The 144179-nt window shown below is 36.7% G+C and overlaps 2 protein-coding genes and 1 long non-coding RNA gene across 5 annotated transcripts; 2 read left to right on the top strand and 1 right to left on the bottom strand.

The window, feature by feature from the left end:
• The first annotated feature begins 57202 nt into the window (after positions 1 to 57202).
• Positions 57203 to 59557, top strand: LOC139688034 (uroporphyrinogen-III synthase-like). 2 transcript variants are annotated; one of them, XM_071585439.1, is made up of 5 exons: positions 57203 to 57512; positions 58458 to 58661; positions 58804 to 58961; positions 59130 to 59225; positions 59321 to 59557. In XM_071585439.1, the coding sequence occupies exons 1-5, from the start codon at positions 57338 to 57340 to the stop codon at positions 59444 to 59446; spliced, it is 759 nt and encodes a 252-aa protein (XP_071441540.1). In that variant the 5' UTR covers positions 57203 to 57337; the 3' UTR covers positions 59447 to 59557. The 2 variants fall into 2 exon arrangements, with proteins under 2 accessions (XP_071441540.1, XP_071441538.1); XM_071585437.1 differs by having other exon boundaries at positions 58801 to 58961.
• Positions 59558 to 63414: 3857 nt separating this feature from the next.
• On the bottom strand, positions 63415 to 70022 carry LOC139687887 (uncharacterized). Its single transcript, XR_011700680.1, has 3 exons — positions 69858 to 70022; positions 67347 to 67492; positions 63415 to 63586 (listed from the first exon to the last, which is right to left on the bottom strand). It is a non-coding gene; the product is annotated as an uncharacterized lncRNA (long non-coding RNA).
• Positions 70023 to 81667: 11645 nt separating this feature from the next.
• Positions 81668 to 128530, top strand: sp3 (phosphatidylinositide phosphatase spermathreecae). 2 transcript variants are annotated; one of them, XM_071585988.1, is made up of 19 exons: positions 81668 to 82026; positions 82189 to 82269; positions 82487 to 82785; positions 83208 to 83447; positions 85181 to 85300; positions 86716 to 86941; positions 88623 to 88815; positions 88898 to 89063; positions 89156 to 89317; positions 91503 to 91573; positions 100385 to 100621; positions 104327 to 104385; positions 112511 to 112691; positions 113416 to 113487; positions 115504 to 115644; positions 115769 to 115869; positions 117831 to 118043; positions 118375 to 118517; positions 122373 to 128530. In XM_071585988.1, exons 1-19 carry the CDS (start codon positions 81930 to 81932, stop codon positions 123318 to 123320), a joined length of 3750 nt encoding a protein of 1249 aa, XP_071442089.1. In that variant the 5' UTR covers positions 81668 to 81929; the 3' UTR covers positions 123321 to 128530. The 2 variants fall into 2 exon arrangements, with proteins under 2 accessions (XP_071442089.1, XP_071442092.1); XM_071585991.1 differs by lacking the exon at positions 100385 to 100621.
• Positions 128531 to 144179: the final 15649 nt, after the last annotated feature.

Below are 144179 nucleotides of genomic sequence, written 5' to 3'. Positions count from 1 at the left end.
GGCTGGGCGAGGACTTCGCACCGGAAGGTCCGGTTTCTGTAAACAAAGGAGAGTGAGATAGATGGAGGGAAAGTGGAGACATGGGCAGGAGAGGAGGAACAGGAGAAGAGGAAGAGAAGGAAGGTGAAGGAGGGAAGCGGAGGCGTGGCGGACTTCATGCCGCTCCATGCATGCACACCCGGACACCCCCAAGAGACCTACCTGACCGTTTCTTACAAACTGAGCGATAAAAATAAAATAGCAAGTCATAATACGTAAGATGGTGCCATTAACACATTTTCAACATCATCGCGTGGGATACTTACTTCCAATGTATACAAGAAATTTCATTTGCAGTTTAACCTTTGCTCCTTGAATGATTACCGGCCTAGTTCCTCTAACCATCTACATACGCTTCCAAGTTTACCATATCAACGTTTTACAAATCTAGTTCCTCTACGCTGCACACGATCTAATTCGGCAGTCAATCCAACTTCATTAGTTTCCCATACGCTGGCAGCTCATTATAACTGAGGCCTAACTGGTAAAAGATAAACTGCTCTTTAAACTTTTCGTCCAATCATCGCACATTCTTATAATAAATCCTAATTATTTCGCTAGCTTGTCCAGATATTACTCGTATATACTTATATTTTTCGCCTAGAAGATGTCGCGAGTAGGGGAAAAGTTGTAAGTACTTTATCGATTCGACATTTTTATTTTGATACTTTTTATTCAGTACACCTACGGGAGGGAACTAATCCTATCCAAAAAAAATTCGTCTTGCTTATCTTATTTTTACTCCATAACTTCAACAACTTTGAGTCGGTCCGAAGCTTCCTGTGCCCCGCTCAGATTGCATTATTGGGTGAACTCTACCGACACCTACCAAACCGACCTTCGGGTTGATTAGTATGTTAATGGCTCATATTATTATTGGTGATCTACCTATCAAGGTCATTAATTTAGACAGACACAATTACCAAATAATTATTTGGTCTCTTCTAGCAAAACACGACCCAACATCCTACTTTATAGCAATTCCCTCTCCAACTCCGTGTACTTCTTCCTCCATTCATTCCATCCAACATCCGTATCGTATTTCTGCCCCTTCCTCGTTTGCCCAACATTCTTCCCTCTATCACAGTCTTCAACATCCTACTTCCAATAAATATACTTCTCATCCATTTTTTATGTCTCCTTTCAATTTCTCCCAGCAATATCCTCTCCTCATTAACCATACCTAGTACTTCCTCATTTGTTTTCTACTCCTTCCATTTCACCTTCTCCATCCTTCTCAACACCTACATTGCTAAAGCCTCCAATCTACGTCTATCATCCTGTTTCTGTGACCATATTTCCGCGCCGTACGCTACGCAACGGTACGCTCGGTTTGGTACACTCGTACGGTACCCCTACGCTACACTCCATATCAAAGTCTTAATAAGCCGTTTCTTAACATCCTGACTCAACGTCCCTGTCATCAGTTCTCTCCTCCCTGTGAAAGTTTCTTTGCCTAGCGCAATTCTTCTCCTTACGTCCCTACTACTTTGACTATTTTGATCGAAAACAAATCCGGGATACATAAACTGTTCCATCTGCTCTAGTTTTTGGCCTCCTATTTTGATATTTAACTTAACCTTCCTCTTTCTATAAAACCGTTTTATTAATATTGATTCTCATCCCATACCTGTCGCACTGAATTTCCAACACACTCAGCAATGCTTGCAACCCCTTGGCTAACTGACAAAATAAAACTTGGTCATCAGCAAACCTAACTGATTTTACGAATTTCCCGCCCACTTTCATTCCTACCTCCAGTTCTTCCCATGCCTCCTTGATAATTTCCTCTGAATACAGGTTGAACAGCAACGGTGATAATGGGCAACCCTGCCTTACACCTCTTCCTAACACTGCCCATCCGGACTCCCCGTTCCCCACTCGCACCTGAGCAGTCTGAGACATGTATAGGATGCGGATTAGCCTACTTTCCCTCCATTCTATTCCTATTTTCGGCAATATACTCATTAGGTTATCCGAAATCACTCAATCAAAAGCCTTTTGGAAATCTATGAAACAGGCAGAAACGTCCTAATGGTATTCTGTATTCCTCTTTCATAGTGATCTCATCACTGCAATGGCATCACGCGTGCCTCTCCCTTTCCTGAACTCAAACTGAGTATCCCCTAATAAATCATTTGCCCTACTGTTCATCCACTTGTTGATGATTCAGTGAACTAGTTAAGCTTCGAGCGAAATTAAAATTATTGTTCTGTAGTCCTCACATGATGCAGCCTTTACCTTTTTTGGAATAGAGACTAACGCTGATCTCACAAAGTCTTCCAGCTAAATTTCTTCCTCATAGATGCTACGAATCAGTTCGTATAGACTCTTCCGCCCACATTTTCCTAAACCTTTAATTACTTCCGTAGGAATTTTATCCACTAGCACGGCTTTATTCGATTCCATCTCCCTTAATGCCCTTTCTACATCACAGACGAGTATGCCTGGACCTAAGCTATCCACATCTACGTCATTTATTCTCTCTCTATGTCTAACCTTGCTGACACACGTTTTATACCATACACTGCATTTATATTCCTCCCATCTCCCTTGGATGTTTCCTGTTTCAAATTATAGTATAATTTTTATATAAAGAGTATTAAGGGGCATTGAGCACTTCCCTGCAGCAATCCTGAAGTTACGTCTGCCGCTAGCGAACATCCATCGCCGTCGCCATAGCCAGACAGAGCCATCGCCGACGATTTCATGTACGTCAAAGTCCCTAAAACTGTTCTTCACTTCCTCGTTAAAACTAACATTCCTCAAATTTCTTTGCATGCTTATATTTTCCCACCAATGAATGATATTGGCCTCCCATTATTTATAATTTCAAGAGTCCGCGTATCTAATTCCTCTGTTATTAAGCCCGTTGCACTGAACGTATTTGAACATCGCGTAGGATAAACTCTCTTATTAAATTCAGCATTAAAGAAGTATATCTACTGACCCTTACCTTAATAAAGCAGGGTTACTCTACCATTGCATTGATGGTTATCATTGCGTACTCTGAATGTATGATGTGTGTATGAATGTGTCCATTAGTTTAAATTCCTCGATTAAGAAAATTTAGAAAATAACCAATATATATGGAACGAACTTTTCAATTGCTGTAGCACATGAATATTAAGCTTTCTCTTTAAGTAAAATATAGCTTATCATAATATTTTATCATTTGCAAAATGGATATTTTTAACAGAAATTTAATCTTGATCCTGACAGCAGTACAAAATAAATGCTATCCTTCACTGTTTGGGTTTCATTTAGAATGTGATACTAGTTCATGGGATCCTCATGAAGATGGATTGATTGCCGAATCGGATCGCATGCAGCCTATGGCTAGATTTGTGAAATGTTGCTTTGACCACCTGAGCAGCTTATCAAAATATTTGACGAGCTAGGCTAGGAATCACTCACGGAGCGAAGGTTAAATTATAGATTAAAATCTCTTGCATTAATTGAGAGGATGTATTTTTAGCAATGGCGCTGCAAATCGGTTATCAGCTCCAACGTGAGAGAGATCATTTAAATAAAATTAGAAAGATTAAGTGTAGAACGGATAGATTGAAGATGTCATTATTTCCCACGAACAATAAGGGATTGGAATACCGTGATCTAGGGTGTAATCACCCTCCGCCAGGCACCCTATCAGTGGCTTGCAGGGTACTAAAAAACTAAAAAGCCCCAGTGGTGGGTCGCATCATCCGATTCTCGGAAGTTAATCTTTACCCAAAACCTTTTTTCCACCGTTTTTTGTTAGACCAAGACGCTACCTGATTATAGCACTAGCAGATATGGTTACAAGTTCAACTGCCGTCGAGACAAGGTTCTAGAAATCTGAATAGAGTTTGAAATTAAATACATAAATATTTGAAGCAGCGAAGTAATTGAATAAAAAAATGATAAGCAAGACGTAAATTCAATAAGAAATGAGATCGAGTTAATCATTCCAGAACAGGTCAAATACGTACGTATATTTGAGTTTTACCCTAACATCAAACCTTTCACGGAATACACACACACAAAACGCGGATCAGACTTGAAGAAACTATGATTCTTCAGACAGACTGCAGGAAATTATAATAGGAAGTAAGAGATAAAGTAGAGTATTGATCGTAACCAATTCTGAAACAGCCTGCGAGTACCGAAAGGTAAGAGGAAGGTTGGGAAAGTATGAATGGAAGGTGTATAGACGAGCATTTAGAGATAAACTGTGCGGACGTGATCGCCATTATCTCGTCGATGGCTGTGCGATGAAGTGCTCCGTGTGTCTGTCTAATGCCCTCGAGCTCCGTCGCTGGGGGTGGGGCTGGAGAAACAGGGGGACGAGCCCCCCCTCAACCCCCACCCCCTCCAACCCAGCGCCGCACGTTCGAACAAAAGGCGAGGTGACCGGAGAAAGGCATTTAGTCGCAAATGGCACCTTTCGTACGTGCCTCAGGAATCCTTCTCATCTTCCGCGCACCACATGGCACGTTAAGTCAATCTGTCTTTAATGAGGAGCGCACGTTGAGAATACTTACCAGGGGAAGTCTCGGGAATGGAAAGGGGGGAGTGCAGAAGTGTATTCGACTGCGATTATCCAGGATGGGATTTTGCATTTTTGACCCCCATAAGTCTAAGCAAATTCCAACCACACCTGCTCGTAGGTTCCTCTTCCTCCGCATAATTCATCATGGATTGAGTTAATTTCGTTTTTCACTCTCATTTTTCTTTTCTCACCCGCCTCATTCATTCTTTACAAATTCTCGTATTTTCTTTTTCAGACCATACGACGCCACTCTTCTTCCCAGGTTTTTCCCCAGAAACCTCTAGAATTTTGTACCATGTTTAAAACAGACGAACACTGAGAAATTAATGTGTCTTCTGCGGTAGTGAATATGTCTTCATGTAAGTTTGCTACAATAAAGCATCGAAGATGTCAATAAGTATTTTTTTCTAACAGGTTTTGTAATTTTCAGAACATGTACATTAATTTCTTTTGTTAGGATGTTTACTGCAATGCTCTGTCTTTAATGGACCCCTATATGGCCCCTTGGAATTTTTATTTCCGTGACTTCTAATTCTAAAAACATCAGTAATTGATCAAGGTTGAAAATTACTCCTCGTAGAACATTTCTAAGAGAATACGTAATTTCTTGAAGGCATTAATGAGCACTTATTCCTAAACTTAGTAATCCCGAATTAATTAATGAGCTAATTTCATGTTTTTCAGTTTAATTAAATTATTTATTTTCCTGAGATATTATGTTCACTTATTAATTATAAATTAATTTGATTTGTCAACCCAACGGATTTGACACAATTACTCGTATGTTTCCCGTTTAAGAGGCTGTATTGATGTTTGGCACGAATTAATTCTCAAGGATATTCGTTAATTCAATGTTTTGGCATTTTGACCTTTTCGTCAATCTTCCTAAGATTGTTTATTTTAATATTTTTATAAAGGTCGACGATTCGATTATTACAGTGTTCTGCGTCGTCTCTTGATTTTTCAAATTGGCAGCGTAATCGGTGGTGATAATAACCTTAGTGCCATGAAAGTGGTTTTCAAAATATTCTTGATATGAAATTGATATTAAAGCTTTTAATCAAGTACTGGGTGAGACTCCTGTTTTTGTAATGTGGTTTTATGGATGGAATATTGCAATTCAACTCGGCCTTAAATAGTAGATCATTTAAACTCAAGAAGACACTACACTTAATGTGCTCTCTGATTATGGGACCGATGTACACACCTCAGCCGCTTATTACAGGCTCTAAAATGATATTAAAGGCATTATTATTGTTGATATGATATTTGTTTAGGTAGATTTTGAGTGTACACAGACTATGCAACGGCAGAATGATATATTTCCTTGCCTCTGCTAGCAAATCTCAACAATAGAACCTCTTCTATTCCGTATACTTCCTTCCTCGCTTCATTGCTTCCAACATCCTTATCCTATCCCTCACACCTTTCCTGAGCGTTCTCCCCTCTATCACAGCCTTCGACACACCATTGCAAATCAAAACACTCTGCATCCATCTTTCCTAACTCCTTGCATTTCTCCCAATTCCTCTCTCTTCCCCCAACGTGCTTACAACTTCCTCGCTTGTTTTCCTTTCTGTTCATTGCACCTTTTACATCCTTCTCCACACTCATATTTCAAAAGACTCTAATCTACACTTAAAATCTTGCTTAAACGACCAGGTTTTCATGTGTGCTGCTGACGTCGATTTTGCTACGCAAGAATAGTGAGATGACCGCGGAAGCCTTGTCTCTCTGGCTGCCGGCCACTACACACGGCCCAGCGGACCGAATGAAGAAGTAGTTGCCAGGGCTTATTCTCTGGACCTTGTCCATGATACGTAGTTGCATGAGATAAGTAACTGAGGTGATTTCAATAAAGGCCTATTCGGATTATATATAAATTATATTCATATGAGTATACTTACTCTGCATTCTACTCGCGGGAAAGAATTATATGTTCCATTCTCACTCCCTAATGGTGGTATGCTTGCAACCTTTATCAGTATATCGTTATCCGCAGAACTCAGCTTAATTGAGGGAGAATTTATGTTTAAAAATGAGCATCGTATACCTGACCATTCCTTAAAAAAACTTTATAAAATCAATGACATGCGTCAATAGAAATGTAGTATAAAATATTTAGAATTGAACGACACTTGTACGAAAATCACTTTGCGGTAGGGAGGTAGGAAAATCTTAAGCAAAATAATTATTTAAAACTTTCTGAATAATTTTAAAAGGTTTTCTCCCGATATGATCGGTAATCTGGAATAAACATTCACATAATACCTAAAAATTCAGGATTTCGTCCCAGTCCCACCTGTTAACAATTATATCGCTTGTAAGAATATAAACCAGAGTGGCCAACTTGTAGATTGGTTTGATTTGATTCAACTCAAGCCAAAATTGTAAGAATAACTTAATATACCTCATTAAGTCATCCCAATTATTATCGATTCATCATGAACTTCGTGGATGATCAAAGTTTTGTGAAAGCGGACTTATTAGTGACCTAATATTTAGGTCGTTTGAACGCAACTGCTCACTTACTTGATGTAACCATTATTTCATGGAAATCGCATGAATGAAAATATATTTTATCTACTTTCGCAATAGCATATTAATACCTAAAATAAATTTCATCCCCAAAACTAGGGTTTAAAACACGAATTTAAGCGTTATTAATTAAAATTTGTGTTATTCAGATCTATTTGTCACTACCCTATTCAGCATACTATTTTCCTTTAAAAGCACTCCACAAAATACATTCATCCAATCCTTCAAAAACAACAAAACTGGAGCCTCAATAACCCATTCTAGAGAGCCTCGGGGCGTTAGTAAACTTTTAAGTAGATATGCCTTTCACAGGCAAGAAGCATGGGCACATAATGGATATAGTGCGATTGAAGATTATCCAATACGATTCATCCAAGATAGCAAGCATCGCAACGCAGTGGAGGAGTGCTTCGAAGAGATTAAATCCATTTATCAAGGAATGGGTGATAAGTGGCTCGGAAAAACCAGAAATTATCCCGCAGCCATCCTTTCTCAGTGCATTCCTTACGTCTGTTCGACGCACTTGATACATGTCTGATGTAAACCACTACACTTTGCTTAATATCGTGTAATCCTTCTTATCTCTGGGAGTAAATAAGAACCCACATTGCTCAGAAACACGCCAACGATACTTATAATGCATCGTTTCTAGTCGATTGGATCCCGTTTCGAATTCAGGAGAGAAGGATGCATCTTTCTTGCTTACGTTACTACCGCAGATCTGGATTGCATATTTAGGTTTACAGTAAGAATAATACCATGCTATCTTGCTAGTCATATGTTTCAAAGACCTCGAATAAATTTCTCAATTTATTTCTGAATGATTTCGGAATAAATGATTGCATATAAATTCGGATTAAAGGAAACACGTAGGCCAAAAATATTTTTTTTCATTTAAAAAAAGCTATTAACTGTTTACGAATTAGGATATCAGCAACTAAATTAAACCTGGCATATTGAGGAAGAAGATAACAATTGTGGTTTATCAAACTCGTGCTTTGCTAGAACCAACACAAAGGATGGAGACGTTATAATTTCTTTCTCAGAGTCCCGCATGGAGTGTACGGCTGTGGTCGTACGAAGTTCGTAGTTTCTCAACTAAATGTCACTGTGCATGACCTTGTAACATGCACATATGGAGTCTACCGTCCGTAATAAACGGTACGGCATTTGGCACTTGTCTGCATTACACAGTACGCAAAGTTGGCATTTTAAATGAATTTAAGACTGTTTATAGAGGACTTTTAAATGGACTAGTAACTTTGAGAAACGAGCCCTAGGTAGTGGAAACAAAGGAAATAGTCAAGAAAGTCGTATTTATGCCCGAAATATTTCCATCCATTGAATAATTCGTAAAAATATTAATGCTAAATGAAAGGTTACTAAAACACCTTCACGTGTGACTTAAGGGATACTCGAGAAAGGAAGATATGGCGCTCTGAAGAAACTATCAAAAACATTAGTTTATTTGTAATTGTTTCCCAGTTTATTTATTCGTTATGGTTTTATTTTTTTAATATATATATATATATATATATATATATATATATATATATATATATATATATATATATATATATATACATATATATAAGAGAACACTAATCAAATAGATAACACCTAAAAGGAAACTCACATTGTACGAGGGTCATCCGGAAAGTAGTACCCGTTCGTGAAATTAAAAAGACAAAAGTAAATATTAACAAACATAAAAAAATTTATTTGAAAGAGGATACTTTAAACTACTTCTCAACATAATCTCCAAGCAAATTAAGGCATTTGTCATAACGTGTGACAAGTTTCTGTATTCCTGCTGCATAGTCCTTCGCCGCCAGCTCATTGAGATACGCGAGGGACCCTTCTTGCACAAATTTTTGCATAATGCAGATGGTGTTTAACAATTTCATGAACAATTGTTCGAGAAACATTGGGAAAATGCTCACAGATGTCATCAATTGTGACGCGCCGATCGTTCCTCACGAATTCGTCAACTGAGCTCACCAGTTGGTCTGTAATGACAGACGGTCTCCCCGAACGCTCATCGTCGTGTGTGTTCCCCCTCCCCATGTTGAAGTTGCGACACCACCGCCGAACAGACGACTCGTCCATTACATTGTCTCCATACACCTCCTTTAATTGGCGATGAATATCACATGGGCGAACGTTTCTTGCATTGAGGAATTTAATCACTGCCCTCACTTCACAACTGGCGGCGTTCTCAATTTTTTTAAACATTGTAAACAATCACAGAAACAACACAGGCAATGCTAGCGTCACGCAACTTGGCTCAGAGAAGGCAGACAAGCCACTGAAGCTATCTGACCTCGTCCAGCGGCTACTCGCGTCGTCAGCACTTCATGCGGCACGAACGGGTACTACTTTCCGGATGACCCTCGTAGATTGTTTAAGCTTTCGGCCTTCTTCAAGTAAGACTGAAATTTTACCGAGAGAGGTTAGGGGTCTGGGGGGGGGGTGGAAGGGAACGAGATGATCTCTCAAAAAATATTAAATATTATTTATCTTTTGTCATGCAAGCAATGCACTTCATTTTACATAGACGAATGCATTACCCCCTTATCCATTCGGCGAATGATTTTTACACTCTGAAATTGTTGTATTGAGTTGACGGCTATTGACATTACGACCTAAGTCCCGATCGTCATCTTGGAGGCAAGTGCACGCGGTCTCTGAGCAATAAGCGGCCGCTGTCGTGGGTGTGGTTATTTAACTGGATCGCTGTCGTCCGACCACGCCGGCCTCCGCAAGGTGGAGAGAGGGCAAAGGAGGGGGATGAGGTGGATGGGGAAGAAGAAACATAAGGGCCGAGGATCACTCGGAAGAGTGAAGGGCGAGGCCACGCCGATGACACGGAGGAGAGAAATAAAAGAATCGAAGATCAGGGAAAGGTAAGAGGGAAAGCGGGGGCGGAGAGCATGGGGCAGGATGGAATAGATGGGGGGACGGGGTGATGTGTAGTTTCATAGTGGGAGGTCTGCTTCTCATCCCTCGCCCTATGTCTGCCTGTCCGCGGCGCTCCCTTTTGAGCGTCGGCCCCTTGTATTCGACCAAAGAGCCACATCATGTCTATGACTCGCTCTCTCTCTCTTCTCCGCACACGCACACTGCGGTCCAAGTGGCAGGGGTGGCGGGCGCCGCCCCACCTTCACCCCCGCTTGTGTGGGCGGGGACGGACGTGGACAGGCGGTGAGCGAATGGTAAGAAATGAAGGGGCCTGCGCGCCCCATACTCGTAGATGGTAGCCCGATAGAAAGCTTTATTTATTTGGGCCGAAATTGATAGCGACGGTCGCATTCTCCACCATCAAGAGCGACAAAATGTAACGGTATACATGTAAGAATGCAGTCAAATAAAAAAAAATCTTTGCTGGGAGATTTTTTAAATTATACTATGTAATTATAGAATAGGAAAATAAAGATAGAACTGAGGATACTAGCCACAGTCTTCATCCAGAAAGTCAAGTTTGAGAGATGAGATGCTTAGACACACGGCGAATGAAACTCACGCATTATATGGGCCCTAATGCATGCGGCATCCCTAAAAAGTTGGAATTCCAGAAAATCAGAGTCTGTGTTTACGTGGCCAAGACATCGCCCTAAGTTGATCCTGGGGTGATCTAGTCGGCAGCCACTCACAGCCGCTAGATTAAAAAACCGCCGAAGAAATACTTTAAAATTCAAAATATAATAAAACTATCCAAAGTAACAAAATACAGTTACGGTAGAAAAAAATCAGGGAAGGATTTCAACGCTAAAAATTAAGATGAAATAGTTACTCTACACAGGAATGTACCTACATTTCGGAATTATCATAGATAGGGTATAATTATATTTGATAGTATTAGAAATGGTATTTGATGGCTGTTTTAATCAGCAAATGGAGATGGAGAGGAGTACTTCTTAAATCGTTCGTAAGAAGCCAATTTCCTTTGCCTTCTCATTGCGATCCCGCCGGCCATTTTAGTATGCAGTTAAATGGCATGTCCTCATGAAACGTCAACATAAAACTTCATAGCAATTGTTTTTATCCGATAGTTCAAGGTTTATACGCCGCATTTGTTGGCTTCCATCCGAGATTTTCGAATTCGAGGAACGGTTTTTGGTTGTTCATACTGATATTTTTTGCGAATAATTGAACCCTTCCTTTGGGAAAATATTATTTAGTTCATAAATTATATGTTTCATCGCACGGTTTCAAATAGTCGATGGATATTCAACATAAGATCAAACTAATACGGAACTGACCCCCGCAGTTGAATTTTTTTATTCCAAATTTCCCCAACGGCGGGACACCAACAAATACCTCTCACTCGAACCCGAGGGTGACGGGAGAAATAGGATGAGCGTTTCTAGGAGTTGAGGTAAACCTGGGCTGCGAATTAATATGGTATCTAATGCAGGTAGAATGGTGGAAGGCGTGTGGGAGGAGGTGGAGGGCGTGTGGGAGGAGGTGGAGGGCGTGGGGGGGGTGGTGTTAGACAGAGGTCTATGCACTTACTCTGCTCGCGACTTGGGAGGGCAAGAAATGGGATGAAGGAGCGTTGGGCGCTGAGCGTATAGTATAATGATGAAGAGGAACACACCGCTACGCAGAGCAACACTTTGATATAGATCGAGGGGATGAGGTTAGGGAGGGAGGGCACTTAAATGTCACCGAGGAGTGGGAGACACACCAGGTCGTGGGTGTGTGCTTTCCTGGCGGACGGGAGCGAGCGAAATAGACCGTTGGTTGAGGTGGAATGCGAAACCTGACAGAAGTTGCGGAAGTAACGACTGGAGAGGCGATTATGACTGGAGAGGACGATTTTTTGCCCACACACAATTCTCTGCTAACGCCAGCCTGCCAATTAGCATCCCCCGGACGATCTTTGTGCTAACGCTAAAGTTTATTTTCCGACGATAAAAGATAAACCTAGGCATGTTCGCCATTCAACCGAGATTTTCCGAAGCATGGTACAGCAAACGTTCGAAAAGATGAATAGATAACAGAGGTAGGATTGAAATCAAACGCATTAATACATTCGATCACTGTCACACTTTTGTGAGAGGAGTCACAGCCTAATTACAGGACCATCAAAAACCGTCCATTCAAACGACTGGACGTGTTGAAGCATCGACGTCGCACGGAGTCGCAATTTTTTTGCGTCATCATGTAGGGTGATATCCCAATAATGCTTTAATTTTCCATTTTTTTATTCTTCCTTTATGAAAATTTCCATTAATCTAATGTAAATCGTTAAAATAGACCACTTCTCACCTCTTCTAAGTTTTTATGCTAGTGAAATGACCAATGAAGAGGTATAATACACCAAGCGTACCTATTTTTTCTATTGTTTCAGGCTTCACTTCGTGGAAGTATTTAATATCCATTACTAAAAAGAAAGAAAGACGCGTACTTTTCCACAGATTTTATTATACGGTACAACGCGTTTCACCGACTTGCGGCATCATCAGGTACGGTCTACCTGATGATGCCGCAAGTCGGTGAAACGCGTTGTACCGTATAATAAAATCTGTGGAAAAGTACGAGTCTTTCTTTCTTTTTAGTAATGGGTACCTATTTTTGTTTAAAAACACTTCATATGCCATGCTATTTTCTTTAACTTCCATTAAATGGTGAGAACTTTAAAGAATGGAAAATACCTATTTTAAGGGGAAGGTATATCAAGAAAAATGTTGAAGTGCGGGTGTAAGTTTCTTAAGAGTGTTTACTTGTGACTTTTGAGAGCGAACTATAGATACTTACATTCTCAAGTTGTGCCAATCGATTGGGAAAATTAAGTAATAATATCTTTTTGTAATTAGAAAATGATAAAGAAGTGGAATGTTAGAATTTACAGTGATTATGCTTTTTGAGTATAACAGTGGAAATTGTTCCGTTAAGTTGTGTTGAAAAAGCTGGAGTTCCCATAAAATCGTCAATTTCGTATTTTTTAATTCAGCAGATGAAGGAGAGCACCAAGATAGCATGTTCACAGATCAATTTCTATGCTTTAAAAATGGCATTTAAATGGCAATAGAATAGAATTGGAGAGTGACGCATTTTACTCCATAACTGAAAGAGATTTAATAACTTAATTTTCTTATGTAGGTATGCAGTCGACAGGAAAAACTGCGAAGGCTATCCACATACAGGGACCGTACAATAAGTATATTGACTGGTTCGCAGTAGCCTCAACGGAGCGGTGGATGGGGGTCCGACCGGTCAGCTCGGTTGAGGGGTTCCCCACCACTCATGCACAATTTAGTTCAGTCGCCTCCGGGCATGCGTTGAGACAGGAGGTGGATTTTTGTGACGTGTGATTGTTTGTGGTGTCGTCGCGCCAGCATGGAGCGCACCGTCGAGCAACGCTACGCTGTGAAGTTTTGCGTTAAACTCGGGAAATCAACGTCGGAGACCCTTGAACTCATTAAACAGACTTATGGGGATGATGCCTTGAGACGCACAAGAGTTCTTGAGTGGCAAAAAATGTTTAAGGAAGGCTGGGAGCTCGTCGAAGACGAGCACCGCATCGGACGCCCGACGACCGCTCGAACCGGTGCTCAGGTGGCCAAAATTGGTGGTGGAAATTTCGCAAGTAATTTTGGATAGGGTCCAGGAAGATGAAGATTTTCTCAACAACGTTATTACCTCTAAGGATAGCTCAAAATGAGCTCAAAGGATATCTGTTCGACTCCATCGAGGCGGTTCAAGCGGCGACGACAAAGGCCGTAACAGTATTCCGGAAAACGACTTCCAGCGGGCTTTTTCCGAGTGGCAAACGCGTCGAACTAAGTTTATCGACGCAGAAGGAATGTATTTTGAAGATTATTAGGTAATGGTAATGATAACAGCAATAAATTTTGATTTTTGGAACCAGTCCTGATACTTATTGTACGGACCCTGTTTATTCGAGAACCATTTCACTCAGCTGAGTCCCCACCAGTGGAGTAGTGGTGGCAATGACCGCAAAATCCTTTCTTTAACATATTAGTAGCAAATGGAGTTTAACTTTTAGCGTTTTCATTGCAGTTTTAATACTACCACGAGCGAAGTATAATCATGTTCACAGTAGATAATACCATTTAGCCTCTCTCCTGATTAAACGCATTAATATGGAGGAAAAATTAAGTCAAACTCAACGTAAATGAAATGTCTCTCCTCGTGGAAATATGAAATGTTGGTCACACTTCCTGGATACCCACCTTACCTTCCTCCCCTTTGTGCGTATGAAATCTCTGATACCCACCCTCCTCGACTTGTTTCTGAATACCGATATTCCCACACGCCACAATCCCACCCCGTCACTAAAATAAGCAGAGTCCAACGGTGCCAAGTGGGCATTGGAAAAAGGAGCAAAGATGACGCAAACACATTAACTTGTTTCCATGGTTGCTTAGTTAATTTTTCCTGCCATTACAGGCGAATTTCATATACGTGATCTACCCAAAAAATACGGGGACTGGTGCAACCTGGCGGCCATGACGCATGGTGCCAGTTATGTTAGTTACTGTTGTTCTAGTTTTTACTGTTTGTCGAAAATTTAAATTAACGAAATCACGGAGCAACGAATCAGCATTAAGTTTTTTGCTGAAGTGCGGTAAAATTTATCAAGAAATTACTGAAATGTTGACAGCTGTTTACGGTGATAATGCTCTGAAGAAAACGTCCGTTTTCAAGTGGATTAAGCGTTTTAAAGATGGCCGGCAAGACGCCACAGATGATGCAAGGCTGGGAAGACCTTCAGCCACCTGTGTTGACGACAACATTGATCGTGTGCGGTCCCTTGTCCTTACCGATCGTCGAAAAACTGTCCGAATGATAGCTGATGAACTGAATTTTGGAGAATCAACAGTGCACACTATTTAAACCGAAAATTTGGGTTTCAAAAAATGTGTGCAGATGCCCAAGCTCCATTGCATGTTTGCCAGTTTCTGGCAAAAAATTCAATCATCATCCTTATTCGCCATATCTCGCCCCCGCGACTTTCTCCTATTCCCAAAATGCAAAAACGTGATGAGAGGACATCACTGGGAAGATGTGGACACAATAAAGCAAGAAACGATGAGAAAACTAACAAGCCTAACTGCCGAGAACTTCCAGGGGCGCTTCAAATAATGGAAGTGTATAGCAACGCATGGAGAGAACTTTGAAGGGGACAAAATCGAAGTAGACTAAGTTTTGCAAAATAAAGTTTTTATGGCCTCAGTTCTCGTATTTATTGGACAGGGTAGTAATCCAGACCGGTTATAATGTCATTTTCTCGGTCCTAAGCTTACGATAACCTGCATTCAAACATAAACCACCATGAATTAAAATATTATTGTATCCATTGCATTTAAACTGGTTAACGTGATACATAAATAATGTGACTACCAAACCTGTTACCATGGGAGTGGCCGATCTTGAAACTACCCATTAGAAATATCCAATTGCTCCTTTTGTTAGCAGAAGATAATTCTTTGACTCAATACTACACGCCCTAAGGTCGAGATGTCCAAAAAAAACACTCACCGCTGTAACCGGTAATAGTGTAAGAACATCTGCCCGTAGATAATTTGCTACCATCCAATTTTTCTGTCAGTGGATAAACAATCGATTTTCGTTTTCAACGGAAATCTAGTTTCTGCGAGGCACAACTTTATTTGCAGAAAATCAGAGACGACGAGGGAACCAGCTGCAGGGAAGATTATCTATCATGAGCACACTCGATCTGGGACAAGTCGACAATGAAGTAGGCAAGCTTGCAGGCGAATCATTGTGTATATTCACGATATTGTGTACATACTGCCACCCACCTTTTTGGTTGATCGCGGGTTATTTATGTAGATGTAAGATAGGATTATTGGAATATTACAATGTTATTATCCCATCACTATGTTATCCACATGCATGTATAATATTGGACGATCTTTGCTTAGGCATTTAATGGCCAAAACAACTTCCATTCCTTTCCTTTCTAGTCTTTTACATTCCTTATTCAATTAAATTTCAATTAAAATTGAATGTACTCTGGTGAATGGCGCATGCAATCCTAGTTATTTCCATCAGCCTGTATCCCGCGCCTTCACGCCTGCTCTACTTAGCGCTAGGCAGTTGAGGGGTGATGCGTCACCCCCGTCTCTGATGTTAATTCTGCGGCGTAAGATTTCAGCGGCAGATCAATCTCATTATTCATACATTAAACAGATTTAGTTCCGTTCCCTTTCAAGGGTAACATTTCGTCCAAGCGCTTTTTCCAAATGGATAAAATGAATGTCTTAACAAGTTCAAATTACAGCACACGATTATAGTCCGTGGCGACAAACTGTACGACAGAGAGGAGGAAGAGGAGTGGGGAGAGGCAAAGGAAAGAGCAATGCTATCTTTACCTATTTAGACGTCATCTGAAACGTGTACTTGTACATGGTAAATGACGAGGTTGAAGAGCTATGTTATATTTCGCTACTTAGACCTTACTTAGAATAAGTTACTAATACCTGCGATCTTCATGAAGTTGGATTAATTGCTGAATTAGAATGCCGCGTGCAGTATAGAGGAGCCAGATTCGTAAAACGTCGTCATGATAAACTGAGTAGCGCATCAACATTATTAGAGGAGCTAGTTCGGGAGTCACCCACGGAGCGGAGGTTAAATTGCAGATTAAATCTTTTGCGTGAATTGGAAGGATGTCTCTTTAGCGATGATATTGAAAATGTATCATTAGCCCCATAGTACTGCGGCAGGAGATATCGTGTTAATATAATTAGAGCGATTAAGTGTAAAAATGGTATATTTAAGATGTCATTTTTCCCCACGAACGACAAGGGATTAGAATAACGTTGTCCACCCGCGCTAGAGGGGAAAGGTATTCTTCTTTTTTATTGTAAGTAGCCTAGTATGTTGTCATTACTTGATTTAACCTTAGTTTATTGTCATTATTATTACTAGCAGCTTGTATCTTATGAATACAGGAGTATTTTACACTTACATACTGTAGTGCATGTACGTGTAGTTGTCATTATCTATTTTTTTAAATATTTTATATATTTATTATACCAAACAATTTAGAAAACTTTATTGAAATATGTAGCGAACTTTGCATGAATATTATCCGATCGGCCCCCTTTAGTGTGCCCTTTCAGTGAATCCCGGGTTGCCATGTGTGTGTGTGTGAGGATGTAGCGTAGTAGAAGTAGAGAGAATGGTGACCCAACACCACCTGCCATACGTCCTTGCAACGGCTAGTCGGGTAGTTTATCGATTTAAATGATTTTTGATGAGGAATGCCTGGTGTTGAATCACCCTCTGCCACACATCCTAGCGGTGGCTTGCGGAGCGCCATGCCGATTGAATGATTCATGAAAGAGAGGAGAGAGACAAAGTAGCGACTATCAGCATGCGTAGGACCTGAGAGCCTAAATATTTTCCCAAATTCATTCTCTCCCATGCTTATTTCTGGGGTTGAAAGGCCTTATCTTTCAGCTGAGTTACAACCGGTAGTGAGAGCTGAATCAGCTACGTTTTTCGGACGCGGTCGCGGATAAATAATGGCTATTGTCGCAATTCCCACAAATCACGTGTTTATACGGCTATGTTCGTGAGCCTCAAGAGTTCAAGGGGTGAATCCGTCCCGAATTGGAATGGACGTATGCGCGGCGAAAACAAGGAAACCGTAATCCTCCCGCCCGCCCCGCTGTTCCTCCCAATCCCGGCCGGCCCTGCGTACCCCAGCCATAACTCCCACTGGAAAACGTGCTCCCTTCAAGAGATCGACGTACGCGCTTTGAAGCGTCCATCAATTTCATGAGCATAATGAAGCCCTCTCCACGCCTCCCCTCCATCTGCGGAGGGCTGGGAGATCAAGTGGATCAAGGTCGCCTGCCGAAATATCTACGGGGATGGGTTGGGGGTGCAGAGTTTAAGCCGGGATGTTGGTGAAGGGGGATGGGATTGAGGTGTGTGGGGGTTTGTGGGGGCAAGTTCGGACGAGGGGTGATGCGGGGGGACAGTGACCCATTCGACGCAAAAATTGCTGATCGGCAGAAATCCAGGTTATAAACACCTGCATGGCTTAGATTATCCGTTGAAGTTTTCAAAACATCGATAACGCAACGCGTCAGACAAAAGCATGTCTAGCAGGAGAGAAAATTTTGTGCATACACAAATGCAGCGATGAATTGCCATCAAACGACTTATAATCATAATACGAGATTGTAGCCTGAGTTCCTTAAAGAAGCACCGTAGTCACTACAATTTACCATGTCAATATAAGTGTTGAATAGTTATTGCAAATATGTAAATGGTGCATATTGAAGTAACACGTGAAACGAGCTAACTATTATTAAATATGGATACGATTAAGTCAGGCTATTGGAAAATTCATTGTTAACTTGATGTTTTCTTGTCTCATGATTTTGTCATTTCGTTCAAAGTTTTATCCCGAAACTCGTACGCACGTCTTTAGTTCCCTTCGCTGAATTCAACGATGAGAACCAAAGTTCGAGGAGATACTATATCCTGTTACTCCTGCACCCGCCGCGGAAGCGAACACCGAAAAGTTTGAGTATAAGTTACGCAGAAAAAATTAACCGGCAATCTTTGAATAAACTTTCGATGGGATAAAATGACTGGAATTACAGCTACGAGACTATGAAATAAAGTCGAGACAAAAAAAGCGTTAAGTTTCAAAAATATCCATAAAAAACTGATCATGTTTCATGAATTTGTTGAGAGAACCAATTCATAGCAGAGAGTACGAGTGATTTCAGTGAAAACGCCAGGAAAGAATATTTGTTAATAAATATTTATCTCCCAGCATGGACAACTCTGAATATCCACAGATTCGACCACTCGATATCCAAAAAATGAAACACCAAAAATCGAGCAATCCTATAATGAATGCAGTAGATATTAATGGAATATTACAAACTCTATGAATCTTAGCCAGCAAATAAAGTGTCTTAGCCTACAACATAGCTGTCGATCCTTAGTAGTGTTGACGGCCATCTACATATATTTTTCAATGTTAATATTTGTACACATTTATAATGTTCACGTTTGTTTTTGTGATATTTTGTTTATTTTATGATACCGAACACATTTATCTGACTGAGTTTCGATAAAATCTGTTTTAAAACAATATTGAAAGAAAATTTATCAATTTTACCATAAAAGACATTCAGAAATCGTCATGCCTGTTCGTATACTAAGTGCCTTATATTCACGACTCGTGCATAAACATAGGACTGCTATCACTGCAGAACATTTGTTTCGAAATGAAAGTCACTTTTATACGAATGCAAGTGAAAAAGTAGAACGGGAGTTCGCTCTCGCCCCAACCGAATTCGCTTATCCTTGTGTTTTTTCGTCGTTTCTCTCTCATGGTCGATTTTAAAGCGAAGAGTCTCATTCACATTATCATACTCCGTTAAGCCATAACAAAACCAACTGTTCTTGTGCATACGAGGAGAAATATATCCAAATGTTTTGTCAGGATTTCACTTGAAAGTAATTAATTTACGGTTATGGATTTCCGTTCAAAAGCGACCCACACAAATACAAGTGTGTGGTTGTGTGGAGTCTTGTGATCTTTAAGTTTAAGGTATACCCTAAATATACGAAAAATAGACGTAAGTAATATGTAAATTACGTGTGATGTAAATCACTCCTGTATTCAACGGCTACGTTACCCAAAAATGACCAATGTTCTTCATCAATCAATGCTCATTCAGACAATGTCTGTGGGAAGTGAAAAGAAACCCATTCCTTTAATAAACCTGACGCATGTAAATTTAAACATGAGATACTGAATTTTGAACCTGTGACGTCAAGAAATGCAGCCATCGGTGTAAAAATATGGCATAACAGTTTTTTCACCCCTCCATAGTCTGTAGAGAATAGAAACCAACGAACAAGCATTTCACCGCAAAGCATTAATTTAACGTCGAGTGATCTTTCAATCAGAGCCTTCATTTGGTGTCACAGTATATCTGGAGCCGAAGTGGCTCCGGAGCCGCAGGTTGCAGACCTCTGACCTATACGAAGGACTGTATAATAAATTTCAGGACCCACTACACCCGTAATCACATACATTTTTAACATTCGTCCCAATCATTTGACTCCTTCTTAAAACCCTTCAATGGATAATTTCCAAATTTCCCCAAAAATATTCTGGGGTCATAAGGACACCAACTCCTTAAAAAATATCAACTGTAATGTTTAAATTTCTCACTTCAATTTTAACTCACTCCCTAAGAACGACAACGAGACGTAAAACTGTCTGATTTTATTCAGCTGCTGAGCCAATTAATAATAATATATAAATCGCATTTATCAAGGTCAATCAATCAATGTAAGTTGCTCTTCGACTTTAAGTTTTGAGCCTTGACTTAAGTTTTAAGTGAAATACCATTGCGAATTAATTCAGGTAGATAATTGGAGCTCAAATGACCTTAAGCTAAAGCTGAGCGCAAAATTTTTCATGATCTTAGCCTAATTCAGCATCTACCAAAAATATGTTATTTCTTGTAAGCTGCACCATTTGTAAATTTGTTCCATTTATCTTCTGGAACGTCCAATATCTCTGTACGCCGACCATCAAGTTTGCTCACAATACACTGGCAAAATCTTGTAAATTCAACGTTATTTTTCCGATTATCTGGACCTCAAATATTTTAATTCTATTAATTTGAGACGTAAACATAATCGTCTTTTTGCATTCCTTTAGCTAAAGAAATCAATTTAGAGTATGTACTCTAACAAAAATACTTTTAGGATTATATTTATTTACCTAAATGAGAAAAGAATTAACTCTTCCCTTTTAATTTGTTTACAGCTGTAAACAAAATGTAAAATAGGCAGATTCTTGAAATATTATTCCCATGCCGTGTACATAATAACTGAAAACTGTGCATTTTCTGCAGAGGTCTAACGTCTCCGAATGAAACCTATTGCATGCTCCGATTCCTTCTGCTCCCTTATTCGGGAAATAATAAATGGCGTGTGAAAAGAGCACTGGCGGTCGCCCCCCCCCCCCCCAAGCGAATCCATTTCAATCCAACCCGTGGTTTGGGTTACTTGGGTTTCGTGCCGAGAGGAGCGGGCGTCGCCGTATCCGCGGGGAGGCCTTCAATGCGGCGATTCACGCGGACGAGGGAGGACGTAGAATTGAAAAAAAACGGAGAAAAAGAGAATTGAAGAAAAAAACAGCTGGGTCGAGGAGAAGGAGCGCGGAAGAGAGCGAACGGTGAAACCTGGGAGACCGAAGGACGATTTGCAAATATCTATGGAGTTCGGGAAACATACATCAAGCAAATAAAACACCAAAGGAACCAGTGTGCTCCGCCTGTCCATGTTTGTACGCGGAATTCGAGGTCTCCCGATGACTAAATAACCACGCAGCCGAGTTACTCGATGATCAAGGTTCCCGCGTGGCAAAGATACGTCTGTATTTTCCTTCGGTCATTCATTCAGTCGTGATTGCGGTAAGCGATGTGGAATGATGCAGCCTGAATGATTTATTAATTAAAAAGATTATGTTCACCTCTATTTATGGTAACTAGCTGAAGCGACTATGATAAAAAAATTAAAATTGGATACTTAACACATTGATTACTAATTAAAACAAACAACATTTGAAGATTAAATATTAATATTTTGGTAAGTTTTTTGTAGTTTTAAGATTTTTTTAATAATTTTCAACTATTTTTGAAGGTCATCCGGAAAACATTAAGTGCAAGAAATAATTTTTCAATTTTAATTCGAAATAACTGAGACCATTTTCATTCCGATTCCAGGGATTCTGCATATAGTATAGTCAAAAGTCCGTTGATTTCGCAAAAAAATTGAGGATAATGCCAATTCTACTGGGAGTATGTGTGCAAGACAGCTGTGCTGACCTTTTGACTTGAGGAAAAATATTCTTACGTAAAGAGAGGCATAAGACGAATTGATTTCCTGAGGATATACTGGACTTTAATGGTGATGTCAAAATCAGATGAGAAATACAAAACGTCTAAATAGGCCGGGTACTTCCCGGTGCGGGGCGTCAAAACCACCAGCCAGCCCTTCTACCCTGTCAAGCTTGTAGTCCATAGGGAGGAAAATGGATATTACAATCAGAATTTGCATATGTAAGTACTCTTACGGAATAAAATATTTAGTTTTCAGCAAAAAGCCAGGTGTGTGCAATGATTAGTGTTTCAATGCAGTTTCTCGGCAATAGAATGACGCATAAGAAGCTCGCATGGATGAAAATAGCTTCTTTGGAATGATACGCTTATCGATAGGGGACTCGAAAATCAACCCTAAATGATGACACGTGAGAATTTTTATTTTGTGCAGGTATAGTTATGCATACATATTACAGCTATCCACAAGTTCAACTTAATTTGAGAAAAGCCTCAGTGTTTTTTTTCGCGAATTTATTTTTCCCGTATCACTGAGTAAATAAAAATATCCATTGGCTTTCAAGCGACCTTCGTCATTACGCACAGGCCAACTGCTTCACTCATCGCATATCTCATGCCATATCTCTATGAAAAACTGTAACAGTTTTTTTTACTTTAAATTAAAATTTAGTTGATACAAGGCAGTAAAACCCGCGTCATATTTGCAGCACTGATTTTATCACATTGACAATATCCCCATCGTATACGTCATACTAAACCTTCAATGCTATGGCAAAAGATTTCATTCTTGAGACTGGCAGTCTTCAACAAATACGACTTAATCTGAGGCCAGCCTAGTTTCATTCTGCATTTCATCTCAAACCTTTCTTTTCGTTTCCTGAGCAGGTGCGTAAAATACTACGGGTGATGGTAGCCTGTCTTTCTAGTCTGTCAATCAATTCCCAGCACTGAACGTATTTTCCATCTCCTACAATTTTCCATGCATTTGCAGCTGAATGAACGGCCCAACTGGAGCAGAATATACCGACATAATCGTTTCCGACACTGAGACTAGTTCTAAGTTCTCTATCGAGTTTTCTTACCGAGCCCTCCGACCATGAAGTTTAATAAGAGTTAGCTGCCGGTGGAGTGGCATCTGGCCAAAATTATAATCGGAATTTTCAGATATCATCCGGGTTTTGGATCCTGAATAGTCTCAGCTTCAAATAGAAAGCAATTATTTTAAGCCATCTTTTAAAATTTTAAAGTAAGGGCATGAACATCCGATGACAAAGAATTCAACGGGAATCAAAGACCGAGATGGTTGATAAACATCGAGCCAATGCCACTTCACCGTTACATCCTCAGATGCCTTCGAAGCTCCACGGGGGCTTTCCGTTTTAGAAACCATTTTTCATGGAAGGAAGTCAGTTGATGAGCATTTTTTCAATCAAAACGCAATTTTCGGAAAGACTTTTCCTTTTTCTGGAACTACTGTGCGTAAATTTGGAACACGCCCCCCGTTGTCAACCATTAAGAGCCGCAGCAACTTCCATTTCCGTCTCGGAAATCATTGAAATCTCAAGAGGGAACAGCAAAAAGCTAGGCTCTCAAATTCTTCCAGTCTTTGCATGCTTGTGCCCTACTACTCCTCCTTCTAATCATATCCGTCACATCTTACCCTCCTCCCCTCCACCTCGTCGGACATGGAACATTCTCCCCAACACCTCATTTGATACTAAACGTTTTCCCTATAGCAGCCAAAAATAGTTGAGCTATGATTTTTTATGTCAGGTATTCATTTTTTTGCCATATCATGACGTTTCATGACTTCTACTTGAATTTCATGAATAATTTTTAATTTCATATTTAATTTCGCGTTGCTAAATGCATCTAAAAATTCACCTATAGTGTTAATTGCGATGTTAAATTCTAAAGCGAGTCTTTTAGTTCGTAAATTTTACCGTGAAAGCTTCACCTAATTATTTAAATTTTAGCAAGATACTTAGGTATATTTTTGCAGACAAAGTAAAACAGTCTTTCGTCAAACTGTTTTTAGTCCCTTCTAAAGTATATCCGTTTGCAAACTGCCGTTTCATAATTGTAAAGACGTATTATTCTTAAATAGCTGATCAAGGATGTGACGATTGGGTTTCATAAAGGGCGCGTCAGCATTATTAAATCTACGGATTAGGGAAGTGCTCTATGACCATTCTTATATCCAGCGCTAAAGAATTCTAAATGAAACGATATTGACGTTTGGTCCCCAGATTCCATACGGCAAACGGTGCTACAGTCCAGGTGAAAATCCCGTTTTACGCAAAACCAATGATAACGCACATGGAAAGATCCATGACATGAATGTCCTAAATTGTTCTTAATCAAGTTTTTCGAACATTGAATGCCCTAAAAATTTTCCAATGGAAGGTATTAAATTATAATTTTGCAAAGCCTCTTACTCCGTGTTTTGGAGTTAAGATCCTGGAACAGTATTTTTTATGAATGGTTTATATTTTACGCTCTCGGAGGGAGATAGTTGATTTCATAATAGGCTGAATTACTAATAATAACTGATAATCTGCATATAATTCTCAAACGGCCGTATTTCAACGTGTTTGCGTTGCTGAAATGTATAGCCGATCATCACAACAGCGGTCTGAGTTTATGATCATTTGACACATGCGACCCAACGTCCTTAAACATTCTAAACGCGGCCCTAAAAACTGAACGGAAGTTTTTTGGAAAAAATATAGGCATTTTAACTAAAGATTTAATTTTTATTGTTTTTTTTAAGTAGACATTGATGTTTCGTTCATGCATCAGTTATCTTGATATCTTTTCATCATTAAACGGAATTTAAATTACTGTAATTTTAACTGCTTTTTAATGCAATCGAATAGTTTAAAAAGACTGTCTAGATATTTGTGGTTTGTTTGTGCAGTCTATGCCTTTCAAGTTGGATCTGAAAAAATAATTCACTGCTTAGTTATTCGTGACCAAAATCATCCCTTAGTAAAATTACTGAATCTAGAAACATTAATCTACATTATTAAAAGAAACAAATAAAGGAAAGCGAATCAATTACACCAAAATAAACCCATGCGCGGGGAATAAACAAAATTCGAAATTAAGTGACAGTACGATAAACTGGCATTTATTAATTATGAAAATTTCAAATCAAATCAAAAGAGACGGCATTTAAAATTTCACTAATAATTAAATGTTGATATAGCACCAAACCTATATTAGTCTGTCATTTCAATGAATATGCATCCTCTGCTTCAGCTAATTTTAGTTAATTATTAGTTTTAAATGGGTTTTCTTTTCCTTTTCCTGTTCTTTTATCATGGGCCAATACTTTCTTTTATAAAGTCTTCATATTCGATAATTTATAAGTCACATACGAGACGTTTGGGATGTGAGTATGGAGGAGGATGGAAAAAGTTAAATGGACGGAAATTAAACCAATAACAAACAAAACAAACGAAAACATCGGAAAACAAACGAATAAGTTCTAGGTATGGAGAGTTAGGATAGGGAGTTGTTGAGGAAAATTCAAATGAGGCAGTTAAAATGAATGCAGCGCATATTCATTGGCGATTGTGGGCTAAAGACTGATAGAGGGAATTGGGCAAACGAGGTAGTGGCAGGACAACTATGAGCATGTAGGAAGAAGGAAAGAAGCGAGGAAGCAGTAATGTGGAGTTGGCACATGATTTATTCTAGGGTTGTTTATAAGTAATTATTAAAACCCGTATTAAGTGAGGCTTAGAAACCCAGCGGTACTCAGGAAGTAGACCCATCAAAAACTTAGCTCGGCCGGTTTATTAATTAGTTATATTAAGGCGTTTAGAAGAATAATTCAGATATGTATACATTACGGGCCGAAGAGGACTTTCCTCCTTACCACGATGATGTCATGAATTATTCAACAAAAATTGAAATGATTCAACTGACACTCTCCTTTAAACTAGGGCCACCCGCTATGGTCAATGGATAGGAACCATAATCAACACCGAAAAAACAGTTTCTGCCTAGTTAATATAGTCAAATCTAAATTAAGGCTCACCAGAGAAGCATTTGTAAGAAAGGAAATTGCCTTTGATGCGAGAGTGAGGCTACAAACTAATAACCCGTCGAGAAATCTATTTACATATAAATCATAAATATTTTGCCTTGATTCCTTATACAATTTCAAGCCGTTACACCGGTTTGGGCCAAATTTTGCGCAGTGACTTTTGAGGCTCTTATGTTTCTACGGGCTAGAGATTAAGACGCCTCACCGCTCTGCCCTTGCTATTTCTTCCACTTGGCACGTAACTAACAATTGTGCTAAACGTATAATATGGAGCCAAAAGTGTTGTCATTTAGGAACCAATAATCGAGCAAAGATTAGTGCCAGGGACCCAAAATGAGAGACAGACTCGAAACTGCGAATGGGACCCCGGAAACCACACCCTAAGGCCCAAAAATATTTGCATCGGGCTATTGAATCACCCATCGCATATCAGGCGGGAAAATTCATCCCAGCTTAAGATTCTTTGATGAAGAAAAGGAGAGGGACCATTGCCCATATCATTCATTACACCTATTGCCATGATTGAGGTGTGGCATTTTCTACTCTACCTAAGTCGCCATCGTCGCGCATCTCTACTTCAATCCACTCAACGTGGTATTTTTGCCGAATTAGTCAACCTCCTTTTTCATTTTTTATTCAAATTCACCGTATGTCTCTTTCAACGAACTTGTAACTGATATTGTTTCTGTGTGGTAGAGAAAATACTAGGATTAGGAGGAGTGGGATCTACATCCTTAAATTAAATCGGCACGCACGCCATATCCCCAAAGCCTCCGTGAGGCGCGTAACTGGATGTTCGTAAAACACGCACACTTAAAATGTGTAATAATTTACAATAAACCATGAGATTATTTATATGTGACCCTAGTCTCGTGCAATTATAATTTCGATTCATATAACATACTTTTTCTTACCGAATCCACATGGTCGCTGAATTATGACCCGTGAATTTTGTAGCTTAATTGGAACAGGAAAATAAATTACGATTAATTTTTAAGCTATGATACTTTGTAATATTTACAGTGTTAAACACTAACGCGTATTTTTATCGGAGAATTGCGAAATCGGGCGTGACCTAAGGGGCAGAGGAACGCTGGGGTAAAGGTGACCTAGAACGGTGGATTTTCCATAAAAATAGCCAGTACCGTAAGCACATTTCGTAAATATTTATCGATGATGCGGAAAGCACTGCAGAAACTTGAAAAGATAGTCTCGGCTCGCACAGTTCCACTATTACGGGAAATAAGAATATTTGTGATCAATTTTAAGCGTGTTTTTACCGACAAGATGTGCAGTCATACTTTAGAGTGATCAATAGTAGGTATTAGAGAAAAATCTGGTACTCATTTGAACTTCGTCGTTGAGGCAAGATGATGTAATCGTAATAATAAGCGTAGTTTGGAGGTTTCTGAGATGTGGTCGCAGAGAAGGATAGACTAAGTAAACAGAAAGGAAAACAAACGAAGCATTACTAGGCAAAGTGGGGGAGGTGATAGGTTGTTGCGTGTAAGTCAAAGAAAACTGGGAAAGTGAATGCAGGACGCTATGATTGCCAATGGAATGTTGAAGACTGTGAAAGGGAGACCAGACCAAATGTATGCAGAATCGAAGAACGGGTTATTTTAGTGAAGTGTCAGGTGACGCTCAGAAGTGGAGTGGTCGTTAGCGGTGTACTCATTCAAAATCCATCGCAATTGGTAGATTAACTTTCACTAACCAACTTATAAGATTAAAAAAATAGTACAGATTTAATGCTTACTCGACTCCTCATTACATTGCTTGGCAAGGCTACAACAAGAGGGGAAATCGCGTAATAAGGAACCCCTTTTCCCTGGAGAATATTGTGATAGCTACAGCAATACTAGTATATCATGCAGAACAATTCGAACTACCTGAAAATAAAATATTACTTGAGGTTAAAAATCACTAATCACATTAATGACCAAACAACCCTCCGCAACACGACACCACGTGGTGACTTGGCGGACTAAACGGTATGTGAGAAGGAGAACGCCCGAGTTTGGTGCACGGCGATCCTGGGAGAGGGTGCTGACGCGACTGGCGCGCGCCATGCACTCCATTATGCACGCACACAAAAATGGGCACGCCCACGCCAGGAGAAATGAAAAATGGCGTCCACGCAAGCACCTCCACCTGAGGCGCGCATAAATCTCGCGCGCCGAAAATAATTTATAGCAAATACGAATAATGGCGCTAATTGCGGGACTGTGTGTTCCGACGTATTACGACATTTTTTTAATGCTTTCGGTACGGCAGGAGAGTAGGGTTAGGAGGGTGCCGGGGGAATAAGTTCGTGGGAACCGGTTTCTGTCGTCGACGGAGAAGGGATGGGGAGGCGGGAGGGGAGGGAGGGAGGTTTGTGGGGTCCCGGCCCGCATTCGCTCCCACCAAATGGCGCCATCATTGTCGGAGCGACCCTCTTAAATGATTTTCACGGCGGTGACCACTTCCCGAGGAGTTTCGTCTCTTGAGACACGCGGAGATGGAAAAGAATGGGAGTCATTCAAGGGTCATGCCTCGCGTCTCCCCTGCCCCCCCCCCCGGGGGGGATGTCCACGCTGAGCATGGGCTACTGTATTTCATCTCCGGCTCTAAAAGGGGACTGAGCGGAGGGGGACGAAGAATTTCTGGAAGCGGCCAACTACACACACACGTACTCAGAGAAGGGCCGCAAGGAAACTCTGATATATAGTTAAGCTCACTCGATTAGTCCCACCGACGCGTCGCGTCGGACAAAATGTCAAGGTAAATTAATATCCGCCGGCCACACTTGATTCAAGGAAAATAAAGCAGAGTCGTGAAAAGGAAAGCCGAAAAAAATACATCCGCCAGCGGCAGAAAAAATGTATATTTATATTTCGGCTCCAGAGTCTATTGCATTGCCTCACTATTTCAGGTTAGAAGAGGATGGAAGAATTCTCAGCATCTACCTGCCTCCAACTTCTCAAACCCCCAAGAAAAATAAGGGATTTTCACTGAAAATAAATCTTGGCAATAATTTCTTTACGCTCGGCCGACAGCAGTATAGTACTCGGACAACACGAAGGTAGAAGTGACGAAATTCTATTTAGTTTACGATCAAATTCAAACACTTCAAGGATTTAATAGATGGCTGAATTATATCGTGAAAAACAACGAAATTGAGTGTAAGAAAACGAAATAAACGCAAAGACGTTGAAGTTCTCAAGAATAAGGAAAAACATTTCTTCGAACAAACCAATATACTCGTATATGGGGTTGCATCTGTCACAAAACTACGTAGGCATAATGGTTGCCAAGATAAAAGATTTTTATCATTCCCGAGTTTGGGTCAGGATCACAGAACACTGTCGTGAAAGTGTTTGAACCACTGATATACTTTCAAGCTATTCTCTTCTTTAGACAGAAATTTTTTTGTGACTAAGGGTCGGTATCATGACTCTCTGTTAAAGTCATTTTTAAGTTTAAACTATCTGATAAGCGTAAAAATTGTGTTGTGACTATGCGTATGTTAGGGCATAACACGTTTTTAAACATCCAATTTATTTAGTTTCAGGATAAAATCCCCGCATTAGGACTAAACTGAAAGTCATCCAAGAAATACGGCTGTTTTTCCGCTACAGGAAGTTTCATGCATGTAAGAAAATTTAATAAATCGACGTCGTTTACTAAAGTGGTACTTAATGATTGAAATGTCATTTTCGCCATTAAAACTGTAACTTTGTAACGTTAGTAGCATGCGTTAATAGTGATACTCGCCAACAAGCTTGACGAATTAACTATTCGAACAATTAGCGATCTTTTCGCTTTCACTTTAACTATAAACCATTTACGCTTCTTTGCAACTGTCGCAATACTACGGATTGCACATTCAGAAGGTTAGTTGGAATCTCTTTGTAGCTCGCCATACATGTGCGTATGTCTCCGGAGCAATCCGGGATAGTTTTATTACCAGCTAACTTCACCTTGAAACTATTTCTTGCTGTAATTTGATTATTACTTGAGTATCATGACAGTCCTAAGTGAAACAATTATGTTCCCTTTTTCCTGGATTCAGTCAATATTACCATAATTCGATATTTTACCTGTGTAATTATTGAAGAGCGTCAACGGATGTTTAAAGGTCGTGATTGTAATCATTGGTAAGTGTTGATGTTTACACTTCAGAAGTAATTTTGTATATTTTACCAGTACAGTGAAATTCCCGCTTGAATGAATGTTTTTTCTGTGATAGCAATCATATATAAGTTCATTGCTTTCATTGTATGTTTTCACATGGTATAGATAAAGCAGGTATTACTGAACGTGTTGACGCAACGGTTGAGTTATAAAAAGTCAACAGTTCCAGAACTTGGAAACTAACTACATGTAATTGGATATTAAATAACCTCAGAATAAGGATATAATAGTTATTATTTAGAGTACTCATGAATATTTACGGAATAAATAGTTTGGTTTACAGTTATGCATGCAGGAAATTGTGCGATGTCACTATAAAAATGGTATCCTAATGAAATTTAACTTACTAGAAAACGAATTGGCATCATGATTGTGAATTATGCATGCTTGTCCTCTTCTTGATCTATAATCATTGTGACAACCTGGTCAAATCTTAAAGAAAATTAATGCCATACATTGACCACTCTTTTCGGTATTATTTACAATTAACATAGTTTCCTGTTCATTTATACTTATATTTTAATAAATATGAAGATTCAATTGACCAATCAAAATTTTCGGTGTTAATTAGGTACTACTATAATTCAAACGAGTAAATACCAGTGATAGGAAAAATTGATGTCCCTATCAAAGCATTAAAAATATCTTGTTATTATTACCATATTACGTTAATTTTTGTCATATCATGTGAATATTATCATTTATGCTATCATGTAAATGTAAACTTAACTGTGGAAACTGAAAATAATTGTAAATATCTAGAAACGGATAGCATAATCATCATTGGTGGGTGATGAAAGTTTAAAAGATAAGATTTCAAGAAACTGAAAAAGCACCTTAGGAGATGTTCAATAATAAAGGTAGTCAATATTTCCCAACATGTATTTTAAATACTTAATTGCTGCAATTGTGATTAGTTAAACCCAATGTGGCGTTGTGATAAGGCCTATATTTCGGTTTTCATTTCCCTTGCTGAATCTGTTGGTACCCTCACGTTTAGGTTAGAGTATTTCTGCTAAATAATAATGTCGAGGCTAAAAAGGATTTCCTAGTAGCCGTCTTAATAGTAATAGAAGTAGTTTTCTATGGGTAAAGCGTCCGACTGTTGACCGGAGGGTCATTATTCGATCCACGGGGACGCCTCTGTCCACCCTCATCTTCACTCAAGCTATGTGATTTTTCGGGTACCAAATCTTTCTGGGAAACCATAGCCTGACACAGGGAAAGTATCTCACCACCTTTAATACCCTGTCTCACGTAAATTTCACACGTCATCGGGCTGAGTACTAGGTTAGCCTTAGCCTCAACTATCAAATCGACCATCGGGTTGATTGCAATGGTGCTGGAAAATTATGACTTAATCCAAAACTATAAATTACATTTAGGTACAGGTTTAATGAAATTAAAGTGGAAATACAATTGTAGTGCGTTTTTGAGAATCACAATCTTAAAACATCGTCAGTTTTTCCATATAAACCATGACATTATGTTCCATTCAAAGATAATTATTTCATGTGTGTAAGCTGGGTAAAATATTTTTGCAAAGAATGGGTCACATTCCGGATTACTTATGCCATGGCATATCATTATTCAATCATTTCAAATTTTTTTTGGTTTTTAGTTATCCATTGACTAGACATTAAAATATTTAGGCATATTCGGGAAAAAATTCATTATATTACAAGGGTTAAGAGGAACTAAGTACCTATGTTGTGTACCTAAGAGTGAGCAGCAGCTATTAATTTTACGAATCAGGAGAAATAAGTTTCAATGTACCAATGGGTTTCAATCTATTTCTCTCATATTCTACATTCGCTATATTAATGCTTCCAAGAAAAATAAACGTTATTAATCTATTTGTAATATTTGTAAATGATTTCTAACAGCTTTGAATAATAATATTGTTTTTGTTATTTAAAGAAAGTTTGGTAGACTTGCTCTTTTTTTATTTCTTAATTATTTATAGCCTTTAAACATTTCAAACATTCCTAAAACCAAAAATGAAGTACGATGATAACATCGATTTAAGGAAAACATGGAGATTAAAAGTAAGAAAATCGAATTGCATGTCCTGGCAACCTTGAACTAAAATAGTAATGTCCATAGTTTTCATTCAACTGTTAGTAAATGGGCATAGCATGTATTTTTTAATTTAAGAGTTGGTTAGCTTTCGGTGATTCCTGTTGAATGATGCAAATCATATTTACTCCACACTAAAAATAAAATTAAAACTTATTTTGAAAATTTCCTTACCAAAATTTCATTGAAAAACTTAATTTAAAAGTTTGGTAAATAACATTTAATGCTTACTTTCCTCTCCCGAAGAGAAAGACACGACTATATTTGAGTAACGAAATGCAACCCACCCCGTATTCTAATTCAAGTAAACGATACACGAAAATTCGATGCCACTACAAGGCATGCATGGAATCGATAAAATTGGAAGCAGTTAATAAACACCTAAAAATACAATTTTTGAAACGGGGAAGAACTTCTTCAGACGAAATTAATTGTTTCTATCCAAGCCATCCTTCTCTCTATCGCCTGAATGCATTCAATGTGGCAAATCGGTGGAGTAATCGAGAACCTACTCGCGTAAGGAGTTTCAAAATGAATGAATGCCCACGAACGCGAAGGTGATCGGATTGCAGTGGTGAGGGCGAACCTTCTTCCGCAGTTAGCTCGCCCGTCTCGCCCACATGAGAGCCAGCCATCCCACTCCGTTCGTCCGTGGTCTTGGCCTTGAGAAAGCAATCGCCTCACGGAATGTAGGAAGTTCCGCCGTCGTTGTTCGGCCACCGTTCCCTCCCATCAGTGTTTTACTTCATAAAAAAATTACGCCGATTTGTTTTCACCAAAACTAAACGCATTCAATATTTGAACGAATTCATTGATTGAGAAAATATGGAAGCAATGCGAAATTCCTTTTACTTTAATGTGAAATACTCCGTTTAAAGCAAGGCACAATGTCATTTCATTTTTAAAATAGAAAATGTGGAGCTATTGGCTGTTGAAGAAATTGTCACAAGAAGAGAATCCTATAGCCCATAAAAATAATTAAGAAGAACTCCAATACCGGTATTTCGGTCACCTGGTGACCATCTACGGGGAGAATCAAATGGGGCCTTGAATTTGGAAGACTATACACTCCAAATCCAAAGTCAAGTCCACTTGACTTTGGACAGTGCCTAGTGCATAGTCTTCCAAATTCAAGGCCCCATTTGATTCTCCCCGTAGATGGTCACCAGGTGACCGAAATACCGGTATTGGAGTTCTTAATTATTTTTATTGGCTATAGGATTCTCTTCTTGTGACAATTATTTCATTTTTTTGGTCAACCGATTGCTGAAGTAATAGGACTATTTTTTTCAGTAGAATATTTTGTATAACATTTGAGGAACATGAAGTCGTACTTCGTTAAACTTGACGAATCAAAAGAGTTTTTAATTATTTTCATGTAAAAACCTTGGGCAGGTAACAATATTTCAAAAGATGCGTATCCCTAAAAATGTCTCCTGTTTTCCCTATCGGATGCAAGTTTTCGTATCCTTTAGCAGATCCAAATATCCTATGCAGACTAGCAAACATTTGATGATATCACGAAAAAACACCACAGATTCATTTCCTCCATTCAGAGACCGATCTGAATCCCTTTAATGTCATTCCGGTGTATCCGGTAGAATATGCAAGGCACGCCGCGCTCGAGTTAGTACGGCTGCAAAGAGAAGAGAAGCAGCGTTCCGATAGGGTAAGCCAAAGGCATGGGGCGATAGATCGAAGCCGGCCGACCGATGTGGTCCTAGCTACCCTCACCGTCGCAGACACCCCCGCCTGGCCGTAGGGGAGGCGGGAAGAGGAAGAGTTGGGAGAGTATGCAGAGGGCTAACTTCCAGAAAACTGAAATACGACGCGGCATAGCCAAGTAATATGAACCCTCAAGAGTTAAGGAAAAAATCTTGTGCAAATTTGTACCGTATGTTGGAGAGTCTATGCGTGGGGTGCCTGCCGGTAGACACCAACGCGATGCTGAGTCCCCATATCACAAACTGCAGATGCGTCACACTCCAGCGAAATCATAATTATATATTTTATTAAAATGAAAGAGGAAACCTCGAAATATTCTCATCCTTGTGCTCTTTACCAATGAAATAGGCTTCTTCCTGAACAAATTCTATCTAATTCCCGCACGCCTGAAACATCAAGTGACCACAGATTTCAACCCACAGTTACGATGAAACGATGATTCACTAGTTAAAATCCTTCTTCCAATTCGACGTTAAACCTGTGGTTATTCGCCAATTTTCTTATAGCTAGAAATCTGGTAATGCTACTTAAGGCAGCCCGCGGCTTGCCAACGCATTCTATGTGACACACAACTTTAGATTTTGATTTTTGTAAAGTTAAAGGATATCTGAAATTTCAACATTATTCATTTTTTTTCGTGGAAATGGTCTTAACTATGTTTTGTGATTAAAATATATCTCAGTCCGTTTGTAGAGATACCTAATAATGAAATACTATAATTATAATTTACAAATAAATTTCCATTTTTCAAACATTTTCCTAATGTGTCCCACAATCTCGCAAAATATCTGTTCTGCGGCCTGTTGATAGGCAAAAATTGTGTGTAAGTGCCTTACATGGTTGACTTTGACAACGGTATCAAAGTTAACCCCAGAAATTGCTTATTGTAGCGATTACTGTAGTTTTTATCTTTGTGTAAACACTAGGTTTACCATGAAAATATCAAAATCTCAGCGAAAACGCTTAACTAATTCATGTATTTGCCATATCCTGCATCCTTTGCAGTAAAAAATAATAAACTTAGCCAATGCAATCTTTCCATGATTTGGAAAAAAATGCGCTAATATATTTTAGCGCGATCAGTCACACCTGCCCTACTAGTTTTTACTTCGGAAGCACTCCCAAATTTCTCTCAATTTAACCACGAAAAAAACAAATTTAATGTAATGACACAATCGGGAGAAACATTCTCCAGTAATGAAGAAAGTAAATTAAATTCAATTATACAGGAGCAAAAGTATCAATTTTTTTCTTAAATTCTTCTCAATTCTTTTATTTCAAAGTATTCAATAATGTTTTCAGTCTCGAACAAATTCATTATTCCCCCACGCGAATGCATTCTGAATGTGTGCACTACCCCAAGTTCCGCACTGGGTCACCCTAACCATCCCAACAGCTGTTGATCGCAGGGTGGGGCACAGCGGCAGGAGAGACGAGAGAGGATGAGGTAACGGGTGAAGATGTCTCTCTCGCTTCACAAATTCACCGCGGGATCGGATTATACAGTATGTCATTGTCGAAATTAAATCACAACTGCACGAGGCAACTCTGAAAAAGTAAAATAGCCGAAAAATCAATGAATAATAATGTTTTTTTTCAATGATGCGAAATAAAAAAAACACTTTTTTATTTCATATCCACTTAATTTTAATCCCACAGTTTACTCAATGAAAACATCATGGAATTTTTGGCGTAGGTTTTTCCATTTTTACTGCAAACTTATACTGTTTCCCTTTTCTGAATCGTCAAATGAAGTCTACTCGATATAATGTGATCTAAAGAATCATCAACTATGTGCAATGGCAAATGCCAATTTAGGGTGAAGAAGTTCCTTCCACATTTACAAAACTTCATAATATATGCATTCTGAGCTCAAGCAATGAACTTACAAGCACACGCCAAAGGCCAAACTATAAAGTTTGGTCAGCCATTTATATGCTTCAGTTTTGGGGAGAGGAAGTAACCTTACTCTCGCGTTTAGCCCCTCTGACGCCGTAGTTGCGTCTCTGTCGGAGGAGGGAACGATGGTAAACCTAGGGTTCGACGAAGAAATACAACCACGTGACTGGTCGACCTCACTTCAGTCGCCTGGTTAAAAGTCGTGACAATACGAGAAACTACAGAGTAAAATTGGAAAACGCCATACGAAACACATGTAGTAGGATTGATGCGGCATAAAATGCTCTGGCTGAACTGAGAGATACAACGGATTTGCTAGCAACATAAAAGCCAAGAAAATTTAATATAATGCTCAGGAGGAATACCAAAGCCGATGTACAGAAAAAATAAGAAAGGCTGGAGGAAAGTAATGCTATAGAAGAATTAACATCCAATTAGTGAGAGTAAATCTTCTGTCAACCAATATTGAAAGAGAATCAAATAACTGCGGGATATGCCACAACAAAAAATTTTAACGGAGTCATTTGCCAATATGTATGCATTTAAATGCAGACATTTTAAAGCGTAAAAATCATTCGCCTTGAAGTTAAGGTGAATGATTTCTGCACTTTGAAATTGAGATGATAAGAATAATCCGCATTTCGAGAGTCCTCGTACGTATTATATATATATATATATATATATATATATATATATATATATATATATATATATATATATATATATATATATACACACACACACACATGTATGTATGCTGCACTACCGAAATAAAATATTTCTTTCAAGTGAAACACCGATATGAACAGAGCATGCAGCACTATCATACCTAGTATATTACGCATACAAGTCAGTATATCAATAATTTTGGGCTTTTAATTTACTGAATTGTGCATCAAAATATTGGTAGTTTTTTGAGCTAGAATCATCTGCGTTGACACTGCTCCTTTTTCATTACTTGAATACCGGATTTTAGCGTTCGGCAGCAATACCTATTTTCTCAGTCGTTTTGTGGAATATCCTTGCTTTAACTTTCAATTTAATGCGCGATTGATGATATCCACCTATTCCACGCCATATATATTTTGTTACAAGAATTAGAGAGATTTTTAAAGAGTTGACCAGTCCCAGGATTCACCCTCACAATTCAAGCGCCATTTCACTCAGATGATCTTTGCACTAGCATTCATTCATTCCTTTACATAATGGCACTGAACTGCAAGCACGTGTTGACCCCGACAGTTTTGCGATGCCATTCCCCGCACCGTTAAACTGAGGGTGTGTACATACACCGCCTGGCGGCATTGCATCGCTCCACGCCGCAGTTGACTCAACACCTTCAAGGCGAAGTCGGAGAACGCAGCCGTCCCCGACTACTCGCCCCCGACACCTCAGCGGAGGAGGTCGGCGGGAGACTGGGCCATGCGACCCGACCCGTCTAACCTCTTCCGAAGCACGCCTACTCATCTCCTGGCATTGAGACGAAAGCGGCGCGAAAAGTTTGCTGTTATGTATGCCAGACAGCAGTGGTGAATAAGCACTGGAAGAAGGTGTCGACCGTAACGTCCCCGAGGAAGCAGCGATCAGTTTTTCGAAATTTCATAAAGAATCTGATTAATCGGTGCCATAATTGGCTGTCTAAATATATCGACACGGACTTAACTTTAATAAATGAAAAGCATAATGCCGAGCTGACTAAATTAGGTGAAATTCTACACTATCCCGTACTGAAACGGAACAATTTATGCATACCGCTCCCGTATAGAAATAACCATTCTCTCCTAAACCGTCGATTGCCTATTGATTAGCCTTTGTCCCTTTCGTTGTATTTGGCGATACTCCCGCTACATTTCACGTAGCCTAAATTTTGGTTTTGAGAGGGCAAAACGGGGATCACACGAATAAAAAGACGTCCCGGAGAGATATTTGTATATATGTCTGATGCGTATGATGCAACACAGGGAAATAAATTGTTAATCTTGCACTTGTATGATGTATTACAGGTGCCTAGTGTATCAGATATTTGATTCATTTTGTCGGCAAGCTGAAAATAATGTAACAAGCTTTGTCTGAATTTTATGCGCGACTTGGTAGGCGATAGTGGTATCGACTGTTATTAAATTAGGGGATGCATTGGTTTGACAAACTAGATATGATGCAATAATGTATTCAAACTCCGAAAAATGCAAAAATACAATAAATTGACTCCGCTATTAATTATACTTTCACAATATAATCTTGCCGATTTTGCAATAATTCTGACTACTGAGGTTTTAGTAAATTAGTCAAGATGTCTTAAGTAACAAAAACTACACAAAAGATACACACACACATATATATATATATATATATATATATATATATATATATATATATATATATATATATATATTATATATATATATATACCTGTATATATATTTGGTATCGCAATATAAGGTCGTTTGAGGCCAAGGTGGCGAAAACAAATGAAGCAGTTAAGCAAATCCCTACTAACTCTAGTGTCACACCTCTCAGCAGAAAGTTTCTTCTAGTGCAAAATGCAATGAACGAGCGTCAAATAGCGTCAAAAAAACGTACCGTTCAGCCTCAATTCAACAAAATAGACCTTTTTGAGGGTGCACTATGAATTATTAGAACTATCACTACAAACTGAAGATAAAGGCACAGTACCTTGCCAAAGGAGTGTCCACGGAAATCTCACGAAGTCCCTCGGTGGAGGTGTCTCGGCGCGAGATAGGCGTTTAACTCCCACGTAACTCGCTCGCTCCTTCGTCCAGAGAAACCCTTTTCTCTCTCCTGGGAAGATATCTGATCGATGAGACCCGTAGATGAAACAACCTGCTCTCGAGATTCGTTAAATTCCTCAGCTGTCCACACTACCCAAGCGAAATAGTTTACACTTTCGAGAAGGGCACAAGAAAGGGCGACACGCCACACCGTCGAATGTCACACCCGCCAACAACCGAACAAGAGTGACCTGCCGCCTCTGAAGAAATCGTTGTAGATAGTTCCTTCTCCTCCCATCTGGCCGCCGCGGCGCTAGCGTACAATCTCAGAGGTGCAGTTAGTTTGAATTCCAGCCGTGAGGTACCGCTACGTACGTCCACTTACGAAGAGCGCTTACATACAATCTAGCGACGTAGGCGTTCGAATCTCTGCGGAAGTGAACTCCGAAAAAACTCTAATTGATTTATCTTCATTGCAAAATAATGAGCAAAACTCCTTTCCTTCTCGGTTTTCCATCATGCGTCACCCAAAAAATAACGAATTTTCGTCCATTTTCATTTTTATAAGGAACATTGCGAGTAAAGCTCTCTCAGAAAGATAGAGAGGAGTTTATGATAGAAATAGGTTTAGCTACCGCTATCAAATGTCATATGACTACATTTTTTCTTTTGATTTTGTAGATTTTATAACTATCGTCCAAGTACTCCGGGAATATAATATGGTCATTAACAAGAAGATAACAGAACCCTTTTTTGTGGAAGAGAGAATTTTAAGGCAGATATCATATTTTGAGGATTGAAACCAGAGTAAGTGGAGTCCTTCATCACTGCCTACCGGGGTAGCAGCGTACGAGGTGTGTCCGAAAGCTATACCACCTGCGTTGTTAATTATTTTTTTGATTGTACACTACGAATTTGCTCCAAGATGTCAGGTCAGATGGTCCAAGAGGTCAGATGATCAACAAAGAATAAGACATTGAAGATCTGAATATATTATGTGATGCCGTGAGAAGAAAACGACCTCGTCTCTGGTCAAGCGAGGTGACTGGCTACTTCACCACGATAACAGGCCAGCGCATTCATTGAACATTGTGCAGCAATTTTTGGTGAAACACAAGATTGTACAGCTTCCGTACAGTCCTGACATAGCTCCCTGCGACTTTTGGATATTACCAAAGTTGTAAATAGTGCCCAAAGGAAAGCGGTTCGACGGCATAGAGCAATGTGACGCACGAGCAGAAGGCCATTCCAAAATCTGCGTTCGAGGACTGCTTTAAGATGTGGAAGCACCGCTGGGATTGTCTGGTTCAATCAAATACGGACTACTTCGAAGGATACGTCGGCCCGGATGACGAAGAATAGCACCAATGCGGAGATACGAACGCAGGTCGGATAGCTTTCGGGCACACCTCGTAAATTTGGGTGGAAGAAGTTCGATCGCCATCAAGTTAAGAATAACTAAACTAAGAAGGCATTCATGGAAAAAGAGAAACTACTATGTTCAACGTAGTTACCTGAGGTTGCGAACAAGGAAGCAATTCGTCAAAACGTGGGGGTAAAAAGAAGACATGGAACATTGAGAGAGTGGATCATTGAAGAATAGAATATTTTGACACATGGTGCAGGAGAAGAATGCTGGAGATTAAATGGACAGACAAAGTGAGAAACGAGGAATTCTAAAACAGAGCCGAGGAGGAAAGGATAGTTTGGAGAATTCTAATGCAAAGAAGAACTACAAATGTCTAGATACATCAAGATGTGTCTAGACATGTCAGGCACAATGTGTTAGTTAGCAATATAATATAAGGGAAGATCCCATAATGGAAGGTTAAAAGACAAAAGCATAGGATAAATTAAGAAAGAATGTAAAACAGAAAGCTATGAGGGGGTGAGCAAATAATACTGAATAGAGAATAATGAACGGCTGTAGCAAAACAAACTCAGGATTGAAATATTGACGATGATTATGAGGATTAATTCAGTGAGCATTAATTTTTGCGCTCGGTTTCTTTCCTGATCAGGGTTTCTCTGTTAAATATGAGCTTATTATCGATTATGATAAATTAAGTGCGCATATTATATAGCATGCAATTGTATGCAATAAAATTTTTCATCGCGTCATCATTAATCGCCAAAGATAATGTGTAATAAATGGCTGTAGAATATTTTCTGAAGGCCGATTTTTTCGCTCCCTTGCAAAACGTATCTCTTTCACCAAGCACTAAGTACTCACCTTGTACTCCTCCCCTTTCAAGTCCCAGTAACAATAGGAATAGGAAAAGAAAATATTTTGTTCTTCCACAAATATTTCATTTTGAACGACCTAGGTTTCGATTTACAAATTTTATTATCAGGTGAAGTACAGAGGACACAATTCACCTGATTATGACTTCGTAAGTCGAAACCTCGGTCATGCATAATAAAATATGTGCGGAAGAACTAAGTGTTTTCTTTTCCGATATGAATCGCTTCCACAAATTTACGCCTTCAACCATTCTATTCAATAATACGATGATACTTACTGGGAATAGTACTGCTAGACATGAACCAAAGTACTAATGCATAGTATCATAAAGAGGTATTCGTTTTATTGTACTGAGGTGGAAAACACATACAATAGGAAATACATGAATCTTGTTCAGGAACTTGGATTCAATTCTAGAAATGGCACAGATTTAAAGATTCCATAGTCAACAATCATGTATAGTACAGCTACAATAATGCAATATGACATTAAAAGATGTATTTCCATGCCCGAAAAGGTTGGAAGAAGAAAGGCTTCGAAGAGCGAGGGAATGTGATTGCAAGGGACATTAAATGGCGATGGAATGATTAAAGCTCTGATTCAAGGCAGAAAGTAAAAAAAGTGAGGAACGTGTGGGAGGAGGAGAAAGGGGAATGTTAGTCGCGTTGGTTGGAGGTGAAAGTCTGTGAAGCTGGATTATTATTCAGTGTAGCAAAAATAAATGTGCTTATAGCCAATGTAACATTCTTTACAGAATGTATCATCAATTATTTCTCATTAGATCATAGCATAATACTTTTTTCACGTTCCGTTCTTTTTCAAGTCGATTACACCACTGCTGTTTCCATCCTTGTTAACAAAGTTTTGTCAACCTTAATGACAACTCGAATATTATATGTAAATTCTTAATAGTTAACAGTTACGTTGTGCAATTTATTGAAAATCATGGAATTCCATGGAAGACAACGATACAGTGCAATTGTGAAAAACTCAAATGGGATTAGCTCTGGACATTAGGTAGGATGAGGAGCACTGCATTAATTTTTGTGATCGATTTGGCATGAGCATTTGCGGTGCGCGGCCTTACATTTCTATGGTGCAACCTCCAGTTTGTGGTGCTTTCAAATGTGGTCTTTTGCGATTCATATGACATTGGAGAATTCATTTCCTGAAAAAAGAAAAGTGATTCCCCACCTCTTTAGCTTTTTTGTCTTGGTGATGTCGGAGATTTCCGAAATTTGCCGTTTTCTCTCTGCAACAAAATGATGCAAGAAGTTTAAGCTACAGTGAAAATTTTCAAAAGAAACTCCTCATCTTCCTGTAATATCAACTTAAACTGCAAACAAGTCTGTACGCAAACGCCCTACTGTTCGGGTATGAGTAGTCTCGCAAACCACCGCGCACAAACACGCATTATGTGCATTTTTTCTGCCAACGTACATCTGGCACCAATTGAATGTTTTCGACTTAATTCGCTCGCAACAGCAGCAGCGGGGTTAATGTTTACTTTCCAAAGAACAGTGGCCGGAGCTTCGGGGTCCCCTTTTGAAAGTCATTGACTACGCTCTTTATACTATTTTAGACTATTTTCTATAGACACATTTTAGACTATCTTCTACGTAGCTGTGATACAGGGATCAGCATACCTTTTATGAATCTCCTGCAGCAATAGATAGACCTCAGGGGACGATTTTTCGAGGGGCAGCAAAAATGCAATGCAGTATATTGCTGGTTGAATGTTAAGTGCCCAATACGTCCTCGTTGCCTTAAGCTAACTGAGCATATTTCAACTTACAACGGTCGCTGTTGATGCAATACTGTAGTCAAACCATTGAAAGGCGTGATTTGTATAAATTATACATCAATGGAACGATATGACGTATTAAATTTGTTCGCAATTTATTAATAAGTGACTCAAAAATGTATGCTAATTCTTTATTGAAAACGTTCGCATAATAATTAATGAGGATCCGTATGCGCCACAGAGAGAAGGGAACTGACCCCAAACCTGGAAGTGTGAATTTCATTTAACATACCTGTACATGCTAGAATGAACTTTGCCTTCATCTATATTAACCAACTTTTCGAGTTTCACTAATTTAAGCGCAGATGAGGAAAAAGTGATTTTTACTGGACTCTCAGAAATGGTTAGTAGTGGGTATCCCCTAGGCTTCTAAATATTTAAGAAATAGATCAAATTGAATTGAATAGCTCAGGAACTTATGTTTATTTATTCTCCTGAATTAGCAAAGAAATTACATTTATTTGGTGCCTAGTTATTTGTTTGCTTATTTATTCATGTATTACATCTAATATGATAAGAGGCAAATGTTGATTAAAACGTGCATCACATTCAAAAAACTGCAGGATATGTTCAACACTTAAATCCATTCTCAATGGTGAGATGCAAATTTACAGACAAAGAGTTTAGTTTCAGTGAGGCAAGATTATCGCACTCAGGCTGCAAATTGCAGCTGACTCGCAATAACCGCGCGGTTCAATGGCATCCAATTTCCAAACTCAGCGGGCAGGTCAGGCAACATTAGCAAATTTGGAGAAGTTGCCTGTCAAAGAAGACCTTCCGCTTTGTTATTCCTTTAAGGATTCCCTCTTTATTCACAGTTGGGACTTCATTAACGTCAGGGCCGAGAATATTTACGCTGACAAATGACTATATTTCCCCCACTCTAGAACGAAGGAATTCTCCGGATTAATTCATTCCTGCACTTGTGAATGCGCGTACAATAATTCACCAAAGGGGTGTGAAACTCTTCCCATTTAATGAAAATAATACATTTGCAAACGTGACTATATAAAATTCAATTCCAACTATCGTTCGGAGTTTATTCCTTTCCGAAAATGACTAAAAAATTAAAGAAGTTGTTCACATAGTCCAAACATTCACTTCTTACAATACATTTATTTGCGCATAGTGTGACCCACCATACTTAAGACAGCTGCATTAAGACAAATATATTAAGCAGACGCACAAAATTCACAAATTCTGCAAAATAAGACGATGGCTCCGAAAATAGAAATCGCCGATTTACGAGCCTATTTCAAGTGCTTAAGTAACCATTGCATAGGAGGATATATTTCATTTTTTTCCAAATGAAAAACAAAAGGATCAACAACGCACCGCCACAAGCGACATAATCATTCATGCGCTACCATATGGGATTCCGAAAAGAAACTCTTCTTTGTTTTATAGTTTTTATAAATGAAGCAAATGGTTCTCAAGGCTAAAATTAAATGCATATATCAAGCACTATCTCGTGGAATCCACTCATGAATGAGAATCGCCACCCATTGATTATTTTTTTATTAAAAAATGTATGTAGTCCATCGCTCGGCTGGCAAGCTTGTCCTGATATTTCATTTTCCATGAACTTCATTATTGCCTGCAGAAATTATTGGAATAAGATATTAGTTGCATTTGATAATATTTTAATAATTAAAGAATAATGTATTTTAGAATTTAAATACATTAAACATTAGACATAAAGATGCATTGTTCATTAATAATTTGTACAAAAACTTTTATCTCAAGGATAAATAAGACGAATCATAAATAATCGTACAAGTTAAACTGGAATAAAAACTCTTTACTGCAGTTGAAATTAGCTTTGATCAAATGATTTGATGGATTCTAGATGCTTTGAAATAGATTTACTTGCCCTGTGAAAAGCCAACGATAGGAATTTTTATCAGTTTCTTTGGAATAAAACAACGAATTAGTTACCAAAAATAATTACCAAAATGCTGGACGCCAACAGAGAGGCCACATGGACATTATTCTTAAATATCTAACTGTACCGAAATGAATTAAAACATTAGTACAGACTAGTACAGACATCAAAGAATATACAAATCCTCATTAAATTAGCTATAGGGATAATTGTGTTTTGTAATGAAAAAGGAGAGGCATTACTTTGTATTTAGGATATCGAGGAAGTTATTTAGATCTATTGAAGAAAATCTTCATTTAGAAATTGGATGTACATATTGCAAAAATGAACTGGGAGAGTTGCAAAAATGTTTGAAAAAGGAAAGTTTTGACTTAGAAATTTATCCCCAGCCCCATGTCCCAAAATATATCAGAAGATCAAATCTTGAAAATAGAATGGCAAGCAAAATTTTAATAATAATAATAATAATAATACTTTATTCATTTTAAAAATGGTACAACCATATTAAATGTCGTCAATATAAGTATTATTTAACATATAAACATACTTTCTTAAATGTGATGAAAATTGTCACAAAAGAATTCATCCAATGAGAATAGTGGGTGAGCAAGTAACCAGGTATATGCCCTATTCTTGAAACTCTGGATACCATCTGATTTCAACTGAGTAGGCAGATAGTTATACAGTCGTATGTTCATATTGTGAAATGTGTTGTAAGTTGATGACAATCTACAATAAGTAGTATTTAGATTCGATTTACCTCTTGTGGAATAGTTATGGAGGTTGGATCTTAATTGGTAAGTTTCTAGATTAACTTTCACATGAATCAGAGCCTTAAAGATATACAAACAAAATACAGTCATGATTCTATACCTAATAAAAAAAGGTTTGCAGGAATCACGTGGTGGTATATTAGCAAGAGAGAGAATAGCTCTCTTTTGCAGTAGCAAAATTTGTTTAACATGAGGGGAATGACCCCATAACTCAACACCATAATTCAAATGACATTGAAAGAAGGCATGGTAAAGTGTTAAACGATACTCATTTGAAATGATAAAGTTGAGCTTTCTTAACATATAAACAGCTTTACTAAGTTTATTACAGGTCTGACTGATGTGAGTCTCCCAATTAAGTTTTGTATCAATATAAATTCCTAGTATTTTAGCAGTTTCAATATCAGTTATTTTTGATTTAAGACTGCACACAATATAATAGAATGCAATAAGAAAATACCATACAAGGTTTGTTGTGGGATTGGGATGGTGTGGTGGCTTATGTACTGACATCCCACCCAGAGGATCCAGGTTCGAGTCCTGGAAGCAGAAGATATAATTCAGTGGTATCCCCATCCCTACAAAAAGCTTCAGTTTGTGTATCAATTGAGACAATTGGAACTTCAATTTCTCGATTCAGTTCACTAGCTTTGGGCAACAATTGCTTGAATCTTGATATGGTGTTCCAAAATGATGCAAAGTTTGTAAAAGTTAGCTAAAAAGTTATAACAAGGTTAAATAATTAATTTAATAACTGAGGGATGCTACTAATTTCCTCTTATTAATCTCCAACTGGAAAATGTACCAATGTATGGATGGGTTCTGATTATTGTAAAGATCCATTGCATTCACACTTTCACTTTGTAATGTGCATCTCAAAAATAAGAACACAAAAAACAAATAAGAAAAAATACCCTTTTTTACACTTAACTATTGTTGATTGGAACCAGCTGCCTGGAGGCTTGTTTGAGCCCTTTCCACACAATTTTAGGAGTTTTAAGAACAAGTGTAAATCAGCCACCGGGTGATAAACTTCATTGATACTTTTGAACTTATTGCAATATTGTTTGTATGTGATGTGGAAGTTTGTTTTACGTGATGTGGAAGTGTCATTGTGTGAGGGAATATTTCGTCTCCTATCTGTTTTTCTTGTGCCTGTATGTATATATGTTCGATGTAAGAGTGAGCATTGATCAGACTTGACTGTTGCCAACAGGAAAATTACCTAATTGCAACGTAATTCTCAAATAAATAAATAAATTAATTAATTTAAAATTCTCATACAATAAAACTACCAAGTTATTAAACTAACCTACTTAAGCACCATTAAGATTCTTGAAAATCTGAGTTGAAAGTCAGTACATGAAAGAAAATTGAATGTTAGATTAAAATGATTAAAAAGTTCAAAACTGCTTCGGTTCAGTCCTGAAATTCAATCCATTAATCTAAGTCCAACTCAGATATGACCTCTGGACATGACTCACCTGGAACCCAGAAGGCCACTTAATTGAACAAATAATACACTAGTAGAGAAGTGCATGTCCCATCTAACCAAGGAAACAACATTTGGGACTTTTTCAGGTAAATAATGCATGACAATATTTGAGGGATAATTGAGAACTATTCATCTGTCCAGATGATGCTACAGTGTAGCAAAACTAGATGGCAAAGAAAATTCTATTCAGTGGAAATGCAAAGTTATTGGTTCTTTCTTATGTATTATCTGATTGCCAATCTCTTACATCCAGCTCTCATATACGAACCCTTTGCAATATTCCCCCAGGTCTCACTCGGACTGAGCTGATAAGGCTAAAGAATCAGTCTCTAGATGGGGTAAATAGCCAATCATTCATAGTTACTTCTTTCCCTACTTTCCTAGTCCCCCTGTCAGTCATCTGCTCCAAGTTCCTAACACCTCTGACAAGCACGTGAGCAAGGGAATATTGTTACTCTCACATCAATGATCATCCTCAACAGAGTCACATTACTCACTGAATAAGTAGAACTTTCCTTTGGCTGGTTCTGAAACTTGCTCACTGACATTGAGGATATAATACTTAATATTAACATAAAAAACATTGAAAAATGAGATAAACTGAAGAAAAGTGGATGGAAAAGATGTAAATGATGAAGATCTGGCAATATTAAGGGGAGGAAACTGGAATATTCCGAATATTGGATTATTCCAAGGATGGGAGGAAATTTGGATGGAAGAGATATTAAGGGACTCTGTGGCATTGAAGGATGTGATTCACGGGATAATGTTGGGTGGTATGGTTAAGGGAGGATTCAGCATTATGGACATCATCACAAAGATAGAAAGTGAGTTAAGCTGAAGGCTGATTCAATTTTGCTGATACTTAAAATATTTAGGGTAATCTTAAGCAGTGCATGGTAAAATTATATTCCCAAGAAAATCATAACACTGTAGTTTTTCAGAGTTCATCAAAACCTACCTCTAAACAGCAGATTAATAATAATAATATTATGCATAGCATCCCTGGGCCCAACTTGAACCCTCCTGTCCTGTGTATTACTGTGTTTATACATAAGTGAATCATTAGTTATTAATTATTACATGAATAAAAGCATACCCAAGATATTTGAAAGGAAAATAGATCTGATCTTAAACTGTACCAATCTCTCTCATTTCCAACCCTTTTCGACTTTGGTCTGCACTTGCTGACGATTAAATTATGACAAAAGACCAAACAACCTAAAACAATAATGATCTTTTATCAATTTTTTTGGGGTATGGTTTAAAACAGACAATATTTAGTGAGGGAATGGAAATTTTGCTGAGTAATATTAGGCATTTGTGTATAACATTAGTGATTTTAGCTTGGCACCATTCTACTGCTGATCTGAAGCAAAAAACGGTGGTACCTGTATTTATGTCTTAAAAGGTGTGCCCTTCAAAGTAATTGACTTGGACAAATTCTGTCTGGAATTGCACTTTGAAATATCTGTGATCATGTTGAAGGATCTGAATCTGATCATTGCTTCTGTGTATCACTCCCCTAATGGTGTATTTGAACATTTCTGCAATGAACTGGAACTAGTGCTATCCCTATTCTTGACTCTGAAAGCCAATATCATAATTTGTGGAGATCTCAACATTGACATAAGACTAAAATTAGCAATTATCAGGTTCTTGAAAATATTTTGCTTTCATATAATTTATACTGGGCAAACAAACAGCCTTCTCAATTTTCTGCCTGCCTAGATAATATAATTACCAATTATGGTCCTGAACTGTACAGCATAAATGTTATTGACTATTTCCTATCTGACCATCAAGGTATAAGCTTCACTTTTCGTACTCTAATAACTCAAAAGATATTCTCAAATAGAGGTAAAACCATTATCATGAGGCCCATAACAATAGAAGGTTTAGAGAGTTTTCAACTACTTCTATCATGTATCAATTGGCATGGTATTTGCACAGACTCTGTAAATCAAATGTGTTTTCCAAGTTTTTTAGGTAATGTCCTAAACATTTTTGTACAATGCTTTCCTAAAAAAATATTAAACTCTATGACCACTAAAAATAAAAATAATCTCTAGTATACTGGGAAATTATTAGCTCTTAGAAATGATTTACTTAGTTACTACCACTCTTACAAAACCAGTGAAAGGCTGCGTGACAAAGAGGCTTACTTGAAATGCAAAAGAGATTATTATAATTCAGTTAGGTGCAAAAAATAAAGCTTATAAGGATTTCATATTGAATGCAAAAAATAAACAAAAGGCAGCATGGAATGTAATTAATCAAGAAGTTGGTCAAGGTAATGGAAATGAAAATCTTCCTTTCATCCCAGATGCTATAAATATTTTTTTCTAAAAAGCTGTTGAAGACAATTTGTTCTCTCGAAACGTTGATGCTGCCAATATTGGCAATATGCTGCCAAATCTTCCTCCAAATAGTTTACACTTTAAATGGAATTTTGTTACTCCATTTGATATTACATAGCCTGCTAAAAAATTTTAAAAGTCCAACAGTAAGGATATTTATGGCCCGTCAAATTCCCTAATAAAGGAAATTATTGTGTTCATTACGGAACCATTAGCTATGTTAGTCAACTTATGTTTTGACACAGGAGATTTTCCAACAGCTCTAAAATATTCCAAAAGAGTACCTGTCTATATGAAAGGTGATAAAGATGATTTAGCTAACTATGGCCTCATTTCCATAGTCCCTGTTTTTGGTAAAATTTTTGAAGCTATTATGAAAGATCAAATATGTGATTTTTTTGAGTCAAATTATCTTTTTTCCAAATCACAGTATGACTTTCGATCTGGGAAATCTACAATTTTGGCAGTAGAGTCCATATTTAATTATGCAATTAATGCATTTGAAGAGAAGAAATCAGTTTCTGTGACACCATGTGATCTTAGTAAGGCTTTCAACTGTGTTAATCATGCAATATTACAAACAAAGCTAGAAACTTATGGTATTAAGGGAGTTGCACTGAAACTAATGAAGTCATATTTGGATGATCGCCATGAATTGGTTGAACTTGATGGCTGTCAATCTGCAGCTCTTAAAGTAAAATGTGATACACCACAAGGCTCTTTTCTTGGCCCAGTACTTTTCATTATCATGATTAATGATTTTCCCTGTTACATGAAACCTACATCTGTTTTATATGCTGATGACACTACTTTTGTACAAAAATGTCAACATCTAGAAGATGCAAAGGTACGATTTAGTGCTACCCAAAGACAGGCTAAGGAATGGTTTGATATTAATCATTTACTTTTAAACACTAACAAAACTCAGCATACTGTATCAGTCTTATATAAAAAATAACTGATATTGAAACTGCTAAAATATCAGGAATTTATAGTGATAAAAAACTTAACTGGGAGACTCACATCAGTCAAACCTGTAATAAACTGAGTAAAACTGTTTATATGTTAAGAAAGCTCAACTTTCTCATTTGAAATGAGTATTGTTTAGCACTTTACCATGCCTTCTTTCAATGTCATTTGAATTATGGTGTCGAGTTATGGGGTAATTCCCCACATGTTAAAAAAAATTTGCTACTACAAAAGAGAGCTATTTGCTCTCTTTCTAATATACCACCACATGATTCCTGCAAACCTTTTTTTTATTAGGCATGGAATCATGACTGTATTTAGTTTATTTATCTTTAAGGCTATGATTCATCTGAAAGTTAATCTAGAAACTTGCCAATTAAGATCTAACATCCATTACAACTCCACAAGAGGTAAATCAACTCTAAATACTACTTATTGTAGATTGTCATCAACTTACAACACATTTCATAATATGAACATACAACTGTATAACCATCTTCCTCCTCAGTTGAAATCGGACTGAATCTAGAGTTTCAAGAATAGGGTATATACCAGGTTACTTGTTCACTCACTTTACTCATTGGATGAATTCTTTTTTGACAATCTTCATTACATTTAAAAACTTATGTTTATACAGGTACATTAAATAATATTTATATTGATGACATTTAATATGGTTGTACCATTTTTCAAAATGAATAACGTATTAATATTATTATCATTATTTCAAGGGCAATCATAAAGATTGAATTGAAGTAACTTTGAACAAACAAGATCATCAAAATTGTATTGTGTGCCTGAAAAGATATAATGCCAATTTTGAATACAGTGAGTAGGTACCTAATTGGCTTTCATTGGAAATGCATTGAGAAGATAAGAGTTCAACTGAAGCGCTATTAACTGAAACTATATTTTCTTAATAGGGCATCCATTAGGCAAACTTCCACAACTTCCACAAATGTAATTTCTGTAACTGAACAATACCTTATATCTAACAGATATTGTTAAAATGGGCTATATTTTAATACAAAAGACTTTATAAAGGCTTCAGATATTAGCTGGTACAGTAACATTTGAAATAACCTCACAGATAACATTCAGCAAATGCATTTTACAAGGACAGCATTTTCAAGGTTTAGCAAAAAAGGATTTGTTACTGAAGGATAAATTTACTCAAATGCAGCATTTTATCGGCTCATTTGAGGTTCATACATGTACTTGAATCTTAGAGTACATTGGTCTTGATTATGGAAACATACCTTCCATCTATTTAAGATTATCGGCTATTACAAGTTGTGCATATTTATATACCTGTGCCAAATAATTGTATTAGTTCACACATTCATATCAATTCTTTATGATATCTTCCTTCAGCCCTCCCCGGACTACAACCTTGACGTGGTGGAAGGGCTTGTGCATTCCGATGACCCCTAGAGCTGTGCTGGTGGGAGTAATAATAATTGCTCCTGGTGGGGTCACCCATGCCAGATAGGTTGAAGGTTAGGAGCCAGACGAAAGGTAGTCCACGCAGCATCTGTTCCTCAGTGAAGCGGCTGCAATGGCGTCCGACCCCAGTGGGGTGGCCAGTGAGTGATGGTGTCACGTTAAAGTGTCCAACACTAACGTAATCCACCACTTTAAAGTGGTGGATTGGAACAAAGTGTTTCTTTTTCATTTATTAGGGAAATATCAATATTTTAGGTCTATGCGAGGTGAGATGGAAGGATAGTGGGGATTACTGGAGTGATAATTATAGAATAATATACAGCGGCAAGGACAAGAACCAACGAGGGGTTGCCATAGTATTACATAAAGAGGTAGGAAGAAGTGTAGTTGACATAGAGCAGGTAACGTATAGATTTTTACTAATAGAGATAAAGGTAGAACCGATGAACTTGGTTATTATTCAGGTATGCATGCCACCGAGCAACCATAAAGAAGTAGAGGTCGATAGGATATACGATCAGCTAAAGGACATAATCGTGTGTGTTCCTGCAGGGAAACCTTTGATAGTGATGGGGGATTGGAATGCAACGTTATGTGAGGGAAGAGATGGTGATGAGGTGGGGGACTACGGTTTAGGCACAAGGAACGACTGCGGGGAGAAAGCAGTTGAATTCTGCAGGAGACAGGGGTTAGTCATCACCAACACTTGGTTTAGACACCACAAAAGACGCAGGTATATATGGAAAATGCCAGGTGACTCAGAAAGGTATCTCCTAGATTATATCCTGGTTAGACACAGGAACAGTGTGATAAATTCACACAGCTTCCCGGGAGCGGATGCGGACTCTGACCACAATTTAGTGGTTATGAAATGTAGCGTCCGTTTCAAAAAGATAAGGCGGGGGCGGCGAGTAAGAAAATGGAATGTAGAAGCATTAAATGGGTTGAAAAGGAAGGAATTCGAACAGGCGGTAGAGGAAATCATGGAGGATGGTAAAGAGCTAAGTACTATTGAAGAAAAATGGGAAAGTTTCAAGAAAGGGCTGTCTAAAGCCGCAAAAGACCATTGGAACCGTTAACGCTAAAAGGACTAGGAAACCACGGATCATGGATGAGATGATTACAAAGATGGATGAGCGGCGGAAATGGAAGAATTTAAATACAGAGTTAGGCAAAATGAAGTACAAAGAATTAAACAATAAATTGAGGCGGGCAACAAATAAAGCAAAAGAAGCATGGTGGAAGACGCAGTGGGAGCATATGGAAAGTCAGCGGAGGAAGGGTGAAATCGGTGCGCTGTACAGCAAAGTTAAATCGTTATCGGGAAGTAAGAAAGGAAGATCTACAGATCTGTATGCTAACAGTTGGAGATAAAGCGCGTAAGGTAATAGCTGACGCAGGAAAGATCCAAGAGAGATGGAAGGAGTATATAGAAGAACTGTATAGTAAAGAACTTAGACCAACAAAGTTAGACATTGAAAAAGAATATGACGTAGAGGAAGACATCTTAGGTCCAGGCATACTAGACAATGAGATAGAAAAGGCATTATGGTAGATGAAACTAAATAAGGCCATGGGGGTGGATAACATTCCTGCGGAACTACTGAAGTGTTTAGGAAAATGAGGGAGGAAGAGGCTATATGGGCTAATTCGTAGTATTTATGAGGAGGGAATCTGGCCGGAAGACTTTGTGAGCTCGGTTTTAGTTCCTATTCCAAAAAAGGTAAAGGCTACATCATGTGAGGACTACAGGACAATAAGTTTGATATCCCACGCAGCTAAAGTTGTTCTCAGGATCATAAACAAAAGGATAGACAGTAGGGCAAATGATTACTTAGGGGATGATCAGTTTGGGTTCAGGAAGGGGAGAGGTACGTGTGATGCAATTGCAGTAATGAGATTATTAATCGAGAGGAATATAGAACACAACCAGGAGGTATTTGCCTGTTTCGTAGATTTCGAAAAAGCATTTGATAGAGTAAACTGGGAAAAACTAATGAGTATATTGCAGAAAATAGGAATAGATTGGAGGGAAAGGAGGCTAATCCGCAACCTGTACATGTCTCAGACTGCTCAGGTGCAGGTGGGAAACAGGGAGTCCGGATGGGCAGGGTTAGGAAAGGTGTAAGGCAGGGTTGCCCAGTATCACCGTTGCTGTTCAACCTGTATGCAGAGGAAATGATGAAAGAGGTATGGGAAGAACTGGAGGTAGGAATGAAAGTGGGCGGGGAATTCCTAAAATCAGTTAGGTTTGCTGATGACCAAGCTTTAGTTTGTCAGTCAGCCAAGGGGCTGCAAGCATTGCTTAGTGAATTAAAAATTCAGTGCGACAGGTATGGGATGAGGATCAATATTAATTAAACAAAGGTTATGCGATTTTCTAGAAAGAAAAAGGCTAAGCTTAACATTAGAATAGAAGGGCAAAACTAGAGCAGGTAGAACAGTTTACGTATCTCGGTAGTGTTTTGGACCAACACGGTCAAAGTAGTAGGGACGTAAGGAGAAGAATTGCGCTAGGCAAAGAGGCTTTCACAAGGAGGAGGGAGTTGATGACAGGGACTTTGAGTAAGGATGTTAAGAAAAGACTCGTAAAAACTTTGATATGGAGCGTAGCTATGTACGGTGCAGAAACGTGGTCACTGAAGCAGGAGGATAGACGTAGACTGGAGGCTTTTGAGATGAGGGTGTGGAGAAGAATGGAGAAGGTGAAATGGACAGAGAAGAAAACAAACAAGGAAGTACTTGGTATGATGGGCGAAGAGAGGGGTTTGTTGGGAGAAATTCTATGGAGGCAGGAAAAGTGGATGAAGGGGGTGTTGACCGGCAGTGGGATGTTGAAGACTGTGATAGAGGGGAGAATGTTGCGCAAAAGAGGAAAGGGAAGGAACATGATAGGGATGTTGGACTGGATGAAGGGAGGAAGAAAGTACTCAGAGATGAAAGGGACCTGATGAGTAGGATAATGGATTTAGTGTTTTTTTTCAGGAGTAATAAAATGTTTGTTTGGTAGTTGTGTCCATCCAAAAACCTACCTTAACCAGTAGATTTCCTTAAAAAATCTTCCTTCAGAATAATAATGGTGAAATTTTTAATGATAATTTACACTTTCATCGACTTCCTGGATTGCTCAATACTGAGTACATCATTTTCTTCATATCCTTAGCTTCTTAGCTAATTTTTCTTCCAAGAACTTACTATTGAGCAACACATCGAGCATGCACCATCTTCATCACTAGATAAGAAATAATTCTTGTGCCTCTGTTTGCCTATCGAGTCTCGTATGTTTTGTTTAGGGAAATATGTTCACATTTGGGAATTGGGAGAGTGCGGTGGCTAACATAATGGCTTCCCACCCAGAGGGCCCAGGTTCGAACCCTGGAGGCAACCGATCTTTTTCAGTGGTACCCTGATCCCTACTAGAGGTCCTTTTTGAAGAGCACTTTGAGTGAGTACACTCTCTCTTGGATGAGATGTTAAGCTGTGGACCCCTTGGCGCCTTTCATTAAGCACGGCTTATGCCAATATCAGGTTTCCCTCCAATTTTCCTTCTTTCCCATCTGCCCCTAATGGCACAAATGACCTCAGCTGTTGTTCATCTCCCCTCCAACAACTACTGTGAAATATGTTTGCATTTGCTATCACATTTACAAAAGCAAAAGTAGAAAAATAATATTATACAATGGGCTGTGTCTGTATAAAGAGAATCTATAGAAATGAAGTAATCTAAAGAAACAAATGTGAAACACTTCAGGATTTGTTCGTATACGATTTCAAAAGATAATGTCCTCATAAATAAAATAAATTTGTGTATCCCTGTGCAACACTATACCTCAGAATATGTAGAGTTAAACTTCTTTTCTTAAACAATAAGAAAGAATATAGGTATTTATTGTGAATTCATAGATCTTAAAGATGTGTCTTGTGACACTGGCACGGTCATTCATCATAACATTTTGGTCCTTAAAACCCCAATAAATCCATAGAATCACAGAAATCATTGATAGCTTCACCGGTTACAACACTTGCCCAAACAATGTGCTGGGATCTCAGTCAAGGTGAATGGTTTTTAAAACGTGAAATTCATGCATTTATCACAAATATCATAGCAATTAAATGTATTTGGATAGTTTTTGTTTAGCTAAGAAATGTATCATTATTTAATAAAAGGAAAGCTGTTTTAGATATAATTGTATTTTCTTTTAATAAGCATACTTTATTTTTTGTCATTTAGAACATTATGTTACTACATACTGTGTGCTTCTGTAATTTGACCACCATATAATACAAAAGGAAACTAATGCTATGCAATGTTATTCTTAATTAAGAGAAGAGATAACCTGGAAATAATTTAACAAAAGGTATGGGCTTAAACATACCATCCACATTTTAATTCTTCATATACAGATTAAATGCCTGCTTTTGATATTTATTAAATGCGGGAATTTATTTTAAGCTAAAATATTTCTCTTAGGCGTATTATTTATTTTTCGTAGAAATCCGGAGATGGTATAAGGAGTGGGAGAACGGCATATTGAGAGGTAGTAGTAAGTATTGAAGGCCTTGATATATGATTTAATTCAGCTCTGGTGGGTTTTGTAACGAAGAGGAAATCGCTTAGTAGGCAGGTAACGGATCATAAGTTCAAACGAATACTTTCACGCGAAACAGAATTTTGGGGAGAAGACAGACAATAGGTAGACTACTTTTAACTTTAAAACTGAATTTATTTATACTTTTGAATTTGCATCAATCCTGCCTCAAAAACAGGCCAGCGTTGGGGCAAGTGAATGCATTACTAAACAATTATCTGCGCGCCCTAGTCGCTTGTGCTAAGTCATAGCCCACTATATTATACACCTGTAACAATTAACTCACTGTCATAACAACTTTGCCACCAAAATCTCGAATTACTTCTTCTCTGAAAATGTGCTCGGGAGCGAAGTACCTTTCACACAGCACGTCTATGTTTGAGCTCAAAGCCGGTTATTGATGTTACATTTTGCCATTTGGTTCTTTTGAGTTAAGTCTTTAGGGGCACTGAGTAGTGTCCTGTGGTTGACCAATACCCAGTTTTTCAATTAGCTGTTGACTCAGCCATTAGGCATTTCCCTACATTGAATTAAATCGTAACAACTTCATATGAACAATTTGTGACAACATAAAACGTTCACATAAATTAGTTATACTATGTTTCAATTGACAAAACTCATCAAAATTAAAACTAACTACTGGGATTACAGAGTTATTGACCGACCAGCTAAAAGACCTTAGGTCGATAAAAATAAAACACATAAATGAATACAATAGTTGGAAGTTAATCCTTCCGCACGATTTTCAAAAGCTACCATCATCAGTATGTAACCACCCAAAATCCCCATCGAGTTCATGAATGAATTAATCTTGGAGAAAGAATGACTTAATCGATGGTTTCTCTTAATCTCAATGTCAGTTTATCTGGCAAAGATTATTTGCTACTTTCATAAACTTAGACATTATATAATATGTTACGGTTTCCAAGTTTCTACTTAAACAAATGAAGTATATATAACGTTACATTGAGATTGAATTCGGGGGTGGGATAAATATGGACGATTGTAAATAATGATTGCAATGAAGGAAACTTTTCGAAAAGTGTAATTTATGGAAAAAATGTTTCTTTATTCGAGTTACACCTATTCCCTAACGTGGTAGGCGTAATGGCTCGAAGTGTGATAATTTTCAAAGCCTTAGAAACCGAGGGTCATGTTGACATATATGAACAGAAATTTAAGGAGGCAGGGATTAGCGTAATCATTATACCACCTATTGAATTTGAATTTTGTAATTTAGATACTCTAACTAAGAAATTAAATGATCCTGACTCTTACTCAGGTATTTAAGTTATTTTAATTTGGCTATTTTATGTTTCATAGTATTACTTGTGAGTTGTATTAAAGAAATCTACCAAGGAAGGATTTCTTATTGTGTTCTTTTATATGACTTAGAATTTCAAATGAATATTCAATTGATGATCACAGTATACTGTAAGACACTCATTTTCTTTTGTGTTATGGAAAGATTCGTGTAGTTCTTTGATTGGTACTGGTTTTTACCTTGCGCAATTGAATTAAGAACATTGCTCTTTACAGTTAAGTTCATACTGTTTCCTAGTAAATCAGTGTTAGAGAAGTTTAAGGGAAATTTCTCGGATGTTCTTTGCGTTTGTTGATTTTGTCTGACAGCAAATGTGGTGAAAAGCATGCAGAGCTTATTGTTCTCTCAAATGATGGAATATGATAATTTCATTATGAATGATTTTATGTTATAAGATTTCATTGAAAGGATTCAATACTGAAAGAGAAATATATTAATTTTAGATTGACTCTTGAAAAATGTTATGTAGTGTTTTGAACTGTACTCAAGGGTTAATTTTTAAAATTATGAATGTAATGCTAAGATCTAATCTTCCCTCCATGCAAAAGAGCTTTTTCATTTTGTCGAACAACGTAATGTTATAATACCTTCCCAACGGCATTAACTGTTATAGTTATAATGCCTCTGCAACTGTTCAATGTAATAGAACATACTAAGATAATACGTTTACTAATCAAAAGTTTATGACAATATTCTAATAAATGTTTTGTATTTTATCAATTTTTAAAAAGAATCTTGAAATGCCTGGCGATGTATGCTTGACAGTTACTGCATATTTTAAAATTTAACTGTAAACTTCAGAATTATATTTACCCTAATTTTACTATGGAGGCTCATGGCAGTATTTTATAAATGGAATATTCCTATAAATTGTCTAATTTGAAATTCTTTGGCATCATCTAGGAATAATTTTTACCAGCCCCCGAGCTGTCAAAGCAGTTTCCTTGAGTTTGCATGAACAAGAGTCATTGCTACCTGAATGGCATTCCAGTTCCATATTTGTGGTTGGGGAATCAACTAGTCGCTGCCTTGTTGATCAACTTGGTTTAAGAAGTGAAGGCGAAGAGAGTGGCTCTGCTAGAGAGTTGGGTGATCAAATTGCAAAGAGTAAGTTCCTGAATTAGCCGGCTGGACTAATATAATTTATAAAATCTATAAATAGTAATTTTATTTGTCTATTCAATAGCATGCATATGTATGATATTTATGAATCATTGAAATATGTAATGTTATAATTTCCTTTAAGAAGTTTTTAGTAAAGCCTTACTCTTTCCCTGTGGGAACTTAAAGACTGATGTGCTTCCTCAAACACTAACTGAAAAAGGGATATCTGTTGAAGAAGTAACTGTGTATAGAACCTGCCCGCATCCATCATTGGCAGATAACTTGTGCACGGCCATCAAAAAGGTATAATAAAGATTTTAAGTTTTCAATTAAGATCTTAAAATTGCCAGTGAATCGCTAAAATCAATGCAAGTCTAAAATTTAAGGCAAGAAATATTTATAGTTGCAAAAACAGGTTTTTCGTTAATTTGATGTATTTTTGCTTATTTTAATCAACATTTTATTTGGCAGAGAATACCAGATTGCATCATATTCTTTAGTCCTTCAGGAGTGAAGCACACAATACCATTGATGAAGTCTATAATGGCCCCTTTGGAAAACATTAAAGTAATTTTTTTGCGTTTTAGTACTTATTTACAACTATTTTGTTGGTTATTTTCAGTATTAGCATTTGCTTATACTATATTATTTTCCTGTTATAGTTTGTCTGCATTGGACCTAGCACTGCTGCTGCTTTACAAGAGCATGGTGTTCATATTTGGGCCACAGCTAAGAAGCCAAATCCTTGCTCATTGTTAGAAGCTGTTATTCAGATAAAAAATATGTGAATAATATGATGTTTGTGTAAAATATGAGAAGAAAGATTTTATTAATTTGTTGACAGTTTTCAAATAATACTTAAACTGTATTAAATGTGAAAAGTTACCATGCTATTACTATTTCTAGACCTTTCATTTTAAATTATTTATTTTAGAGTATGTCTCAAATATGCATTTCAATTCTCAATCTATTCACACTCAATCAATTCACACTCAATATGCATCATTTTTATATATATAGCCTAACTAATGGAAAGAACTCATAACCTACACAAATATGACCATCTCCTCTTCTCCCCCTTCTCTGAATCCATTGACCTGTATAATTAGGGATGACTTCTCAGTATATTTTTTTCTTGGCTCTCTGATGCTAATACTGTATTTCCCTATCAATTAGACGTACTTTTTTTACTCCAGACGTTCTCTATGATCGGCCTGCTACAAATGGGCCAGGGATATATACACAGGTACAATTTCAACCTATAGACATAAGCCAATGTGGTGGAAAAATCCTTATTATTATTTAATCCGCATCATGCATAAAGAAATGGTTGCCTGTATTAAAAATTTCACTGATATCACTGCTTCGAGTCGGTAGTGAGCAACATAGTTTTTACGTTTCGTTTAAAGTACTTCTTAAAAAATTCCCAAATAAATCTTAAATGTATGCAATGTAGTGAATTTAGTGACATCTCACATTTGCTGCTACTGCGAAACTTGTACACATTGAGCTAAAGGGGATGTCGCTCCTCGGCTGATACATGCATTGTATCTTTCCCGATAAACTTGGGGTCTACAGGGATTCAACCTTAAGTAGTATGAGAGTTTTGTAAAGGCATAAGGCTTGGAAAATGGTTAAGGTAAAGAAAATGGCTTTTAATACAAAGTTTGACAATATCAAAGTAATAAGAGAAACTAAGCATCACAAAAAAAGTTAAAATGATGATAACCTCATGGAATCTTGAGAGAGAAGATCATCAAACAGTAGTGCATTTAAAGTTTAATTTCTGAATTGCACTTCAGAGCATGGTAACGAGGCAGTTAAAAGGTGTTTTGGCCAATTGATGTCGAATTGGTATTCTACGATTAACTAATGGATTGGAATTCTACAGATGTGTAACTGCTTATTTGTATTGTAACAGTTGAATAGTATTTGTATGAGTGTTGAGATGAAAATACTTTGATCCTTTTCTGTCCAATCAAATTATTGGATTCCTATAGGTCTACTCAAGAGTTGGGAAAAGGGGGGGGAAAGAATTTTAATGGACTACTTCATACCATTAATGAGGGAGAAAGTTGGCCAGAAGATTTTGTCAGATGAGTTTTCGTTCCTATTTAAAAAAGGCAACTATATGTGGGGAACATAGAAAATAAATTTGATTTTGCATACAGCTTAAGTGGCTCTGAGGATAATCAACCAGAGGATGGAGAGTGGGGTAATTGATTACTTGGGGGATGATCATCGTGGGATCAGGAAGGGGAGAGGCACATGTGATGAGATAGTAGTAATCAGTTCAATCATAGAGAAGAACATAGAATACAATCGGAATGAATTGATTTGTTCAATAGATTTCAAGATGACATTTGACAGAGTGAATCCGGTAGAATTAATGAATGTATTGCAGGAAATGGGAGTAGATAGGAGGGATAGGGGACTTGGCTGCAACTTGTACAAAGGGTGTTAAAAAGTAATGGGAATTTTGTCTCAATCTCTTCCTCAATTTGAATGGCACAGTGCACCATGAGTTCATTCCTCAAGGTCAAACAATCAATAAAAGGTTCTACCTACAAGTTTAATGCCATTTGTGAGAAGCAATATGACAAAAATGTACATATTTGTGGCAAAACCATGGATTTTGCATCACAATGATCCTGCTCACACTGCTCACTGCTTGTTCATGATTTTTTTGCTAAAAATAATATTGCAATGAGAGCCAAGCCTCCATATACACTAGACATAGCCCCATGCGACTTTTTTCTGTTCTCAAAAATAAATAGAATCTTAAAGGGCCATTATTTTACAAGCATACATTGCTTTAGTAGATGAGACCAAAAATGTATCGCTGAGAGAGCTGAAAGCTATACCAAAGATTGAGCGAGTTCCATAATTTTTGAGGATTGGAAATAGCACTGACAGAAGTGTATAATATCTAGTAGGGACTGCTTTGAAAGGGATAATATTGGTATTGACAAATAAATAAAATTCTTTCTGGATGACTCAAATTCCATCTATTTATTGAACACACCTCATGTCTACCTCAGACTGCTCAGGTGGATGGAAAGTCCAGATGGGCAGTGTTAGGATGAAGCGCAAGGCAGGAGTGTCATTATCACCTGTGCCGTTAAACGTGTGTGTAGAGAAAATGGCTAAGTAGGCATTGAAAGAGCTGGAGATCAGGATGAAAGTCAGCGAGGAATTCATGAAATCATTTGAGCTTGCAGATGATCAAGCTTTAGTTTTTTGGTCAGCCAAGGAGTTGCAAACTATTGATGGATTGAAAGTTCATATCCTGATAGTTGTGGGATGAAAATAAAATAAATTTTATGTGGTTGGCAGGGTTTGCAAGGTTAATGCAGTTTTCTAGGAAGAGAAAAGCTCAGTAAAATGTTGAAATTGGAGGGTAAAAACTAGAGCAGGTGGAAAATTTTACTTGTCTCGGAAGTGTTTTGGACCAAAACGGTAAAAGTATTACAGACACAAGAGGAGACATTACATTAGGCATTTGTTAGGAGTGGCAAAATCATTGTTGTTTTGCTGTTGTGAAGCATATGTTCATCCAAAACCTACCTTAACTGATAGATTACCAATAATAATATCTCTCACTTCCATTGACGAAATCCAAGTGGATCATTCTTAGTGAACACCGATGTGCTGATGTGATTTTTCATCATCAATTAAAGGAGGGGCCCTCCATTAGAGTAGCATTAAGCTCACACCTTCATTTTCCCTTTGTGCTTGCTCAAGTACACCTCAGATTTGTACAAATTAATGTCATAGCTTTGTGTTTTCATTATAATACGTATAAATACATTTTCTTCCATTTCTGTTTTTTCATTAACTTTGGATGTTACTAACTCTGTAGAAATATGATTGAATTTGTAAAAGACATAACATTAACACATGCAACTTACACACTGTTGTCAAAAAAGGAGCACAAAAGTTACTCATTTACTTAAAAATTTTATCAAATAATAAGCTCATAAATGGCAAATTTCATTATTTTATCTCATTCTTCTTCAAGCATATTCTTTGGTCACAACATTAATGTTTACAAGCATGCATTTCATTGGAATTGGTTCGCCTGTTCGAGTCTCACCTAGTATTAAAAAAACATAACCACAGTTATTAACCTAGAGGTCGGTTTGGTTGGTCATGGTAGACTTCACACAATACTAAGCCCAATGGCATGCGAAATTCACCCATTGGGGTAGGAGGTAAAAATTTAACATATTGCCAGGATTGAAAATGAGAAAGTTTTAACAAAAATTTGATGAAAAAAGAATTCAATTTTTAATGCAACAATTTCAAAGTGTCAAATTCATGACCTGGATAATAATGCAATTTGAATGACAAATATTTTCTATCTTGTGAACTGGAACTAGAGACCTTTGAAATAGTGATGGAGAAACTTTCTGCAACAACTATTGTAAGCAAGATTTTAACTATTATTATTTTGCAATTCATTAATGCATTTTCATTAACTATTTATTTATTAGTCAGCTTTTCCTATCACAGATGTATTTCTGTGATCAAAGTCTTTAGGAGAACAAAATCGTCAAATTTGAACTCAATCCATTGCTGTTTAACGTGATGTTTGATTTGCAAGACCATGCAATGTATACAATCTTACCATTTCCTTTTTGGATGATAATTCTACTTCACAAATCAGTCTGTTATTTCCAAGAAAATTAATCTTAAATTCTTTTGGGTTATCATATGGATGGTTTATGAAATGTCAAATGAGCATAGTCTCTTCTCAATACATGTTTTTATTTCATTTAAATCTATATTATAATCTTCTTCAATTATTTAGTTTTTTGTACACAGCAATTGACAGTACCAAAAATGACATGTAATGCAATTCTCTGCTGCTGATGAGTATTCATAATATTTCTTCCTTTCCACTCTTCATCCATATCTTAGGTGGTCTGTATGAAAGAGAAAAATTAGTTATTGTAGAAGGAAGAATTTAATAAAATTGTATATATACCCGAGTTTAATACCTAGGGCAATAAAATTAAGTACCAGCACACCTCTGCACCAGTGCCCAAGTTACAAATGCTTGGTAGTGTCATCTTGGTAAGAGTAGCTGGGACAAGAATCCTCGGTACCAGTGCTTTGGGTAAGGATCCTTGGTAGGTATACAATATCACAGATAAGATATGTTAGAACTTTATTCAGTGATCATTGTGTATTGAATCTTGCTTGCTTCAATCATCTTGCTTGTATTAAAATGACTAACGATAAGATGCCTAAATCAGGTATTTATTTCTTTCTGATTTAATTGAAAATGGCGATTGGAACAAATATTCATCTATTACAAAATGAACAGAAATTAGGGGATACATTTGCCTCTTAAGATACTATTTCATAGTATCACTTCAATATGTAATCAGCGGGGGTGGTATCAAGAGCAAGAAATCTATGTACTGACTCCTAGCACAGGTACCAGTTCTAGTCATGATACATACTAATTTGGAATTTACTAAATTTATATCTTTCATATGCAGTGACTTTGTATTACAGAATCAATTAGCATATTTATCCACTAAGTATAAATCACTAGATTACTCACCCACTCAGTTATTGATGCAATTTTTTTGCATATTTCCCTGGCTAATTTTATTAGGAGAGATAGCCTTTCTGATCCTGATTCTACGCTATGCATAATTCTTTCCTATAGCTTAAGACAGATGTAATTATGAGTGCCAAATAAGGGGCTTGATCAGACCCCCCAAACGAATCCCAGACAGGTGCTGATGGCAGCTCAGCACCTTATTATGCTAGGATCAGTGTCCACCCCTGTGAATTCCCAACTTACAATTGCCCATGGCTGTAATGTGTCCTAGGACCTGGGCTGTCACATCACTCAAGTGTAGGAAGCTCGGATGCCAGTATGACACTACTTATGACTGAAACTGGTTGCAGTATGAACTGCCCAGCAGCAAAGCAGAAATGCCACAATTTGACAAGCTGGGCTCAGATTCTAGGGCCAGAGTCAGAGACCCTGGTCCAGAACCTCAATCCGCTGTCTATAGCTTTATTGGGGGAGGGATGGAGTCCAAATTCTCCTGATGAGGCCACAAGAACAGGTTGTGACATGCAACTTTATTTAGACCCTAACTACAGTCCCTAAGAGGCTGAAATTTCTTGGCATCCATTTGGACCCAAGCTTGACATGGGAAACCCATATACACTTCCTTTCAGGAAAATTAAGTTTGGCATGTTTCCTCCTACGAGCTTTGAAGAAAACAGTGTACAAAAACTTGATAATAATGCTTTACTATGGTCTTATCTACTCCAATATCACATATGGTATAATTCTCTGGGGTTTATCTTCCTTCTCCCGAGTCATATTTTAACTGCAAAATAGGGCTATTCACATCATTGCATCTAAACATCACATTTCATCTGCCATCCAATCTTTCAAGAACTCGGGCTGTTAATGTTCCCAATTATATAAATCCTATTCGTAATAGCATACATGAAAGAACATCTGTTAGACCTCCATATAAATTCTAACTATCACAGTCACCATACCAGAACCCAGACAAACCTGTATATCAAATACAATCGAATCAAAGCTGCAAGTCTAGGACCAAAGTCAATAGGAATAAACCTATATAATAAATTACCACAGACACCCAAAGACATAGGAAACATAGCACAGTTTCAAAGATAAATAAAAAAATTTCTAACTGAGAAAAATAATTACAGTTTATCCAAATTGGTCAATGATAAAATATGACGTATGTATAGAACAAAACCTATGAAAATACCTATGTGTTACTGTATATGATAAAAATGCATTTATGTTTATATAAAACACAGTAATCAACCTGAAGGTCGGTTTGGTAGGTGATGGTAGAGATCACCCAGTACTAAGCCCGACGGCGTGTGAAATTCACACATCAGGGTAGGGTCGCGAGATCCTTTCCCTGTGCCGGTTATGATTTCTCAGGAAGACTTGGTACCCGAAAAATCACATAGCATTCACATTGGGTGGAGCTGCAGGTGCCCAGAGTGCCTTGCCCGGGAATCGAACCTGGGACCCTCTGGTCAGTAGTCCAACGCTCTACCCACTGGAGACTACCGCAACCCATTTTGTTTATATATATATATATATATATATATATATATATATATATATATATATATATATATAACACTTAGCACTAGTGGACACAGACAAAAACACACAGAAACACACAAATAAGAGACTCACTATTTTTCGAATTTTCGGTGGACGTGGCCACCTTTATCCTGTGACTCCTCCACTAGGATATATATATATATATATATATATATATATATATATATATATATATATATATATATATATATATACACATATATAGTGGTTGGATGAATTCGTTAAATGAAGAACACAATGTACTTTTTCCACTGCTCTTTATTATGGTACTACTAGTTTCAATGCTTAGGCTTCATCATCAGGTACAAATTAGTCAAGTTGCAGTCCATTTATATACTATTCTAAGGGGTGGGTGAGAGAGGGTGAAGAAGAGGGGCTGTGATCAGCATTGATGGGTAGGAGGAGAGGGGGGTTAAGCATCAGGGCAGGAGATTAGGATATATGATAGAATCTTTTACATCCATAGAATATGGATGTTAAATATTACAAATTGTGTAGACTCCCTTATTAGGGATTTATTTCACAAAAGATAGCCAACCTCTTCCCTAGGGAGCAATTTCGAATAGCTTTTCACAATGCAAGCAACTTAAGATCATTCATGAATACTACAAAAGACAAGTGGAAAAACAAAATGAAAGTGGCATTCATAAGTTAACTTATAAGGACTGTAGTGCTATCTAAATAGACCAAGTGGGGAGATCATTAGAAACACGAGCAGAGGAACATGAACACTGTGTTAGGAAATGTGCCCTCACACAAAATCACTTCGCTAAGCATCTGGGGGAAGAAAATCATGGGAGTGATTTCAACCCAGAACTGATATACCAAATGGACAAAGGAGTTCTGCAACCATTTATAATTAATTCATTTAAAAGGTGCATTGAACTTATTTATTTTTACTTACGTTTATCTTAGTAAATGGAAGAGAGAAGAAAGTTAGGCTTTCCTTTCACTTGCAGCATATTGCAAAGAGAGGAATAATGTAAAAATTTCAAGATTTCTAAATACTGAAATGCCATAGATGTAGATGTGCTTTAATTTAAACCATTGCTAAGAATCAATTTAATGCAGAACTGGATATGTAAACTGGTCTAGCTGCATTCTCACAAATTATTGAAAATGGCAATTACTGAGTACAAGTTTCAAAATGTTCACCATTAAATCAGAGCACATCTACATGATATGGTTGTATTTTTATAACTTCAAGAAAGTATAAAATTGAATGCTCATAGAGCTAACATCACTTAAAGCATTTTTTCTCTCATTATTCAAGGTGTACACCTGGTATGATTCCTAACTTTGTCAATACTCGTTCATAAATGGCCCTTATTCACATTTTTTCATAATATATGTGAAAAGGAACAACATCAGTATCTAGCAGTTTCATAGCCAAGCTTTGAAGGTGTGAGGGCCTTAACAGACTATAAAGATTTAAAATGTGCAGATAATTGACAATTGTTAAACCACCATTGTTGATGGCAAGCAGGCGATTGCTCTAATGCTGAAGGTCTCTTTATATTATATGCTCAACTCACCTCAGCACATCACCCACCACCTGATGGAAGACATCCCATCAGAGTGCATGCCTTTTGGCCATTGATGCCGCATCTACAGATATTACAATCCATCATGCATGAAGTTCCCCGCTCACATGGTCCTTCAGGGCATGGTGGGATATTTTCTATGTTGTCAGTTATTTGGAAGAAAAATAATAACAGAGAATGAAATAATGTGTATACATTCTTTGTTGACTGGTATCAGCAGTATGGTGTTAATTTATTTTACATGGCAAAAAATATTATGTTTATTCACTAAATAAAACAATATTATGAGGCATAATGGAATTCATTTGCTATCATTTTGTTTCCACCTTATATAACATAAATAGGTTTTGATCATAGCCTCCACAAAGCAGTCTTCTAGCCCTAAATTGTTGAAGCCATGCTATAACCTGACTGCTGCACAAGATTTTTCATTGCTCTGTATATTTGATTGGATCAAAAATTTTTATCTTTCAGCTTGCGCAAGCATTTTAGGGGATGCAAAGGGAACTCAAATTGATTTCTTCAGTTCGTAATAAATCAATCATTATAAAACAATAGAATTCTTTGCTTTTTGATAAATATCATAATGAAATGGAACATATTTAAATGACAGGGTTGTAGTGATGTAGTAATAATTATACTTATAACATAATATTATTCCTCTGCAGTGATTAGGGCCTAATTATTTTTGCTGCCGCTCTTGAATGCAAAATTCAGAGTAGTAAAGTTCATTTGGATAGAAAGCTGTCCTGCAACAATGTTATACCCATTCCTAATAAATTTATTGAGTCGGTGCTATTATTTGGGTAACGAATTACGCATAAACAGGTCTCCACCCTGTATGATTCAGTGACATCCCTCTTCTTCTCATTTCTGCATATATTTCAAGAAAAAACTCAGTTACGGTCGGGAATGATCACTCATATGCTGCTGCTTATAGTAATTGGTCGATACCGACGGCTATCCGCAAAAGTCAAAAGAAAAATAGCCAGGGCTTCCTTAAAATCCAGCAAGGGAGGCAAACGTCCGAGCAGATTTTCACACTGACCCCACTGCCAGCAGGACTCTGCGCAAGGGAGCCAAAAAGGAAAAACGCATCGTGTGAATCGGGCTTATGATAATTGGATTGGACGAAAGGAATTTCAGAACAAATAATTTGAGTAAACGTAGGAGAAGGCTAGTCATACGGCAGTTTAATACAAAGTCAAAAAAATTGTGCTGTGAAGATATTAACGGAAATACAGTATCTAGCTCTCTTCCTCCAATTGGGGTGGTTTTACCGTTTAGTTAATTATATCACAAAAAGATTAAGTTTATTGAACAACTACCAATTGTCTAACTCTAAGCATCATTTTTGACGTATGTTTAGAGGTGACCAAGGGAATTTATTTAAAAAATTTGGTTGCATGGGAACTTCACTTAATATATGTATGTAAACACGGTTCAATACAAGACTTAAATCATGAAAAATAAATGTATTCATATGCTGCGTTTGACAGTGAGCTTTTGACTAACTTATATGTTGAATATCTCTATATGGTCCAAACCGAATAGGGTAGGGAGTTGTGTCAATCATCATGATTGGTTAAATAGTCAACGTGGTTAAGCAATATATTTGCATTGTGTTAAAGTTCCTACTTTAAATAATTAATCAATTCCAAATAAAAGGCTGAATTTTGTAAGAAACTGATAATTTGGAGAGTTTGAGACACTGAATCATACGGATTAATCTGGTCAAATATAGCTACTGCCCGGCTATCTGGTTGTACATTATTTCGAGTTCGCTTAATCGCAATGCTTCTGCAGCACGATTACAATTAATAAAGCTGTTTTTCAAATCGATTTATTATTTACTTCAGCAAATGTTAGCATTTAATGCCATCTTTAATAATTAAATGATGGTTTAAATAAATAGCTACATTACATTGCTGAACCATTCTGAACGTTTTTGCATTGACGGTGAAACATTCCTTGAAGGGGCTCGTCCATTTTTGTCTCATCAAAGACCTTGACCAATCCCCGTGTACGTCGTGATGATTTGAATGGATCAGGTTCATATGAAGGACATTATCTCTTTTTATTTGAGTTTACGTGGTTTGAATTATGTTTTCCAAAATCTTAGAATTAGAATGGAATTATTTTTACAATTTTCCAGGTAAATGTGACCTGAAAATTGATTTTTGAGACAAAAGAAAGCCCCAGAGGTTATTACGTCCAGCATTGCTGCAAATAAGTGAGTGATATGAAAAGGGTATGTATTAACTACGCACGTCGGATGACGTTGTAAATACAAAATTCCTGATAGTCGTAAAACCTGCGATTTTTGAAATCCATGATTATCGAACTCTAAACATACCGACATGAAGTTTTCATTACGAAAATCCTTATCGCCAAATAGAAGCCTTATACCGTGAAATGAATACTTTTGTCGATGTCGTAGATACACTTCTATCGCTTTCATATTAGAAAAGCAGATGAAAACCTTCGTTCAATTAAGCTTACCTGTTCCGGCAGAAACTAATCCCACTGCAACAAGGACGATCACTATAATTCCAAAACTCCTCATCTCGTCCTGTTAGTCTAGTAAAATATTATTCCGAAGCCTCTTAAGATACTACAAGAGCAGTTTTTTCGAAACAGCTTTATATTCGCCTTATTTTTCCGTCTAATCAACTCCGAGAAATATATTGCCTTCAGCCAACTATTGACCAATCAGAACGCAGCGACTTCCAAGCTTTATCATTTATTTTGTTTCCTCTTCTAATCACTGCGAGCGATGACGCATAAATTATGTCTCCATATTTAAAATTTTCGGAATATGGGAGTGAGAAGTACATCATCGCCAAGGCACATCAGTGGCTTGAAATAATGAGTTTCGTCAGGTCATTTGAATTCTTTGACCCCCATCGAACAATGGTGCAGAGGATGTACGTACAATATAACGGCTTGCCAACTTATCCGTTTAATTGCAACTTATACAGGAAAAGTGGCATCACTCAAAAAAAATAAAATTCGTTTAAAATACGAGCTTTTAACTTTCTATGAAAATAGTGATTGTGTATAAATCAATATAAGATAATATTTATATTTAAACGCTAATTAAATTTTAATTTTTTTATATAAAACTGGATTATCAATTGGATAAATCAAAAAATTGATCGCACACAAAAAATTATCTATTCTCCATTAGATCACCATGGTAATCAACTTGATATGACTTTTTGTTGCACATTTATTCATTTATTTAATGACTTTTTTATTGAGGCGAGATTGAGATTTAATAGCCCTTCCATCAAACCACTATACATACATACATTAAAGACCGTTAAAAAAATCCAAGCCCTAGGTCAAAGAAAACCCACCTTGGTGGAAATCGAACCCGCGATCTCTGAGTTGCCAGGCGTTACCCCATCACCACAGGGACCGGCGTATGAATCAAATAAATGAATCATGCTCAACAAAATAACATGGTGTCTGGTAAGATTTTTGCTTCCATGTGTTAAAATCATGAAGTAATTTGCATTCCTATTCAGGGATTGCAATGATATCAGTTAATGTTATTAACTGCCAAAAACTGTGCACAAAAACTTGAGTATTGAAAGAGCGTTAAGTTTGGGCTGACGAGTAACGGCTGTTGACGGCTTTTATTTCTCCTTTATAGTTAGTGTACACTTATTTTAAATAACTTCAGTTTTGAAAAATTATTTCCTAAACCTTCTTTTAACATGCAAATTACAATTTTATGACAGGAGGCAAGTATAATATTAGTAACAACCACGCAACCACCTGCCGAATCAATTATTAGCCAATGTCTTATTTGCGTCATTTTTAATTAGCAGAAACCCCAATAGGGGGGAGATTTTGAAAACACATGGCAAAAAATATGGAAGCTTTCTTCTGTATATATATATATATATATATATATATATATATATATATATATATATATATATATATATATATATATATATATATATATATATATATATATATAGCATTCCCGACGACTGATACAGTTTATGCATGGCATGTCTTATAAGACTAACCGGGAAATTACAGTAAGATGTAACGACGAAGAGAATAATTGGCGTGCGCGATTAAATGAAATTTATCAAATTAATCGAGCATGTGCAAGTAAAATGAACCCAATAAATGTGAATTTGGTTGTCTTTTAATGTTTTTCATTCGTTAATCAACTGATTGATCCTCCTATTCGGCAATTTTCTGAAACCTACACATAATATTCATGATGTGTTACACCTTCATGCAATGTGACGGTACGGCAATCCTTCCGGTGAAATAAATCGGAGGTAACACACGAGTACTTAAACGTATTATAGTTAAGTACTTACTCGTAGTACTTAAATGGGGACCACTGAAAGGGGGACATAAATCAGGGCGGAGAAATGTAGGATAGTGTCGTGGAATGTAAGGTTCATAGCTATTATTGTCATATACATGTCAGGTTCTTAGCTTAACTACGGGAAAACTAGAAAATGAGAAGGGGACGTATTTTCAGCGCAAACGAAATGAAATGGGCTTCAGAAGATGAATTCTGAGGAAACGGTGAGAGAGTGATATTCTCTGAAGTCGAGCCAAAGATAACAGGAGTAGGCACGGTACTGAAGGAGGAATGAGGAAGAAGGTTGAAAGAATGTTGGAAGTTTAACTAGAGTACCCTGTTGGTCCCGTTAGAATTACATACATATACAGGAACACACCCAAAAGTGGTAGGACTGATTTTTTTACAAGAATTTTATTGACGATATACTTACATCGACTAAATAATCTTCAAAGTATGCTCCTTGAGCTGCTACACACTTAGTATAACGTTGCTCCCATTCCCCGTACGCCCGCTGGAAATTTTCTTTGGGGATGCCGTTGATGACCCTCGTCGAAGCCTCTTGAACGGCCTTTATCGAGTCAAAACGTCGTCCCTTGAGCTGTCTTTTCATCAGGGGGGAGAAGAAGAAGTCCGGTGGTGCCAGATCGGGAGAATAGGGCGGGTGCGGCAACGTGGCAACGCCGTATTTGGCCGTTGCCTGTTGGTCGACACTAAGAATTTTCGGCACCATCTTGGCGCACACCTTGCGCATGGCCAAATCCTGTGAAATAATGCGTTGGACGTTGGATGCAGACAGACCCAACTGGTCTGCAATTTCTTCACTGGTTAAGCGTCGGTCTGTGTTCAGCAGTGTCCTCCTCTGTCCACATTCGTGTCGGTTCTTGCCGTCGACGGCCGTCCGGAGCGATGGTCGTCTTCAACGAGCTCCCTACCCTCTTTAAACAACTTGTGCCACTCAAATACTGTGGAACGGCTTAAGGCAGTTTCCCCATAAGCCTGCTTGATCATATCGAGGGTCTCAGTTGCCGTCTTCCCGAGTTTCGCACAAAACTTCACGGAATAACTTTGCTCTAAATTCAGATTCATTTTGTTTTTCGACGCGGACAAAAAACTTGCTTCACTAAAAACGGTGTCCTCACTCAACGACAGCCCGCAGGCGACTGAGGTTGTTGTTGGTCTGTTGCTAAGAGCCCCCTCCACCTTACCCTGCCAGGCAGACCCCCCTCCACCGGTCCGTTCGCGCCAGAGAAAATCAGTCCTACCACTTTTGGGTGCGACCCTGTACACGAATGCAGTGACATTAAAGGTATATATGCCGACGTATACAGGTATGACTCATAAAATAGTAAAGAGAACTCGCGTGGGACAACGAAGAGGCTTTCGGCAAAGTAAGAGGAAAAGAGAATCTTTTCATAACGGTTGACTGGAATCATTGGTTGGAGAAGACTAAGGCAGAAGCAGCATAGGGCTGGAGAAACGAACTGCCTAAGGAGAGAGAGGGACTAGTAGCGAGATAGTGCAACGAGAAGAATGCGATAGAGGCGAACACACTCTTCGGACAACATAAGCACAAATACGTAGAATATACCGGAGTGCAGAGCACGATATCAAATCAACTACAGCTTGGTCAGAGAGAGGTATAATAATTAAGCTAAACAGTTTAATAGCCACCCCGTCGCAAATATGAATTGATCATATATTTTCATTACCAAGTTGTCATGGAAAGCCATCTGCGTTACATTAGGATAAAGAGGGTAAAATATAAAATGAGATGGAACACGGAAACCTTAGATGAAAAATATTCCAGATAAAACTTCAGCACGGCCATCAACGGAAATTGGAGGGAGGAAACGGGAACCGTATACAAGGAAGATGGATTGATCTGAAAATAAGAATTGTAGAAGTAGTTAAAGAAAGGCCGCCGAGTTTCAATTGCCTTACCAGGAACTTGCTCGTTAGACAATTGAAACCCGGTGGCCTTGAATAACTGAGCAGATAAGAGACTCCCCGAAGTAAAGAGAAAATACGAAAACCCAAGATATGAAGATGAGAAGATCCCATATGATAAATCATGAAATGAATTCATTAGAGAGTAAAATGAGGCAAAGAAAGAGTGGTTTGAAAAATTCAGCGAAATGATCAACAATGGCATGAAGAGTGAAAGCACCGAAAGCGCAAATAAGGTAGAGAGGAAATCATTGAAATCATCACGCATGCAGATAGGAATTAACATACTGATAGAAGATGCAGATATAAGAAATAGATGAAAAGAGTTAATCGAAAAACTATAATAAGGGCCAAATCCACTGAACGAATGAGCACTGAGAGAGGAGGACGAGGTGAACGAAGATGGCCACGCTCAAGATACATATTTAGGTTAATTGAGAGACGACATTGACAGAGCAGTGAACTAAGAGAAATGTGAAAATGGAAGAAGAACAAGGATTCAGTAACCAAACACATTAACGGAATAATGACCAAGTCACTGGAAGGAAAAGCTAAGGATGTTCTGTTTGGAAAAAAATATAAGACTACCGTGGGACTTCGTGGAGTACAATGATTGCAATTCCAAAGACAACGAGAACTGACAAATGCTAGGAGCATCGAAACTTGGTTTTAAATTAACTGTTCATCCAAAATACTGACAAGAATAATCAAACTATCCTCCCCCACCATGCCTATCACTTCCTCGTTTGTTTTCCTCTCAGTCCACTTCACCTTTTCCATCCTCCACGCGCACATTTCAAAAGCTTCCTATCTACGCCTGTCATCCTGCTTCAATGTCCATGTCACCGCTCCATACAAAACCACACTTCATATAAAAATTTTAATGAGTCTGTTCTAAATATAGTATGCTTACTCAACGTCCCTGTCATTTATTCCATCCTCCTTCTGAAAGCTTTTTTACCTAGTATTATTCTGCTCAAGTCTTCCCTACTACTTTGACCATTTTGGTCCAAAACACTTCCATGATTAGTTAACTGTCCCAACTGCTCTAGTTTTTGCTCCTCTATTTGAACGTTTAACTAAGCCTTTCTCCATCTGGAAAACCGAATAACCTTTGTTTTATTTACATTATTCTCGACACATCTATCGCACTGAATTTCCAATTCATCCAGCAAAGCTTGCAATCCCTTGGTTGACTGACAAACTGAAGAGGGTAAAAAAACAAACTTTGCACTTCCACATAAAAACTTGTTTCCCGACCACGGTTTCGATGCCGCGCATCATAATCTGTTGTGTAACATGTGGTGTAAGATCCTACTTGAATAATAGTAGTTTCATGGCGTTCTGTTTTAATCTCGCCGTGTACTGTGATACACTCTAAATTTCTTGATTTCCTTTCTCTAAGTGGTAATTTGCTTTCTTATGAAGACCACATTCTCAGACAAACAGTTCCAAGTTGATATTTACTGCGCGATATTAAAACTACCCATATTCCGCCATCAATGAGACGTGATAAGACGAAGGTCAAAATGCCATCCGGGGGAGGGGGCATTCTTCGTTTTCCGCAGAGATTACTTTGACCTCGGGTCGCGTCGCATTGTAGGGACTTGTGAAGGGCTTCTGTCCTCTATAATTCGATATCATGAGAAGTTTTCGCGATCAAAATGCCACGAAAGCCTCTTTCAATATGTAGTACAGGTCGTTTGATAACACGCAAGAACGTCCCGGCCCAAAGTCTTTAAGCTTGTAAGAGCAAATATGTCTTGTACCTACTTGTCCTTCCAACGAACTACATGAAAACATTCATTTCACGGGCGTCAGCTCCTTTTCTTCTGCGCGTCTAAAGTATACTACTGTTAAAAATTCAAACCTTTTGTCTGTTTCGAGGTGCCCAGGCCAATAAATATTTGATTTTTCCTTCGTTGAAAAATGCTCTACCGACTGGACGACCACTCAGCCTTGCGATGGGAAAGATCTGATCTAATCAAATTCTATTTCTCGGGGCTCAGAATTTTATTCTTTGCAACACCAAGCACATTTTTCATATTAACCGAATCCTTATATTTTAGAATGAAAAACTTGTCTCAATTCGTGGGTCAAATTTATCTCGGAATGTCATGTTAGGAGGGCCCGTGTTATCTCTGAAAATAAAAAATCAATGCTATCCTAAGGTCAAGACTGTCTTAAAGTCCACGTTCTAAAATACTCAACAAAAAACTACCCAGAAACCTAAAATTTCATACATTTTACGATTTTTTTATTATCTGGAAGAGAAGAATATTGAATTTGCATTTTATTTAATGTGAAACACATGAATAAATTTTATGGACAATATAAAGGGATTAAAAATATTTTTGAAATGAAATTTTTGGAGAATGGCAAGGACCACGGCTCATTCATTCATTGTATATTCCTTTCACCACCTTATTTATGTTATTTTACAACAAATATATTTACATCCACAATTCCCCACAAAAAGCTACTACTTGTTATGATACATGTAAAAATTACTTATGAAAGTAACTCAGGGAATATAAATTAATCTATATTCCGTATTTCCCGGCCCAAAAGACGCATTTTTTTCTCAAAATTGTTCTCTAAAACCAGCCTGCATCTTATAGGTCGAAGGTAAACGTATATAACTTCAATCTATAAGCACCGGCCGATACGCCGTAAAAATAATTACTATTGAGTATTTTTTTCTAGCACCAGGCATAGAAATGGTTGTCTTTATCACAGCTTTCGATAATATCACTGTTTTGAGGCAGTACTAAGCAACGGAGTTTTAATGTTTTGTTGAAAGTACTTCCTGAAAACATTCACAAAAAATTGGAAAATGTATGTAATTTAGTACATTTAATGACATCTCACATTTGGTGCTGCTGCGAAACTTATACACGCTGGGATAACGGGGATGTTGCCCTGCTGCTAACATATACAAGTAAGTTACATACATTTCTCCCGAGAAACTCGGAGTCTACAGGCATGCAACCTTCAGTAGTATAGGAATGTCGTAAAGCCATAGAAAATGGTTGCTTCTATTATTATTTTTATTATTATTACATTGTACCTCGCAAGCCACCACCAGGGTGTGTGGCAGGGGTTCATTGCTACTGCTATTTGACAAACAATACTTTCCCCTCTAGCTTGAACGAAAAATATTATTTGGATCCCTTATCGTCCGAGGGAAAATGATATCTTAAATTTATCTCTTCTGCAAGTAATCTCTCTCATTTTACTTACTTCATCTCTCCTACCGTAGTAAAATGGAGCTAATAATGCATTTTCAACCTCATCGCTAAAGAGACGACCTTCTAATTTATGCAAGATATTTAATCTGTAGTTAAACCTTTGCTCCGTGAGTGATTCCGAAACAAGTTTCTCTAAGCTTCTCTAGATGCGCTAATTTGTGAATCATAACAACGTTACAAAAATCTATCTCCTCTAGGCTGCACGCGATCCAATACGGCAATAAATCTTACTTCATGAGAATCGCATATACTAGCGGTAATCTCCAAATGAGGTCTAATCCACGCAAGATTACATTGCTATTTTACCTCTTCGTCACAATTACCCTTCAAATAAATGCTAATTTTTTGTTAGCTTATGAAATAAAAATTTCGATAATTTCAAAATGATAACAGAAAATAGGCGTCGCATACATAGATTAAAATAATAATAACCTCATGGAATCTTAAGAGAGGAGATTACAATATTGCATTTAAACTTGAATTCATGAATTACACGCCAGAACATGGAAATGGGGCAGCTGAAAGGCGTTGTGACTCACCTCTGACTGAGAATATGATGCGAGAATAGAGGGTACTGACGGTGGATTTAGTAAAAGCAGATATGTTTATAACAACTTAAATTTATGTCCCCCTAAATGGTACAAGCTTACACCGAAACTAGCTCTTGAGTACGAAAAAAAGGCTATGACGCACCAACTCATGACGTCGTAGCGACGGAAAGTATTAAACGGCGGTCAATTTCTAATGTCAATGATTGACAAAGTACAGGAAGTATATTAAAACTGAGAATATGGAAAAGTGTTTTTAAAAATGTGAAATAAGTAATGCACTGAATGATTCGAAGATGAAACGGCGTGAAGGGATAGTGATAACCCCAGTGAAAATAATTGCGAAAATTACTTAGCAGCAGTGATGACGATTTTCTGGGATTTTGCTTTGGATGAACCTTGATATGCATGTAGCTACTAATTTTTTAGTGAAACAATTCAATTTTATTCGTATCAAGGGTTAACATGAAAATACTTTGATCAAAACAATTTTCTCTTTTGTTTGGAATATCCCACAGTAAGGAAGAAATAAAATAATAAATGAAAGTATTCATGAAATAACTTTAGCCTAAGTTATCATCATAGAAATCAAGAATATCACGCCAAGATGACATCGACAGTGATTGGTAGAATTACACAATAGCAGATGGGTTCTCAAAATTCTTCTGCAAATATTGGTTTACGAGTAAATAAATCATTCTTTAATTCCTCCTAAGCTAACAAGTGCAATGATGTGTGTATGTATATATGTTATTATTATTAGGTAATCTACCGGTTAAGGTAGGTTTTTGGATGGACAAAGCTACTAAATAAAACATTTTGTGACTCCTAACAAAACACAAAATCCAGCATCCTACTCTATATCAGGTCCCACTTCATCTCTGAGTACTTTTTTCCTCCCTTCATCCCGTCCAACATCCCTATCCTGTTCCTTCCATTTCCTCTTTTTCCCAACATTCTACCCTCAATCACAGTCTTCAACATCCCACTACCGGTCAACACCCCCTTCATCCACTTTTCCTGCTTCCATAGGATTGCTCCCAACAAACCCCTCTCTTCGCCTACCATACCAAGTACTTCCTCATTTGTTTTCTTCTCTGTCCATTTCACCTTCTCCATTCTTCTCCATACCCACATTTCAAAAGCCTCCAATCTACGTCTATCCTCCTGCTTCAATGACCATGTTTCCGCACCGTACATAGCTACGCTCCATATCAAAGTTTTTACGAGTCTTTTCTTAACATCCTTACTCAAAGTCCCTGTCATCAACTCCCTCCTCCTTGTGAAAGCCTCTTTGCCTAGCGCAATTCTCCTTACGTCCCTACTACTTTGACCGTGTTGGTCCAAAACACTACCGAGATACGTAAACTGTTCTACCTGCTCTAGTTTTGCCCTTCTATTCTAATGTTAAGCTTAGCCTTTTTCTTTCTAGAAAATCGCATAACCTTTGTTTAATTAATATTGATCCTCATCCCATACCTGTCGCACTGAATTTTTAATTCACTAAGCAATGCTTGCAGCCCCTTGGCTGACTGACAAACTAAAGCTTGGTCATCAGCAAACCTAACTGATTTTACAAATTCCCCGCTCACTTTCATTCCAACCTCCAGTTCTTCCCATGCCTCTTTAATTAATTCCTCTGCATACAGGTTGAACAGCAACGGTGATAATGGGCAACCCTGCCTTACACCTTTTCCTAACACTGCCCATCCGGACTCCCCGTTTCTCACCTGCACCTGAGCAGTCTGAGACATGTACAGGTTGCGGATTAGCCTCCTTTCCCTCCAATCTATTCCTATTTTCTGCATTATACTCATTAGTTTTTCCCAGTTTACTCTATCAAATGCTTTTTCGAAATCTACGAAACAGGCAAATACCTCCTGGTTGTGTTCTATATGCCTCTTGATTAATAATCTCATTACTGCAATGGCATCACACGTACCTCTCCCCTTCCTGAACCCAAACTTATCATCCCCTAAGTAATCATTTGCCCTACTCTCTATCCTTTTGTTTATGATCCTGAGAACAACTTTAGCTGCGTGGGATATCAAAATTATCGTCCTGTAGTCCTCACATGATGTAGCCTTTACCTTTTTTGGAATAGGAACTAAAACCGAGCTCACAAAGTCTTCCGGCCAGATTCCCTCCTCATAGATGCTACTAATCAATCCATTTGGACTCTTCCTACCACATTTTCTTAAGCCTTTAATCGCTCTGCAGCAATGTTGTTAACTGCCATTGCCTCATTTGATTTCATCCCTTAATACCCTATCTGTCTCATTGTCGAGTATGTTTGGACCTAAGATATCTTCACCTACATCAATCATTAATGATCCTTAAAGTTCATATGCCATTCATCATATTTAATAATACCATACACATATTGTGCTGAAGGTGTGAACAAAATTGAGGGAATGGTATAAGGGGAAATAGAACTGGGCTGAGGAATGAAAGTCGGTTGGAAATTCATGAGGTCATTATGATTTGTGGATGATCAAACTTTGGTTAGCAAATGAGCCAAGGGGTTACAAGCATTCCTTAGCACATTGTTAAGTGTCTATGAAAGGTATGGAATGAGAATCAGTCAACAAAACATAGGTCATGATATTTTCTGGAGAAGGGGAAGGAAATGTTAAATGTTTAATTATGAAGGTATCCACTAGAGCAGGTGGTGCAGTTTTCCTACCCTGGAAGTGGCTTGGACGAAAATGTTCAGACATAAAAAGAGAAATTGTGTTATGCAAAGAAATTTTCACGAGGTGGTAATTAATGGCAGGAATATTTAGAAAAGACTCATTAAAGCTTTGGTATGGAGAATGGTTTTGTGTGTCAGGGAAGCATTGCCCCTTGAACAAGATCATAAGCAGAGGTAGGAAGCTTTTGAATTAAGGTTGCGGAGAAGAATGGAGAAGGTGAAGTGGACAGAAAAGGAAACAAGCATGGTGGTGGAAGCATGGTGGGGTAGGAGAGATGAATCTTAGGAGAGATCCAAAGCAGGCAGTGAAGATGGGTATATAGCATTTTGATTGGAGAAGGTATGATGAAGAGTAGATAAAGGGGGGATGTTAGACAAGTCAGGAAGGGGTAGAAAAAGGATAAGCATGATGAATGGGATAATGAGAGGAAAGGATTATGTGGAAAAATATAAATGGCAAAGAAATTTATCATTGTGCAGTCTATTTACAACCAAAACCTACATTAATCAGTACAATACTTATAATTATTATATCATATTCTCTTCAGTGATTTGATTATTGCGTATCGAAGTTGCCAGTTGCCTCTTCTTATCAGTGTTTTATAAAAGTATATTTTTCTTTAGCTATCCCATTCATATTATTTTCTGAAAGATTTTGCAATATTTTAAAGAAGAAATGAGCTGAAACTAAAGTAGATTTACTCTTCTCTGGTTAATTTGGAACCAAGTCTCTGACCGAACATGCAACAAACTATGTCCTTAGAATTAAGGATTCATTCATAATCCAAAGGAATTCCTCCAAAGTCCTATAAAAAACATGACCTTTGCTAGTGATAATATGCTATATAATTGTTGAATTAATATATTTTTGCCTTTATCTTTGTGGAAATGATTATTACCGTTAATAATAATAATTAAATAAAACATTTCCAGGAAAAAAATGTACATTGACACATACAAGCAATATCAGATCATCAGAAAATAAGGTTATTTGATCATTGATATGTTAATTAATGCATTATTTATTTACGTTTCATTAAATTGATATCAAAACCAATCTACATCTTATAACTAACTCAATATGACTGCCGATCACCAATACAATGAAATTGTTTAGGCCTCCCTCTCAGTCAAAAGAAAATTCAATTCTCAGAATGAAGTTCTTTTATTTACTTTACGTTCAATTTTTTTCATTCAATTGAATGGACCAAAAAATTAAAACAATAAGAGAAAACAGGGCAAAATAACGCTACAAATATTTTCACACATTTTATGATTTGAAGGAATTTATCAAGTAACTCCTAATGTTTAAAATAAAATGAATAAGGAAGCAAAAAATATGTCAAACCCAATGAAAAACAAATTGACACTGAATAGGCTACTCTGAGTGGGTGGAGTTTTTAAATGAATAAGGGTATCTAATTTTCTCAAATTCAAATTACCACAATCCATTCGCCTGAGTAAAACAAATTCTAACAAATGTTCTTTCCGTTTTTCTTTTGTTTCTCACATACCAAAATAGTCAAGTTACTGTATAAATGTGGAAGTATGCGTAGTAATGGTGTACTGTCTTTGATAAATGAGTAAAATTTACACATTGATGATTTAGCCCAAATAAAATATATTTTACTCATTTATGCGATTCTTCGGAAGTTAAAGTAGTTTTTTTAAAGATGGAAAACAGGGAATCCCGAAAGTCACTGATGGGCGTTCGCAATCACAAATGACAGATGTTTGGAAGAGTAATGAGTTGGTGTGAATCAGACACATCCAGAAAAATATCTAGAAATGGAACTTTTTCGCACTGATGACTTTTATATTTTCCAAAATGGAGATAATAGCTTGTGGTGCGATAGAAATACAGGACAATTTCAAGCTAAGTCAGGTAGGTAGTTGATAACAATGTTTTGTGTTTGACCGGTATAAACCTGTTTTTAATCACGATTTTTATGAGAAATTCAGGTGTGTATCGTGTATTCGGTTTACTTGTATAATTGAGATTTCTGTGATGACTTTTTAAATATGTAGTTATCCTTTATATTTTTAGGTTGGGATTTGGTATCGGCTAACAATCCCGAATGCCTTGGGGTATTCTATGGATTTATTGGAAAAGTTGAACTTCAGTCAGGTGATTACCCTTTCGTTTAGTTTAATGTCTTGTTATTCCCGCGCAAAATATTGCTTTTCATTGTGGGTTTTGCAAATATTCTGTATGAATGATATATACGATTACACTTTTCGATTGTCGACAGGACTCACTTTAGTGGTTGATGTATTTTTTATGATTAAAAAGACGTGCCTAATTGTATTTACCCTTTTGACCCGAGGGAAATGTTATTTTTCAGTATTAAACAGTCGTCTTATGCTTATCAAACAATGTGCATTTGTTGGTGAGTTGCCGGGAGATCACAAGGTTTATAAAGTACAGTCTATCACATTCCTACCTCTCCGTGATGATGGAGCTTCCGAGTTATCCTTGGAACCATGTAAAAAACATCAGAAAAGCCGCAAGGTTGAAAAAATAGGAGGTATATTTGATTTGCAGCAGAAGGCAGCTTTTACTAAGACATGGGGAACCATAAAGTCAGCCACTAACACCATCAAATCTACAACACAGCAGGCAGCTGCATTGGCAGCATCGCAGGTAACTGGCGTAAGAATGATAAATTCCTAATTGGCATGGCTTTATGTTATCAAATTTTTATCTCAAAGCTATTCAAAATTTCCATGTAAAATCAAGGGTCTAAATTCATCGAAGGAAACTCAAATCAATTCAAATACCGGTTTATTATATTTTTATATCAAGCAATTTATTAAATTGAAGATGGTTTTCCGATGTTTCCTATGAAATGCGCTCTTAAAAGTGATTTGAATTCGAATGCATTTTTTGTCATTTAATTTAAAATTATGTAATTTTAACAAAATAAATAATAATTCGAAATTAGTACGCACGAAAATGTTACTATAATCAATTTTGTAAATCAAAAGAACATGTATATTAAAAAATAGTTAAGTTTAAGTTAATGATTAATTAAAACAAAACTAGTTAACAATTGTTTATCATAGGTTAAACTCGGGAAGAGGAGTGACATCAAAGACCGTGAAAGGTTTGAGCGACGCATATTAGAGGAGCTGCATAAAATATTTACTGAAACCGATTCCTTTTATTTTTCCTTAACTGGAGATTTGACAACTTCTCTTCAACGTCAATACACCATGAAAACGGAGGGTATTCCTCTGTGGAAACGAGTTGATGACAGGTTCTTTTGGAATCGGAATATGCTTGAGGATGTAATGAAATTGGTGGTAGGTGTCAAACTTTTATATTATATCGGAAATAATTAATCTATTGTTTTTTATTTCCATAATCTCTAATGCTTTTACAAGTCTTAATATAAAATCATTCAGATGTAGCATTGCAGAAGAAACTATTGAAATTACACTTGCATCTCTGTATTTGGGGGAGGGGTAATAAGTTCCCGAGGTTAAATGAAACTGTGAATTATACCAAATGCTGTATCATATGTTATTCATGTGGCAAGCTTAATTATGATGAAGTGTAATTAATGAAATACTGAATGTAAAATCTTATCGTATAATCATAACAAAGTGCATGGTGCATTTATAGAGTAGATATTTTCTCTCCATCTCTTTCCTGCATATTAAGCCATTGGGTTAATTATGTTATATACTCAATACTTTGCATATGGGAAAGCACTGCTCCCATGAAAAAATCAATTAACCTATTTTGAGGTCTCCTGAGCATGTGTTGGCCATATTCCAAATTGCCATAAATAATATCTGTGTGTCTATGACAATTTTTTGTGGTCACAGCAACTCAAAATGACAAGCACATTATAAAATTATATTAAAATTATGTTAAGAGTAGATGAACTGATCCCTACACGAATCTACCCACTTGAGTGACTGTCTGATCCTTTCTCAAACTCTATCAGTGGCATCACCATAAATACATATAAAAGGAGGATTAGAACTGAGAGTTCCTTTTTTTTAAACTGATATGAATTCCCATGAAGCACTATTATATTTCTATTATTAAAAAATAAAGGAATTGCATTATTGGTATGGGGCTGGAAATAAGTGCATAAAAGATTAAATTTTCTTATTCAATTCAGCATTTTTTGTTGTCTGCTTGATAAATTAAGGAAACATTGATCTTATGTAGATTTTTATTTGTTTTTTATGACCCTGCTGAATGTTGTTGTCATGGAGACAAAATTGCCAGGACTGGCTCTTTGTCCTTAATATAGCAAATGGCTAGTCCATCCCATCCCACGTGTGAAGACATTTCTAAAACATCATATATTTTGTCTGTGACTACCGTATTTTACCATTGATAACTCACACGTTATCTATGCAAAAATGTTCAGATGATCGTAAAAATGACGATGTGCATTATGTAATGAAAATTGAAAAAAATCCAAACATAGACGTATTTTTACACACACTATGTATAATATTTTCGCGCATATATGTATGTTTATACAGATGCGTGGTCTCTATTTATGTTCAATATAACTATGATGCCCTGGGCGGGCGGTATCTTTACAAATTCTTGATAACTACAAAGTTCTGGGTGTGCGTTATCGATGGGAAAATACGGTATAAACTGTGTGTTAGCATTTTATATTAATCTCAACAGTGAAAGTTAGCTCTTATGTTAGTTATGATAGTTATTTAATGCAAATACATATGGGAGAAAATGTTTATAATTAAAAGTACTCCTAAAGCATTGTATATTTTTCTGGGATTGACTTTTCTTTAGGCTGATAAGAGTTTGATGTTTGGGGAATAAATGCCCATTTCATGTTTGTGCCAGAATGCTTTTAGGATACAATATTAGAGACAAGCATGAACATGTCATTCTATACAATTGCAGCTTGTATAGAGCTAATGAGTTATTTGTTTGCTTGCCGTATTTCATGTGCATTGAACTTTTACCTGAATGAAAGGTATGGTTGGTTTTTATGAAAATGTTTTCATCATTTGACTTAATAAATTCATTTCATTACTTGCAGAATCCAAGAGCTGATTTTTGGATAGTTCCTATCATTCAAGGTTTTGTGCAAATTGAGCGATGCCAAGTAGAAATTGGTTTTGAACCAACTGGCCAAACTGCTTTTGAACCAAAGTATGAGGTAAGCTATGTTATACCATTATTTGATCTATTAAGGTCTTAGAATACATATCTCCAGCTCTTGTCTTTAATGTCTCTATGATAGAATCATAAACTATGTGTCAGAAGTCACAGAAGTTAGTTCCAACCCTAGTCAGAAGAGTGCAAGATTATGGATTTTACTGAAGGGAAATTAATACCATTACCGTCGGTTTTTTGGAATGAGTGTGTGATAATTTTCATTGACTATCTTGAAAAAGGAAATACTATCAATGGCGAGTATTTTGCGAACTATTTGCAATGTTTGAGCGAAGAAATCAAGCAAAAGCAGCCGCATTCGGCTAAGAAGAAAGTGTTGTTTCATCAAGACAATTCACCAGCTCGCAAAATTCATGAATTAAAGTTTGAATTGCTATGTCATGCACTCTATTCACCAGATTTAGCTCCCTTGGATTATTTTCCGTTCGCAAACTAGAAAAACTAACTTGGTGGTCCAAGATTTTCCAAGCGTGAAGAAGTGATGTCTGCGGCAGTTAATGGCTATTATGAGGAGCTAGACAGTTCTTATTATAAAAAGGGTACCGAAATTATTGAACATTGCTGGGAAAAGTGTATAGAGCTGAAAGGAGATTATGTTGAAGTATAAATTTTTTCCAAAATTTTTGTCTTTTCTTTGTTGGGTCGGGTACTTCTGGGATTACCCTTGTAGTAAGTTAATAATTTAATAGGTAAATGCCTGTTTCTGATTATCCAAAATATGTACAATCATCATTGTGTGCCCAAGTGTTTATATTTGTTTTTAAATTAATTTGAAAACTGTATAGCAATTTCTTACCAAACTTGACAATATCAACAAGTATTACATTTAAACTTGAAGTCATGAATTTCGTGTCTGAACATGGAAATGGGGCGGCTGAAAGGCATTGTGACTCATCTCTGACTGAGAAGATGATGCGAGAATAGAGGGTGCTGACGGTGGATTTAGTAAATGCAGATGAGTAAAACAGTTCACATTCATGTCCTCCTAAATGGTCATAGCTTCCACTGAAATTGGCTCTTCAGTGTGAAAGAAAGGCTATGATGGACCAACTCATGATATCATACCGATGGGAATATTGAAACGGCCTTCGACATCAAATTTTTGTGATTTTTTTAAGTCCAGGCAAAATGTTAAAACTGAGACTATGGAAATGTGTTTTTAAAAATGTGAAATAAGCAATGCGCTAAATGGATGTAAAGATGACGCTGTGTGAGAGGATAGTGAAAACTCCAATGAAAATAACTTAACTTCTCTAAGTAGTGAATTAAGTCATCTTGTTGAAATGCATTTGTATTCAGGAAGTGCTGAAATACAAGTATTCTAGTTATTTTATAATATCAAATGTACATGTGCTGTATATTGTTGAAATACTAGACCTTTATGTCTCCTTTTTCCAGACATTCACCATAAGCCTCATTTCTCGTCGAAGCAGATTTCGTGCTGGAACAAGGTATAAGAGGAGAGGAGTGGATGAGTCTGGAAAGTGTGCAAATTATGTGGAGACGGAACAGACAATTTCACACCACCATCACCTTGTTTCCTTTGTACAAGTCCGAGGGTCAGTTCCTATTTTTTGGAGTCAGCCAGGTTATAAGTATAGGCCACCTCCTCGCCTAGACAAAGGTATGTAGTCAATGGCATCAACTCTGCTCTGTAAGGTTGACACGTGCTTATGTCTTATATTTATTTGTAATGTTTTGATAATGCTGTACTATGGCATTGAGAAATCGTTTGGTTTGGGATAGTTTATATTGATATCTGTAATATTGTGATTAATACTGAATGTGAGTAGAGTAAAATTTTTCCCATGTGATTACTGCTTTCCACAACATAATATCCATCATTTTATTATTTTGAAAAATTTCCATTTTCTATAATATGCCTGAGCTCTGGAATTCTGTTATGTGAATGGCTTGATTAATTATTGGAATTTGTACTGTAGCATAGCTACAGTACACTCTCAATTAACTGAGATGCCTCAAGTTCAAGACTTCAAATTTTTGAATTTGTCCACTGAAAAATGAGACACAAAAGCTGATAGTATTATGCCATATATTTCCATCTACTGTGATAAAGGTATACATATAGTGTAGGTGTCTGAGAGATTTGCCTTTCCTAAGTGAACTTTGTTGGATTCAAGTCGCTTCTTCTTAGTTTCACTCTGTTCATCATTATGTCTCATATTTTATGGTTGTGTATGCACTTCCGCTCTGTCATCTTGCTCTGTGGTGCCCGCTTGAGCCACCACTGGAATGTTGGCTATAGTTTGCCTTCATTGTTGTATCCACCGGTATGGTATGTTGAATGGAAAATGGGAGGATAGTGTATGAAACGAATTTCAATTAAGCAATTTTATATGTTGGAGGATACCTTGTTCATGAGAGTTTTGCCTTTTCATGTTCCTGTTTCATAATGTCATCACCTATTGTGTATATTTTGTCTGCTGTCATTTACTTCTTTGGCAGACATGTTATGTGCTGTTTCAATTTCTTGCATAGTTGTTCACGGTTACATTTTTGAGGGCTGCCCATGACATGAGGCAAGTTCTGTGGTAGAGGTGAATGGTTTTTGATTTTGCCTGTAAGTTTTAAATTATCCAACTGTGCAAATGGAAAAATGTCAGTTAAAATGATATCAGTAGACATTATCATCATCATAGCCTCTTGAGTAGCTTCAGGCGTGATGTGGTGGAAGTCGAGCATCTTCAACTTTGACTTGTTATTCATCATCACTCATCATTCATCTTCGAGTTTGATCAGTTATTCATCATAGCCTCTGTTCACCATTTTCAAGAGCAAAGAAAAAATTAGGTCTGCTTTCAAACTGAAATTCTTTGTTAGAGACTCAGGTTACAATTGCCTCGCAGATGCAAGGCTTCATAGAGTTATGTTGAGGGGAACATTAAATGGATGCTTGACAAATTTGCAGCTTCCATTACTCCCATTACTCAGTAACTGACCATGTGGTGAATAAATCGCTCTTCTCATGCTTTACATCTGGGAATTTCTGTCTCCCTTTTAAGTGGGCTAGGTGATCCTAAGCCTATCTGGATATCTAGTATTCTGAAGTTTGGAAGGAGTGGGTAAGAAACATCCCAGCCATTGTTCATTTCAAGTTACACATCATTTGTTGAACTCCTGGAGGTATTCCATTCCAACTGTCATGATGTTCCAAAGCACAGCAGAAATTACATCTAGTTCAGTTGAGCCTATGTTCTTATCCTTCCATAGAGTGTCCATTTCTCTGATAAATTTATATTTTAGCAGATTGATTGGCATTTCAAGATAGTTAACTCTATTTTCAGGTGAAGCAGAGACTCAGGTTGCTTTTGAAAAACATTTTGAGGAGGAACTGTCCATATATGGACCAACGTGTGTCATAAGCTTGATTGAGCAGGCTGGCAAAGAAAAGATAGTGGGTGATGCATATACCAATCATGTTTTCAACTATAATAGTCCAGATTTGACCTATGTGACATTTGATTTCCATGAATATTGGTAAGCCTTTTAATATTTTGGTGGCATTGTGAAATGTAGCATAAAGCCTTGTTCTAACTATTTCCATTTATTTCTCTTGAAGCCGAGGAATGCATTTTGAAAATGTTTCAGTATTAGTTGCAAATTTAGTTGATGTCATACGTGAAATGAAGTTCTGCTGGATTGACAAAGAAGGATCAATATGTTCCCAGAAAGGAGTTTTTAGGGTTAATTGCATTGATTGTCTTGACAGAACCAATGTTGTTCAGGTAAAATTCATTCTTTGTTGTAATTTTTGAATTAACTCCTGGCTCATGGAATCTGTCCAAAACTCATGTAGCATTTTTGATTATCATATCAGACTGCCATTGCCAAGGCTGTTATGGAAATCCAATTCTCCAAGCTGGGCCTCATTTCTCCCGAAGGTATGGTTCCTGCCAATATTAGGAATACTTTTCAACTTCTTTGGGCTAACAATGGAGACACAATTAGCAAGCAGTATGCTGGGACCAATGCTTTAAAGGTATTTAATCTCTTGAAATAATTAATGCGTGTTATTTTAAATAAGATATAGAACATTTCCTTCAAAGTTTTTTTTCCTGTCAGCATGCATTTATGAGGGATATGATCGCCTTATATTTCAATCATTTTCCCTGATAAATCATGAATAATCATACCCAACTCCTTTTTTTATGATTTTCTGTATTCAAGAGTGTGACCCATTACTTACCCATTTTCCCCCAAACTAGGTGGGTCAATTAGGAAAGCATGACAATAGAGGTAAGTAGGGGATACATATACAAGGGCAGCATATTTGTATTTCTGTATAATTATTTTACACTGGAGTTGTTGCCAAATTAGATTGTTGTATTGTTTAATTCTTAATTGATATTACATCTTCACCGAGACAGTATCCATTATCCAAAATTAATAGTGTACTGAAGGTAGAGGGTGGTTTTAAAAACACACTAGGTGTAGAGTAAAAGATGCACAGCCCAGTAGGCTATGGTTGTGAGCGGTCATTTCTATACTTCTGTTCATAATATTTGCTTGGGATAAATAATAGAGGTGGTTTTGTGTTGCCTTCCTCAATAGTGCTGTTGAGGTTACACTGTCCCTCAATTGCCACATCACTGGGATCAGATGCTTTTGCAGCTGTCTCACTGAGGCTGTGTTGATGGCCTTTTGTCTGGCTCTTACCCTTTGGCCCTACTGCCATGGGTGACCCTACTAGGAGCAGTCGTCTTTGTTTCTACTAGCGTAACTCGTTATCAGAATCCGCAAGCACTTGCAACATGTCAAGGCTTTGTTCCATGGGGAAAGAACATAATGTAGAATGATTTATCAAGTGCTAAACCTGGATAGATAGAAGGTACAGCATGAGCAGTGGCATCATAGACGTTGTAATTAAATATGTAGTCCCAATTCAGAAGTTTGTGTCTTCATACAGCCGTACTTGTCTTCATGCTCTCTGTTAGTGAAATTATATTATATATTTAATAATATAATTAACTATAGCAAAAATAGCTGCTGCTTGGGAAAATTCTTATAGTTTAGTTTGAATTTCTAGGATATTTTGGTTAGAATAAATAAGTGTCGCAAGTAAGGTGGGACTAGATAGTTTTTTGAACTATTTTTGGTATACCGTGATCATATGTTATCATGAATTTAGTCTCACCTATGTTAGTGTGATGACGTAAGTTTCCATCCTATTACAGTCATACATATATTCATGCTGTTTAATTGTCCGATTGAGCGCTATTTGGATTCTTCCAATTGATTGAAGATTCTTTGTTTGGAACTTTCTTATCTGCAGGGTTTGAAAATATAATGTTAAGGGGTCTTACCTTTCTGATATAAGGTTTATCAATATGTGCCATGTGAGAAACTGTTGATTTCTTGCAAGCCCTATTATCTGTGACAGTGATAGTTATGGAATTGGCAACCTTCAAATCGAGGCATTTTCTTCAGATGGGCAAGAGGGTTCTTTTTTTGCAATTACCGTAAATTTTTTACATTTTACTCAATCATTTTTTCTTCCATAAGTCCCACCAACCTGTATTTAAAGTGTGAGGTTCCAATTGTGAGACTTCACCCAATGTGCATTCTTGTAGTGATGGTCATGGCCTTCTTTTTTATATTGATATTTTGGTGGCACGTGACCTTAATGAAGAACCAATGTGGGTGTGTCATCTCCCATACTGCCATATTTCTTAAGAAACTGTGGGAAATACGGTGACAGTAACTTTTAATGGTGCCAACCGTGAAATGTGCTTTACAATGCAACAATTTCAGAGGGTAAAAATCATTCACCTTGACTGAGATTCGAATCCAGATCCCTTGATGTCCAGCCCAGTCAAGCTGCCGAGGCATCCTCTTACATTCTGAGATTTTGGGGGCTTTGAACAAAAAAGATGTTCTGATGAAATGCCATACATACAATGTCACAGGCATGTCTAGTCTAGTGATGTGCCGCAGTCCATGAGGTTAAAACCAACTTTAAACCCCAGGGGTGTTTCACCTTTGACAAATTTCAAGAAACATGGGGTTGGGGGGCAAAGCCAGATATCGAGGGATCTGGGTTTCTAATCCCAGTCTGGTGAAAGATTTTTACACTCTGAAATTGTTGAATTGTGCTTCCATATATCATTGTACTATTTAAGTGTTCTGTTGTTTCTATATTTAATGAATGTAATTGTCAATTTTAGGGTGACTATACCAGAACTGGGGAAAGGAAGTTTACAGGACTTATGAAGGATGGAATGAATTCTGCAAATAGGTAATTCTATATCCATGATAATTTTATGTTGAAAATGTTATTGTGTACTTATTCTTGATTCTAAAACACAAAATTTTACAAGGTTTCTAATTCTGTTGTGTGTTTGGAATGTGAATTTCTCAGGATTGCAAAAATATGTTGTGACAGTCTGTACCTTTTTCTTGCTGTCTCTCTAAATCCTATATGGGTGAGACCTCTTATGGTATTGAAATGAAATTATGGACTATGTTATTCCAAAAACCTAATTAAAAAAAGTATGTGGAATTAGAAAGTCAATAATTTTATTTCAATATTTTATGTAAATTCCATAAAAATATGCCGGAGACATCAAATCTCATATAGTATATTTTTGGTTGGGTAAAACTGAAAATAATTTCTTAGTTTGTTAAGTATTATCTGAATTTGAAGCCATGACTACACTCTCTCAATTGCCATTCCCTGAAATCAGGTTAATGCATGTACCTTTTGAACAAGGAAAAGGCTGACAAAACACTCGTCAAAAGCATTGTTTCGGTCCCACTAGTAAAAATAATCTCGCAAAATTGAATTACTAGTTTTCCTTGACCCTCTGGAACAAGAAACTAACGTGTTAACTTTCTCAGTACATAATACTAAAAGAATTGGTAACAGCGAGAAATTTCTTCCACAATTGCAGATTGATTGGGGAAGTAAGAGATCTTAAGAGTTACAGCTAATTTTTATCCCTTATAAAGGTATATGGCATTTCAAAGAATAAGTTATCCTCTATATTAGTATTGATTGCGTCTGCTGTTAGGTGTGCTAATAAGCTGTATGAAAATATTCAGTTTTATCTGAATAAAGTATTGCTTAGGAAACGTGCTATTTAAAGCTCTGATTTACAGGAATTGTAATAATTTTAATCTTACAAAACAGCATTTATCAATCTTCTATACTGTGATTGTGTTACGAGAATTTGCAAAAATCTTTGCAACCCTTGATAGCCATTAGATAAGTCTTTTTACTTATGATTTTGCAATAATTTTCAAAAATGTATCTAACCCATACATCATCAAGAATAAGTGTGAGATATGTGGAGACACTTTTATATGCTTGAGTTCAATGACTGCTGGACATGCTGCACCATATTATTACATCATTCTTAGAGATCATTCAGAAATGAGGGTTAGCGATATCAATCCTAATGAAATTAAATACAAATGAGTAAAAATATCTGTCAATGAAAGTATTTTGAAAAGAAGTTTGAACTCAGGCTCTGTGTGTTTGACCCATTATGTGTCCTATTCTGTCTTCCATTACCTCTGAAATCCCTCCTACAGGTACTTTGTATGTTGATATGAGTATAAAAAGGGTATTTTTTGCACTTCAAAGTTTTCAAAAACACAAGCTAACATTTACTTGTCCTATGAAATGAAGGAATGGAAAACTAAGGGGAATTCCATTAATAAATCTGTCTCAGAATGTGAAATAATGAAATTTAAAACAGTATTTTAAAGTTCTGAAAATAAAATGCATTTTCACTGTGAAACTTAAGGTCCCTATATCCTGTGCAATTTGTTCGTATGCTGAATTGTATGCTATTTGTACATATGCGATTGAACTGGGGTACATTTTTTTAGTGATCAATTTAAAATCTAGTCTTGAAAGGCACATATGCGTAAATTGAGATTTCAACAGCTTTGCCATTGCTGCTTTGGTGGGCTAATCTTTACTATAGATGCACATTTAGAGAGCATAAAACATGCGAGGCAAGGCCCTTAGGAAAATGTTTCAATGTTACAACTTCAAACCTGACAGTGAGCTTCTCCCTTAAATCTTTCCTGGGGGTTTTTTTTTCCCTCTTGGTGTGTGATTTCATTCTGCCTTTTCCCATTATGCCTTGTTACTCTCCAAGTGATGCAAAGTAACCACAGCTTGTGTGCCTGCTAGTGAGTGAGTTGAGTGTCAAAGAATAACAGTTGATAATTTTCCCTATTTCTTGGTTTAATGGTGACTGCATACAGAATGCTTGAAAATGTACTTGATTCCAGTTCTGATCGTTTTTAATTGTTCTTTACATAGTAGGTGAGGGTGCAATCCCACCACTGATAGGTATTATTGTGTATACATCAAACTCTCAATTATCTGTGTGCTAATGGGTGCATTATGAAGCGTGGTTAATTGAAATACACAGACAACTGAAGTGCATGGGAAATATAGTCATGATATAAATGGATGTAAGCTAAACATTAAAATATGAGGGCAAAAACTAGAGCAGGTAGAACAGATCATGTATCTCGGAAGTGTTTTGGACCAACACGGTCAAAGTAGTAGGGATGTAAGGAGAAGAATTGCTTTAGGCAAAGAGACTTTCACCAGGAGGAGAGAGTTGATGACAGGGACGTTGAGTAAGGATATTAAGAAAAGACTCCTGAAAACTTTGATATGGAGCGTAGCTATGTACGGTGTGGAAATGTGGTCATTGGAGCAGGAGGATGAACGTAGACTGGAGGCTTTTGAAATGTGGGTGTGGAGAAGAATGGAGAAGGTGAAATGGACCGAGAAGAAAACAAATGAGGAAGAACTTGGTAATAAATAATAATAATAAACAATTTTTATTGCTCTGGGAGCAAAGTCCCTTGGAGCAGAATACATGTTACATGAGGTTTTGAAACCTATGGAGTGAAACAGGTTCACATAATACATAGAATAAGGTAATTTAACCAGTCACAAAACATAATTTAACATCAGTTGAACGAAACATTTAGTACAATACGTACATACAAATACAAAGAACAGTAGTTAAATATTTAGCCTGATAGAACAGTAATAAGGTCATTTTGGTAGTGTGGTAGACAGATATTCAAACATGTTCCTGTTGAATTGGGATGTGTTCCTGGATAATTTTACTTTATTAGGCAAACAGTTCCATAGTTTACAGGATGAAATACTGAATGACTTATCATATATAGCCGTGCGGTATTTGGGAAGATGGAATGTTTTTGTAATGCAGGTTGATCTTTTTGTCGTAAGTGAATTGAATATAAAATTTTCATATAAATATGAAGTGGTTTTAGAATTCAGAACTTCAAATAATTGTGAGGCCTTTTGAAGCATTCTCCTCTGTATGAGTTTTAGCCAATTCAACATTTGATAGTAAGGAGTTACAAGTTCATTAAAATGCATATTAAAGATGAATCGTAGAGAAGAATTTTGGAGCCTGTAATTTTGTACTTAGCTCCTTGTTCACTTCAGCGTAGACAACTGAGCAATAGTCGAGATGTGGTAATACTAATGTTTGAACAAGCTTCTGGCGTAATGTTATAGGGATTAGGTGTCTGAAATGCTTCATTGTGTAAAGAGTTTTGTGAACTTTATTAGAAATGGCATTAACTTGCTCACGCCAGGTTAAGGTGCTGCTTAGATAAACTCCTAGGCTTTTCACTGTATTTGAGTAGTCAATTTGAATATTTAAAACACTTATTTTAGGGAGATCACTTGTGAGCAGCATATGTACATTGGCGGTGCTTCCAAAGATTATCGACTTGGTCTTTTTAGGATTCAGATTTAACCAATTTTCAGTCAGCCATTCACAGATGAGTTGGATATCCTTGTTGACCAAGTCAATGGCATGGTTAAATTCAGAAGGGTAGGACTCAAGATATATCTGTAGATCGTCAGCATAAAAGTGATGTTTACAATGAGTTATTATGGTAGCTAGTTCTTTTATAAAAATTGTAAATAATAAAGGTCCGAGAATTGACCCCTGTGGAACTCCACATAGGACAGGTTGGAGAACAGATACATTCCCATCTTCATCTTTAACAGCTTGCTGACGATTAGACAGATAGGAGTGAAACCAGCGAAGGACAGAGTAAGAGAACTTGAGTTTGCTCATACGTTCCAGTAGTATGCCGTGGTCTACTGAATCAAAAGCCTTGCTCAAATCGAATTGGACTAAAACTGTTATCTTTTTTGCGTCTATGGATTTGCGTATATCATCAGTTACCTTTATCAAAGCCGACTGAGTGCTATAGAGCTTACGAGAGCCCTACTGATACTCATCGAAGAAATTGTGCCGCGTAAGATGCTCCTCTGTAACCGTGTGAACTATTCGCTCGAGAGGTTTGGAAATAGAACAAAGAAGTGCAATAGGTCGGAAGTCAGACATTTCTTTCGGAGTTGTTATTTTCATTATCGGTCGAACTAGGGCAGATTTCCTCAAGGTAGGAAATATAGAGTATTTGAGTGAACAGTTATAGATGTCTAGTATCATAGGCATTATTACTGGGAGAATAACATTTAGCATTCTTGCACTGATTCCATCGATGCCTGTTGAATTAGATTTTAAACTTTTCACTTGTGTTATCAGTATTTCGGGTGTATACTGGGGGAAATAAAGCCTTCCATCGTCAAATTCGGAGAATACTGCATGATCTAATGAATGGAGATTATTTTGGGATTGAGTAGAATGGTTACCATCCTCGACATAATTTTCATCCTTGAAAGCAGAGGTGAGAAAGTAGCTATTTAAATCATCCAAGGGGAAGTTCATTTTGAATGGGGGACGTCTAGGCTTTCCATGTCCGAGGCGCCTCAGCTCCTGCCAAGTGGACTTTATGTCCCATTTATCGGAAAAGCACGAAACATAGTATTTTTGTTTAGTGGTACGGATTCGGTGCTGCACTTGATTGCGAGCTACTTTGTATTGTTCGTGAAGGTTCGGGAGTTGAGTTCTTCTGAAATTATGGCAAAGACGATCCCTAACCGCCATTAAGTTCCTAATGTCGGAGGTTAACCATGGAGCTGGATGACGTTTTGGCTGAATAACTATTTTTGGCGCTTGTGTATCAAAGAGTTGCATGAGTATTGTATTGAAGATATTATTTTTTTATCCACCAGGTGGGTGTTGAAAAGTTCACTTAGGTTAGTTTCAAGTGAGTCTGCTGCAAATTTGGACAAATCAAAATTCTTGAAATCACGAAAACACTTATAATTAGGTTTATAAGTTGGCAGTTTAAATCTATATTTAATGAAAACTAGGTCGTGTTCATGCAAAAAAGAGACAGGGAGCTGTCCATACTCTTCAACCTTGGACATGTCGTGGACAATAAAGAGGTCTAGGAGGGTACTGCTATTCACAAGACTATGGGTGGGCTGGTAGGGAATGAGGAATAGGTTACAACTAAATAGTAGGTCACTGAGATAGGTGCTATTGTGTGTTTTCTTCATGATGTCAATGTTAAAGTCACCACACAGAATCACGCCTTTGTAGCTAGGAAGAAGATGGATCAGAGAAGGCTCAAAGTCTTCAGACATATAGCCTGTTTTTGGGGGTCTGTAAACGACACATAACAATTTTTTACCCTCCTTTCCAGCTATTTCAATGAACATCAGACTTTAACAGCAATTTAAATGATAAGTTCTTGTGCAAGTCCACACAAACACCACCACCAACTCTTCCTGGTCTGTCATTTCGCAGAATGTTGTAATTACTTAGTTGAACGGATTCCGAGGAGATGTTATGGTATGGTGGACAAAAAGAGGGGTTTGTTGGGAGAAATCCTATGGAGGCAGGAAAAATGGATGAAGGGCATATTGATCGGTAGTGGGATGTTGAAGACTGCAATAGAGGGGAGAATGGTAGGCAAAAGAGGAAAGGGCAGGAACAGGATAGGCATGTTGGCCGAGATGAAGGGAGAAAGGAGGTACTCGGAGATGAAGAGGGACCTGATGGAGAGTAGGATGCAGGATTTTGTGTTTTGTTAGGAGTAATAAAATATTCTTTTGGTAGTTGTGTCCATCCAAAAACCTACCTTAACTGGTAGATCACCTTAAAAAAAAATGGAAGTAGTGGGTCGCAGTAGTCTAGGCGTAGAGCATTGGACTACTGACCGGAGGGCCCGAGTTCGATTCCCGGGTAAGCCACTCAGGGCTCCTACAGCTCCAACAAGCCATGTGATTTTTCAGATACGAGATCTTCATGGGAAACCATGACCAGCACGTGGTGAGGAACTGGCCCCCTTACCCTGATTTGTGAATTTCACTTGCCGTCAGGCTTAGTACTGGTTGAACTCTACCATCACCAACCAAATCAACCTTTGGGTTGATTACTGTGTTTGTTGAGTTTATAAATGAATGTATATGGAAACTCTCCTTTTCCATTTTATGCGATTAATTAGTTTCTTTAGCAATGGAAAGTGTTCTTTTGCCATTTTTCAGCAATTTTTGCAGGGATGGAATTATAGTTTGAAAAGAACACAACTATCATGTAGAAGTGAATAGCAGAATGTACATATTTTCCTTAGAAAACTAAACCAATCACGTGGCTAGAAAAAAACAAATGATTGGCTATGGAGAAATTAAGAAAACAAAAACTTTTTAATATGTATTCATGAAGGATCTCAGGTTTTCCCGGCGTATGGTATTCAAGAAGTTCTCTCGGGTTTCCCACCGGGTCAGGTTGCAGTACACCGACGTATCGAAGATGGCAGAGATGAAGATGGCAGAGTCAGCCTTCGAAACGTCGGTGTACTGCAACCTGACCTGGTGGGAAACCCGAGAGAACTTCTTGAATATGTATTCATATTCGCCATAAGATGATATACTAATTAAAATAATGCAGTGTTGACAGTTAATGACTTATTTGTTATATAGTGCGTGAAACTATAGATGTATTTGAGCTCACCTTTCAAGGGGTATATGGAATTCTCAGGGCTAATGAATGTGAGGTAAAAGACAATGAGAAAGTACAGGTAGTAAAAAAATGTTTAAATTAACCCAGTAAATATTATAGACCACTTTTGGTATTTTGAGATTGAAAACTTATAAGAAAGCCCAGGTATTTCCAACTTGTATTTCTAGAAAAGTATATCAAAACATCAAAGAGTTTAATCATGATTATGATTGAAATGGGGATCGGGATTGGTGTGGTGGCTACCGTACTGGCTTCCCACCCAGAGGGCTCGGGTTCAAATCCCGGCGGCGGCAGATACTTTTCAGTTGTATCCCGATCCCTACTTGAGGTGCTTTGTGTGAGTACGCCATCCATCAGATGGGACTTTAAGCTGCGGACCCCTTGGCGTCTTTTGTAAAGAGTAGGCTAATGCCGACGCCAGGTTTCTCTCCACCCTTCATCCTTTCCTGTCCATCCCCTATGGTGCAAATGACCTCAGCTGTCGGTCGCCTCCCCTAAATACTACTACTACTACTGCGATTGAAATTTTATTGCAATGTTGAGGTGTTGGGAAGAGGATAGTATGAATATTCTGCAAAATGGATAATCCACTCATGGACAATCAAAAGTTTACTGTATTAATAAGTTGAGGTGTTGGGAAGAGGATAGTATGAATATTCTGCAAAATGGATAATCCACTCATGGACAATCAAAAGTTTACTGTATTTTTTATGTTTGCTTTCCTAGTGGTAATTTTTATGCCTCACATGTTTTCATATACTACTTCAAACTTTTATATCACAAGTAGTTGTAGTTGTGGCTTTGGATGATGAAAGTGCTTTTGATTATTCAGTTATGAAGCTTTCTATTGGTAAATTTCAAAAGTGATTTCTCTTAACCTTGTAGATAAGAGAATAGGACTGAAAAGTGATTTTTAATTGAGAATTCAATTTTACAAGCAAAAATCCAAAAATATTTCATTTTTCCTGTCTTTTGTTTAGTCTCTATGAAGGAAAAGATGCAAGGTATTAGCTGTAAAAATGTTTGAAACAGGCTCTACAAGCCAATTCACATTGAATTGCCATTGGGTGAGCACTGCAACTGCAGAGTTGTTGTGCTATATTTGGCTGGGCATCAGGGTCATTTCTTTAGGTAATATGCCATTGTGATTTAAAATGTTTTTGGGTTATTGGTTGATTGTAAAGAACTGCATGACTCTTTTTATAAAGTCAAGAATATTTCCTAGTAGGACTTCCTTGGTGTAAAAATTCAATTTATTGACTTTTTAAATCCTCTTTTGATTCTTATTTTCATCATTACTATCTTTTTTTGTGATGTGAGATCATAATTATGTTCCTTGAAAAAGTTGGGAATATGTCTCAACCAATTTTTAATGGCAATTGTTTACATATAATTTAAGAGGTTTTTTTAACAGTTGGGTTACATTGAACATAGAAATGTTGTATAAAATTATACAGATATTGCTGTTCAAAATATCAGTTTGTCACAGCTGTCCATATTTTTGTGTGTTCTATTTTATGTGCATTGAACCAAACCGTTATGGAAACATTCTTGAGAAATGCCCTTTTGCTTGGTAAGGGTTACTCTCAAGTTCATGCCAATTTTGGGTGACTTCATCAATCTCTTTGAGGGTGCCAGAAGAAGAAATTAACATTGAGGTGTGTACAGCACTAGGTTCTTTCCAACAGTAAAACTATTAAATCCTGACATTGTGAAAAACTGGTTTCCCCCCAAGGTGAAAAAGCAAATTTATCAGAGTACCATGTATGTTGGCTAGCTGTACCATATAGAATTGTAGTAAGCTTATAGTTACTACATTTCCTCTTATGGTCATGGTATTTAACAACCCCCTGTTTGCACTTGAATCAATGGCATAAATGATAAATAGTGCTTTTTTTGCTAATGGAAATGGCTCTCAACAACCTGGTGGAAAGCGGTGTTTTTATTTGCATAGCTGCTGTGATGTGTGTCTTAGCTGAATAGATGGGGCTTCTCTCTGCTTTTTGTAGTGTGAATCAACTGCCTGTGTTTCAGGTGGAGTCTGTGGTGGCCTTATGTGCATATGCTCAAAATTTATTTAAAGAGGTGGTGTGTTGAATCCTGCTCGTCAGTGTTCCCTTCCCCTTCTCTTTGCCACTCCCCTCCCTCCTTTGCAGATTTTACCTGAACCATTTTACGGACTGTTACCGCCAGGCAGGGATAGACATTATGCTGGGTTGCCCTACGGGCACCATTGAATTGGAGAAAATGGTTGGTGATGAGTTGCAGTACACTCTGAAGACGGTGGCGGGCATTGCCCAGGCCATGGCCCCTACAGGGCCCCCAATGTACATGCCCCTCATCACCCTGGGGCCTGAGTTTGAACTAGCTGGGGCCTTGTACCACTTCTCCAGGTTTGTCTTACTGAAATCGTTCCTTCTGGGGACTTGCAAATAAGCCCCTAATTGCAATATGCCGATCAGTTGCAAACTGGATGATATTTGCTTTATCTATACAGTGCAGAGGCAACAACTCTCATTTTTACTGGGGTAGGTTCATCAAATTGTACCATGATAATGGTTATGGTCCAATTCTATTCGCAATAGTAGAATATGTGCTTCAGAATATATTTTTCTTCTCAGTCAGACTTAAGTCATGCAGGCATCTGTAAAAACAATGTTGCATATTCAAGCTATGGTTTTTGGGATGCCCCTGTAATGCTCCATCTTGATATGTGATTGATTTACTGGAATCACAGTAGGCATCATCAGGACCGAAGATTCACATCAGAACACTATAGACCTTAAGACTACATTTCCTATGAAAACATCACCGAGCAAGATGAAGCAATGTGCCTGGAAAAACTTGAAAACCATGGTGTTACAGAATATATCTCCTATTGATGAGCATGACATGGTGTTGCCTGTGCATCAGCTTGAAAGCCTCATGGCTAGTGTTGCATAATTCATGAAACGGATATTCTAAGGGTTATCAGTCAATTTGGAATTAATGTATTTTTTTAAATTTTACCAGATTTTATAGTTAAATTTATAACCTTAAGATCTGTGGTTAATACAATTGGTCCCTTCTAGTAACAAAATATTGATTTTCATGTGATTGTTAAATTATTTTCCTATTTCAATAATTTTTTATTACTATGAGCACATAAAGCACCTTAGGAATTAGATCTTTTATTCATACGGAGATATTTTGCTTCTGTGTTAATTGTAATTTTGGCTTTATTATATTACTGTAATGGAATAGCAGAGAATATTGGATTTACTAATTCATTACTTGAGGCAATTCCACTATTATTGACCCTCATCATCACATCATCATTATTATGCAAAAATGGGAGTGAAGCTGAAAAAATGGGGAATATGACTTGTAGACTAATGGAAGTATCATGGGAATTTTCATTTCAATTTCAATCTGAGGATATGAAGAAGTAAGATAAATAGCAATTGTTAAGCAAAGATTGTTCAGCATATATCTGTAAATTCCATGACTCATTTTGATATGGAACTGTGTTTAAATTCTAATAGAACTATTTTCTGTTGTAGACCGTTCTCTTCATGAAGGTTGCAATTCCTAAATGTCGATTGATATAACCCTTAAAATCCCCATGATAAACAAATTTTCATTTTTTTTAACCTTTGTTAAGGATTTGAAATTTTTTGTTACTATTACTATTTTTTGAAACTATTAAAATCTTAGGTATAGTATGTCTCTCTTGTTAATGACTTAAGGCAGAAAGGAGCTTCATACAATTTAGGGTCTCGAGTCATCTCACCTCATAAATCTAATTTTTACTGAAGCAATATATAGTCTGTAATCACCATAATTAGAATAAATAAAGTATATTTGATGCATACAAATTATTCCGAGGTAAAACCTTGTACTTCTATTATAGTACACAACTATTTGTTTTATTATTTTGATTTTCACTTAATTGGCTCATTTCAATATTGATTTAAATTTTATCTAAAGTGAGTTGTAAAAATTACATATGCACTTAAAAGTATTCATGATAATACTTCATTCGTAATTTATGCTTGAGTGTGTTTTCCAAATTTTAGTCATTTGTTGGGTTTCCTTTCAGAATTACACTGTTTTAGGAACTAGAAAACTTTCTAGATTCCACCAAACTTTATCATGGCGTGACTGGTTTCATGACATGTGACGTTTTCAGGTTTCACTGCAAATGTGATAAAACTGGCCATACCACAATAAATTTTGGTAAAATGTACAAATTTTTCCTAGTTCCTGAAGGTGCTATTTCCCAAGTTTATGACTGATACCATTGAATTAAAGATTTTATTGTAAACATGTTATAAATATTTTTTGATTTAGTGTTTGGCTTCTCCATGCTTGTTGAACTGAATTAGTATGTTGCCCTTGTCTACACAAAAATTATTTATTGGTAGTTTTTTCTAGTTATATGTAATTTTGTTTAATGGTCTACATTGCTTCAATTTTTGTTTTACTTATATACTCCATACTACATGTCTTTTCGATCATACCTTAAATCATATTAATGCCAGTCAAGGGCTTAATGTGTCGCATTGCCACTGAACTGAAGTTCGGAAGATAACTCTGTGATAATGGAAAATTTGAAAAAGATTTTTGAAATGATTAATTCCTATTTTGGGTTAAAATTTTTATTATTGCATGGTGTCATTATTTAATTAGCCATGCATCCTTGTGTGCAGTTTTTATTTTGCTTTCACCGCAGCTGACAATTTGCCGGTAGTTTGTTGTTAAACTTGGATTATTATATTGAATTGGTTTTATTATAATGTTATTTTCATCATGCTTCTTTCTATAGTGGGGGACTTGATAAAAAGAGACAACCTGGTGCCGAAACCACTCATTGTATCAAATTCCTTTCCAGTACTTGCAAAAAATTAATGATTTAAAGCATGTTAATAAAGAATAAAATATTACTCTGTTGTTTGGATGCATTTTTACCGCAGCTATTTAAAAATATATTGCTCTGATTCAATATTTGCTGCACGCAAAAAATCTGGGTTAAGAAGGTGGTACTGTTACTACCTGGTCTTGTGCACGTAACTGCTTAATAAATGTATTCTTGCATTTATCCTTGGTCTATCAAGTCCCATGGTATGACTCCGTGGCCCTCTTTGGATGTGGGCCTGAATTGAATACTGAGACCAAACTACGGCTTATTTGATATGTTTTCTAATGTTCTTAGCTTTTTTCGATTGCAGAACAATAGCCATGATACACATATTGTAGGTCACAAGTTAATTGCATCAATAGCAATGTATTTAAGTTATGCTGAGTTGTACCTGACCAATTTTGACCATTATTGAGTTGCACCTATTAGTTTTTCACATGTGCTTTCTATTCATGGTATCTTATGATTGTAAATATAAGGAATAACTTTAATTCACTATTGAATACATTAATCGTTTCATATCTGCATTTTTGCTAAGTAAAATGTTAGGCCCATTGACACTGCCTTTGAACTCGTGCACTGTTGAATGTCTAGCTGTAGGTCATGTCATGTTTGTTCTATAGTCATTAAACTGTTAAATATGTGGTTTTATCTCTTGCATTTACATTCAGAGTGTGATTAGTTTTGCATTTGGCCAAGTGAAAAAGTGGTGTAAATGTTCCGAAAGTTTTTTTTTTATGGTGTTGATGTATGCATGAACTAAGCCCTCAAATGTATTTTATTAAGTAATATAATGAAACTAATGGTCTCTGTAGTTAGATACTGAGGACTGTAGTTCCTTTTTGTTCCAGGATGCATTTATATTGATGGTATGAAAAATGAAATTGCATAAATTCTTTTATCCTCCTTCAAAACATTTTAATTCTATTTGATTGAATTTTTGTGTACTGATATCTGCTGCTAGAGTTTGTTTGGACTATTTGTAAAATTGTATGTTGGAATGGCCCAAATTTGGTGCACTTTTCTAACCTAAGTATTTTGACACTACTTTTGTAGTGATTTTTTGAATTGTTGGAAAGAACCTGGTGAGTGTGGTAGATGATTATATTATGCATGAATCAGGATTTTCTTCATATTATGCTGATATCTGTACTAATACATAATTGAAGATTAAGTGGGGCTTATATTCTCTTCCCAGGTACTATCTAAATCGTTTCAAAGATGTATATAGGCAAGCAACTATTGACCTAATGTTGGGTGAGTGTGAACATTAATTTTATTGTTATTTTTCCAGCAAAGTGCATTAAGTTCAAGGGCATGCGTGTGAATTTTAGTTTGAGCTATCCTAATGCTTTATCCGAAAGAACCAAATTTTGCTTACCCCTCAGTTAACAGTTAACCAATAGCATTATTACTCTAATTAGTATAATTCATCGACTTATGGTATGTTGAACGGTATGTTCTTACATGATTTTCTGAACCCATAGTCTGAAAATCATAATGTACATGTATATGGAGCATAGTTATGTTTCTGAAAGTTGGAAATAGAAGCTACTGTAATCATATATGATATCCTTTCTCAAAACATATAGCTTAATATTGAAAATATCTTCAATGCATTTGAGCCATAAATGGAAAAATAATACCTATTTTTAGTGAAAAAAAAATGTTTATAGCCAAGTATTGATGTAATATCCAATGTTAGAGGTAACTGTATGCATTCCAGTCTGTTTGAAGAGTTTAAATAGCAAGAAATTTGTGAAAATACTAAAATTCATTCTGATTGCCTACCCGTTGGTACCAACTAAAAGAATCATCACTTGCATTGCCTTTTGTTGACAATTCAAATTATTTTCCTCCAAATTCTATCTTACCTGCTTTATTTATACTTGACAGGCTTGCATTCCATTATTCAATATCTTATTTAACTGACCCATGTAATGAATTAGATTTACCAGTTACTAAACTCAGTCAGAAGAGAGTTGTAGGCCATAATTTTTTCTGAAAAGGCAATACTTTATTGCTTTGACAACTTAAAGTTATAATTGCTGCATTTATGTAATGCTTTATTGACACTGGATATTTTCCAATGCCCCTTATGGGTTCTAACTTTTTAACTCCACTCTTATTATACAATTTCTAAAGCAAAGTGTTGTGTATCGTCGTTTGGTTTCATTTATTGGAAGCTTAGGTCTTTCCTCCGGAAGTGCAATTTTGTGCATGGGATGTTGACTGCATCAGCTTTTTATGAATCCATTGATATAAAATTGGTATGAAATAATAAATATTTAAACTTGATTTTTCCTAGGTCTTTGGTATAGTCAGCCATCAATGCTTTTAGCATAAATAATTGGAATGACATGAGAGGTCTTTTGGTTAAGGACTGAATCATATCTTCATAATTGTTTCCAGTTGGTGACTTAATTAATGTATGAAATTAAGCATTCCTTAATTTATTTTTCCATTATGGATGTCTATCTGAGGTTCTGTTATCTTTTTGCCTAATATGTAATTGCCAATCACTTAATTACCTGAAATGGATAATATGAAACCAACCGTGTGTGTAGTTAATACTGAAGTGACAGCCTCATAATAAGTATTAGTTTAATTGAAAACTTACGGCAATTTACTCATGCTGAAAATTGGCCATTGCTCAAGTTTAATCTGTTAAACAAGTGTCTTCTTGTGTGCTCTGGAGTGTGTGCCTGAGTTTAAATGCACATGGGCAAGCTAAGCATGTTTAACTACATGCATACATACCCAGTTGCTGTTGGGGTTTTCATGAGAGATGGATTTCAGATTATAGTTTAGAGAACTGACAATGCTCTCCTCTTAATACTGTTCCATTCTGAAAAAAGCATTTTTCATGTGTGTCACGTTTATGCATGTCCTTCTGTCTTGTAATATTCTTCATCATGGAAAATGAACTTGTGTCCTCTTCAGATTTAATTATTTCTCCCCCCTCACTGCAATAATGCTTACTTGTTCCATATGCTAAATTTTGATTCAATTAGCTATCAGTGTAATTTCACTCACATTCCTTTGATCTAAACATGAAAAATGATGCATGGCTTTGACTTTCTCCTTTCTGTACTATTGCTTCCACTCTGCTTGTGACTGTGAGTCTTGATTTGCAGCCTTTCAGTCTTCATGGAGGCTATGCATCGCACTTACCCTGTTAAAAGACATTCTTCAGAAAGGGTGGCATTGTCTCAGTTGACTTCATCTAATAATTTTTCTAAGTTTACAAATGTAAGGAGATCCTTTTCCTGAATCCATATTCATCTTCATTTTGGAATTTCTCTGTCTTGTATTCCTGTCTTCTACAGGTGACTCTGATCACGATCTTCTATGCATGTGTCATCTGGTTCTATTCTTTTACTTCAGTGTGATATTATTGAAGTAAACATCAGGTGTTACCTAGTGGAGTCTCTGTTTAATGATTAAGCCTAGTAAAATTCTGCACTGCATTTATCACTATAGCATGACAGGTTTTTTGCATTGCATTTTTAGCATTTTGTGAACTGATATTGCTATAATTGTTAACATCAATTGCATAGTTTTAATATGTAAATGTGATGTGGAATTTTGCTAAGTCTATTTTTTCAATAATGATTTTACTGCATTCAAATCCCATTTCATCGCTTTATTTTTAAAGGTGTAAACACTCATTGCATATGAGCATAAATCTTCAAATTTTCAAAGTTGTTTCTTGGAGCACTTGTTTTGTGACATCTAATTTTTTTGAATGACTCAAAATGGATCGACTGAATATGGGTCAGCAAGAAAATAATGATTGCATTTGGATATAAGTTATTTTATTTTGATTTTAGTATTACAGTTTATCTAAAACTGCTGATGACAAATATTACCGTCTTAGAGTTTAATTTATAATTTTAAATAAATTTATATCTCATTTTAAACAAATAATCTGTGATTCAATTCTTTTATAAAAAGTTTCTCCAACAATAATTATGCCCTAAAATATTTAACACTTTCAATAGAAAATTAATGAAGTTGATAGCCCTCAGGAAGGTGTCATCTGTGATTGGCCAAAAATGTTCAAGTGCTTAGTTTTAGTTGCAATGAAAATTTGTATTATCAAATTTACTGGTAATCATGTTGATATTTTTTTGAGTTTTTATGGGCTGATGGCATTGGGAGAATGGTCAAATAGGTTTTTCAAGGTCCTTCCAATGACTACATCATTTGAATGAAAGTTTTACATGTCATTTTAATGCATTCTTTGTTTGGGATATCCATATAATATTAAAGTTCTTGTAGAATATAGAATGAGAAGAATTAGCATTTAATGTGGCATCCATACTTAATGTGGCAGCTAATAAACAGATGCCTAAATGAAACAAACCACTTCCCAGTCCAAGGCTTCTTTCTATGTAGGTTCAAAAACTGTAAATTCAGTAGGTTACCAAATGGTGAGAAAAATGTATAAATGCCTAGTGGGACTGTTGCTGTTGGCATTGTATTCCCCATGTCCATGTATTGACATTCGGATGCAGTTCCGTGCATAGAGTATCCCGTATTTTGCAGCATTAGTCCAATCCCTCACACCGAAGTTCACACATGTTTAGGCCACCTCAATCTCCCTGGAGATTTTGGTAGCTGGTCTAGCATTTTGTGCTTCTGTGTTTTTCCCCTTGATAACATCAAGGGATAAATTAGTAGAAATTGGATGTATTGTATACTAGCAGGATTTGCAGCTTTGCTTGTGAAAGGATTTTACATGGAGTTTGGAGAGTAGTATGTTGCATAGGTAAATAGCTCATATATATGAATAAATTGTGCATTGCTAATATATTAATGCCTAATGCCAACGCTCACATTTGAAAAGCTGAAAAAAGGATGCTATCTTTTATTCTATTTCAATAATATTATTTACCGTATTTCCTGGCCCATAAGATGCATCTTGATTTTTTGGGCTAGAAAAATTACGAAAAATACTTGCATCAGGTGGAAAAGATGCAGCTATTTTCATGTTTATACTTATTATGAAGAAAATGGAATTGCCACTTTAAGCAATCAGAAGCTACAGTATATATATCAATGTTTATTCATGATAGACTTAAGGAAATTTGTCTTCAAAGGGCCCAAATGCCTTTCAGCTGCCTTTTTACTTTTTTCTGAAGCATTATTCAAAAATTTAAGTTTAAATGCCTGCATGGCAATCTTCTCCCTTAAGATCCATGAAGTTATTATCATTTTAACTTTTTATGCGACCCTTAGTTTCTGTTATTTGTTTTGATATCATCGATGTTTGTATTATAAGCAACTATTTTCTAAGCCTGATGTGGAAAAAAATACTTAATACTAAGTATTTTTCTGACAGATTAGCTTCTGACTTAAAGCTCCAAGTTATACTATGTATTCCCTCGGCCCATGAGGCACTTTCTGATTTTAGAGCACATTTTTAAGTAAAAATGTGCGTAATGAGCTGGGAAATCTGGCATGTTAAAGATGGAAAAGACAATATTCTATATAAATCCAAATGGAAAGATTTATTTGATTGTGCTTAAATAGGAATATTAAAGGGCAGGACAAATACCTCTCAGTATTTGAATAAATATCAATAGCACGTATCTTCAAATTAAAATTTCAATAATTTTTTTGGCTATATTATAACTCTAAGATTCCTAATTTTGATTCTGTTGAAGGAAAAAAAAATTTAAAAACATTTTTTCGAATGGAGAAAAGTTGACAGTTAAAAGGACCCCTCGCTCTATAATCTTTGATTAAGTGTTGTCTAGATAATCATCTAAAAAGTTATCACTGAGCAAACAAGGTTCATTTCTAGGTCCGATTCCAGGTAAGAGGGAAATAACAAAAATATATACTATAGTGAATGTAGCAGGCAAAATACAGACTAGTGAATCAGTACCCTGCTAAACCCAATAGGTTACACATCAAAATTTACACCCCAGGATTTTTAAGGCTGCTAATGTACTGTTTCAGTTCTCAGTTTAATATCTGGGCAGTAAGAGCTAAGGAAAATGACAATTATTTTGTTAGGTTAAATAGAGCCAGGGAGTCGGTTTGCTTATTAAATCCTGAGCCATACAAATTGGTGGATATAATCAAGAAACATTGAAATTACCTTGGATGAAGAAAAATTCTTTCTTGTCAATGTAAAGTGTTTTACAGATACACCACATGTAAATGCAATGGGTTTGATATAAAATATTTAAGTGAAAAGAAATCTTTAAAAAACTGCTGATGGCAAGGTTTTTTGTCAAATTCAATTTTTCTTGCCATTACAGTTTGTTTTCATTTTATCCACTGTTTTGGCCGTATAGTTCCAATTCTTGTGAATTCCTGTCATTTAATTATATGCTCATGAATGATGCTTGTGCTCTCAGAGAAAATTCTGAAATATGTGCCCAGGTTAATTTAGCAGTGTTGTTGGATAACATCAGGGAAATAGCGTAAAACCCTGAAAAATGAATTTTTATTTGTAAAAACCTGGAATCAGAAATTATCCAATCATTAAACAGCCTGTACTAGTAAATAAGTTGCCCAACTAATCACTAAATGGATTATCCTTCTGGGGTCTACCATGAAGTGCATTAGAGAGAGAGAGGTGGGAGGGGAGGGGGCAATGATAAGCACAAGGAAAGTAAAAGGAAAACATTTTTTAGCATAGAGATTTAGTGTGGAAGACAAAGTGGAAGTGTGTAACTGCTAGTGACTGAAGCATTCATACTATTGCTCTTGCTCTGAATCTCAAATGATGTTTTTGTCTTAGGTCAAGTCATGATTCATTGAATTCAATGAACTCAATGAAAGCAGGTGTGGATTGCTTGAATTAAGGAGGTTTGCTCATCATCTCAAATATATATCAGTTTTACCAAGCTTAGTGTACGTATAGTTACTTGTCTAACTATTGTCTGCCAAATAGTATTTTGAAAAATGGACATTCATTTCCTCATTAAAAAAATACATAAATAAAGACTAGTGGAAAGATACATTTTGTTCTTCATTTAATGACTATGAACTTCCACAAAGTTGAGCTGGGAACAATTGAATTTTTAAATGAAAATCCATTCAAACAAAACCTCACAATTGGTTGTGGTGATATTGGGATACCAGCAATGAATTAAAAGAGAAGAGAGAGTGTCTAAGGGATGGGGTATGTGTTTTGCTTGGCAGTGTTTCCATATTTTTGTGCTTTGGTCATGTATTGTGCAATGGTGATGTGATTGAATCTGTATGACAGCAAGCACATCTATAATTTTCTTACTTGTGTCTGACCTGCTAGTCTAGGATGGGACTAGGATTATTTTCTGGGCATTGCGAGTAGAATCACGCAAGTTATACTCATTAATAAGTGTAATCTAACGTTGACTATAAATATCTCCAAGCCCAGATTATGCAGTGGTCACTTGGTGCTGTGTGTTCTATCTTGATGGTTTTTCATGAACTTAGCAGCTTCTTTTTAGATTTTGTTCAATTTCTGAGTCAGTGTCTGTGGATTGGGTCCAAAATGCTCACTGCTGGGTCAATGTGAGCTCAAAATAATGGATATAGCATGTTACCTTCACTTTTATATCTCCATATTTCCAAATTTGCATTTCACAAACTGTGCTAGTTTCTTCAATTGGCACTGCATGTAATATGTATATGTTTTCCCCAAGTTAGGTCCAATGTGATGATGGCACCAAAGTAATTTATATGCTCAGCGCTCATTTGAACACCTCACAAGTGTGTAAGCATATATTTGTTCATCTGTATTTTAAAGAAGTGTTTTACAGTACATACTTTTTTAATATTTCATTTATATTACATACTTCATTACATATTTTTTTTAATAATAACCCTATGAAAGTAGAAATTTATGAAAAGCTGCAAAATTTTTCAGTTCACAATCTTTGGATATAGGCCTTATTGGTACATGCTCAAACTGTAATACTCATGCAATAACAATGTGATATTTCAATATTAGGTTTGGTATTTTATGGCCTGGGATAATGCTATTGCTGGATGCATGATTATTATGAAACTATTTTGGGGTTTAGTCTTTTTTTAACAGAGTCTTTAACATTTTGCAGCTTGTGACAGTTTTCCATGACTTTTTCTTAAAAACATAATTTTAAATCAGTAACGGTCCATTTTGTAATGATTGCTATTTGCCACAATTTTCTCTCTGCTGATGCAAATGTATTTTTATCATTTCAAGTAGTTTGCTTGGGTTCAGTATTCTTAACTATAGCTATTCTTCAAAGGGAATACCTTAGTTTGTTTTTTGGAGGTATCTCACTGTAAACAATCATGATCTCTCACCTGTACCAAAAGGTACCCACTTCATTCAGAAAAAATACATCATTGTTGACAGAGATAATAACATTGAATATGCCAAGGATGTGCTTTGAACTAACAATTGATGAATTGCATAGTTTCATGCATGGTATGGGACTATATTAATGATCAAACTGTAGCACTTTTCCTGTAGTTAAAAATGTTATAAATTATACTACATTATATTCAGAGGATGAAGACAATGTAGTTAATTGAAGCCTTGTCATTAATAAATTTTTGTGTCTTGGAAAAGTGCTACTACTTGGTTAATAATAAGCAATGGCCCAGGACTATGATAAAGTAGAAGAAAGTGCTTGGGGAGATTCCAAAGAAGAAGTTGGATAAATAAAAAGGAAGGGGGTTATTCAGTTCTAGAAAAAAAACAGTTATGGCAATGACGGCATAGACGATAACCTTTTACTCTCAGTGGAACTTTTTCAAACATTGAACTGAATTAATGAAGTGACAATGATGCTATATAATGTATAATTGGCAAGTGTATTAATTTTCTTCACAGCTGTTTCAATTTGTCCAATAAATTCATGTGTGTTTTAGTTATTTGATGATTCTTATCTTAGTCGTAAAATTCTTATATTTTAGTGTGCGTGCTTAGCCATAAGGTACAACATTCTATGTGTTTGGAGTGTATTTTTATTGTATCCACTTTGGGAAAATTTCTCCCTCAATTTCTCCAGCTCTCTCTTTTTAGAAGAATTTTGATGGTGCATGATTTATTTAATTTTTATAGATCCATGGTTAAATGTGGATTATCTTGTAGCTGAAATGTATTGCATTCATTACTCAGTAATATTAATTATCATTTATGCCTCCTGACAGCCTTTGGATAACTTTTGCATGATTTGGTGAAATTTAAACTCTGTCTTGGAGTGTCAATGCCAATAATAATAATGTAATGGTTATCATATTTTTTGTAATGTGGCTGTCTCCCAAACAGAATTGTTTCTATTTAAAATTTTTACATGTTTCTTGGTCTTTGAATTGCTGTCATGTGTTTTTTTTATAACTTCGGCCATGTTGAGATGATTCTTTAGTGAGTTACTATTTTCTGTAGGAAATCCTGTGTCAGAGGATGTGTTTAGTCAACACGAGAGAGGTGCTGGTGCTACAGATGAGGAAGATGCGGCTGCTACAGCTGAGCATGTCAAGCTACTTATTGAAGACTGCAAAAAAATGCTTATTAGTGATTCAGATGAAGTTCTTGGTGCATGGGGTCTCATAGATGCTGACCCTGTGTATGTAAAAATTTTTAATTGTCGTTGCTTACATCATGATACTAGTCTTTCTGTTGCTGTTTAGTTAGGTATATTCTTGAAGACATGCAAGGTTTCTTAAATGCATGATTCTCTTAAATCTCTTCCTTAAATTTTTTTATGATGGTTTAGAATAAACCTTTTTTACTTTCTATTTTTGCTATGTTCAAAATAAAAATGAATGAATACTTTATTTTTTCCAAGTAAATCCGTTAAATGTGCATTATAGTGTTGCTCATAAATGCAGTGAACTATTGCCTTCTCTGTGGAACTCTAAATTTGGCATTCAATAATATTCGTTCAGGTGTAAGAGGATGCCAAGAATAATTTACTTGAAATCAACCTTTTACTGATTCTGTTTTCTTATTGAAAGTGTGATGTGGAATCAAAGAAAAATAAAATTATTGCATTTGCCTGTGTGTTGGTATCACTGAAATTTGATTATATACATTATTGAAAAATGATTGAATCCTTCATAAATTTTACCAAGAAGGATAGAGCCTTGAATAGGTATATGTTTGCTCTTGTTACTTGCACATGCCTATGTTGGGAGAATAATACATTGCCTCATTAATTCATTTTTGCTGGCTTCTCCATCTAATTCTTCACTTTTAATGTTAGGCTGGTAGTATACATCTATGGAAAAGTTATTTAGGTCCTTGGAAAGCGGGTGAAAGGTACCTAATAGCTTTTTCTCTTTTTTCAGTACTGGAGATCCTGAAGAAACTGAAATGGATACAATCTTGATTTTAGCCAGAGATTCATATTATGTTGCTGAGTAAGTATAATAATTAAGAAATGGGAAATTAAGGAAAAAGTATTATTTATAATTGGCAGACATTCTGTAAGTTGGAGCAAGTTAAGAAATGTGTGGCTATTTTAGATGATTATGATGGCTGATACTTAAATTGTGTTTACTTTTGGAGTTCCCTTGCCTTATAATTTCATTGCTTGGCTGTCATGTCTCTTAGATAGGAAGCAATACTATGTGGCCCTTTACCCACAAAAGCAAGTATGTTATATCTGATTGTAGTCTAAATGATGAGTTTAAAAAAGGCAGGTAAAATTTGGTATTGCTGGAAGGAAATTAGTATGCTTTTTGGTAAGCACTTATTACGTTAATGATAATTCTTTCATTTTAAAGCTGCTTTATTTCCCATTCAGACATTTCATTTAAAATCCTGTTGATAATGACTATAAATCATAAATTTCTGTAATTCTTTGGGTGAAGAGGTGAGAGAATTTGGGTAACAGGAGCAAGGTACAAGTTAAATTGAAGATGTTTTTGAGGCTGTGGATGACAGTTCAGACTGAATGCTTGGAGTTGCTGCCTTTGTGAAAAGCAGCTGTCCTTGTTAAGTTTAAAATAAGTTCCTAAGAAAATCTGGAAATGATTCCGTCCTCCAAGTAAGATTAACAGCTAGCATAAGGGGTTCTTACTTTTTCTGAATGGTGAAATTCCTTATGAACAGTTGACCTTTAGTTAGCAGTGAAGGAATTTTTTGTAGTTGTGTGGTGTTTCAGGCCGAGATAGCAAAGGCTCAGCATAGGTGAGAGATATTATTAAAAGGCTCCATGTCATTGGCACTTGCTAGAAGTGTTTTCATAATTGAGAAATGGTTTTTGGTTATTTTCCTCCTGAAAACAGTTTATTTTGAAGAGAAAAGTTATAATAATGAACTGAGACAATCTAGGATGATTGTTAAAAGCATTCTGGGTCTTTAACAAATAACAGATTTACTATGCATGATGATGCATTCGAGGATATAAGGCTCAATGGGAATAGTAGTGAATGATTTGACACTGCAGGCCATTAAGACTGATTCATGTCTGTGTGTCATTGGAGTAAATGTAGTGGCCAAATATTTTGATTGGGGTCAATCATTTGAATCCCCTCTTGATGGGCTTGATTAGAATTTACAAAGGAATAAGAATACAATTTGTGATCCTCCTACTGTTACCCTTTTGTGACAGTCTCTTACACATGACTTTTTTAGGACACTCAAGATCACGCTACAAAATGTGTCCATAAATTGAAGGAAAAAATAGAGGTGTTTATTTTCAAAAGTGATTTCCTCTGCGTATTGAAGTCTGAATTTGAACCCATAGGATTGTATTAGACACAGAATGCTCATTCAGTGTTTAGAGCCACAGAAAAGTTCTCATTTTATGAAAGTTTAGTTGTTAACAAGGTCCTTAGCTTTAATTTGGAGGAAGCTTTGATGAAACCTGCCGAAGACGTTGTTTGGTCAGATCCATTCCTGCAATGGCTAGCCTCATCTTTTGTAGAAACACCTTGGTGCTGGAGGCAATTTCTGAAGACTTAAATAATAGATAGAAGTCAGAAATATAGAGGTTCACAGGAGAATAGAAGAGGAATAGACCCTATTAAGCACCCCGAGTAAAAGAAGAACCAGATGGATTGGGCTCACCTTAAGCCTCTTTGAATCTATAAAGAATATAGTTGAGGGGAAAATAAGGGGGAGGGTCCCTTGAGGAAGGCTATGGGACAAATGCATCGGTCAAATATAGAGTGATGTAGTGTGCAGAAGAGGAAGCTACCGGGACATGATAGAAAAATTATGGGATACAGAAGAATTGAGGAGTGCAATCCATCAATCTTTGGATTGAAGGGCTCAGCATGGCGATTCCAATTTCACAAATATGTACTTTGAAATTGCATTTATAAATGTTTTTGGTTTACATTGCCAAAATGATTAGTTACAGGTATTTTCTGTGGAAATCAAATTTTGGCTAAGGTCTTATGCTGGTGTTAATTTTAATTTTTTCCTAGGTATGATGAGCATATTGATCGAGTCACAAAGTACCAAAGAGTGATGCTGGAGGATATGGAATTGATTGAATTTGGTCCTGGGCAGTCTGCTTCATTATTCAAACAGTCGAAACACTATCACTGTTTTAGACTTAATTACAGGTTAGAATTTGATTTTAGTTGACTTCTGACAAACATACTCATGTCTAGTGTTGCAATTTTGGAAGAGTATTTTTCCATTCTGTTTGAATCTCTCTGATAATATGGACAAAATTGATTTTTTCAGGATAAACAAAGAATCTGGTTTCTTCCATATGTTCAGATCTACCAATTTACGTTTCTTCAACAACATGGCTGTTGTTGTCAAGACAGAAGAGGAGATGATGGGTAAAGTGTGATTTGAACTTACAGTTCTTAAAACGTATTGGTTGAAGAGTTTATATCTTATGGTATACTCATGCTCTTTTGCATGGCCATTGATCAGGGAGACTTGTATAAACTGGGAGAAAATAATGAATAATGTGGGCAGTGAGCCTCCATTTTGTGATATTGATGCATTTCTGAGAACCAATAATATTGTGGAAACCTCATTAATGGAACCCATTGACATATTTATTTTTTATAATATACTTTGGACTATCTATTGGGTGTGTGTCGGTTGTGTGATAAAACTATGAGAAAAGTAGGATCAGTTTTATTAATCATCTTCTTCATAGAACTGTTCAATAAAAATTTCTAACATCCAGTTCTGAGCCAACATAAACAATTGTGAACCACATATATACATAAGGTTACTATTTTGGCATGATTTGACCTGGTATTGTCATTCACAACAATCTGTTGACAGTCATTGGAATGCCAACTAATGGGATGGTGATGATGATGTTCATTATGCTGTAATTCAGTGGCTGGCAGGTACTCCAACCTTAAAAAGTTATCAGACCCTAACACAGCTTGTCTGGCGGGCATTGAGTGTCTGGAGAAATAGCTCCATTTTCTTTTATTGGATAATAAAATCATGCATAAAACTAATAGATCAAATGCAAAAATAACTATTAGAAGTTTTATTTTTTAATATTTTTTAAATTTGTGACACTCAAACATTTCTGCACTCAGTTGCAACTTTACCACTAATGTGTAATGCCCATGAAGTGATGCATTTCTTTGTTTGGGATTAACGGATTTAATGCACTCATTTAGCCTGATGACCCGAAAGCAAAAACTTGGTAGGTAAAAGTTAAGGAAATAATTGATACCTGTGTTAGAAAATTTATCTCTCACTCAATGTGATCAAAATCCTGATGTCATGACTTCTGCTTGCATGATATACACCTTTGGAGTAGGAATCAAAATATTCTAAAGACTAAGGAACAAAATTAACACTCAGGGCTAACAAGGCCCTTAAAAATAGTTGACCCACAAGCAAATATTTGTAAATTATTAGATCTATGTTTTTCATGGGATATGATGAATCAGGGTCATCAAAAATATAAATGCCTCTTCCTTAGCCTGTCGATACCTACGGGAAATAGTATTCACCTCAAAAGCAAAAACCTCTGAGAGCCATCAAATGAATTTATAATCTAGTCCCATTCATGTTTCATGTTGCTGTTTGGTGCTCACCCTGGTATTCATGATGAAAAAACAGCAAATTTTCTCGTTCAACAAGGCACCGCAAAATAAAATTGAAAGAGAAAACTAGAGTTTTGATGTATACATAGTAATTTGCAGCTCTCACGTTCCTCCTGCATTGCAGTGGGTGTCTTCAAGAGGGAAATGGATGCCCACCGCAGTGTGGGAATGCACTGCTTTGTCATTGTGGTCTTCACTGGAAAAATTCCTTAATTCATGGTCTTGTGGTTCTGGATATTTTCTGATCACCGTTCTCTGACTTCAGGACCCTCTCTCGTTGAAGGCCAGCATCTCATGCCCTCTCTTTGTGCTGTCATAGTGTTTTATCACTAGCATCTGAACCATAGTGTATCTGTTGGCATAATAATGCATTAGTGAGAGGTGCAGAGGCAAAACTGTGGCAGTGGTTCATAAGTTTTTAATTCATGTTAATGTTAACATTTACATTGATTACCTTGCTTCCTTTGCTTTTATGCAATAGAGGCCATTCATAAAAATTTGCATTGTGTAATGTTCTACCATTGAATGCGCTAGTGAGGAATCATTAGGTGATAAATGATTTACTTGCCAAATATTACCATTAAATTTTGATTTATCATGCAATCAAAGATCAAGTGGCCATTTTCATATTAGTTCAACTGAATATGTGGGAGCGTCTTTGCAAGTTTAATTTCTCTAATGAGTATCTTTCATCTATTGGCATATTTTACTTATAGAATCACTGAAGGCTATATGTGAGGCCTTTGCTGTTGCCTTGGAGATACAGAATTTGAGTGCACCTCTCATCCAAGGGAAGCTGGAGAAGAAAAGGAGCAAGCAGCCTTTCTCCCAGTGCCATTCTCGACCTCTAAGTTACTTTGATTTCACCAATATCCCTCACATGACTCGAAATGTCTCAGAAACTCAACTTTTGGCGTTAAAGAATGTTGGTTAGTGAGCTTATTTGTATAAAGCTTATAATTTTATTAATTTTTATCTCATGAACTTTTTCTATAAATTGTAACTTTAATCCACGTTGATTCTGGGAGTAGGCTCTCCCTTCTTCCATATCCAATAATCGCTCTGTTAACCAATGTGCTTTAAGTAGGAACAGTAAGTGTATGTAGTGTATAACAATTTTACTTAAAATATTATTTGGTAAATTATATCCATTTATTGAAATTTATGTAGTATTGCAATTTCAAAAGCACTGCTCCAATATTTATTTGTGTCAGTATATAAACTGAATTGCAAGTTTAAATGTTTTTTAAAACACTTCAGGTACAAAGGCCATTACTAATATGACATCACAGTTTAATAAGCTGAATAAACTCACATTGCAAGGATTCCACATTAAATCCCAGTCGACTAGAAAAGAAGATGATGTTGTTGATGAGTGTGGTGGCGTTGATGGTGGAAAGAAGGTAACTTTACATTAAGTCTGTAGCCAATATGTATTTTTTAATTTCCTTTTTTTAATTATAGAGTGGAATTCCAGTTTTTTGAAGAACTTACAATGTATACATATGCACATGCATATAGAACATACTCATTTTATATCCCTTTTCCATGTACAAGGGTGGTCTGAAATGTTTTCGGCCTCACCCATAGATGGCATCATTACTCACATGATTTTTCTCTCATGTTGGCATAACTGTTAGTAGACGTGAAATTGCAGGCCATTCCATTCAGCAGTTAGCTGTGGGCAGTTGTTTGAATCAGTTGAAGTGTGGAAGCCCGCTGGTAGGAGGATTGTGAATACTCCTATGGTATCCCTGCTTGTCGTAATAGGTGACCAAAAGTGTATGGAGATAGCCCTAAAAACAAACTCCCTGCTAGTTGATCAGCAAGTGGATCAGCTGATATTAGGAAGAGCCCGAACACCTTGGCATGGCCCACCTGCATGGTTTCCATGCACGGTCACCTGTATAGGGTAGAAGAGGATCATGGTGGTTGGCCACTCAGTCAATTGAAGGGCATTGGAAACTTGATGAAGCCAGGTTGTGGCACTCCGCTTTGGCCTTAGAGTCACTTAAAATGGAAGGCCTGTGGTGAGCCACAGCAGGTCAGTCGGATTCCATGGCATACATTGTCCTGGATAGAGATTGCTGGTTGAGTCGTGGTCTTTGGAGGTAAGGTCAAAGGTGTGCTAGCTTGTAAGGGTTGGTGCCCTGGAGATGCTCTGTAGCAGGCAACTGCACAGCTGGTGCTTTATCCCTTTGATCAACCCTGGTGACCATACCAGATTGTGATACAGCATCCCATTTTAGGCTCCATGGAGGATGAGGAGATTGAAGGGGAATATTTTGAATCTTTAATGGCTCCCTTGGACTTACTTCTACCACTGGATGAAATGTAATAATAATAAAGGAGATTATGTTGAAAAACTAAACATGTTTGAAAACATAAATTGTTATTCTCATCATCCGGCTGAGAACTTTTCAGATTACCCTTGTATAGATATGTGGGTTGTGCAACGTCCTTAGGAATAAATAGAAAAACATTATTTTCAGTAGATTTGTTTTTGATACTTCAACATAATATCCTTTTGGCTTGCTACAGTTTTCCCTGTGTTTCTCCATTTTTTTAATCTCTTCCAAAAAGTGGGGTTTTGGAAGGTCCTCAAAATAGTCACCTGTGTTGGTGATGACATCCCTCATTTTCTGCTGAGCCATTTTTTCAAGCCATTTTGGAAATAAAGAAAGGTTACCAGGGGCCAAATCTGGTGAATATAGTATATGAGGTAATAAATTGAACTTATATTCCATAATTTTCACTCTTGGAACCGGACAGATGTGCACCCATGTATTGCCATGGTGAAAAAGAATTTATTTCTTTGCCAAATGATATTTTTCTTGATTTATTTTCTCAACCAGTGCTATAACAAATAAAATGCTCTCCATTTATCATTTGTCCTTTTTGCAAGTAATCGATGCAGATGATTCTATGTACATTCCAAAAAGTGTGGCCTTGTCGGCCGATTTCATCACCTATGCCTTTTTCGGAGCTGGGTCGCCTTTAGAATCCTCTGTTTTGACTAACCTTTATCTCTGGAGTATAGTGGTATATCCATTTTTTGTCCACGGTTATGTATCGACACAGAAACCTGTCAGGGTTGTGACAGAAAAGTGTCAAATCTGCGTCTGAATGGACCACATAACTGTGTTTATTCTCCACTGAGAGAAGACATGGCATCCATCTTGCTGAGATCCAATTTTTAGTGCATAATTTAAAGCACCTTGCCTTGTGATAAGCCGTGTCCTCAACTATTTTGTGGACTTTGATTTTTGAATCACAATGTCTTGGATCTTGCCAATCATTTAAGAGGAATGTAAAATGCTATGAACTTCATCCAACTCAGCTTTGATCTCTTTCAGTGTTAGGTCTTTTCAATAGAAGTGTTTTAATCACCTCATGAAACTCACTTTTTTCCTTTTTACTAAACAAACAAGTGTTTGGTTCTTCAATCGACTATGAAAATGAAACCATGCATACATACTACCTTGATCAAAAAGTTCCCGGAATAACCACCGTGTGGCGCTCCCATCGTTCCGATTTGAGTTCTGTTTTTTTTGTTAAATTGGTACATCTGTTGTTGATATTCCCTTTAAATCTTAGTGTCATAACTTGACATTTGCAAAAGTTACGGTCGGTTTTCGGTATGTCCATCAGTGCTTCCTGCGATTTTTCCATTACTTCCTCTCGGCTGCTAAAACGCGTTCCCCGTAATGGTATTTTAACTCGATTGAACAGAAAGAAGTCACAGGGAGCCAAATCAGGTGAATTCGGTGGCTGTTGGATGGTATTTGTTGCATTTTTCGTCAAAAAATTACGAATAATGATAGCACTGTGCGACGGTGCGTTATCATGGTGCAAAATCCACGAGTTTTCTGCCCACATTTCTGGTCTCTTTCGGCGAATTGCTTCACGCAAACGTCTCATAACGCCCAAATAATACTCTTTGTTTACTGTCTGGCCTTCTGGCAAAAATTCATGATGCACTACACCGTTGTAATCCATGAAAACCGTCAGCATTGCCTTCTTTTTTGACTGAAAACGACGTGGTTTTTTTGGTCTCGGCTCATTTGGTGAACGCCATTCACTTGCCTGATGTCTGGATTGCGTGTCGTACTCATAAACCCACGTCTCGTCTCCAGTAATGATCCTTTTGATGAATGTGGGATCGGATTCAGCCTCGCAAATCATGTCTTTTGCGACGTCAACACGGTCTCTTTTTTGCATGAAATTGAGGTCTTTTGGCACCAACTTTGCTGCTACACGACGGAAACCCAAATCATTAACCACAATGTCTTGGGCGGATCCATAGGCAATGTTCAAGTCCTCCGCTATTTCTCCGATGGTTAATTTGCGGTTATTGACCAACATTTCTTTTACTTTATCAATTTTTTCACCGACTTTCGATGTCGATGGTCTGCCACTGCGTTAATCATCTTCGATTGACTCACGACCACTTCTGAACCGCTCGTGCCACTGGTAAACGACCGTTTTTTTAGAGAATCGTTGCCGAAACACTTTTCCAACATTTCCAACGTCCGTGCGCCACTAAATCCGTTTTTAACGCACAATTTAATACAAGTTCGTTGTTGCAAATTTAAATCCATTTCTGCAATTGTAAAAAATCGCCAACACACACAGAGATAGATGTACTCTTGGCTACGTAACTTTTGCAAATGTCAAGTTATGACACTAAGATTTAAAGGGAATATCAACAACAGATGTACCAATTTAACAAAAAAAACAGAACTCAAATCGGAACGATGGGAGCGCCACACGGTGGTTATTCCGGGAACTTTTTGATCAAGGTAGTATAGTGGAACTCTTCTGAATCTCTTTCAAGTAACTATTTAATGACTCGCATATGTCCATTTTAATTTGCATTCATTAAATATATATATATATATATATATTTAATATATATATTTAATATATATATATATATATTTAATATATATATATATATTTAATATATATACACACACACACACACATATATATATATATATATATATATATATATATATATATATATATATATATACACACACACACATATATATATATATACATATATATATATATACATATATATATACATATATATATACATATATATATACATATATATATACATATAGATATACATATATATATACATATATATATACATATATATATATATATATATATATATATATATATATATATATATATATCTGATTATATCTTCAACAAAACAATTGTTGCTTATAAATTTCCAGACTGCTATATTCTCTCTGGAGCCTCATGAGAGTGGCCAGGATTCCAAACCTTCGACACCTGAAGATTTTGGGGAATCATTGCTGCCTCAGATGGGAGGGCTTCTTCAAGACTCATCCCCGGATGAATCAGCAACCCTCCATGACATGATCCTGCCCAGCTGTGGGATCGTGATGGCGAAGCAGGGGGAGGGGGAGGACTCGTCCAGTGCCCAGAGGCACCTCCACTTGGTATCCTCATACCCAGCCGCACCCCTGATTGATGAGGTATCCCTTGGGCGGGTGGTGCAGCTCCTGCCCACCCACCCCCCGCTTCTCTCCCCCAACCCTCTGCCTGACAACAATGCACCCACCTCCTCTCCCTCCCCCAATCTCCCCTCCTCCCCCTCACCCCTGCGCTCCCTCACACCTGAGATCATGGTTGAGGAGGTTTTGGAGACAAACGAGGGATCCAACAATACTAGCAACACTGGCACTTCCACAGCACCCTCACGCCTCGACCCACCCAACACCCTGCAGCTGGGCCGTAAGTTGTCGAGATCATCTGGCGATGTTGACAACCAGAGGTCAGTGGAGGTTTGTGGGAGTGGAGAGGGTGATGAGAAGGATGGCCCGGAGCTGCCCAAGGACAAGGCGGATGTGCAGGATGGAGGCATGGGATTTGGAATCAAGGCATCACAGTCGGAGAGTGCCATAAGAGGTGCGGCCGTAGGCGGGGCAGTTTTTCCAAAGGGATTCACAGAGGCCTTGGCCAGCCCATCTTCGGCGGCCGCCAAAGAACTCGTCTTGGCTCCTTTCTCCAAGCTCGCAAGGGGGATGCAGAATCTTGGGGCCAATCTGGATCCAAGGAAGCTGAGGCCGATTCGCCAGCCCTCTCCAGAGAGCTCAGAGGAGTACAAGCGATTGCAAGAGAAATGGAAAGATTGTCGCACTAGACTAATAGCCCTTTAAGAAAGTTACATTTGCCTTCAATCTCATTACTAAGAGGAGTCCGAGTATGTAGATGCTATGCTGTCCTAATTATTGCAGTGCTGTAACATACTCATGTGAAAAGCTCAATTTAGTGGCTTAGGATTTTACAAGTCTGTGGTAGTCTGTTTTGAGATTGTACATAATATACATATATAAGCATACTTATTGAATTCAAGGGTTTCTGTAGATGAAAACTGTTACCTTTTGGATTCTGATTACACTTGAGTGAGGTTAGCGTGGGATCTCATTAAAGTAGCTAGGTAAAATTCATAACTAGGATTGATTACAAGAGTGGTGAAACTCACATCAGCCTATGTATATTACATGAGTCAATTAATTGAATGTTGTATGACAAATAGCCAGTTCAGTATTACTGATGCTGATATATGCTGCCAGTGTTGCACCACTAGCGATCAATAGTGTTCGGGGCCATCCCTGGAGCATCTTAGTGTCAATTAAAAGGGAGAGAGAAAGCGTTGAATTTGTATGCCAACATATTTAATACTCGTTTACCATCTGACGTAGTATGTGGCAATTTAGCTAGTCTGGTTTTCTATGTGAGCTAATTTGTGATTGCCTAGTATGGATAGAAACAGATGATTGATTCAGTTAATTTTTGAAGTAAAGAGTGAATGGTGTGATAACAATATCAGCTCAACAAACTTCTGTGTAATGCAGAACTTAAGCAGATGTTCTAAATGATAAAGATAAAAATATGCAAGTACTGTTCATTTGCACAAGAACAGTTTCTTATTGTAAACGATGTATTCAGCTTTTGATTGATACTTTTAAAAAGGTCTACATTTTTATCTCATTTAAAACTAAACTTTGGAGATCGAATAAGTACACCTCTAAACTTGCAATGAGCATAGCTATTACGTATTTATTTACTATAATACCAGTAAAAATAAAAATAATTGAACATATTTTGATTGCACAAATGAAAGAGCTTTGCTCCTTTCTTTGGTGAGAACATTTTTTTACTGAATAATCATTTAAATTATTCAATCCTGCTATATACAAGTGGACCAAAAGTTTATACAGATATTATTTATTTATTTTAATTAAATTTGCTTTTTAGGGTGGTATTCATGAAATAGCCTAATGCATAGACTTAATGAATGATGTTGCTTTTACACTTAACATAATTTTCACTGTTATAGTGGTGAATTTCTAACTACAACGAATTATCTAAGAATATGTCATTTTCTAGGAAAAAGCACCTAAAGTAATCTTATATTTAAATACATTGTTGTATAAAGATTGTCAAATGCAATGTGTTTATATTTTTAAATTATTTTTCTTGCCTCATGAAGCAGTTGTTAGCTGGCAGTTTTGGCTGAATATTAGATAACTATAAAGTTATGCAAGCAATATAAATATGGCTGATAGTTAAAAACTACCCAAATTGGTAGTATAAAAGACTGTTAAGCATTGTAGCTAAAGAAGAAGCTTGGAGAATTGTAGTTGGGTGAAAGGGTGTGTACGCAGTGCATTATTACGTGATATAGATGGCCAGAAGGTTTGAAGTAACTTTCAAAATGCAAAATGAGATTTACTTCCATCTTTTGATTTGAGTGGAATTTTCCAGAAGTTTGGCACGGGTATTGTAATTTTGCATTTATAACAAAGGACCATAAGACAAGGTGATGTAACTTATTTCACTATCACTTTTCTCCTGAATAGTATTTTTTGTCACAGAATATAAAATTTTTCTTCCTAAAAAGTTTTCAAGGATTGATACTGCTCATATGCCATCATATGCACTGGCTTAAAGATAATTTTGAGAGATAGAATTGAAATTGAAACTTTCAAAACTTGAGGAAAGCTCTCGGTCATATCTGCTGCTGAGAAGTTGCCACTGAGTCAATAGATACAATGCAGTTACTTAATTTCTGTAATATCTTGTCCTTGGCTGTGTGAGTAATTGTTATTGTTCAAATTAGAACTAGTAATAAAGAGAAACCATTTTAATGGTTATAAGTTTTTAGGCAGTGCATCATTGAAATGCTATTACCAGAGAATTGAATTATTATTATTCACAGTAGTTTTTGTTCATGTTCAAAGCAGTAACAGTATATTTAACTACTTGTTATTTAAGTTTAAGTAATGTGGATACATTAAAGACAATTCGATTCCTCAATTATTTTCTGATTCCCAGTTGCAGTACATTATTGTATTATTTTACATAATGTATAAAAGTTGTCATTGACCTTTTGAAGTACATTTAGAGAATTTGGCCCATTGCATTTGAGAGCTAGAGCTATATGTAGCACTTGTTATTTGTTGTGTAGAGGCATGAGGGATTAAAAAAATTATATGATGTTAATACATAATGAAACTGAATATTTTATCATGCCTCTCTTCTAGCACGATGTTCACTTGTCTTGTGTTTCAGCAATTTTCTTATTGTGATTTCTAAATGGCAAGGATTTAGTTCTAATGAGTAGGGGCATGAATGTATGGTAAATGAGAGTTGCATATTTCATCATTTAGAAAAGCTAAATTTGGGATAAAAAAATGGAAAATGGCAGCGAATTCTGTTGGAAAAAAATAATTTCTGACAAAGGAAATATATTACTTCATAATGTGCACTATTGTCAAGGCCACACATGATCCATGTTCATTAATGACTGTGGTGGTGTGCATCTTTACTTCACCAATGCATATAACTAATATAACTAATGATATTAGTTTAACTACATCGATGGTTTACTTGAGGTGTGTACTGATTCTCACTTCAACAGGGTGACTGGTCAGGAATATTTGGTTCAAGTCTAGAATCACTTCATAAGAATTTGTGGAGAAAAATATTGGAAAATAGGGCTAAACTTTTGAAAAAGTTAGGAATGTGATATGGAAATCATTAATTCCCTGTGAGAATGATATTTTGTGTAGTAATGTTACCAGTTTGTGTTTGATATAGGCCATCAACCAAACAAACTAAAAGAAACTAAACCAAAAACTAAAATTAGGACTAAATTCAGTGATAACAGTGGCACTACCATCCATATGGGATTATTCACTTAAAATGTTTGATCAGAATGCAAGTATTCAGGAAGCAAGTTAGGAAAAATACGGCTCATTTGTCAGGAAAATCAGTTAAAATTGGCTTCAGAAATCTAGAATATGGATGGCCACAGACCTCCAAGTGTTTAGGAGCTCCAGCGTATCAGATTCCTATTCAGTTTCTGCATCACTGACCCCAAATGTTTAAAGTGCCCGTTGACAACTTTTTCTGGAGCACGTCAGGTGGTAGATGTGAGGATGTATGCTCACTATCTGTCACCACAGCTTAGAAGCACAATGATAAGAGAATCAGGATAATGGCAAAGTAATTCGACTAGTTTTAAATGAGAGTCGGAATGCATCTTTCTAGTGGAAACTACATTTATTTAGACAACTAAAAGTCAAAATTGTGCAAAAATCTTCAGAATACTGGAGATTTCACAAAAGTTATCTTAATAACTGTTAAAATCATGTCATTTTGCATTGTAGAAGAAAAGTAACAAATTTTGCAAATACGTATGACATTCTGTGTAATTGCACACATTGGGAGAAATTTGTGCCCCTACTAATGAGCAATTTTCCATCAAGAATCTCCAAAACATACCAATGTGTTGCCAGGAGTGTGATCCTGACTTTAAGGATTGCTAGTCTGTATGTGCTCATTTCATTTGGTATATTTTGTCTATTTTGGACAGCATAAGGCACTTAAGGCTTAGGTACATAATTTTTATGAATTTAATAATTGAATATTTATTTATTTATAGAATAATAGTTCTATTTTATGTGGTAAGCACATTAGTTTATGTCACTGTAGAATTGGGAGTCATGGAGTAGAATATTTGCAGATAGAGACCTAACCTCAAAAACATATCAAAACTGTATTTTATTTTGCAAGTATTTGTTAGTAAAGAATGCTGTAATGTTTACTGAGTTTTAAAATAGGAATTGGTAACTACCTTGTAATGTATAGAAATGAAATGTATTAATTTCAGTTTCAAATGTGAAATATTTCTTATCATTATTTTTTGAATTCACCATGAATTGTGAGTCTGTTGTTGTAATTTCAATTGTTGGTTAATGGTGTCCAAGCATTTTATCTAGGCAGAAGCAATGAGCTTACAGTTTTTTAAATAATCAGCAATTAATATTTAGAAAATATACATTCACGATAGAATGATTTTTGGAGAATAGTAAGATAATGTTTGTGATGCCAGTTATTGTGTGCTATTGTTCCATTAAAATTGATATGCTTTTAGAAGAATTAATAAACATGCCTATGCCTATTTAGTTGCAATTTTAAAATATTCTCATTTCAATATCTCCTAAAAACAAAAACTGTGCAAATCGTGAAAGTGATTTAGAAATAAAGTTAAGTGTTGTAGAAAAGATAATCATGCTTATGTTACAATGAAACCTTGAATATATGCTTTTGAGTGTATTACTGAAGAAATATGTAATTGAAGATTATGTAAAATTAATGCTTAGAGGAAAATATATTTTAAAAGTGTATATTTTAATGTTTTACGAATGAAATGTCTGATAGAATTGTAAAATAATGAAAAATAACACCAACAATTTAGTTGTACAAACAGGTTCAATAAATGTAAATTAAGAAGTCCCATGAAAACTTTTAAAGTACAACTTCTTATAGAATCAAACAATTAAGGTTTTTAAAAATTAAAGGTAGGTTTTGGATGGTCCTTGTGACTATTATCTTCTACTTATCATAGGAACTAGATTAGTATAATCTATGTTAAATTTAGATCCATACCATTAATTCATCATAAAGTATTTTTTACTACTAACAAGGCACACTGTTTTTCATTGCTAAATGAGGTTCGCAAGGAATGAATGATTTTTTACTTTTTCACTGACTCGAGTCTGAGTAAATACCCACTCAATGTCCAAAACAGTGACCTGGTATCCTAGGAATTGTTTGGAGCTTGTTCTATTCTCTTGTGCTTCGATTCATATTGTGAATATTTTGAAGCACTTCCCACCAAGTTCCTCACATTTGCATATGCTTTCACAGAATATTTATCTTAATTTCCAACGTGTTTGTTTTCTTCCAACCATGTAATAACGATGTACATCAGTATATTGTTTAAATATCTTGAACTAAGATTAGTTAAAATCACTGATGTTAATATAGGTGATTTTCAAAAGAATCTCTCCTGGTGGTAAACAAGAACAATAAAATTTAGCACAATTCAGGTTGATATGCCGACATGTTATTTCTATGATGCTCATTTTAAATATTCATTGATACCTTAATATGCTGAAATTTCGAAGTGTAACAATCATTTGCCTTGAGTGGGCTTTGAACCTGGACTCCTCAATATCCAGTCGAGTGCTGTAGCTAGTTAAGCCATCGAGGCTAAAAATCATTGCAGACCACCTGGAATAATTTTTATTTAAAATAACTTGTACTTGAGATATTCCTGTTTAAAATTTCTAAAATTAAGTAATAGGAACATCCTTATTAGAATTATCCATATGGAGGCAGAGAATGGGAAAAGTGCCCTCTACAAGTCAAGTGGAGTTTTTTGTCTTGAGTGATGAAAGATAGTCTTTTAAGAAAATTTGAAAAAGTGAAAAACATCTTAATATAATTGAAACAATATCTTGCTAATTCATCTATGCATGCATGTTTTGAGTGCAATGAAGGTACCAGCATTGAGTTCAAGCTCAGGTCGACATTTTGGCTTTCTGACTTGAATAAACTTAAATTTTCACGACCCGTTGCTTAGAGAGAGAGAGAGAGCGATTGATCGGTTGCCTACGCTTGTGAGTAAAAAGGAGTACGCAGGCACATTTTGGCAAATTACACACCTCATGATATGATAACTCTTCTTTCAGTAATGTATTGAGAGTATTTTCACCAATATTGCTATTTACTTCCTGAATCATGCCACCAATATTTACATCTGTATATGAAGCTTAATTGGATATACTTTTATGAATTGTTTTGCTGTGGCATTAAACTATACTGTATTAAAAGCTCATTCTTCATCTTAAGTGAAATAAGTAAGGAAGCCTAGTAATTTTTTTAAAAGTCAAGCAGTGCTTTGCTGCTTTACTTGTAATGTAAATTTAGACCAAAGCTCCGGCGGAATGGATGAATGACCTTATTCTCTAGATGTTTGGAAGCATAAATGAAAAATTCACTAAAACTAATTGAGCTGTCCGATCTCTACTTTGCATTGATAATCAGTGTGTGAATCTCTGGAAACATCCAAATTAAGGATGTATTGCATGATTTTGATAGTAAACAAAGAACAATTGGCTCAGAAAACTAGTGATATGCCATCTGTTAGGGTAATTTTATCTACTGAAGGCTTGCCTTCAATATCCTGCTGAAATATTGATGCAATATTTTGCAAATCCTACTTATGGCAAATGTATTGAAGATACCTTAGATATCAATGTATGTATTAGTTGGAAGTTCTATCTTGAGAACTTACAGACTTAAGCATAATACACTTGCAGCTAATGTTTTATAAACATTGCATTATATCTCAGTTTAGCCCTAGAGTTCAGGCATAATAACACTTCAATTAAGCAAAATAAATATAATTGTTTGTTATAAAACTAAAACATAGACAAATGGTCATGAAGGAATTTAATTAGAAGCACAAGAAAAGGGCTAGGTAAAAGTATGTGTTAAATAGCTACGGCAGGGTTGCCTGCCACATTTTCCATTTTCTTGTTGAAAACTGCCCCCCATCTAATCCACCTCAATGTACAAGTAGCTATATTTCATCAGAATGGACTGGTATACAGTATATATATTCTAGGAAAACTGTCATTGAAAACTGCTTCGGAACATTTCCCAGGTTCACACACCCACCACCACAGACTTGCCACCAGGCCAACCTGCCTGGTCTGCTGTGCATCCACACATACCATCATGGATTGTAGCTCAATGGTTAAAGATAAGAACATGGGTTATTCAAGAACCAAAAAAGAAAAATCTTTTTCATTTGTAGAGGGAACTTATTCCATTCTCCTCCTAGAAACCAACTTAATAACATATACTGGAATGCAAGTAACCTCAAGCAATGGAAATGAAAATTGAAGTTTGGAGGCCAATGGCATGACCTGGAGAGGACCTTGGCTGCAATTGGTGTCATAATAAAGTTTGAGATACATCTATGAAGAAATAAGTTCTAAAATATTCATAACAGGTTCTCTGTGGTTGGTCAAACCAATAAGTGCAGCTTACTCCAGCCGCTATATTGATAGCATTATTCAGGATGTTCCCATCAATTAGTTTTGGGAAATATTAAACAGTAGTATCTCAAGGACAAGTTATTTATAATAAAAGTTATTTATTTCAGTTGGTCCCTGAAGACTCACGATGTACTCATTTATTCGACAGCTTTCCTCACTCAAATCTACTCACCTAAACAGAGAGGAACTTAATGGACACGCACTGTCATTCTGTACTTCCTTTGCATGCAACACAAATGCTGTTTCAAATGCGGTAATTTACTAGAATAATTAAATAACAGTGTCCATGTTTCTACGTACTGTTTCTCTGATATTGATAAATGTGGTATTAAATGATCAAATGGTGGTTGCCGAGGGTCAATGGGGTTTTTACTCTTAGCTCTCTCTTTCTTGACTATTTTTATATATGAGGTACTCAATACTGAAATAGTGTAGCAGTAGTGGATTAAGTGGTCATATTTCATAAGCAAACCATCTGAAATACTCCGATGTCACCTTATGTGTATGTATAATCTTATAAAGGTTTGGCTCATTGTTCGAAGACATGAAATTGTCTGTATATTGGTTTGCCGAACACCAGTAACTTGAAACACATGTGCTAAACTGGTGTGATATTTATTTCAATGTTTTTTCAAGATGGGGTAGTGGGAAAAATCAGGATGACCAAAAGGAGTAGTAAGACTACCAGTGTGGGGAGGATATCAAATCATGAGTAGTAAAAATATATTGAATTACAATAAGTGAATTTGTTGTAGGGAGATAGAGTGTCGAACTACCAGTATGATTCCCAGTTATGCCTCTGGCCACCCTTGGCTTCACCCAAGTTGTGTGATTTTTCAGGAACTAGGTCTTTCAATGAGATTAGAGGCAGCAGAGGAAATAAACTGGTCCCCTTGAATACCCTGCATAGTGTTAGGTGATATCTACTCTCTCTCCTCGGGAGAGATGGTGCTCAGGGTGGGAATTCGAAAACCCGCCACGCCCATAGGGGTGCACGGATTCGTCCGAATGCAACACGTGGCTGGGCGATTAGAGACCTACCCCGTGTCCCATCTCTCAACGAGGGAGTGTCTCACGTCCGTAGGTCGGACGATTGGAGGGTCGTCTCTCGGGGCAAGGGGAAGGTAACGCTGCGGCGAGGATTGGACTCTGCGGAGGCAGATACCATCCCCGTCTCCAACAGGTACCAGGTGCTGTCGGATGACAGCACCACCGTACCTGCAGCCCCTATCCCTACTCCGAGGGCACTGCCTAGGGTAAGGCATCAGCGGTCGGGGAGGGAGGGAACCGTTATATTAGGTAGTTCAAATGTCCGGCGTATAATGAACCCGCTGCGCCGCAGAGTCCAACAGGAGGGAGGTGTTGGATTCTTGTCGTCCTGGTGTATACCGGGCGGCGGGGTACCCCAGGCGACGCTGGCGGTGAAGGCGGCCGTCAGTAATACGGGCTGCTCCAAGCTACGCATTGTGGCTCATGTCGGGACAAACGACGCCTCGGAACGTGGATCTGAAGAGATCCTGCGCTCCTTTAAGGAGATGCACTCGGAGGTGAAACGAGTCGAGGCAGAGTTGAAGGTCCCAATTAAATTAAGTATATGTAGTATTGTGCCGCGTTCAGACCGCGGAAGGCTCGTTTGGAGCCGCATTGAGGGTTTAAATGAGAGATTGCTGGGATTTTGCCGGGGAATCGGAGCGGACTTCGTTGATCTGAGGCCCGTCCTCTCATCGTGTCGGGTACCCCTTAATCGCTCCGGGGTCCATTATACTGCCGAGGCATCGCAGTTGGTAGCGCGTAGGTTACACGAACACGTGTCGAGGGTTTAGCATAGCTGGTAGGCAAGAGCATAGGTCATATATTGGGAAAAATAAAGTAGAATCCAGCGCTTTTTGTCAATTCAGTTCAGGTAATGCCTCTCAAATCCCCAAAAATATTGAACAAACAAGCACTTGCGTTAAAACAACATATAACCCACGTAAATTTAATAAAATTGGTGCCTCTACATACATAACAGATAGCAATGCAAGTGAATGTAATTCTTTTGTCTCTGTTCACCACGAATCGTCTCAAAACAGTTTTGTTAGCGTACATAAAACCGAAAAACAAGAAGTTATTAGCCATATTAAAATTATAACATTAAATTGCCGTAGCATTAGAAACAAAATATCGGATATTGAACATATTTTTGTCAGTACAAACGCAGACATAGTAGTTGGAACAGAAAGTTGGCTCACGGGAGATATAGCAAACAATGAGGTTTTTCCAAACGGCTTCACAATTTACAGAAGGGACAGACCAAATAGGTTGGGTGGGGGAGTATTCATTGCAGTAAAGTCACATCTTAGTAGCCAACGATATGAATGCGACGTAGATGACATAGAAAGCGTTTGGTGCAACATTAAGGACTACAACGGCAGAAGCCTATACGTGTGTTCATTTTATAGACCCCCAGATTCTAACACAGATGTCCTACACAAGCTCGACGAACAAATATCCACTATCAGCAGCAGACAAAGCAACAGTATTACTATAATCGCTGGTGACACAAATCTACCGTCAATTGACTGGGAAAACTACTGCGTGGGAAAATCTGCCAAATACAGAGATTCATGCCAAGAACTCCTTCATATATTCACAAAACACTCCTTAGAACAAATAGTTAAATCACCAACACGGGGCCAAAGCATACTAGACATCTTTGCGACTTCTATGCCCGAAATCATTACTAACATTGAAATAATAGACGGAATCAGTGACCATAAGGCTATTCTTGTGGAGTTAAAAACTAAGTTCGTCAAAATAAACAAAGAAAAGCGTAAAATATACCTATACAACAAGGCAAATTTTAACGGACTAAGAGAATATTTAAAGATAAAATTACCGGAATACAAGACAAAAACACTGACAACAAATACAGAGAACACTTGGAATTATTTCTTAAATATTTTACGCGAAGGAATAAAGACGTACATCCCGTCCAAACTCAAATGCGACAGTAAGGAACCTAGATGGTACAACGGGGAAGTCAGATCGGCATTAAGAAGGCAAAGAAAGCTACAGTCAAATTTCAAAAAGAGTTTAAAAAGTGACGATATAAGTTTTGTGAATACAACCAAACAGCTACTAAAAGAATGTCGTAGTAAGACGAAAAGTATTATGCGCACAGCACTACACTCTTTTAAATCTAAAATGCTAAGCGAATATCTTGAGGAAAATCCAAAGTCATTCTGGTCCTATGTTAGGGAAATACAGGGTAAACGTCCCACTGTTCACTCTTTGAAGACGGAAAATGGAGAAATCATTACAGATAGCGTGAAAAAGGCAAATATTTTAAACCATTTTTTCCAGAGCGTCTACAACAAAAACACAAACGCACCAAACGATCCTCCACACCCACCCGGGGAACACATGAGCGATCTTACACTGACCAAGCAGGGAATAGTACATCTGCTCCGTAGTATCAAAGCACACAAGGCACCTGGTCCGGAAGAAATACCTGCTAGAATATTAAAGGAATTAGCTGACGACATTGCCCCATTTTTACATATTGTTTTTCTAAAATCGATAGAAGAAGGCTCAGTGCCTCGCGACTGGAAGCTAGCCCATATAACTCCCATCTATAAAGGCGGCGATAGGGATAAACCAACCAATTACCGACCCATTTCTTTAACATCGATCTCTTGTAAAATATTGGAACACGTTATTGTCACTAACATTATGAAATTTCTTGATAGTAGGAAAATACTAATCCACAACCAGCACGGATTTAGGAAAAGCAGATCTTGCGAAACACAACTTGGTCTCTTCATTCACGATATACTTAGATCGAGAGAAAACAACACCCAAGTCGATGCAGTATTCCTGGATTTCAAAAAAGCCTTCGACAAAGTGCCACACAATAAATTGTTACACAAACTTAAATACTATGGGATCAATGAGAAAATAATTAATTGGATTAGGGACTTCTTGTCAAACCGCAAACAAATAGTAGTCATAGATGGGTTGTGCTCAACGGAGAGAGATGTTACTTCGGGCGTCCCCCAGGGAAGTGTAATAGGGCCTCTTCTGTTCTTAATATACATAAATGACTTAAGCACACACGTTAGTAGCAATCTAAGGTTATTTGCTGACGACACGGTGATATACAGGGAAATAAGGAGCCAACTAGATCGCGAGCTACTCTCTAGAGACTTAGACAATATCTCGGGATGGTGCAATAAATGGGGATTAACACTTAATATAGATAAATGTGCAGTTTTGAAATTTTGGAATAAAGGAAGCGAGGAACAGGATATAAACTACAAAATAGAGGGTTCAGTATTGACTACGGCAAATCAAGTTAAATATTTGGGGGTTGTTCTAACACCACGCCTTTCATGGGGAGCACATATCAGGACAATATGCGGATCAGCTTTAAAGAAACTTGGCTTCATAAAACGGGTGGTGGGGAAATGTAATGAAAAAGTTAAAGAGAGGTGTTATTTTGCTCTAGTTAGACCTCATTTGGAATATGCCGCAAGTATTTGGGATCCGTGGGAGAAAATTTGGCAAAAAGAATTAGATAAAGTCCAGAGAAAATCCGCTAGATTTGTTAAAAATTGTTATGATAAAAACACAAGTGTGACAGGTCTCTTAGGGGATTTAGGCTGGGAACCACTTGAAGTGCGGAGAGAACAAGCGAGGCTTAGACTTTTAGAAAGGTTCAGAACAAACGAGTTTAAATATGACACTGAAGGAATTATAATGGCCCCACACTACTTAGGTAGATCAGACCACAAAGATAAACTAAGGGAGATAGATTCCAAGACAGATAGGTACAAATACTCATTCTTTCCCCGAACAATCAGTAATCATAATAGCAAGAAACCGAAGTCACTTTAGAAATATTAAAAACTTTGAATTTACAAGTCGGAACAAAATTAAACACTATAGAGATGTTAGGTATACTTTCAGGTGCATGTGAATGTTAGTTGGTAGTTTGAGTGTTTGCATGTGTGTGGGGTGTAAGTGTTCATGCATGAATGTATGCCATGTTTTTTTTTATATATGATTTTGTCGTTATTGCATGCGATTTTTTTTTTATTATTTTTCTTTTCTAATTTATGGGTGGTGTCCTAGCACCCCCCGCCACACGCCCTTGCGGCGGCTTGCGGGGTATTGAGTAGATGTAGATGTAGATGTACTCTTACCTATCAAATGAATCTTTAGGCTAATGTATCTCGAGTATGCATTATTGTTGTCAATTCATTTGTTATTTTTGGAGAACTTGAAGTGATAACATCTCTTTTTAATTTTAGTCCAAAACTCTGGGAATGTTGTTAACCTTCAGCTCTTTGAGTTGTGATAATTCAGACAGTGAATTGAGAAAGCTTACATTTTGTTTGTTGGGTTATTGGTAGTCAAATAGGTCATTTGGCTTACTCAAAGGTAAATTTGAATTGAGCCTTGGGAATGGGCGTTTTATGAAGTGACCATGGGAAACGTGATGAAAATCCAATCGGCTTATTATTTAAGTCATGAGGGTACTAGTTAAGATTGGCCTCCATAGATGCCTTTGAAAACAAAAGTAATAAGAAACAAAATATTAGTGTAGATTTTTCATTTTTGGTGAAGAAACATACTCTTTGCATTTCCTTCAGCAGCTGATGAAGCATCAGTATTGACCATGAAGCTTTGTTTAAGAACTTATGTAATTAGCATTAATATCTCAATCAGAATAGGTGCTATTATTACACTTGAAAATGTTTCAATTATAAATGACAATTTCCCAGTTTGGTTGGGGTCTTTGGGTAGCAAATTTAGTTGTGAACACATGACTGCTCATGGTGTTGTGGCCTTCCAGCATTCTTATATTGGTTAAATATTTCCTTTCCTGCTCTTATTTCTTGATTTTAAGAAATTGTTTCCTTCGTCCATTTCCTCTCCTTAACCTCAGTTCCTGAACCTTCAACTTATTTAGTGTAGCAATTAGGGGTTGAGTCTTGGAAACTATGCTTTATCTTAGTATATATTTCTAGCATTTTTTCTTTATTTGATTGTTCAACTCCCAATGTTTCTAATCCATTTCATACTCACCTAAATACTTATTTTCTCTCTGCCCCGCTTGCCTAAAATTCTTCCTTCTATCACAACATTCAGTCACTGTAATTTTGAAAAATTCTTTCACCTTGGTTTGCCTTTAGGGCGAAGCTTAATCTAGCGATAGAGTTTCTCAAGTTTTCTAAAAATAGTAGAAATTCTGGAGTGTATTTTTGTGAGCTGTATCTTGAATTAATAAATTTTCTCCCTCATTTGAGTAAAAGCAGAAATAAAGTTGCTGCTGGAAAAATTGCTCACATATACTTTTGACTTGAGCAGTTAATTAATACTAAATCAAATCAAAATTCTTAAATTCTTCGTAGTGAAAAAAATGGATGCTGCCATTCATTTAAAAAAAAATCATTGATGTTTGATGGATGGGATCTTTTGAGTAATACACATGTTTAAGGATGAGAAATGTACAACAATGTCCAGTGTACCCAAACGCTGGTACAAACTTGTCAATGAGAATTAAACTTAAAAAAGTGCATAGTCATAAATTTTTGAAAAAAGAGCAATTCCCTCTCGAATGTGTACTGCATTGGGAACACTGAAATGGAATGTGTAGACTTGATTAAATACCGAGGCATTACCCTCACTCACGTTCTCTCCTGGGTGAAACACGTACGGGGAATATGTGGACAAGCTAACAAAAATTGATGCTTTTATAAGAAGAGTACTGGGTATATGTGATGAATAGGTCAAAGAGAAATGTTATATGCCATTGGGTAGGCCTCATTTAGAATATGCTGTAGGTATATGGGATCCTCACAAAGTTGGATTAATTGGATTGCGTGCAGCGTAGGGGAGCTAAATTTGTAAAAGGTTGTTATGATAAACGTAGTTGTGTATCCAAAATATTGGAGCAGCTAGGCTGGGAATCACTCACGGAGCAAAGGTTAAATTACAAATTGAAGCTCTAGCATAAATTTGTAGGACATCTCTGTAGCAATGATGTTGACAATGTATTATTACTCCATCATGCTATGGTGGGCGATATCATGTCAGTAAAATTAGAGGAATTAAGTTTAGAACAGATATATTTAAGATTTCATTTTTTCCACTGACAATAGGGAATCATAATAGCATTGTCTGATCGTGGTAGGGTCATATTTGAGTCAAAATTAGTCTAGTTCACACCTCCTGCTACACCTCCTACTACACCTCCTAGTGGTGGCTTACAGGGTACATAAATAAATAGTGCATTTTATATCATCTATAAACTTTCTTTCTTGGCCTTCCTCTTCCTTTTTTCCCTATTATTTTCCCCTCCATTATAATTTCCAGGAAGTTTGTATGTCTGAGAACATGTCCAAGAAATTTAATCTCCTTTTCCATATCTCTTTTATTAATTTACTCTCCTCTTTATTTTCTCTCAATAATTCTATGCTGCTTTTCTTGATCGTCCATCTTGCTCTTGTTATTCATCTCCAAATCCACAATGCCATTGCTTCCAACTGAACCTTTTCCCTCTTTCCCAATGTCCAAGTTGCAGTGATGTTGAAAATGTATCATTACCCCAATCATACTATGGTAGGAGAGATCATTTCAATGAAATTAGAGAAATAAAGTGTAGAACAGATGGATTTAAGATGCCATTTTTTCCACGAACTATAAGGGATTATAATAACATTGTCCCACCATGGTAGGGTCATATTTAAGTCCAAATTAATCTGGTTTACACCTGCCACACATCCTAGTGGTGGCTCGTAGGGTACCAAAATAAGTAAATAAAGTTTTGCATCCAATCAAAAATAGCATGCTATGGAATTCTTTCTTAATGAATAATTAATAAAAATAAATTCATATCAAAGCAAAATTGATACAAAAGGGTTTGATCCTGCAGTGTCTGATCACTCAGCGGTAATGTAAACTTTTTATCTATGCAAAAATGCTACACCATCCAATTCTTTTAAATATCAAAGTTGCTTCAGTGAATCTAATTTTAAATATTTTCGTATGTTGCTAAAGGAACATAACTGGCTGGGGTCATTTCAGTTGGCCAATATTTTTTAAAATGTCAATGAAAATTTCAAATTTTTTTACAATTATTTCATCCATTGTTTAAACCTTGCTTTTCCATGCAAGCCAGTTAAAATTAGGAGTGGTAACATAAAAAGCTGGCTAACTCCTGAAATCTATATTTTGTCAAAGAAATTGAAAGTAATGTACTTGCATATTGAATATTTTAGAAATGGCACATCATACCAGCATTACTCCCAGCAAAAAAGGGAGTTCAGATATTTGTTAAAGAAGCCAAAAAAGGAGTATAATGTTAGGTGGAATAGAAATGCCTCTCAAAATTTCTCTTAAGTTCCATGGGAAGTCATAAATAGTGATAGCCATTTAAATACCGTGGAAATGCCCATGCAGGTAAATGATAACTGTGGTAACATTATCAATGAACCAGGTGAAATATCCAATGCTTTTAACAATCCTTTTCTGTCCCTGCCAAATTCTCAACATCCTGCACATCGTGGGCCCATGCCATCCAATAGACTGACATATGAGTTTACATCAATTTATCTAAAACCCTGTAATGATAGAAAACTATGCTATAATCTTGATAAGATTGGGAAAAAAATTCTGCTGACATTAATGGTGAATCAGGCAAATTATTAAAAGACTGTGGAGAACTTATCCTAGCCCCATTGCTAATGTTGGTGAACCAGTCTTTAGCTGAGGATATTTATCCATATGCCCTTAAAATGGCAAAGATTATTTCAGTTTATGAGGATAAAGTTGACCAAACTGATTTAAAAAATTACAGACCCATATAGATAATTTCCCAATTTGGTAAAATTCTTGAGTCCTTTCTGTAAAAGACTTAGAATATCTGGAAAGTCAAAATATGCTGTCTGTTCATGAGTTTGGTTTCTGCAAGGGGAAGTCAACAAACCTTGCTCTTTTTGAAGCTGTAAGTTATATAATTAAAGAGATTGACTCTAAGTGTAAGCTTTTAGGCATTTTGTTTGATATGAGCAATGCATTTGATGCCGTTGGTCACGATAAATTCATCTCAAAATGTCAGCTATTAGGTGTTTGGGGTGGGGTATTAAGCTGGCAGAAGTCCTATCTGGTTAATATGTACCAAAGAGTGGCCAACCAGTGATGGGAGTATTTACCTCTTCGCCCCTCAGGAGGTAAACAGAGGAGTACCTTAGGGGTCCGTGCTTGGCTCTATATTGTTTTTGATTTTATTAATGATTTTCCTGGGCAACTGCAGTTTAATCGTACGAAAATATGTCATGCATGCTGACGATGTGAGTGTAATGACATCTGGTAAACATTTACATAATCTGGCTGTGGCTGGTGGATTGTTGCCGAAATGTATGACTACATGGTGCAAAGGCAATAATTTGGTTCTGAACATCAAAAATACTCAAGCTATGGTTTTCCATACTTCACACAGCATAATTGGCATTAATTCTTTTCCAAAAAATGGTAGTCACTTAAATACAGTCAATTATTTTAGGTTCCTAGGACTACATGTTGATAGTTATCTGAAATGGAATTCCCATGCTATGTACCAAATTAAAACACTAAATTCTGTGCTCTACTTACTCTCCATTACAAGACATTCAGTAAGACAAAATGATTTGGCGACATTGTATTATAGATTATTTTATTCAAGAATTTCGTATGGCATAGTATTGTGGGGTCTGCCCTCTTGCCCTCTCAGTGTACTGAAGATGCAGAAAAAGATGGTAAGAATGATGTGTAAAGAAAATTAATATGCCCACCTTCAAAATTTTTCAAAAAACAAAATTGTTATCCGCTTCTGGGGCATGTATTCATCAATATGTATTACTTGTGAAGCAGCATAGTTCTGATTTTGAAATGAACAATAGAATCCTCTGGTATAATATCAAGTAACGCAACAACTTACATGCAAAGTCAACCAAATTTATCCTTGGCTTCAAATGGTCCAAAGTCTAAGTGTGTAAAATTATATAATAACCATCCCATAAGTATTAAAAAATAAGTGTACTCTAGTCTTTAAGAAAAAGGTCCAAGAATAACTAATTGAACAAGTGTTTTTTAAGTGTCAAAGAATACTTGAGGACAACTTTTTAATATTTTCTGTTTTTGTAAACTTTGTACTTCATATGTCCTATACACTTGCCAGTATCATTACTGTGCACTGTGTATTGGATGAATAAAATATTACTATTATATTTCACACAGGAGATATAGAAATGATTGAACTAAGCCCATTATGACAGAGAATTTTGGACAGCAAATTCAAAATACCCCAGCACTTTTTTAGAGAGAGGGATAACCATTAATGAGGGGAGCTCATATTGCAGCTTATAATCTATAATTTAAATTACAGATTCAGGTGTGATGTGGTGGAACTGTTCCATGATAACAGAGACAAAGACTCCTACAATTTTCCACTAAATAAAGATTTATTCACGAAAAGTTCATGTCAGTTTGAAATGATGTTGTGCATCAAAACTAGCTGTGAATTAATCTTCATTCAGTGGAAAACTGTTAAAGTATTGGTCTCTGTTGTTACACTATAATTTTTACTTTTAAATTTTGTCATTACATTAAGACATTTGTCTTGGTATTTTTCCTATCAATTAAAGACGTAATCTACCCTTATCATACATTTAGTGCGATTATTTCAGCGTAATTGCAAAAAGGGAGGAGGATGGAGGGGGAGGGGGAAGAGGAGTTAGAGAGATAGATAGATAGTGGTCTTTATTTGGGCGAAATTGAGACCAAATGGTCCCTTCTTCCATTTAACCCATCGTCGTATACATATTATATTAGCCATCAAACTTATAGTTACATTAATATGTACACATAAATACATATAGACAGACATCAATTCATTAACACAGATTTGCACATCGAAAAGAAAAAAGTATATACATATATATAGACACACACATGCACATACATACACATACACACACATACATACCTATATCCATACACATACCTACAGATAGAGATGCCCGAGAATAAGCGAGAAGGGGGTTGGAATCAAGGTAGTACAAAGCGTAATCTAATGGGATGGGTACTCTTTCCACGAAGGAAAAAAGAATGGAGCGGCCTTTATCAATCAATTTTTGGGTAATTCAACTCGTCGATATTTTTGAAGGGAAGGATCTATGGCAGTATGCTAATAAAGAGTTCTTCTTGTGTTTATTCGGAGTGAATAACATATAAGTTTGGCGGTGACTTCCATGAACGCTCTGCGTCTGTGGAGAGGAGTGAGATGGGTACCTTATGAGCATGAGCGCCGAGAGAAACAAATACTTGTACATACATATATATATATATATATATATATATATATATATATATATATATATATTGTGTGTTACTGTGTATTGTACTATATATATATATATATATATATGCAACGAGAAAGTGATCTCCTGTGCATTATGCGACTTGCGATACAAAGAAGTATCGTTGTTTTGTGGTACTCACAGGATGCAGTTGGTTCAGGCACTATCCCTATAGGATGAGTATAGATAGGATAGTGCATGTTCCTATCCCTATACTCAGGTTTGTGCATTATCCAATGGCTCATTGTCTATGAGCACACAAAATTAATTGTCGCTCATATGCTCCCAGGAAATCATGCCACCCATCAAAAAGGATAAATGACTCAAATTCACTAAAAATGACACAATCCTCATGCCTTTCATGATATTTGCCAATTTTTTAAGAGCATCCTATCAAATTAAGTGAATGCACTCCATACAAGAGCACTTGATACTCGAATGGTTTTTTCAAAAGCAGTAGTCATCCAGGTTTGTCTACCTCCTTGCCACTCCCAAGGGGGCAGAGGAAGCAGTTTTATATAGAGAACTTAGCGCAACATTGGTCTTTATTCTTAAAATGGAACAGGAAGTACAGAAAATCCTACCATTATATAAAAAATATTATACCAATGACTCACAATTAATTCAGGAAGAGCAATGAGAGAGCAATATGACTAGTAGCTATTCAGATTATATTAATAGTCCTTCACTGCTTATACGATGCACAGGAATTTTTTCTCTTCATTTTTTTATTGCATAATTCATGCAACTTATCTTGTCAGCCTTATAATCATAGTGTGCCAGCTGGTACAATAGTTGATAGAAAAATGTGAAAACAGATTTGGCATTTGTTATCTGTAAATTATTCTAGCATATATTTCTTATAGAGAGGTTTCTTAACCCTCTTATTTAGTACGATAATTTTCCTCAACAAAACAATACATAATAGTAGAAATCAATGGATTTCCCCAGGTCACATTCTAAATAAAAAAATTTGGTGTAATATCAAGTGTTTGGGCTCTAATTATCTCCATGTAGCTTGATTTTGTGGATGATACCCTAATCAAGGGGTTAAGTATAGCTCCTGTGTTGTCAGGAAGGAATTTTAATGCAGTGTGGGAAAACTCCTGGCCTTATTATGACAAGGTGTACTATCCACCAACAAGGTGAATTTTTTAGTGCCATTCTCCATTCTTATATCCAGTGCATCTGGCCACTCCATGTGTATACTTTATCAATCATCCAAGATTTCCTATTTGTCTTCCTTTGCAGGGCTACATTCAGCCATGTTTATGATACGAGTTTAACCCCTTTTTCGTGGCTTCCATTGAAGAATCGAATCAGTACAATTAGGGAAGAAATGAGAGAAAGTTGAAAGAGATTTTTTGGATTGATAATGGAAGAAGACTGTTCATCTAAGACTTATAAGTATTCTTAATGACAATAAAGTATTCCTGCAGAGGATGATTGCAAAAATTGAGAAAGTTTACTTATACTTGTATGAAACCATTGGTCACTGTAGATGAAATATTGGACGATGAACTAAAATGTAGAGTGCTGGAGAAACTGGAAGAAGGTATAGTCAATACCACATGCATTTTGTAAAAAGTGGTGAAGGTTTGGAAGGGAGTTGTCAAACAGAGGTATTGTTGGGATGAGTTCCTCCCATGTATCATAAAATGGGTAGTAAATGATGTAGACATTAAAATCCTCAGAATTTTGAAAGGTTAAATGAGATGAAGCCCTTTGTCCTCTTTTAAAAGAATTAAAACCAGGTGTATAATAACCATCAGCACCCAAAATATTTGGTTTCCTCTTAAGCAAGTCCTGGCAGAATAAAATGATTAGAAACAAAATTAATGAAATTGAAATCTTGGTGACCAATAATAAGTATGATATTCCCTGTTTTAATGAGCACTGGTTCTGGTTGGTCAATGAGAAAGCACCTATATTAACTTTAAGAACTACATATGCATGCATGTATGTGTGTATGAGTGTGTGTGTATATATATATATGTATATATATATATATATATATATATATATATATATATATATATATATATATATATTCATTTATTTGTTTAATATATACATATGCTATTTATATAAGAATATCACTTTAATTTTCTACCAAAAAGTATAAAAAATAGTGGTGTCTCTATTTATGTACCCAAACATATTTACTTTCAGAGAGATAGGATGCATATCAAATTAAGAATGAAAAATTGAA

This window comes from Hetaerina americana, unplaced genomic scaffold, assembly GCF_022747635.1.
Source record: "Hetaerina americana unplaced genomic scaffold, ioHetAmer1.1.p SCAF_2, whole genome shotgun sequence".
NCBI classification, from domain to species: Eukaryota; Metazoa; Arthropoda; class Insecta; order Odonata; family Calopterygidae; genus Hetaerina; species Hetaerina americana.
This window is presented reverse-complemented; position numbering and strand designations above follow the sequence as displayed.

Excerpts from the sequence above, each read along its gene's own strand:
- LOC139688034 (XM_071585437.1), top strand. The coding sequence starts at position 57,338 with ATGGCTCGAAGTGTGATAATTTTCAAAGCCTTAGAAACCGAGGGTCAT. Across the intron at positions 58,662-58,800 it reads GGGTGATCAAATTGCAAAGA|AAGTTTTTAGTAAAGCCTTA; the intron begins GTAAGTTCCTGA and ends ATTTCCTTTAAG. Across the intron at positions 58,962-59,129 it reads TGTGCACGGCCATCAAAAAG|AGAATACCAGATTGCATCAT; the intron begins GTATAATAAAGA and ends TTTATTTGGCAG.
- sp3 (XM_071585988.1), top strand. The coding sequence starts at position 81,930 with ATGGAACTTTTTCGCACTGATGACTTTTATATTTTCCAAAATGGAGAT. Across the intron at positions 104,386-112,510 it reads AACTATTGACCTAATGTTGG|GAAATCCTGTGTCAGAGGAT; the intron begins GTGAGTGTGAAC and ends TATTTTCTGTAG. Across the intron at positions 112,692-113,415 it reads CTCATAGATGCTGACCCTGT|TACTGGAGATCCTGAAGAAA; the intron begins GTATGTAAAAAT and ends CTCTTTTTTCAG.